Raw genomic sequence first — 103,896 nt, forward strand, 5'->3', positions numbered from 1 at the left:
TCCAATAAAGGCAAAAATCCAAAAAAATATACTTAAAAAAAAAGAAAAAAAGAATTAAAGTCAGAGGTTCGAAGACGATCACATACCGTCGTAGTTCTCACCATAAACGGCGATTCGGCGGCGTTATTCTCATGACTCTCCACGAAACCGAAAGTAAAGAAACGCTGGTCAGCTCAACCAGCATTTCCGCCACCACTAATAATAACAAAATAACGATAGAGACAAAACGATATATTTATCGAAAATGGGCCCATTAACAAGTGTGGGTAGCGTAGATTCATCCACATTAACGTGATACTTTTTTATATCCAAATAGAAACTCCTCGTTGTCCCTTTAAGGGTAACACTTTATAATACACAATACAGTACACAATATTAAGCACTAGTTAAGCATGAATAAATACTGAATTCTTCATTTATAACACATGAATACTCATTAGAATGTAGTTTATAAATACAGTTTGTGCTTATCAATGATGGGTAAAACATTTTTAACTGTAAACTACATACTAATGAGTACTTAATAGTGTGTACTTATTATAAAGTGTTACCAATTTAAGAAAAATGTTCTTTGATCAGTACAAGAGGCAAAAACTAAAAAGAGCCTCCTGAAAGCCTTTCAGTTTGCTTCAAGCCACACGGGTCAGTAGAAATATGGAGAGGAGAATTATGAGGGGTGATTAAACTGCCAATAAAAGCACCCTGCCATATTCTGTAAACCACACCACATTTTGTATGTGTCCCGTTATAACTTCTGCTGCGTGCACAATCTTGACCTTATAAAAGGATACTAAGAGCGCAGAGCAGTGTGTGGAGACCCCTGACAGAGCCTGCTACTGGTAAGATCATCCTCTGTCTGCTCTGGAGAATATCAATGTTTTCATTTTAATGTATTTAAAATAGCAATTGGTTGGATATATTTTGGAACAAATATTCTCTTAAATTTATCTCTGTGTCTGAAAATATGTACTATGTTTTTAGGATTGTGGAATATAACAACATTTTGACAGAGAGAGGGTCAGGTATGAATATATTTTGAATTTAATGCATTTTATATGAAACATTTGATTGAATTAAGTTATTTTTGGCTGTTCAGATTCATGAGCTGATGTAACCTCAAAAAGGTGTCCTAAAATTACTCTCATTTCATTTTACCTCACAGACATAAACTGCCATCATGAGTACAGACGCAGAGATGGCCATTTATGGCAAAGCTGCCATTTACCTCCGTAAACCAGAGAAGGAGAGAATTGAGGCTCAAAGCAAACCCTTTGATGCCAAGGCTGCCTGCTATGTGGTTGATGCCAAAGAGCTGTACCTGAAGGGAACAATCCTCAAGAAAGAGGGTGGCAAAGTCACCGTCAAAGTCCTGGACACTCAGGAGGTTTGTAGCATAAATTCAGAGTTATATATGAGTTAAATGTGATCAGCTCTCATTGTAACCAATTTCCTGTTGCAGGAGAAGGTAGTTAAAGAGGATGACGTCTCTCAAATGAACCCTCCCAAGTACGACAAAATTGAGGATATGGCCATGATGACCTATCTCAATGAAGCCTCTGTCCTGTATAACCTCAAAGAGCGTTATGCAGCATGGATGATCTACGTAAGACAATCTGCCAGATGATACACACAATATTGAAAATGATTATACTTGTAGGAAACCTAGGGTTAACTGTTTTAACTTTATGATCACTTTCAGACCTACTCTGGTTTGTTCTGTGCCACCGTGAACCCCTACAAGATGCTCCCAGTGTACGATCCTGCAGTTGTGAGTGCCTACAGAGGCAAGAAGCGTATGGAGGCTCCACCCCACATCTTCTCTGTCTCTGACAACGCTTACCAGTTCATGCTAACTGGTAAATCCTTTTCAATATAAAATGTGTTAGTATGAGGTTTATGTTGTAGAAATAAGTGCTTAATTACTTTATTTTATGCTTTAACAGACAGGGAGAACCAGTCTGTCTTGATCACGTAAGTTTCATTTTTTGTTAACGGTTTTTCCAAGATAATCAAATAGGTTGATCAAACTTTTATAAGTCTTTGTTTGTACCTAGTGGAGAATCTGGTGCTGGAAAGACTGTGAACACCAAGCGTGTCATCCAGTACTTTGCCACAATCTCAGTTGGTGGTGGTGAAAAGAAGAAGGAGAGCCAAATGAAGGTATGTCACAATGACTCTGAATGTGTATTCAGTGCATATAGTGTCTCCACAAGAAAAAACACATTTTGATATGATTTTGTCACTTGGATAATAGGGCTCACTGGAGGATCAGATTATTGCAGCTAATCCTCTGCTGGAGGCCTATGGTAATGCCAAAACTGTGAGGAATGACAACTCTTCTCGTTTCGTAAGTATGGAGGGATGTCAGCAAGAGAAAATTCCTCTTACACATTGCCAATACTGAGAGATTTTAACAACTGCTTTGTTCCAAACAGGGTAAATTCATCAGAATCCATTTCGGCACAACTGGCAAACTGGCTAGTGCTGATATTGAGACATGTAAGTAACAAATCTCATAGTAAACACAAATGATTGGTGTTGAGAATTGTCCAGTTTGTGATTCAAGACCCACATTTGCAGATCTGCTGGAGAAGTCTAGAGTGTCATTCCAGCTCCCTGATGAGAGAGGCTACCACATCTTCTACCAGATGATGACCAACCACAAGCCTGAGCTGATTGGTAAGCAGGTTAAGCTGCTGCACAATGGTAAATATTCTTAGAGATTTCATTGAAAAACACTCTATTGAAACTTACCCCATTTTTTCACCTGCAGAAATGTCACTCATCACAACAAACCCCTACGACTTCCCCATGTGCAGTCAGGGTCAGATCACTGTGGCCAGTATTGATGACAAAGTTGAGCTGGAAGCCACTGATGTTAGTGGTTTTCATTGTTAAAATCTTAACAATAATTTGCATGTTAATTATAAAAATGGCTTTCTGAATGGGTTTTGTGAAGTGATTACATATTCTGATGACACTTTCTGTGAGCACAGAATGCCATTGATATCCTGGGCTTCACTGGTGAGGAGAAGATGGGCATCTACAAATTGACTGGTGCTGTGCTCCACCATGGTAACATGAAGTTCAAGCAGAAGCAGCGTGAGGAGCAGGCTGAGCCCGATGGCAACGAGGGTGAGGATTTATGATCATTCATTAAAAATGTGGATGTAACAACAGAGATTCTTGTCTGTCATTTGTTATATTATTAGCAGTCAGTGTGGCATACGTGTTAACTGTAAATCACTGAACTGTTTTCAGAGGCTGACAAGATTGCTTACCTGTTGGGTCTGAACTCTGCTGACATGCTGAAGGCTCTGTGCTATCCCAGAGTGAAGGTCGGAAATGAGTTTGTCACCAAGGGACAGACTGTGCCTCAGGTAAATATGAAGTATAATTTTCCAATCAAAACAAACATACTGTTATACTGATTCAAGGGAATCAGTATAACATCAAGTCTATGAAAGATCAAGAAATGCAATGCAGTTTAGCCATATTTTTAATGAGTTTTATACATGAAATGCGAAATGCTTTGACTTGAGCAGTATTACCCCTTAAGTCATTTTTATGTTATTTAGGTGCATAACTCAGTGACTGCCCTGGCCAAGTCTATCTATGAGAGGATGTTCTTGTGGATGGTCATCCGTATCAACCAGATGCTGGACACCAAGCAGCAAAGGAATTACTTCATTGGTGTGCTGGATATCGCCGGCTTTGAAATCTTTGATGTAAGCTTCATTCACTATTTCAGCCTCAAATACTTATCCTTCTTTTGGCATGTAAAGGATTAGGCTGACTATTTCTCCTCTAACAGTACAACAGCATGGAACAGCTGTGCATCAACTTCACCAATGAGAAACTGCAACAGTTCTTCAACCATCACATGTTCGTCCTGGAGCAAGAGGAATACAAGAAGGAGGGTATTATCTGGGAGTTCATTGACTTTGGTATGGACTTGGCTGCCTGCATTGAGCTGATTGAGAAGGTACAGTTGAATTTCTGTGATATATTTAAAAAGTTTCCTCTGAATATTTAACAACAGTATCAGTTCATGGCAAACCTCCTTCTGCTTTCTTCAAGCCCATGGGCATCTTCTCCATCCTTGAAGAGGAGTGCATGTTCCCCAAGGCCTCTGACACATCCTTCAAGAACAAGCTGTATGACCAGCATCTTGGCAAAACCAAAGCCTTTGAGAAGCCAAAGCCAGCCAAGGGCAAGGTTGAGGCCCACTTCTCCCTGGTGCATTATGCTGGTACTGTGGACTACAATATCGCTGGCTGGCTGGACAAGAACAAGGACCCACTGAACGACTCTGTCGTGCAGCTGTACCAGAAGTCCCCTGTTAAACTGTTGGCATCCCTGTATCCACCTGTTGTTGAGGGTATGGTATTCATTCAGTGCATTATAATTCTTTATTATTTTAAGACTGGATATGTATTCATGTGCTGTTAACCAAAACACAGAAACCGGCGGTAGCAAGAAGGGAGGCAAGAAGAAGGGTGGCTCTATGCAGACTGTGTCTTCACAGTTCAGGGTAAGGTTGGCATTATACACTGAAAAATAACATCACATTTAACTTTAAAAATAAATGTAAGTGCTAGACTTCATGACAATTGCTATTTTCCATCTATAGGAGAACTTGGGCAAGCTGATGACTAACTTGAGGAGCACCCATCCTCACTTTGTGCGTTGTCTGATTCCCAATGAGTCCAAGACTCCAGGTACAAAAACACAATCTCCTTTTTGTCTGTGTGTGTTTGTTTTGTTTGGGGATGATGTTGCAAGACTTCCAAACAATAACAATGTATTCACCGTACTAATGGCCAAATCTCTGTTCCACAGGTCTGATGGAGAACTTCCTGGTCATCCACCAGCTCAGGTGTAACGGTGTGCTGGAGGGTATCAGAATCTGCAGGAAAGGTTTCCCCAGCAGAATCCAATATGGTGACTTCAAGCAGAGGTATCAATATATAGTTTATTAATATAGTTTAATAATTTTGTTTTGTTTAGGACAAGGTAAAGCAAATGCACACACTGACCATTAAACCTCTCATAACAGATACAAGGTATTGAATGCCAGTGTCATCCCTGAGGGCCAGTTCATTGACAACAAGAAAGCATCTGAGAAGCTGCTTGGATCAATTGATGTTAATCACGATGAGTACAGATTTGGACACACCAAGGTAGGCACCATGCATGATCTGTTATAATTCAGTATATTTACCAATGAGGATAGGTTTTTACATTAGAAATATATCTAAATGAACAATCTACTTAATTGAAATTAATTTAGTGCAACAGCGGACCGATGTGCCAAAGGACAAGTGTCATACTGTAGATGCAGAGAAGCCTTAATTACGCCATTCATAAAATGTAAATCGTCTGTTTATTCAGGTGTTCTTCAAGGCCGGTCTGCTGGGTACCCTTGAGGAGATGAGAGATGAAAAACTGGCAGCTCTGGTCACCATGACTCAGGCTCTCTGCCGTGGATACCTCATGAGAAGAGAGTTTGTGAAGATGATGGAAAGAAGGCATGTTGGAAAAAACTACTTATCACACACACATGTGACACATGTGTGACAAAGTCATAGTATGAATAATGATGATTTCCCTATAACACAAACGTCTTCTCTACAGGGAGAGCATTTTCACCATCCAGTACAACATCCGCTCCTTCATGAATGTCAAGCACTGGCCATGGATGAAGGTTTACTACAAGATCAAGCCTCTGCTGAAGAGTGCTGAAACTGAGAAGGAGCTGGCTAATATGAAGGAAAACTATGATAAGATGAAAACTGACCTGGCTACTGCCCTGGCCAAGAAGAAGGAACTGGAAGAGAAGATGGTGTCTCTTGTGCAAGAGAAGAATGATCTGCAGCTCCAAGTGGCATCTGTAAGTACATGTGAAAAGATAGCTGTGATTTCTGATGTTTCTGAAACAAGATTTTGATGTGCTAACAGAATACATTCATGCAACATGATCTAGGAAGGAGAGAATCTGTCAGATGCTGAGGAGAGATGTGAGGGACTCATCAAGAGCAAGATTCAGTTGGAGGCCAAACTCAAAGAGACAACTGAGAGACTGGAAGATGAAGAGGAAATGAATGCTGAGCTTACTGCTAAGAAGAGGAAGCTGGAGGATGAATGCTCTGAGCTGAAGAAGGATATTGATGACCTGGAGCTTACCTTGGCCAAGGTGGAAAAGGAGAAACATGCCACTGAGAACAAGGTTTGTCAACATGAATATCTCCATTAGATAAAGGAAAATCAGCACAATAAACTGTTGAATAACAAAATCTTTCTTGCAACCATAGGTGAAGAACCTGACAGAGGAGATGGCCTCTCAGGATGAGAGCATTGCTAAGCTGACCAAGGAGAAGAAAGCCCTCCAGGAGGCTCATCAGCAGACTCTTGACGACCTGCAGGCTGAGGAAGACAAAGTCAACACTCTGACCAAGGCCAAGACCAAGCTTGAACAGCAAGTTGATGATGTAAGTTTTAAAAGTCTATGACTTGGCAAAACAAGACCTTTCATGAACATATTAATTATTTATTGATATCAACTTGCAGCTTGAGGGTTCCCTGGAGCAAGAGAAGAAGCTGCGTATGGACCTTGAGAGATCCAAGAGGAAGCTCGAGGGTGACCTGAAACTGGCCCAGGAATCCATCATGGATCTTGAGAATGACAAACAGCAGTCTGATGAGAAGATCAAAAAGTAAGAGATTTAATTTTCTTCTCAATTTAAAAATAACTACCATGTTTGTTGACACACTCAGTAGGTTGCATATACTCATACACTGCATTTTCTTATTTACACAGGAAGGACTTTGAAATCAGCCAGCTCCTCAGCAAGATCGAGGATGAGCAGTCACTGGGTGCTCAGCTCCAGAAGAAGATCAAGGAGCTTCAGGTAATGACACTGATAGAATGCATTGGTTCATACCTTTGGTATGTTTTATTTTAATGTTCACTGTTCACTAAATGACAACATATTTACATTAAACAGGCCCGTATTGAGGAACTGGAGGAAGAGATTGAGGCTGAGCGCGCTGCTCGTGCCAAGGTTGAGAAGCAGAGGGCTGACCTCTCCAGGGAACTTGAGGAGATCAGTGAGAGGCTGGAGGAGGCCGGTGGTGCCACTGCTGCTCAGATTGAGATGAACAAGAAGCGTGAGGCTGAGTTCCAGAAGCTGCGTCGTGACCTGGAGGAGTCCACTCTGCAGCATGAAGCTACTGCTGCTGCTCTTCGTAAGAAGCAGGCTGACAGTGTCGCTGAGCTGGGAGAGCAGATCGACAACCTCCAGCGTGTCAAGCAGAAGCTTGAGAAGGAAAAGAGTGAATACAAGATGGAGATTGATGATCTCGCCAGCAACATGGAGGCTGTGGCCAAAGCAAAGGTAAATGATATATTAAATCGCAATTTGATAATTAGATAGTATAATAACTGAGGGATTCATGAATAAAACTGATTCTATTCTTTCTCGACTCAAGGGAAATCTGGAAAAGATGTGCCGTACTCTTGAGGACCAACTTAGTGAACTGAAGACCAAGAATGATGAAAATGTCCGCCAAAACAATGACCTGAGTGCACAGAGAGCACGTCTCCAGACAGAAAACGGTTTGTTTAACACACTGTTTACCTACAGTAATCTTCAGTGTACAATGAAGCCATACTAATGTTTGATGATAATTATTAAACTAGGTGAGTTTGGCCGTCAAATTGAGGAGAAGGAGGCTCTTGTCTCCCAGCTGACCAGAGGCAAACAGGCCTTCACTCAGCAGATTGAGGAGCTGAAGAGACAGACTGAAGAGGAGGTTAAGGTAAGGAAACTAAACATGTGCCCTGGTTTTACTTAATGGCATTTGGACATTTGGTGCATTCAAGCATACATTTCTTTCACTAGGCCAAGAATGCTCTTGCTCATGGAGTGCAATCAGCTCGCCATGACTGTGACCTGCTGAGGGAACAGTTTGAGGAGGAGCAGGAGGCCAAGGCTGAGCTGCAGCGTGGAATGTCCAAGGCCAACAGTGAGGTGGCTCAGTGGAGAACTAAGTACGAAACTGATGCTATCCAGCGCACTGAGGAGCTTGAGGAGGCCAAGTGAGTACCACTCAGACAATGAAATGACAGATATTGGTATCAATAAGTATTTTTAACAAAGTAATTTTGTTGCATTTTCTAAAATAATAAGTAACACTTGACACTGCAGTAATGGTCACTGGTCTTAACATAGTGGCTGTTCAATCTAAGAAAATTAACATCTAACAATATATGTAACTATCTAAATATTATGTAAATGGCTCTAGTAAATTTAAAGTTTTTAAGGACTGACAAGAAAATGTAACATTTTTTAAAATAGGAAAAAGCTGGCTCAGCGCCTTCAGGACGCTGAGGAGCAGATCGAGGCTGTGAATTCCAAGTGTGCCTCTCTGGAGAAAACCAAACAGAGGCTCCAGAGTGAGGTGGAGGACCTCATGATTGATGTTGAGAGGGCTAATGGACTGGCTGCTAACCTGGACAAGAAGCAGAGGAACTTTGACAAGGTACTAATGTTAATCTTGTGTGGCCAAGTCAAATGAATTTGTTAACAATAAAAACAATTGTTTTCTGTTTCTTTTCATATTAGCACATAACTAATGAAACCATATTAATTTTGTCACTCAGGTGCTGGCAGAGTGGAAGCAAAAGTATGAGGAGGGTCAGGCCGAGCTTGAAGGAGCTCAGAAGGAGGCTCGTTCTCTCAGCACTGAACTGTTCAAGATGAAGAACTCATATGAGGAAGCTCTGGATCATCTGGAGACCATGAAGCGTGAAAACAAGAACCTGCAGCGTAAATTCCTGCCTCATTGCATTGGAAACTAGGTTTAGATTTTGACGCTTACTGATTATTAACCACACATCTATCTCTGCAGAGGAGATCTCAGATCTGACTGAACAGATGGGTGAGACTGGCAAGAGCATCCATGAACTGGAGAAGGCCAAGAAGCAGGTGGAGACAGAGAAGTCTGAGATCCAGACAGCTCTTGAGGAGGCTGAGGTAAAAAAAAAAAAACAATTATCTGAGGAGATAAAAATCAGCATACTGTGAAAGATCTCAGGATAAGGATGAACATTTTATTCCTTGATGTCAATAGGGAACTCTGGAACACGAAGAGTCTAAGATCCTGCGTGTCCAGCTGGAGCTCAACCAGATTAAGGGTGAGGTGGACAGGAAGCTGGCAGAAAAAGATGAGGAGATGGAGCAGATCAAGAGGAACAGCCAGAGGGTGATTGACTCCATGCAGGGTACTCTGGATTCTGAGGTCAGGAGCAGGAACGATGCCCTGAGAATCAAGAAGAAGATGGAGGGAGATCTGAATGAGATGGAGATTCAGCTGAGCCATGCCAATCGCCAGGCTTCTGAGTCCCAGAAGCAGCTGAGGAATGTGCAGGCACAGCTCAAGGTATTGTTGTCATAGTGCTGCTGCACAAACAGTATAGTGAGTGGTCCCACAAAACCTCTCAGTGGTGTTAATCTGAATATTTGAATATACTTTTGAACTAGGATGCCCAACTGCACCTTGATGATGCTGTCAGAGCCCAGGAAGACCACAAGGAACAGGCTGCCATGGTGGACCGCAGAAATGGTCTTATGGTGGCTGAAATTGAGGAACTTAGAGCTGCTCTGGAACAGACAGAGAGAGGCCGCAAGGTCGCTGAACAGGAGCTGGTGGATGCCAGTGAGCGTGTTGGACTTCTGCACTCTCAGGTGATGATCATTTCAACAATTTAAAAACAAAAAAGGTTTAATGATGCAAAAATTAAGCATGTTATCATCTAAGTGACATTTCTCTTTAAACCTCTTAGAACACCAGCCTTATAAACACCAAGAAGAAGCTTGAGTCTGACCTGGTTCAGGTCCAGAGTGAAGTTGATGACACCGTTCAGGAAGCAAGGAATGCAGAGGAGAAGGCAAAGAAGGCCATCACCGATGTAGGTTTAAATTTAATTCGGTCATAGCACTACTCCAGTCAAAATGTGGTTTTTATGAGATTTCTAACCCCAATTTTATATGATCTAGGCTGCCATGATGGCTGAGGAGCTGAAGAAGGAGCAGGATACTAGCTCTCACCTGGAGAGGATGAAGAAGAACCTGGAGGTTGCTGTTAAGGACCTGCAGCACCGTCTGGATGAGGCTGAGAACCTGGCCATGAAGGGTGGCAAGAAGCAGCTCCAGAAACTCGAGTCTAGGGTACAACAGTCATGTTAATGTTTTGCCAGATTGGTAGAAGTAAAAAGATATGCAAAAGACATTTTAAATATTGCATACAAACCTTCTGTTTTCTGAAGGTGCGTGAGCTGGAGACAGAGGTTGAGGCTGAGCAGAGACGTGGGGCAGATGCTGTTAAGGGTGTCCGCAAGTATGAGAGGAGAGTGAAGGAGCTCACCTATCAGGTAATGCTCTGATCACATTTAACATATACAGTATAAATCCATCAAATATCAGTTTACTTCCCATTATAACATTTAAATATGAATATTTCATATTACAGACTGAGGAGGACAAGAAAAACGTTGCCAGGCTGCAGGATCTGGTCGACAAGCTGCAGGTCAAGGTGAAGGCCTACAAGAGGCAGTCTGAGGAAGCGGTAAGGGCAAATCATCAAAAAACAGGAATTTCATAGCATGCCGTATTTCAATGCACAGTATATATGCTGGCCCTTTTGAAAATGTAAACATTTTACAATATATTGTATTCCAGGAGGAGCAGGCCAATGTTCATCTGTCCAAGTGCAGGAAGGTCCAGCATGAGCTGGAGGAGGCTGAGGAGCGTGCTGACATTGCTGAGACCCAGGTCAACAAGCTCAGAGCCAAGAGCCGCGACTCTGGCAAGGTAAAGACATACGCTTAATGATTTTTGAAAACAAATGCCATAAATAACGCTGCAAACGAACCACAACATGTACTCAGAGTGTGAAATTAATTATGCAAATATGTACTGCAAATATTCATCCATTGTCTTTTTTTTTTTCAGGGAAAAGAGGCAGCTGAATAAGCACCCTGGAAAGCACCCTAGCTGATTGGCTGTTTCTATTCATATAATATGAAGTGAAATATTCCAAATAAAACAGTTTTTCATGTTAAATTGCTTTGTGTGTTGATTTGAATGAGAAAGATTTGAATATGAGAAAGAGTAACTATGAGATTTGGGTTAAATAATAAATAAATATGATATCTGGAGATCTGCATAGCTACTTCAAATGTGTGAAGTAGTAGTAGACATATTGAAGACCACTGGGACATTGTCTACAACAGCCTTATGGATTTGTATGACTTTCTTTTCTTTTATATGAACACTGGATCACACTCTTGCAAAAAAAAAAAAAAAAAACTTTACCACTTGAAAAATTAGTAAAGTTACATAAAAATCGGGCTATTTCGCCTGCCAAAAACGGATTCATGCCTCTGGTATTGAACATAGAGTGATATGTTGCCCCAAAATGACTTTATATCACTCAGCAGAGTAAAATTTATAAGATTTGACCTCAACTAGTACTTTTTACCACTTGAAAAATGAGTAAAGGGACACTCAGCCTCTTCTGTGTGTGCAGTGTCACTTATTTACAGCCCTAAATGCAGCTGAATCAATGTGTTACTTTCACTTAGCAGATGCAGGATAGGTCCAAGTTACTCATTTGTAAAACAATAAGTCAGTGACTCACAGTCCTATTTGCTGAATTCACGAGAATGAAAGGGAAGGACTCACGCTGTCACACTGACCCAGGTAATCTGTTCCTAGCCTCGTAAACCAGCCTCTCGCGGAAATGCATTTCATTTCATTTCTCGGGAGAGTCTGGCCTCATCCCCCCTCTAAGCGTTTGGGGTGGGCGGGAGCTGGGCGGGAGTAGTAGCAAAGACGGTTTAATATCTTTGGTAGTAGCGTTGACAGACAACCCCATTCAGCCAATCAGCAAGTTGGTGTAGTGACGGGGCTTTGCACCAGTCGGTCCCTGATTGGCCAACGTGCTGTGTCAATCACAGCGGGCGACGCTGATTGGCTTGGCCTTCTGAGGGTTTCAGTCCAAACGCTTAGAATGGGGATGAGGCCAGACTCTCCCTCGGAATGAAATGAAATGCAGTTCCGCGAGAGGCTGGTTTACGAGGCTAATCTGTTCCAGCTTCTTGTTGGTTTTTTGGCTGTATGTTTGTCCGTATGACTGTCTGTCTGTTCAAAATAGCCTACTTTTTTTTCCTAAAAACTTGTTCAATCAGTTCAATCATTATGTATCACGAGTGGACACGGGCAAGGCAAGGCAAGGCAAGGCAAGGCAAGGCAAGGCAAGGCGGTGGTCGGTGCAGACAGATGGAGCTCCGGTGGATCTGTGGAAACACAGAGTGCGAGACACCAAAGCCAAACTACAAAGTGCAACAGAAAATGACAGTTCAAAATGTGCTGAGATGTGTGGAGAGAAGAGGAGAGGAGAGGAGAGGGCATAACCAGATGTGTCCCCCAGCAGTCTAAGCCAAAAACAAAAAAAAAAGGTTCAGAGCTACCTGGACCAACCCGAACTAAACAGGTCAGATCATGTTCATAAGATGTCAAACGAGGTTTTGTCATTACATTCTGATGATTACGTTTCATTACAGGGTAAAATACTTTCTTCAACATGTGGGCTAGCTCTGCTGAGGGCAACGTATAGCTGACTGGATATAAACGTGGCATACCGGCTGGTTTGAGCCGGAAATCTTTTTTTTGGCAGCAATCAACTTCTGGCACGATACCGGTAGCCTACTTGGTCTCGAGGGACATCCTGTCGTGCTACAACCATAGATATATATAAGAAGACTAGATGACTCACCCATCGCTGCTGCCCAATGACAAAGCGTAGCCAGAACAGCGGCCATCTTGGGACGGGCAACTCTCTCCCTCAGAGCATTAAGCCTATGGTGCATGTTCTGCTAATGACCACAACTTGCTCAGTTTTTGTCCGATTTCAAAACGATTTGATTTTTTATGAACGTCTATGCAGTTATGATGCAGCATACTTAAAATCACGGATCATTTTAATCATGTACTTTTTTTTGTAAAAGTAACATTACAGTGACATTATGCAAATAGTTAAAGTGACATACTGATTTATTTTTCACAGAGTTATGAATCGTTTTTTTAATGAAGATGAGTGGATCACCTATCTACTGCACTGCAGCCAGAGTCAGAGCAATTAGCCCGTTCAAATATGGCCGACTGTGAGCTACGCCTGCGTGTAGTGCGATCTACCCCCTGGCTACAACCGGGTGACTGAGCGACCGATCCCGGCTGGCAGGGCCCGCTTCGGTGGTCCGGGAAGGTGGCTGGTCGTGTCGTAGCATCGAGGCGGCTCGCTGCCTGTCTTAAAAGATCAACTAAGCTAACTTCCTTTCATACTTTTGTCCCTTAGAACGTCTCTGCTTTGTTCCAAGTGTTTTCAGTTTCGCGGTTCCCCGCCCCCTCATTTGCATATTGCAGCTTGAAATATATGTGACGTTAGGAAATAAAAGTCCCCCGAAATAAATACTCCCACTTCATTTTAACAAAGGCTGGGGTCACCCTCCCCTCCAGTCCACGGGCAGCACGTCCTGTCTTTGTTGGGACACATTTGCTCTATTAAGACAGAAGGCACTTTTTCCTTTCTTCCTTCCTCCTTTTTCTAACCTGGGTGGAGGAAACAATGGAGGGATGATACCTCCATTGTTTCCTCCACCCAGTTTCCATCCCCTTCATGGAAGAGGACACAGAAGGGGTCCGATTTGGAGGCCACGTCTCGGTCCAGCAGGCTCGTCGCTGTGACGGACATTTCCACCGAAGTGACGCAATGCTGCGTCCCAACACTGAGAGTCTATCCATCAGTGGTCGAGCCAGGCCAATAAGGCCATGGTCTGAGGTCACAACTTCTCAGCCTGGAAGGAAAAACAAAAACATAAAAATAGATAATATTAGAAATAACATCATCATATATCATCCTCCGATGGTGTTTTCAAGGCTGCATAGGTGCACTTAAAGTGTACAGTCACCTGTAATAGCAAACCAAGACTGCGGGGCAGAGAGAGACAATAAAGTGCAGCCTTACAGGTGTTCCTTAAAGGGATAGTTCGACATTTCTGGCAAATTGGCCCATTGCCATAATCCCTATAGTTTTAGGAGTAAGTTTGAATGGAAATTTATTATTGGTAACACCTGTATTTATTATTTTTAACAACCAGGTCTTAAATCCACACCAATCCGGCTGATCACCATTACTGCCATTACCTCTGTTACAAATGATATTGTATCCTCTCTTGATAAAGGAAAATATTGTGTTGGTGTGCAAAACAGAGGGCCAAAACATCCAGGTTGTTTTTCCATCCTGCCAGTAAAAGTTGACTTTTGTACAGAAAATGTTGCAGCTGCTGCTGCTGCTGCTGCTGCTATCGTTATCATTGTTGATAAAACTGAAGGCAAGCTGTACATCCTAGAAGTAGCCTATTGGGGGTCTCAAAGGGTCAAACATAAAGGAAGACAATTAGAAGGGAGCAGTAGTTGTGTGTGGAATATACTCTGATATTCACAATGGCAAAAATAAATTAATAACTCTATAACAAGAGACACACAGCAGGAAATGAGCAACCTTTCTCCCAATTTAACATATCTATATGCATGGCATCAATACCATTGGTGCAGATTCTTAAACCCATCTGCAAAATGTCCACAAATACAGCTGTCAGCATCTGTACATCCCTTCACCTCAAGAAGAGTCGAGACTGTGAGTCACACACACACACACACACACACACACACACACACACACACACACACACACACAGAGAGAGAGAGAGAGAGAGAGAGAGAGAGAGAGAGAGAGAGAGAGAGAGCGTCAGGTGTCACTTTGTCACTCTCAGCGTCTGCATGATCCGGTAAAATAAAAATAAACTCATCGGTCCAGTTACTTTGCCACCTTTTTTTTTATGTGGGCCATGTTATTAATTATCTGACTTTGATATTTCACTCAGAGGACCGGCGGATCAACAGCTGTGTTTACGCACTCTTTACACAAGCGAAGGTCGACGTAGCCTACAGTGTGGGGGTGAGAATGATATCGAAATAACGTAGAGCAGTGTCAGTATCACCTTATCTATCATGTTGCTCACTTAGTTTCATAGGCTAGGCCTACTATAAATAGGTGCGTCAGTGCCAGTGGGTCGTCGCAGGCCAGATGTTTTGCTCTCGCACGCCGCCTATTGGGGACGGCTTATGTATGTTGCCACATCCATAAGTAGCGAACTGACACATTTTGGCACATTGTAGTTTCATCCGAAACAGCTGATAGCTACCTGAGAAACCTGTTCAGTCTCTATGAAGACAAACAACATTGTAACAACTCAAGTGCCGCTCACCTCAGTGAACACCGTCCAACTTCCCCACCGCCGCTTCTCACTTCACAGTTTCCTATTGCTGCGCACTGTGAGGAGCAACATCAAAAAGATAAAAAGTAAAAACAACAAAAAGAAGAAAAAAAAACTTCTCCTTTTTTGTTTTAAGAAAAAAGAAAGTCTCAAGTTGCCGTTGACATTTTGTTTAGGCCTATATAATTATATTTTAGCCTAAGTGTCCTGGAAGAAGCAACAGTGTGTGACCGTAAATCATCCTCGTAGCCTATTATATGGCCTCACGTGCTCTGAGCCCGGCAAAGATTTATAAATCGTCTTTGGCATCATTGACAGATGGAGCCACGTCAAGCTCCCGGGATTTAGCCTTAGACCGGAAGTCACCTACAAAATAAAAGCGGAAATGAAGCGTTTCCACCCACTCTCTTTAACAGAAAAACAAAAAAAACATGATTAGGCTACATCGTTTTTGTAACTATGCGTCATGTGCATCAGAATTATATAATTACGCTTAAACGGACATAGGCATATTAAACTGATATACCAACATATAATCATATTGTTCATTATTAGGGTGTATATTGCCTGTTTGTTCTTTTTTGTATATATTATTTAAAATATAATGCATTTTTGAATATTTATTATTATATTTTTTTATGTGTGCGCTCTTGAATAACAATTTCCCATAGGGTTTTAAATAAATGTATTCTGATTGTTGGGTAAAACATGTAGTGACATTGGCACCCTCTTGTGGCTAGCCTATACATCTTCATCACTTCTCAGCCACTTTACCAGCTCTATAAAGAAACTTTTACTCAAGGACTGAACTTCCATCATAAATACTGAGGTACTTCTACTGTAATAAAGCATTCAAGTGTTTTTGCCATTTTACATATCTATACTTTTACCCCACTCAGTTCCTGTAGAGGAATATTTAAAGCCTCTTTAATTCATTACAGTTATGTAACAGCTACAAGTGTTAGATTAAAGTGTTGTTAGGCCTATAGTAAATGACCTTGTACAATATGTTGGCTACGACATTAATACAGTATGTTGGTTCCTTATATGTTAATTGTTCAGTCCTATCAATATATTTTATTATCAAATCATACTTAGGATATTTTTATTGAGGGCCATCTGTTACTGACAACAGCACGATTTCTCTCCTCTATACATACCAGTGTGATTGTGAACCAGTGTGCACAACAAAAAAGTCATGATGAATGTTTCAGTTTACACCTGGACTTCTACTGTGACAGGTCAATATGTCTGCTGTGAAAGGGGCACTTGTGTTTATTAATTTATTTCATTCAGACTCCATTTAACTATAGAACAACTGACCTTAATATTATACACTAAAATATAAACAATTCAATTAAACTTTGAAACATCAGGATATTTGTTGGTTGTGAACTTAAGTCTGTGGTTGTGAAGTCACACCACAATTTTGCACTACCTGTCTTAATCACAAGAGGGTGCAAAATGAACATAAATGAATGTGGTCACGTGATTGTATTCGATCAGGATTTACAACCGCAGCTGTCATATCATATGCTGCTGACAGACAAATAGCTTGTTATAAGATATCATAAATATTCAGTGTGTTACAAGACATGAAACTCAATATAGACTTTTTTATTATCTTTAGACATCTCAGTGCAAGTCGGTATCGATGGATGTCAGCAACACAGGTAGTTTTACCTATGAGAACTCAAAACCCAAGTTCAAACCTTAAAACAAAAACAGGTTTTTAACACATATGTTTCTTAAGGGGTTAATGTCATGCGCTATTTCATATCTCTGCATAGACTGGAGAACAACAGAGGAATGGAAAAGAAAATAAGGTGCTCTAGTTTCAAAACTCAAGTTTTTCACATCATAACAATATCAGCTCAATAAGAAGAAAGAAATATCAGAGGTGAGACCACATCTGTATGTTACAGAATATTTGGCATCCTCATCTACAATTTACTTAAGTAAAAATGTAAACTCAGTTTGCATTAAAACTTAATAAATAACTCAAAGTGATAATTTCCATAGTGACAGCAGAAATAAATACACAAACTGGATGGAGGCCACAACCTTAAATGATATAAGAGCAGGGAGCAGAGAGCGCCTCCCACTTCACTGAGTTCATGTATTATTGTGTTTTCACCCATGTGGCCCCCTATTGTAAACACAACTGCAGTGCAAAGTGACTCAGTCTATGTGAGTCTGCTTACAAATATTAGAGGAGGATTCCTTTACATCACGGCCTCTAGTTTCACAGCAGCACGGATCAGCTCCTGGTCAAAAACACTCAATTCATCACCTTAAAAAACAAGACAATAAAGAAGAAATGTTGAACAAAAAATTTCTGTGTGTGTGTACTAATATGCCTTTGGCAAAAATGCAAATTAGTAATAACTTATCAATTACATTACATTAGTAGGGACATTGTGTAGCTTCTCTAGTGGTCTATTTACGAAAATCAATTATTTCATTCAAAAATATGTGTTTCATTCATCAGTAATTACCCCCATCAACAAACTGTGTGTGTGTTCTGGTAAGCTTTGAATTTGCCGTTCATATCCATATACATAGAGCGGGTAAGCTCAGTGCTGGCTGCCATCTTTTACGTTCAGTGGCAGCGTGACCGTAGGAAACCACGGAAACTCACTGGAGACACCGGAGTGGTCGGTTCGGGGAGAAACGATCGAGGTGGCGTCTGTGAAAACCATCACCGCGGTGTTGTGTGAGGAAGGATGGAGGGTCACACTGATGCTGTCAGGCAGATGGCAGTCGAAAACAAACCGGATGTCATTTTAGTCGACGAGAGAAAGCCGGTAAAACGTGGGTCAAGTAAACAATTTGACATCACCATGACAACATATTGCTATATGTGTATTGTTTTGCTTCGTACTGACGGACCACTTGTTTACATAGAGGCTTGTTTATGCCGTTACGTGCAGCGGCTGTCGTCCGTCTCCCTGATTCCACGTAAATGCAGCATAAAGAATGCGATTGAGTTGCCTAACCGCACCGCTAGATGGGAGTAATTTCTACACAATGTCCCTTTAAAGTTGATCAACTTTTGGTGATTCTGTGTAGCCTACGTGACAACTTCTGATTTAATTGTTCACTGTGGCTATAGATACATTTCTGTTCCTGGTGGTGATGCAGTAGTTAAAGCTCAACTCTCAGGCGGTTACGCCACTCCGACGTCACGGTCAAGATACTAAGGGTTGAGGGTTGGGTGTTGAACCAACAAAAGCTGTAGTCTGACCGAGGTTGCCGCTGTGAAATGAGGCCAATAAGTGCTTCGCATACATTTTCTCAACAAACCATTCAACTGTACATTTATGCATCAACACTATGCGCCCCCAGAGCTGCTTTTAAGATTAAACATTCATGACATTTCAGATTAACGCCAACTCGTATATCTACATTGTGCTGCAATATACTACACAGTGGTCTTTCTCACTGTTCATACTGTTAGAGGCACAAGCTGCTGCCATTGTCAGACACACAGCTGATCACTGCGCATGTTTCCTGATTAATATCCTGTAGAGGAAACAACATTTGTTTGTTTTTTTGTGGCAAGAGCACCACAGTACCACAGTAGTAGTTACTTGGAAGAGCGTTACTTGTGAGAACCATTGCCACATTAGGTGGACGAGAAATTCAGTCTCTTGTCCTGCAGACTCAGCCTGTGGGCTTCGCTAGGAGACACTTTGTTCCTCCACAGCCTGAAAAACACAGCAGTGGAAAATTAGAAAATAATTGATAACTACCTAGTATGATATCAGCAGGTGTCTGAGAGACATTTTACCTGATGATCTGAAGAGCAGGGCATGACTGTAAGGCTCTAACCAGGGCCTCCACTCCACAAACACTCACATTGTTGGACTCCAGACTGGGAGCGATAAACACAAGGATGTGAATTTTTTTTTTAAATAGAAGAAAATATTTTCAAACTTGTCAATTGTTTTACTAAACTCACTCCATTCTGGTCATCCTTTGACAGGAAGGCAAAACTCGGGCCAGCTCCAGGGCCACCTCATCACCACAGTTATTCCATCCCAGACTAGAGAAAGAAGGTGAGAGTAAAGTTCACAGACAAGAACAATTTATTCAGTTTATATTTAATTGAAACTGTCACAACAGTCTTCACGTGGCTTTCGGTCTTGGACTTTTGCATGATTAAAGTTTTGAAATAAACAAGATGGATGTTTTGAAAATTTGAACTTCACAATCCAACCACACCTTCTATTATTATTTATATCACTGTAGCACCACTTTAGTGAGTTCATTGTATGTCTCTTACCCCACATCCTGTATGAGAGGACAGTGGGCCAGACTGGCAGCTACAGCACTCAGGTTTGACGTGCCAACAGAGGTCAGCCTGAAGAGAGAGAAACAGTCAGTGAAGCCGGTCATCCGTTAGTGTTGACATTCCCACAGCAACAGGAGGAGGAACTGGAGAGTCTTACTGAATCTTTGTGAGGTTCTTCATGCACATTATTGCTTTGGACAGACTCACTGAGCCCTCGTGTCCAATACTGTTCTCTGAAATACTGCAAAAGACATAACGACACATAAAGGACACAAACCTCAGGATCACACTGTTTAATGTCATAAATGTCAATGACAAACTTGAATGTGTGTGTGAGACTTACTCTAACACTGTGATGTGTGTCACTGATGTGAAGACGAGGGCCGTCCTGGCAGCAGTGAGATCACCAAGACAGTTGCTGCCCAGACTGGAGGAAAGAAAAAAACATCTTTACATTCTTTACTGGGAGAACTATGTAAATATAAGTATTGTAATCATGTCTGTTCTTCTCTTTAATCCCAATACATCTGACAAAAAAAAAAGCCAAAACAACCAAAAACCTTTGAGTGTTACAGAAAAAAAAAATGATTAAAAAAAAGATGCTCATGGCCATGGCATGGCCAAGTAGTGCTCATTTGAATTCATAAAGCAAAACACTGCACCTTATCAAGTGTTTTGTTTTCCAGTATAATATTTACATGAATGAGCTACATACATAAAAATTAAAAAATGTGATATTTAATGTCCTCACTAGAGCTCCTCCAGATGACTACAGGTGACCAAAGCCTCCAGTAGTTTGTCTCCTGATTGGTCGCTGATGAGGTTCTTTGAGAGTCTGGAAGGAAAAAGACACACAAACATTTGATATATAAATAGAAAAAGAAGTAGTTTGAAGTCTTTCTCTAAAAGATTCAGTGGTTGTGTATTCTTTGAGACGACCACTGGGTGGTGCTAACATCAGAAATGTCCGATTCTGCATATAACTTTAACAGGAGCCATGAAGCAATTTTCGAAAAAAAAAAAAAAAGTATACAGCTACAACATCTTGTAATGAGTGAACAAATGATTGAATGACCACAGCTTTGTGGCACCTTTTTATAAGAGCTTTTAAACTGTCAGTGTCACTCCTGGAGAGGAAGGACATGCTGCCAAATAGGAGCAGCTGCTGCCCATAAAGACGGTGCAGACTGTCCAATAAAAGAGCTGGTGGTATGTTGTGACTGTCACTACATACTGAGCAGAGGCCAAACTCATGATTTATAGACTTTAGTTTATTAGTTTAAAATAAAAATGTCAAAGCGTTAGATTATTTGACCAGTTAAAATGTGTAGTAAAAAATCAGTAGTAAAATGTGTGGAAGAGGACAGGGCCCATCAGGTATGATATACATGTACAGTTTATGCCCCTGTAATGTCAAAGGGTGATGTTGCCATGTCACTAACAAGGGGATATGTTGTTATCACATTGCACTGCAAATATGAAGGTACATGTTAATGACATCTATTAAATATAAAGTATTTTATATGTATATTCAAATTCTGATTATTAAAAAATGTCTATATGATTTTTTATGTAGTATAAAATGCTATTTTTCTTATTCATATCTCGTTCATTTTAAGCATGTGTCCCTAAAGTTGTCTCTAAAATATGAAAATATAATGACAAGCTTTGGGCTGGTAATATATTTATAGGATATTATACTGTATCTCTATAATATATGCATACAGATACATAAACAAACATACTGTATTTGTGGGGGCTGGACATAGACAGTATATTACTACATACCTTTTTAATTTAATTTTAATTTTTTAAACTAGGTTTCCTAAATAATTTGCATTTTGGCATTCATTTTAATTTAAGATCTTAGAAACTCTTCTTGCAAGCTTAAGAACAATAAAATGATGACCTGGAGGCTTGAAATACCACGGCTGACGTGTGTACTGTAGGTGTAGAAAATGAAGTGGAAAGATTTATGACATATGAGCGGTGTACCTGATCTTCCTGAGTCCGGTCCAGATAGGAAGCAGTCTGGTTAGCAGCTCCACTCCTCCGTCAGCCATCCTCCCGCCCTCCAGCCTGAAATCACAAGACATCCAACATGGCTGATTACAACTTTACTTCAATGACAGATTTTAAAGGGGTTTATCACATCTGTTTATGTGCCAGGTTTTCTGCATGTGTGAAACACTAACTCAATCTCCTCCATCCGTGTCAGTCCATCCATAGCAGAGAGCAGATCCAACACGCTGTTTGCTCCTGATGGTCCAACTGCAGTGTCACTTTTGTTTAACCTGGCACACACACAAGCCACATAAAATGAGTCAACTGGGCAGTAAGCCATTCAGTGAAACTGTTACCCTATACCTAATAGTAAGAGCGCAAAGATTAGTAGTGTTATACAAACCATCATGTCATCTGAGTCAGATTTATATCTATGCAAATATGATATGTATTCATGTACCGTACAGCTGCTGACATTTCATGTCTGTGTCCTGATCTTGGGAGATCGTAAGAGAGCTATACTTAACAGCTTAACACTATGAGTGGGCGGGGAGTGATATCTTTCCCCTGAGTGGGGGAGCGTGAGAGAGGGTGCAATTGTAGGATTAGACTCAATTTATTTATGATGAGTATCATGTGGAGTTGATGACATGTTGGAATGATGAGCTGCAGCAACAGTGGCTGCAACATGAGCGGTGAAGCTGCTGCTTTGGCAGGGACGCGAGTGGCGCTAAATAACGTCCGAATAAAACGTGTCAGTGTCACCGCAGCATTATCATTAACGACTAACTACTTGGAATAGCTCTACAGGCTTAAGTTTCGATATTAAATAAATTACAAGTACATGGCAAGTGGCTACAGGAGGTCGTATCTTACTTGGGACGCACTCAAAAATGAGCTTTCAAAGGTCAGCTATGAATACATGTTTGTAACCATAATTATCGCCCTCCGGTTGTAGGCATCTGTCAAATAGCTAGGGTGCATGAAATATGGTCACAACTTCTTGCTCTGCCAATGTTTTTGCACAACATTATGATGTCACAGTGAAGTTGAATTTTGACCTAGTTTAGTTCTAGTATATCTATTTGTGAGCTGTGGTCAAAAAATGTGTTGTGTGGTCAGTATGACATTTGGCAAAATAGAAATCAATTCATCTTTGGGTCCAATTTTTTTTTTTTCTTTGGTCTTCAGAGTTTTCATGTGAAATTAGACAGTTTCTCACCTGAGACAGCGAATCGAGTTGATTCTCCTCAGTGCTTGTGCCAGACACGCCGTGCCTTTTTCATCCAGGTGCACAGAGTCCAGACTTGGGGTGTACACACAAATTAACACAACACAGAGACACACAGAAACACACTCATAACTTCATGATACTTAAAGGGATAGTTCAACATTTGGGCAAATTGGCCCATTGCCATAATCCCTATAGTTTTAGGACTGGGGTTCATTATCTTTAATTGTCGGTGCAAGAACGGCGGAGCAGAGCCGCAAGCTGCTCAGAGCTACGCTACAGAGGCTCATGGGATTTCTTGGTTTCCCTCATCAAACTCATCAAATACACAATCCAACAACTCCAAAACGCTCTGGTGGACAAGTTGTGACCTGCACATTCACCACGCTATGAGATAATAATGGAACGTTACGAGACTGAGTTGTTTTTTGAGGCAAACCAAGAAATCCCATTAGCCTCTGTAGTGTAGCTCTGAGCAGCTCGCGGCTCTGCTCCGCCATTCTAAAAATAGCTTGCAAATAAACAACAAACAACGACAAATAAAGGTAACAAACCTACTCCTAAAACAATAGGGATTATGGCAATGGGCCAATTTGACCAAATGTTGAACTATCCCTATAAGAAGCCACTCTTTCTGTCCTTGTTTTTATAAATATGAACATGTGTGTGTTTGTGTGTCTTACCAAAGATCTTCCAGGTGAACACACTGTCCCAGAGCCTCCATGAGCTGCAGCCCTCCAGCCTCCGTCCATTGACAATGAGACAGACTAGAGGAGACAAGTCAGACGTTCATGCACTGTACGAAACAGCACCAGTAGTTTTAGTTTTATACCAAAAAACATGTGAACTGCACATGATGTCTCTTTTACACAGTGACTGTGCCTCATAGGTGCATTGATTAATTACAAAAAAGACCATATACAACACTTACATCATCTGTACTTCATGATAAATGCTTACTTGAGTGATCGCAAACGTGGAAACATCTGGGTCATAGTCTGAACTGCTTTGTCACTTATCACATGACCTGATAAACTGTGAGGAAGAGAGAAGAATTATTCGATTATCAGGAATTATTTCTGAACATACTTTCACATTTATAATTTCTAACTTATGTTTACAGGTGTAATCAGTAATATTTTCATCGGTTACCTTAAAGGATGCTGAGATTATTGTTTGTTGGTTTGTGCTTTTGTGCACTTTGTACAAAGGGAAAGGGCAATAAATGATCATGCTCTGGACAGGTAATAAAATGTGTTTGTGTTGCTCACTTGAGGCACTGAACAGGTGTCGACTGCAGCAAGACCTCAGAGAGCTTCTCAACCACAGTCAGACTTCTTTCTTTAGAGACAAAACTGTATAAGACGAACAGAGAGCAGATACTTGTCATACATGAACTTCATACCAACTGTCAGCCAGAGCGTGAGATACAACAAAAGCTCTCTTACCTGAGAGATATGAGTTTTGGCAACAAGGTTAAAACAATACAGAGAGACTCAACTATCTCCAGGCTGTTGTGGGAGAAACTGTGGACAATGACAACAAACATGACCTTTATATTATTGTTTCTCTCATAAATTATTAATATGCCATTATTGCTCATGGCTATTTAAACAGAAAATGGAGAGGACTCACTCCAACTCTGTGAGTGAAGGACACTGGAATATACTCTTCATAGGTGTGAGCTGGTGGCCCTCTAGTGCACTGTCCACAAAGCTGTGAGAAAGAGGAGAGGTGCAGGAGGGATTAACACCTTACTCCTTCCTGAACACGAACAACTGCCAAAAGACACAGTGTGTGCCGTTGTCTTTTTCCTGCTGTCATTAGCTGTGCAAACAAATAAATAGCATGTGGCTTTTTTCCATTCCTGAAAATAGTTTCCAGGGTTTTGCAGCCTAGATACAGGAGCCAACTTAATGTACAGTATACTATAACAGGGAATTAATTATCATGTTTATTTCTTTATGTTTTTAATTTTGTATAAATGTTAGTTAAAGGTTTATAATATTTTTTAATTATTTAACTGAATTATTACCTGACTGAGGTGAGTTCGGTTGACGTCATCAGAAACAGGTGTAGCGTGGTGTGGTGCACCCTGTAAAATCAACAACATACATTCAGTTAACCTGGATTTGGGAAGTCTACAGTGACTCTTAATGCTTGTAAAGAGTACAGCCTTGGTAAATGTGTGTGTGCATGAGTCTGCTTGTGTGTATTTGCATTTGTCACCTGATAGTTTGAATGTTCCTCCTGAGCTCAAAACAACGACTCACTAAACCAAGAGCTTTTTCAGCTCTGATCCAACTCTCCTCAATACTGAAAGGAAGACACAGGATTTTAAGATATTATTATATAAGATATGTTTATTATTATATAAGATATGTATTTCCAGATATGTGTTATTGTGAAACTGGTTTATCATTTCAGTTCAGAGCAAACAGGATCTACTCTTTGTCTTCTCACCTGACACTGCATCCTCTCTGACCAACCTTCAACACCTGCACAAAGTCTTCAATCCACTCTGACTGCAGTGAGTTGTTCCTGAACCTGTGGGTCAAACACAGAGTATTAAAGGGCTGATATGGAAAATAAAATAAACACAAGACAGCTAAATACAGTTGAAATGCACTACATCCAGATAAAGCCTTGTCTAAATCGAAGTCTCAGTTATAATCCTTATGTATAAGACTAAACTTTTATAAAACAAGTTCAAGAGCAGCACCAACGTCTACAATAAAAGGCAAAATATTAAGTAAGCAATTTACACAATATATAAAAAGACAAAAAAAAAAACTTACTCCAGTTTAGTCAGACTGGGACAGTCAGACACGATCTCTGCCAATCTGACCAGATGTTCTCGTTCCAGGTTACTCTGACTGACACTGGTGGAAGGAGCAGACAATGAGTAACTACACATATGAGTTTTTTTTTTAAATGTTTATACTGTCTGATAATAAATACAGTAAAACCTGAACATTGAGACTACATCACACTATAAAACACAGATAATTAAGAATCAAGTAAAATCAACAGTTCACAGCTGATCGTGCTGGTTCTGGTTATTGTTGGACACTGCAAGGCAAAAGTGTTTTAGCACAGCCCGTGTGCAAAATCCTGATATGTCGGATGTTTGTAAACTTCTAAAGGTTTTGTGGCTCTAGTTCAGTGTTTGGACAGGGATTACCAAACTGTTGTGCGTCATGTGAGGCAGAACTCCTGTGTTTTAAAGGCAGTGAATGCATAAACTGGATTGACCACCACTGTCACAACATCAAACTGTCGTCGGTCACACATCAGAGCAATATCAGTGAAGTCTTACCTCAGAGTTTTTGCACAGCCTCCGTACTGTCTGAACCAGATAACACATCTCTGCTCTGCTCCCAGACTACCACCAAACGTCACAAAGTTGAGTCAATGGACAAAGAAACAGACAGGGGGGGTGAATACTGTGTTCTTTTTTTGCATTGCTTTTTTTTTATGCTCCTCATCACTCATTTATTCCTACAGGTCAGACTCACCTGACCTCAACACCAGAGACTTTATCACAGGTACACAGAGTCCTGGCCACTTCCAGCAGCCCCTGCTGGGTCAGGCAGTTGTTGCTCAGACTGCAGATGAAGGCATGTTTAAAAATATTAAATGTCATGGCACTAGTTCACAAGACTACAACTACATACTGTGATAAATGTTTGTTGTTGTTGGCAACTGTTTTCTAAGTGGTCAAAAATAAATATAGCCGTTTTCAGGTTAATCTCTCTCTGAGAGAGACCACATCCTGTGAGGCTGAATGAAGTGGCCCAGCTGGTAGTGATGAGTGCTTTTTTGTGATATCAGAAAAGTCCTGACAGCTTGTTTTAGGGATCTGTCTCAAAATATATACAGACTAGATTTACTTTATAATCAAAAAAGACACAGACATGTCACTTAAATTACTATATGGAACCAATTTGGCAACTTAATACGGGAAACATCAGTATGTAATCTTACTTGACAAAGCTGTTGATTTTAAGCCTTGGTAGAGAATCCATGAGACACTTCACTCCTTCATCTTCCAGTTGACTATCTGTTAAACTGCAGTCAGAAGAAAGAGTTGCTTAATTTCCAGTCTGTAAGAAATCACTGGTTTGCACATGGATACAGTGCTAATATATAAGAGTGTGTGTGGCACGTACTCCAGTTCAGACAGTTGGGGTCCCTGCTGTAGGACCTCAACCAGTGTCTCCATGCTGTCGCTGTCCAACCTAAAATTTGTTAACCTAGAAAACAGACAGAAATTACATGAGGGCGTAAAAGTCATAGGAAGTTACAGCGAGTTGTTGAGTATTCACAACCTTCTTCTTTCTTAGGCTGAAATTGTCTTCCTTATTTGTCAGACAGCACACAGAGAAAACAACTCTCAGGGAACCTAATGTACTTCAGTCTGACTCTTCCTAATCAGATAATCAATTACAAGTTTTTCCCTAAGCCATTTACTGAGTGCAAAAAGAGAATGAATGGGAAAAAGGAAGCTAAAATAAAAGTTAAATGACACACATGGAGTTAAGAGAAATATGTTAAAAATATTATAATTCATAGCCAAGATTGATCAAAAAGATTTTAAGTTGAAAATGCCTGCTGATCAGGCCATATCTGTCATCAATTGCTCTTGCCTTGATAAAGATACACAAAATGGATAAATACATTAGTTTTAGTCACCTTTTGTAACATGATAGAAAGTGCACTTAAAGTTACACTTTGAAGCCTTGACTTGTTTCCTTTTTTCCCCTGTACAGTAAGTTGACATACGAGTTTAGTGAAAATGCCGATCTGTTGTTGATTGCTTATGTCTTGTTCAGGCTGGGTAGAGGAACATGTTGCTCACATGAAAAAAATCGTACATTTTCCCCCTTTACTGGAGAGTAACACACACATAAACTGCTACTTGTGGGTCATAAAACCTACATTTTTGTTTGTAACGCTCAATGCTGGTGTATTGTCTTTGTGACTGTCTTGCTACATGTCTGTTCAGTTCTGTTTTGTGCCTCTGCTTGTGTATTGTCTTCATGGTCGTTCTGCTGCATGTCTGTTTAGCTGTTTTATGCCACTGTTTTTTTTTAAATTTTTAACTTGTACTTTTTTTTCACAGCCCTCTCCCCCTCTCCCCTCAAGAAGCTTGTGCTTTTTGTCAGGCCATCATTGCAAATAAGAACCTGTTCTTAATGATTTTTCGCCTGGTTAAATAAAGGTTAAATAAAAAAAATAAAATAAAAATTGTTGATATTATGTGGGTTATTCAAAAAGACACTGCATACTCTTTCAACTTAGCTTAGACAAAAAAATAAACAAAAGACCCAAACCAGTTGGTAGCACGTCATTTTCCACAATAAAAATACAAGCAGGCAGGATGCTGTCGTGTGTTTCCTGTGAATTATAAATCGCTGCCAAGTTCCGCCACCGCATGCCAAGATCATTATCACTGTCAGAACGAACCAGGCAGGCACAAAGACTGAAAGAGCAACTAGACGACACTACTTGTACAACTAATCCGATTCTTGCAGAAGTGACAAACTCTGCAGGTCTGAAAAATAAAGGCGTGTGGAATGTGTCTTTGAATTAAATCAGTAAACAAGAGAACAAAACAAACTCTCAGTTATTGATCACAGACCTGCATCTGGCTTGTTCTGCTTTGACTCTGTCGAAATGGATGAAGCATTCACTCTGAGGCCTGAAGAAGAGGTCAAAGGAACAGTTATCAGATATATTACTATCTATGGCAGATATCCATTATTGTAAGAACCTATTTGTGATAATTGCCCCTTTGATTTTCAAATGTGGTACAGATGTAACACAGATCAATAATGTACCTGAGTTCCACTGACGTGACTCGCTGACTGGCGGTCAAACACCTGACCAAGCTCAGTGCCCCAGTTGTGGAAGAGATGCTGTTGCTGAGACTGGAAGAACAGAGGACAGGGTTTATGAAAACTCAATGAGAAAAGTATTTAAATGACTCATATAAGTGTCATGGTTGTATCTCCTCTTAGGGAGAAGCTGCCAGTGGATGATTAGAAAGAAAAAACCTTGTCTACTCAAAAGGCACAGCACTGACATCAATGAGGGAGCAATAGAGTGGTGGATGAGTTCAAACCTGACCATCAGTATTAACAACATTATTCATTAAATTTGATCTAAGCAAAAAAAAACTAGATATAACTACAGAAATTCAACCACAACGCCGCGTGTGCATGTCTTACTTGAGCCTCTGCAGTGACGCCATCTTCGGCAGGGCTTTGACAAAATTCTTGACACCTTCGTCTTTCAGTGAACTGTGAGACAAACTAACACAACATACAAGTATGTCAATTCCCATCGCTTTAATAATATCACAAAATAATAACATGTGGATAGATAATTGATTATTGAACGTACTCAAACTCCAAATGGGAGCAACACTGAGCCAATTTTCGACACAGCGAGGCGATACCAGATGGCAGGATGTTGCTGTTGTTTATCCTACAAAATAAAAGACAATAACTTTCCTAATGACATGTCAATCAAATCAATTCATTATCTGGTTGATAAATCACAACCATCACAACGTCCTACAACTATGATGAGCAACAACTTCCCATACTTGAGAGCCTAAAAGTGTGGATTTTTTTTCTTGAAAAATTACTATTTGTATGAACCACTCCTCAAAATAGTTGGAGAGTATCTAATGAATCTTTGCAGCTCTAGAGTTTGTGTTTTTAAGAATAAAGTCAGACAAATGTGTCTTTTTTTGTACCTGAACATCTTCAGCCTGTCTTTGACATCACTGAAAAACAAGATAAAGACAGAATAAGCTTTAATAACACAATGTAGACAGTGGTTTAATTATGAATGCATGTTTCCCACCTTCTGTCAGAGCAGAACTTCAGGATCAACTGTTTCCTCCCTCCATCACTGTAAAAACAACTATACACTGTCAGATCAACCAGCCTCCATATTAATGCCAATTTATTGTTAACAAGACCATCATCTCCACAATAAGTTTAGCTCTTTGTATACATGCCTGCTCTTGTTTTAAATTTAAATATGCAGGTGCAGAAACAGTACCTGATGTGGATTTCTGTCAAGTTGGGACAGGAGCACAAAGCACCAGCCAACATGACCGCTCCCTCCATGTTGACACCATTGTTTGTTGCACTAGAAAGAAACCACACACCAACACAATGAGCGAGCAGGACGAACATAATTTGCCGTCTCTGATGAGCTGCTGTATTTGCACAGAAGGTGGCCTCAAGGTAAACGCAGTACATAGAGTTGACAGCACTATCCAAACAAGGATCTGTTTGCAGAGAAAATGATAGTCCTGCTTCTACCAACTTAAAACGATCAGATCATCTCTGTGTGACAGCAGTTCTCTTGCTCTTTTAATTCATGTTGTTCTAACTGAGCTGCCATAGCACAAAATGATGCCATAAGGGTCACTCCCATGGAATATATACACATCTTACTTTTTCTTTCTCTTCTACTTTCTTTTCTTGTAATAACAAGGAAATGAAACCTTGTTATAATTTTGTTTGTGAGCCTTACTTGATTTCCTGAATTTGGCTAAATTGAGGCAGGACATCCAACAGCTTCCTCAGACCTTTGGTGCCTAAACAGTTGTTGGACAAACTGAAAGTAAAGAATATGGAGAAATAAACAAAACAAAATTGGAGAGCTGCAAAAACAAAGGATAAAATTAGACCAATCAGATGATGTAGAAAAATAAACATACAGCATAAATAACACTGAATTATAACCTGTCTGAATTAACCAGTGGGACACATGATTACACATGAACTAGAGGCCATTTGGTACTTTGCCTAATAGCATCTGGCAAGGGGACTACCAATGTAAACCAGCCCTGGCTGCAATTGGGTACAACCACATCCCTTCCTCCTTGTTAGAAAGGAATGCTGAACATTGTACACTGTCCTCCTGAATAATAAATACATTGAAACTGAAATTACAGCTAATCTAAGCCTATCAGTGTTTCAATGATCACTATAGTGGACTGAAATGTACACTGATCATCAGTACTCAGGGAAAATGACAAGCAAGCTAATGGTAAATGTGAGAATATGAAGAATTAAAAAGAGTGGCGTTCTCCGAGTCAAGCTGTCACTTCAAATTTAGACCACAGCAACACTACACAGCTCAACATGCTTCTGTTACACCTTGAAATATAATCAAGCATTAGCAGATAGAAACGGTGTAAACAGCATGAGCAGCATCTGCCAATACCATTGGCTATGGAACTGCCGTGTATTAGACACACATGCTGAGTAAAGATGAAACCTATTTAAGGGTCGTGATGGAATTTCACTGCGATGGCGGAAAGTTTGAGGGAGCTGCTGCTGATATGTACGCAACATGAGAGGTAAGGTGATACCCAGTTTCAAACCTCCGGATCACAACACAAGGTAGCAAATCCAGGTTTAGGAGCGGGGGGCACACACATGTGTCAGTCTTTCCATGCGTATACATGTACAGTATGATGTTTGATTGTATGTCTCGATGTGTGTCTTACTCTAGCACAGTGAGATCACAGGCGGTCCCCAAACTCCTCCACACTCTCCCCAGATCATCATGCAGCAGACCACAGCAGCTGAGACTGACACAGAGGCAACAGCTTCATGATTATGGTCATAATCATCATCATTAGTGATATAATGAGTAATCTTAGCGACACCATCGGCATCATTGCACATTCCACACGCCTTTAAAGTGCATGGTTGACTCATTGACTGTTTCATATTATATGTTTCAGCATCACACAACATCCTGCTGTTGCTCATGAAATCCCGTTCATTACTAAGAATTAATATTCATAATTGTATTTCTGGCGCCTTTTGCACAGTTATGTAAGTGCAATTTAACAGCTTTATGAGTGACTAAACACTTAATAATAAGACAGCACAGATGCAAAGACAAACAATTTGACACTAATGCATCTGAGAAATAATAATAATATGAATGAAACTGATATAATATAACTAATTACATATATTTATAGTTTTTAGTAAATAAATAACTTCATACATACTTGAGTGTTTTCGACATTTCATTGGCAGGGTTTTCTTTCCCTCCAGAGAACACTATAGACACTTGAACAGGATCTGGACTAGACTGTAGTCTAAAACAACAAAAGAAATCATGCAAATACATCACAATGACAAACACACTGTTTAAACTTTTAAATGAGTTATCTTTGATGTAACATTATATCATTTTCATTGCTTTACAATAAAGAAAATGCTGTAAAATACTGAAAAGTAGTTTTTAATTTTAAGGAAGACATAGGAGTTGTTGCAGAAATAAGGCGCTGTGACTGACATGAGTCATTCTGCAACTGTTATTCATGTGATCTTCCCGTATGTGCAGTTATAGGGCACAATGCACGTTATAATTGCGGTTGTACCTGATACGAAGCTCCACCGCAGAAGGACATTTTGGCAGCAGAGCCGTCAGCACCACCAAGCCCTCCACTGAAGAGCAGCTGTCATTTATGCTGAGTGAAGACGAGAACATCAATAAACCGCTGCGGTTCATTTACTTACGTATGTTGAACACAATTCTTGTACTCGACCCTCTGTTTGAAACAAACTCTACATCCAGAAAACATCCAGCTTAATATCACAAACCAAGTCTTACATTATCTTGTTGCTGACACTGAACTTTGGCAGAAACTCGGTCAGTGTCTTAAGAATTTCCACATCCCACTGGCCTCCAGACAAACTACAATGGGCACACACACACACACACACACACACACACACACACACACACACACACACACACACACAAAGGGCCTCATTTACATTTTATTTGCGTAAATATTCAATATGCATGGTAACAAGCTGAAGTGATTGACATGTGAAGTGGCATACTTAGGATTACTTACTCCAGGACAGAAATGACAGGGCAACTTGCCAATGTCTTTGCCACCTTTTGCATCTCAGGCTTGTTCCACTTCTGGTTCAACAGGCTGGTCAAAAACAACAACAACACCAAAAGATGAAGACTATCATAAATACAATACAAATTGATGCTTAAAATTGTAATTTGAGTCACCTTTCAAACAATCTGCACAGAAACTAAATTGAGTTAATCAAATTAAGTGCAGGTCTCATAGTAATTATACAGTAGTGTCAAGGTTACTGGAAAGGAAGAAAAAAAGTTAAGGTACACGCACTTCACTCACAATCTACCTTCAAAGAAAGAGCAAAGTTCATGTAGGAAATTGGCTATGCACATTAGTTTTGGAAATAGTTAACCTGATAGTTTTATGTCTTACCTGATGGTTGGTACAGAGTTTGGTTTATGGCTGTGAAAGGGGAATACATAAAAAGAAGTACATGTCAGTATTGTTGGTGTTTGTGTTATGGTTTTATTACTTTAATCTAATCATAAAACCAACCTGTTCATATCTGAGATTTGGGAGAAAGTTACTCTCACTTCTTTGATTGCACTGCAAAGGGACAAAAAAGAATCAGTGAAGTGTATAACAAGTTGTATGCTTACAGGTCTATAATTACTCAAAATGAAAATTGGCTGCAAAGATGTCAGTACCAAACCAAAAGAGGGAAGTGCAATTGCAAGTGCAATATCAGTATACTGCAGTCAACTGTGAGATATCGAAACTGTGTTCAACTGTTGAGCCTGTGTGGATACCATACATGGCCTCTGTGATGTATCATGCAAAATATAATAACACCTGTAGCTGCAGCTGTGTGTGTGTGTTAACATACTCTGCATGAATATGTTGGATGTTCAAACACGAAGACATTTTCTTGATGAGGTAGTCCACTGCTTTCAGAGAGCTGTTGTTTCGACTCAACCTGTAATTTTGGGCAGACACACATATTCTTATTCTTAATCTTTAGATGCTCTGTTGAAGTAATTTAAATGTTTCAACTTACATTACAGAAACCAGTTTGGGTAGTTTGGCAAAAATATCAGCGATTAGTTTGATCCCCTCGTCTTTCAGATTGTTGTCACTTAGACTGCAACACAAAGACACAACAACAAGACCCGCATCAGAGGACATGTTTAAACCTGTTAATGGCCTTGATGATGTACATGAAAGACTTAAAATATACTTGATGTCAGTGATGTCAGGACATTTTTCTAGAGCAGAGGCCAAACTCGCTGTTCCTGTGGCAGTCAGACTGGCACCACAAAACCTTAAAAAACAAAACAAGACAAAAAACACAGACAATCAGCCAATCACAGCAATAATAGCCAGGTTTAAAAAATTTCAAGCCTGCAATGAACTACAAAAGTGAAATGGTGAAAAAAAAAAAAAAAACCTAATAAAAATATTAGATTAAAACAATAATAACAACTAAGTTTGCATAGGACACTTTGTGCATTGTTCCAGTCAATGCAAGATGCTTCAGTGAGGTAAAACAGGGAGATGAATGAATGTTGTGCGTCAGTTAATCTAAACAAATATCAATTAGAAACACTTAAAATGGCTATTTACTATTAAATAAATACTTTCTAAGTTTATGATATTCTACTGTAGGACAAAATGGAAAAAAAAAATCTTACTCCAGTTTTCTCAGGGTTGTGAATTTAGGCAAAATAGAGGACAGCTTCTCAGCAAACTTGTCCCCATACTTGCGGCTGCGAAAACTGAAGGCACAAATACAAAAAATTAGTTTTAAAACTGCCTTATAACTAATGCTTTTGTATGTATGTACATAGATTAACATATACGGTGACATAATATATGCATACAATATGGAATAAGCACTGTATATGAAGATGGGAACTCTGTGATACTGACACAGAGAACTATGGCGAAAGACCTTTGCCTATTAGATGATGCATCACAGCTTTGCATATTACTTCTAATTTGCCTGAGGTCTACTTTGCAGAGCTGCCTAGTGAGCACACGTGCAGAGTTATGGACCTAAACCTGACTCCTTTCTTACTTTCCCCATCAACAACCCAACTGATATTAAGAGAAATAAAAGACCCTTCTCAACTTTAACCAAGTCAGAGACACCAGGCAATTTGGAGTAAACAACTAAAACCATTCTCCTTGTTGATTTATTGTTACCTTAGGAAAACTGACACCAAAAGGACTGTGATTATCTTTTCAGTGTGAATCCTGAGCTCTCCATCTTCCTATTCTCTAACCTGCAGGAAGTTTCTATGTAATTAATCTCAATCTTATAAAATGTCCAAACTTTACCATAGAGATTTCAAACAAGATGAAATTCAGAAAGTCTTTATTAATACCACTATAATCAAAAGACTGCAGTTTGACTGACATATCTATCCCCAGTTTTAGGAAACATTGATTATAGTTTGATGTGTAATGTGATCCCTGTCATTAGTACCATTAGATTTATACATGGTGGAAGATGGATGTGTCAGTTTTATCGGTAACTCAAGATTGAACAGAGAAGGGCTGGCCCCCTGCAGCATGTACCGGTCCCCAGGGAATGACCTTGTCACTTCACATGCAGGAAACTCTGAAGCAGTTAAAACAGTCACCGACCGAGTCAGCTGCACAATATCAAAAGGCAAAGCAGCAGATTTATACGGTTCTCCAAAGGCCCAAAAGCTAAACCCAGATTCTGACAGCTCAACACAATCAACTTTACCGTTCCCATGTGTTACAACTGCAGGTTCCAATTGCCCATTTTAGTGAACCCCGCCTCTGGTCGTAAAAATAGCTTTCGGCCTCACATTCCTTGGGTACTTTGCATTTTAGCATCCAACTGTCTATTTTGACACTTATCACATAATTTATTTTTGGTATATTATCATTTGCTCCAATGGAGAGAAGACGCTGAAAACCATGCTAAATATAAAATCAAGCTTCTGAAGTCAGTTGGAAAATAACATGTTTTTCATTTTAAAAACAACTGTTTGTTTTACTGTTGTATTGACGCTACAGTGTATGTACCACTTTGCTTGTGTTATTGTTGTGTGTCTACCTACCTGAGGTAATGAATGTACTGACACCTCAGCAGGACATCTAAACACTCCAGCTCCATTGAACATGCTCCAAAGTCCAATCCGATGCCACTATCACCTACTGAATTAGCTACAAAAGCTAGAGCTTCGATATCATTAGGCAATAGCCAGATGTTGCGCAGCTCCAGGGTCGGTCTCGTACCCACAAACTCCTTAGCCAGTTGGTGGTCTTGGCTCTCCTGGACACAGTAACAAAGCTCCAGGATCTGGATATAATTAGGAAGGATCAGTAAAACAAAGCACAGCATGACATTTTGCCTGCTAATTCACAAATTAGTTCACATCATGTGTTACTTCTGTTTAATCTACCTTGGGTCCAGTCAGAGTGTTGCTGTGGCAAAGGGTGTTCAGCAGTTTGAGAACAAGGGCTTGTCGTTTCTGGACCCAAATTTGGACTCCTGGTCCGCCAGACGCCCTGGCTAATTGAACCAGGGCTGCAGTGCAGTGTTGGGAGGCCAGACCACACAGATACAGGTGCAGGGAGTCAGTGAAGACTGACCTCTGGTCTGACTTGGTTGTCCAACGTGTTTTCAGATTGAATCTGTGAGAAGAAGAAGAAGTGGAAGACAATTTTACACTAAAATCTGAATAATTTTGATTGTTGTTGTTTGGTTTGAAAGTTTGTTTGAGTGTTGTAAAATGATCGATGTTGGTCTGCTATTGAGATTTGTACTTTTCCACCTTATGAACGAGTCAACTACAGCAAGTGGCTTACTTCACAATTAGAATTGCACTACAACCTAACCTAGTGTGAATTCCAATTTTTCCAGGTCAAAGGCATCTCTAGCCAATTGAATCAAGTCAAGTTGACTTGATTCAATTGGCTAGAGATACAATTACTTTGATACAGTTTCATAATAGCCATAGGCATCAGTATAAATAACATTCTTTTAACAGTAGAAGACACAAGACCTTGAGTTAATATTGCCATACATAGGCAGGCTTTTCTTGAATGACAGAGTACACCTTGTGCTGTGTCACAATCACGTCTCAAATTCAGTGCACCCTCAACTCTGCTGACCCCTGACCCACCACTGCTGTGATTGGACCATCTGCCCAGTGCCTGTTTTGGTTTATTTTTGACCTCCTTTTAGGGAGGAGGGACAGAACAGTTGTGTAGGCTGCTCAACTTACACATCTCATTTTACTTCCACAGCCAAGTTATTCCTGGCGTACGGTCAGCCTACAGCTGGTCAAATCCTGTAGCATGCCTTTGCTTGTGTCAGTAACCAGTCAATTTGCAAATACAGCTGTACACCAATGACGGATGTGCAATTTTGAAATTTAATTTTGCTATCAACTCTGAACATGGCTCTTGCTTGAATAGTATTGTGATTATCCATTTGTTATTTATCAGATTGTTTATCAGATTTAAGTTACGAGGTTCTATTTTGGTGGCAGTGGAACAACAGGTGCAAGCAACACAACAACAGGTTGGTTTTAATTTTGCATTGCTGGGAAGGAACCTGTTTTTAGTGGAACATTTGCATGTCTGGAGGTGAACACTGTCTCCATTCGGTGAGTGAGGCTTGTGTGCATTACATTACATCTACGACTGGAACTGTGTCCAACAATGAGTACATAGTGCAAATGTATAAAAGTATAAACAGATCTCATTGAAGAGAGGCAGCAGTTTGGTGTTAATGAAATTTGAGTCACGTGTTGCACTGTCAATACAAAAGTACAAGTTTGATACAAAAGCAAATGCGCTGCACTGCAATTAAATAATAACATTTTATCATAACTGTAATAAACTTTAACTGATTAAACACGCAACAACATCACAGGACACTAAAATAGAGCCCACCCCTTGATGTGACAGCCTGGACGTCACCACAGCACGTACTGTACACACCCCCTGAAACAATAACAACCACCTGTTTGCTCATGCCACAAACGCTTCCTTTAATATCCTCAATCAGTTTTGGGGAGGGGGTTAGAAGAGGTCAGCAGCAGTGACAGGAAGCAAGGCGCTCATTACAATAGCCACGAGTGAGGCCGTTAAATCTCTTATAAATTGTCATCTTTCCACCACTGGCAGCTGGTCTCTATTAATTACCTCTAAATGCTTTACATTCCCCATTCCACTTTGTTCTTTATGGAAGCTGCTCATCAACAACTCAGCAACTTCCATGAATGAATGACTTGCCGACTCACCTGCTGACTGAGAAACTATTTGTTTATTTATTTATGGCTTTACGGTTTTCCTGTTTGTGGAAGTTTTTTTTCTGCCTTAACTAAAATTAAAGTCTAAAAAAACTTTGTCATTGCAGTATCTTTAAAAATCAAATGTTTTTGTTTTGTTCTTTGTGGGGCTTTAGTAGATGTTCAATGTGTAGCAGATCGTTAACTTGACTTATTACCCTAAAATGCCAGGAGAGAGACCTGGCTTATCAAGTCAAACTGTCACAATCTTCATTTACAGTGACCACCTCACTGATCAACAGTAGAAGACTTTTGTGGTCTAAAATAAAATATAGCAATGTTCCTTTCCAGACCTCTGTGACGTTATTTCCTCACCTCTTCTTGAGTTGCGTGTCACTCACATCACTACTCGTCATGATTCTGATTGCAGCCAAAAATTCCTGTATGGTCAGATGAATGAAACAGTAGGCGCTGACAAGCTTCCCGTCCTCAAGTCTCAGCTCCACCTTCCAAACACAAGGATAAACATATCATTAATAATGGCATGCTGTGCACTCTCTCTCTCACACACACACGCACGCACACACACACACACACTGACAATGGACCCCACTGCAACAGTTGGCCTGGCTAAAAACAACATGTGCGTTTATTACATTTGCAAGTGGGATCAAATCACTGGTATCACCTAAGGCATGTACAGATACATTTTACTGCTGGGTGTGAACTGATGTACTTAGAGCTGTCTACATGTGATTAGATCACAAGGACACATGTTAAAACAGGGCCAGATTAAAAGTCTTTAGCAAGAGTAACAATATATGTCAACAGGCTTTGATTGAGGTTGTTTATGTTACAACATACTGTAGGGCAATTACTCCAGATACAGTACAGCAGGATTTCTCCAAAGAAGTTAATACAGTTGTACTTTACTATTTGGTCCAAAATACAAAAGCATTTCTAATGCTCTTGCCTAAGTTTAGTCATTGAATTTTAATATGAGGGAAACAAAGATTAATTTTATTGTTTCAATGCCTTTAATCTCAGAACAGACCCCGCACACCAAAAAAAAAAACATGAAGATATGATTTCCATCCATGTCTGACCTGTGAGAAGAGCCTTGTCCTGAGGGCAAACTGCAGAACATCCTGATGTATGGCTTCTTCCAAGAAGATGATCCTGCTTTCATCTAAACCTCTCCAGGCCAGTTGACTTAGTTCACATATCTCAGATCGATAGTGACTCAGCCGACGAACCATGCTGCACAGTGAAACAGAAAACTGATTTAACTTAGAAATAAATCAGAATGTAACCAACTCATTTACTATTTGCATTATTAGACAATTAATACACAGTGTAATATTACATTATTAATGAAATCAGTTCTCTAATTGTCCTATACCTTTGTGCAGATTGTGTGTTTTTTGTCTTGTCTGATCTTCCTCCTTTACTAGGCTCATTGCTCAGAAATGCATCGAGAAAAGTGAGGTAGACCTGGGTAAGAGTGGGGGGTATCTGGATGGGTGCGGGATGTAGCTGGGCTCCGTCATTTATCCGGTCAGTCGTTATGTCTTCACCTCCATCTATTCTTCCTTTCGTGTCATTTTCTGTGGTTTTCCTTTGCGTTTCACTTCCCTCTTCTTCCCTGATTTGGACTTTTGTTTCTCTCTCTTCACTTTCGATTAGAAGATGCTTTAGACAGATGCAGCAGATGTTGCACAGGGCAGGAAGGCATGACATGGCATGGAGGTGTCGGCTGGAAAGAAGGAGATCCACCGCCTGTGCCCCGAGATCTTTGTTTGCCGAGTCACCTTTTGAGAAAAAAATACACAGTGAATTGGTTTAAGCCCAAAACAACACAAAGTAGACCCACACAAATGTTTAAATCTTTCTATGCCTTTTTGGATGTGTGTTTTTTTTCTTTATTAAATAGAAAAAGTGGAGGGAGACTGGAAATACTGGAGAGAGACATGCATTATGTAAAATACCAGCCACCTGGTAATCATACCAACTATACTGCCAATAAAGTACCAACTAGATTTGTAGAACATTATGATGTCATAGGAGTTTCCCTTTGACCTTTTGGATGTTTCATCATTTCATCATTTTAACCCATTTTGTATCAATAACTCAAACAGTGACTTGAATTATGGCCAAACCTTTGGTGGCCAAGATCTAATCAGTTTATCTTTGAGTCCAAGTGGTTTGCCTCAAATTTGAAGTGATTCCCTCAACATGTTCCTCAGATCAAGAATGGGCATGAAAACGTTACAGTAACGCCCAGCAGACACAGACAGAGAGAAAACATGTCTGTCCATTAGTTGGCAGTTGGCATGTGGCTGTTGGGCAAGAGTGAGGCAGCCTGTGTGTGTGAGATTGCTGCATTTGTGTTATCTCCACTGGACAGACTGTTTAGTAAATGATGCTCTTCAGTCACATAGACTGAAAAAATTCTGCTCTACACAAGCCAATCAAAACCTTTGATAGATAGATAGATAGATAGATAGATAGATAGATAGATAGATAGATAGATAGATAGATAGATAGATAGATAGATAGATAGATAGATAGATAGATAGATAGATAGATAGATAGATAGATAGATAGATAGATAGATAGATAGATAGAAGCTTTATTGTCACTGTAAAAGAATACAACGAAATTGCCAGTGGCCTCGGTGTCAACAAATGTAAACAAATATATAAAGATATTGCAAAAAAAAAATGAATTCAGAAAAATAAAAGTATGCAAGCTTTTACCTTTTAATCCAAAGAAGTTTAGCACATACTCCTTTATTTGGTGGTGGTCCCACCCCAGCAGTTGCCCTACTTTGTCTGATACGCCCTCCAAATTCATGACATCACGCAGACGACAAGTGACCAGCACAGTGCATCCTGGAAGCAGCTGACGATTCAGTAACCCTGAGATGAGGTCTGCAATGGGCAGAGGTTTTTCTGGGTCCAACAGTCCTTTCTGTGGTTCTTGTCTGGTGACTTCGCAGTAAAACTCATCATATCCATCCAGCACCCAACAGCTTTGCTCTGGATTAGAAAGGAGGTAATCCAAGATGGCCCTCTGTCCAAACAAAAAAAAAAAAGTGGAATGTTTGAACAGTGAAAGCATGTACGAGTTCACCTGTTTTATTACCCTGGCATACCTTTTCAATGTCACCCCCCTTTGGAGGGAGGTAGAGTTGGAATAGCAGCTCAGACAGGGAGAGAGGGCCAGACAGTAGATTGAGTTGACGAAACTCCAGCAAGACAAACAGATAGGATGATGGGATGGGGCCCTGGTTGATAAGAAGGGAATTGAAATCAGTGGCAAGACAGAAGGTACAGACAAAAACCCTGGAGTAAAACCCTGACCCTGATCCAACACAAAAAAAATTCTCATTCTGCATGCTGACCTAGTATTGATACTGATAGCTCTGCTTTTGGAAAATATGGCCTGTATTACAGTCTCCCTTTAATGGTCTCCTGGGGTGTTTTGTGTATTGTCCCACATGTGCTTTTAAGTTAAGACAGTAACTGGACACGATTTGGTCACATCCCTTTGTTTCATTTCAGTAAAAACATGGACTTGATGATCTCACATTCTTTGATGGAGACATCTAACCACTAAAAAGAAGAAGCAGGTGGGGCGTGGTGGTTTGCATAGATTCTTGCCGGGTTTTTTGCTTTCATAATGATGTGTGCACAATGGATGAGCCACATTGTTTACAACACCAACAATCGAAAGCAGCCATGTTTACTGCAATTTGCCATTGTGGTTGAATGAATTACTTTTATTAATTGACTCATTTCCTCCTGCTTGCAGCCTGCACTCACATCTCAAGTTGTGTCTGAATCTGGCCTCTGTCTTTGCTCTCCCTCTCCACCAGTCTCTTCCTTCTTTTCTTCTTCTTTCTTACAATAATCATCAATAAACTGCTTAATCTTTACAACATAGCAATAGCTAAATTGTTTGTTTTGAACATTTCATGATGATGAAAGTGTGTCTAATGACATACTGAAACCCGCCTTCATCCTAAACATGACCACAACATAGTGTGGAGTTACACCAACTCCAGTTTTTTTTTAGAGAGGCGGTGCACCTGAGTAATGCTAGAGGGGGTGTGCATCATTAACATTTGCTGATGTTTGTCATTTTCAGACTTTTAATCTTGCAGAGTCAGGTTTTTTTCACATGTGCATTGACACTGCCCATTACCTAAACCAACACATTTACCTTAAACATTTAATGAGTAATAAAAAAGTATGTCAACTTACAAGACCTTGTGCCCACTGCTGTCCTAAACAAGACATCAGCAGAGTTTTTCCTGACCCGGGCTGCCCAACAACAGCTGTCACCTTCCCTGCACATCCTTGGAGGAAGGTCTCCAGTGTCACTTTAGACTCCAAAGACCCAAAGTCCCCATCAGGCTCTAAATTTGAAAAAAAAAATCATGTTAGTGCACAACATACTTTAATAACACCTTTTTGTGTATATAATAAGATGAAGAAGTCAGTCTGACCTGGTGTCCTGCTCCCTCTGTCTGGGCCAGGGGTTTGATCAGGTCTGTCTCTTCCTCTGTTCGCCGTCCTTAGGCTGACCCACACATTGTCCAACTGGACCTCCTTCACCAGACCTTCACTCAGATGCTGCCACCTCTTTTTCAGCAGGCTCGTCACTGCAGCAATGTAGTGCTCCCAGTAGTCTGCAACAAGAACAAGTCATAGAACAAGAAACTGTATTATTTTGTTTGGACATGTCCCTCTGTGCATCTGAAAAGTAAATTGCTTCATGAAATTCAAAACATTTCCACGTATGTAAACCTAATCCAGCCACCGGTCAAAAACTCTAAATCATGTGCAGGGCATACAGAGGAAATGAGTAAGTTCTTCTCAAGTAACCTAGCTTTGGTTCTCACACTGGGTTAGCCCTGGTAATGTAATACCCAGTAAGAGAAACATAGTTAACATTCCCAGTTTACGCTCATGGTTAACACATTACTGTGGAATGAAAACATCTTATCTTTCCTACTTGGTTTTACTATCTGTGTTGACTAATTCGGTAGTTTTATGGTTATGCATTGATACACAATGCTTAACAATTTAGTTAATACTACCATCTATTTCTGCTATGTCAAAGCCTCAAATAGAAAGTCTAACTACGAGTAACACATGCAGTTGCGTGTCTACACTTCCTCATCACATAGACTTCACTTTGAGATGTCATCCATGTAATGTCTCTTCACAGCACTATAATATTTTAATCATGTTAAATTACAGATTATATGAAGTTAAAGATTCACAAAATACATTCACAAAGGCTACCTGGTACTCTCTTTACTGTGCTTAGTTGACTCTCACATACGGATATATTGAAAAAAAAAGTTTTGGGTTGTGGAGGATTAATTCATTTTAGCACTTCAATTGGCAAACAAGGCTGATCCTGCTACTCTGTATCTGCTTCTCTATGTAAATCCACAAACTGTGTATGTGAATGCAGCTGTAATGCAAAAGGGTTGGAGTGTCAAGTGCATGTTGTACCAATGCGTGGCCGTTTAATGAGCTGCTGTTCTGACGGTGGCGAAGACGGCTCCTCAATTGTTACACTGGGACTGGAAATTCCACAACTATCTATAATGCAGAAGAAGACACACACAGCATATGAAAAACAGAAAAATATTATAAAATTAAAAAATAGACTAATTCCATCAACTACACTGCAAGAGTTTTTTTGTTTCTATATCACCAGAGATAAAAAAAAAAAAGAAAAAAAGAAAAAGAAAAAAGAAACTATCGGAAATAATCACATCACATGATCACATGATCACATGATTTACTGAGCATCTTTGATGCGTCTCTCCACAGTTGCCTTTCGTTTTCACTTTTGCACTAAAGTCTGCCAGTAAGCCTCGAGGATATGGTTAAAAGGAGTGGATTAATCATAATTCTGTTTAATTTTGACATTGCAGAGGATGACACACAAATGTACTGATGAATATCAAATTACATCATCTACCAGATGAGCCGCACTTCATTTTGAAAGCTCCTCCTGGTGTGCTCAATATGCAAATACACAACAGCAGCACAGTCAACAACGTGTCTGTGAGTGTGAGTGTGTTGGCCTTTTGTCCATCGTGGAATTAGGACTGTTAATTAAGTTAACAGTATGTTTTGTTACTGCTAAAAAGTAACTTGTGGCACAAAACTGTGGCTGCATTGTTGGGCTGCACTTCTAGCCACAACACATAGGGTGCTGTAATCTGAGGTACTTTCCAGCGATCACATTAAACAGAAAGAAAGAAAAAACACTTTGATATCAACCAATTGAGAGGCGTGCAGCAACAGTTTCTATCAGTGATTCATTTATAATTACCCTTAACAACAAATAAGCCTACCATTTCTTTTACACACTCTCTTTAAACACACACAGCTATTTTTCTCATAATCCCCAAGATACATGTATGTGTATGACACTACTGGTTTTAATGACTAAAGAGCTTGCTTTAGCTTGTAGCTCGTACCACAGACTGATGCTCTCACACAGCAAATGGTGCAGACTCTGTATGCTCTTTCAGCCAGGGATGTGCCAACATTTTATTTTCATACTCACTGTTCGCATATCCAGCCACTGACATAAGCCTCGACTCCAGGCGCATGGGCATATTCTCACACAACATACACAGGCTTTGGAGGAAGCTCTGGCAATCTGCAGCACGGGCCACCTTGAAGTGCTCCAGCATGGGTCTGATGAGCTGCATTACTGCAGGTGAAGTGTTAATAGGGTCCTGATGTGCAGTGTTGTGCCTGACCCCACTGGGCATCATTTTCCACAGCTCCATTATAATTGCAGGTGACTGACTTCTAAGGACGTGGAACAGTTCTGAAGACTCCTGAGCCAAGACCGAGTTCACATTTTCGTCTCCAGGGTCAACCTCCTCATCCATGGTCAGACTCCATCAGCTGATAGGCTACACAAACAAGAGAAGTTGAGGACCAGCACAACATGTTGTTGTCATACATTCACACACAAGAGGCTTCAGCAAAGGAATAAAAAGTAAAACCTGGGCTTTTTATTGTTCCTACAAGTCAGAAAATGTAAATGTACGCACTTTACATGCTCAAACTTCAGAGGGCCATTACTAATGACCACCGACATCATCATCAACACACTGGAAGTCACTTTTTGCAACAACAAAAAATGTTTTAGATGTATCAGAGCAGTTCCCTTCATTTATAGTAGACACTAAGCTGAATCTTCATTTATAGCCAGGCAGCAAGTTGACGCATGCTGTCTTCGAGTCAGACTTTATTCAACTAACTAAAGCAGAGAGCTTTATATATAGAAGGATGCTGCCTAGTTTTGCCTCATTTATGCATTTTCAGTCAGTTTGACGCATGTATTCTCTGAGAGCCTGTGCTTGACCACAAACAAAGGGTGTGTGCGTGTATGTGCGCAGTATAGTGTTTGATGCGCACTTTGTTAACAAGTGCACGCGGGATTAATTTCATTTATGTTTTAGATGGTCAGTAAACTCCAAATGTGTGCATGATACATGTTTTGGAATCAGAAAGCACCACGAGGGCAGAAAGTGCGCCTTTTCTCCCCACACACCTCCGCTTGTCCCAAACTGTAGCCTACTGTACCAGAACCGAGGTCATTTAAGGTAACGACACCAGCCGCGCGTTGTCATCTCGCTTTTTAACCCCTCCACGTTAGGGTAAACTAAACAATGCGGTTCTGTTCGTGTAGAGGCAGGTAACAATGAGAGAAATAAAAATTAAATACACACTCACCAACAACTGATGTCGCAGACTGCATCTCTCTGCAGCCAGGTTAGATATTTATTTTAAAACGAAACTGAGGGAGGACTAGGAGGGAGACTTTTGGTTTCGTTTTTGACTTGGGCGCAGTTTAGGCTGGCACTGGCGGTCCTGACCGACCGCACTGAGACTGCCTGGTGAAATTGATTGATTATGACAACATTTTGTTGTATAAATTGTATTTTGGCTACACATTCAATCAACAAGACACGACTTTGTGGCATTCCCTTAAGTGATGAGCTCAGCGCGATTGTGTTGACATGACACAAGCGCACCCTCCTGTCGAGCTGCAATTACCAGGGTTCCTGTTGCAAACACAGCAAACAGAGGAGCCTGGCTCAGACTGGTTCCTGCTGCATGACAGTCGTCAGGGAGGCAGGTGGCCAGACAGTGAAAGTGAGTGTGAGGCACATTCCGAGTCTCATTTAGTTATAACTCAATTCTGTAATCTGTTTCAAATCATGTAGCCTAACTGGAGTTTCAAAAAGCCAGCTGTGATAAAAAGAAAAAAGAAACATCTCTTTTTTAGAGAGAGCAAGCAGGCAGCAGTGGCTGCTGGCCTGTCATGTGCAGGGGCCCCGGTCCACTCAAGATCTTCTGCAGGGTCTTTAGTGATAACTGACATTTTGTATACTACAGTAGCTTTTTGTGGTCTGAGATTTTGAGAAAGGATGACCAGCTCTTATTATGATCCGGATTCACAATAATCCAGAAAAAAAAACTCTTATAAGGAATGGTCAATACCAAATAATTAAATTTCACGAAGATGTATCCTTGATCCTTGTTCCCTCAGAAACATACTTTTGCTTCACCACACTGATGTTTACAGCTGATCTTGATAACTCAGGGACACAGAACAAACAACCTGTCTTGTCTGTCTAGCCTACTCATTCCCTCTCTACGCGTGGTGGACTGCAGTCCCTTTTATACAGTAGCCTACCCACCTAGACATCAATAGTTCATACCATAAGTGGACAAGGTGTTTCTATACTGTGCTGTTTCACTTTGGTTACTTGCTGACTGGCTTTTTACAAAAGCTCCTGCAAATGCCTTACACCTCAAAACTCACACCCCACCACCCGACTTCTGACCACTTCCCTCTTCATTCTTAGTATCCTGACACATATCTTATTACATAGGACACGTGTAATAAGATAAATGCCACACACCAAATGTTAGGTGAGCCTACAAGACAACACATAAAGGAACAAATTTGATTAAGTGATTAAAATGGGTTTGCACTCAAACCCAGACAGGTGGTTGACTGTGGATATACTCTTCTGTGCTGTGGCAGCTTTAGATATAGGCGACAAGGGCGACATCTTATCAGGGTGTGCTATGGATGCTTGCAAAAAAAGTTGTTACACTTGTGTGATCGATTTCTATCTCCCATTTGCACATCATGTCAAAGACGTCGTGTCACCGTGTCAGAGCGGCCCCCCTCTCTAGTCTATACGTATTTCTGCTGAGACGGTCTCTTCTCTCACTCTGTCACTCTCTGAGGTGATGATGGGGATGGGGGGCCCACTTCTATCTCTGTACAGTACTAATGTGATTAGTAAAATCAGTCACACCAGAAAACAATTTATTCACGTTATGGTGAATACACGGGTTGTGTGAAATTATGTCTTTCAGTAATAGAGATATAGCAAAATCATGCTTGTGGTACAAAACATGATGTTACTATTTAAGACAATTATTTGTTCTTCTCTCACTTAACATATTCTGTAGATTATTGTAATCTGAACTAGCTACATAGACACCAATCTACATCATATTTTCAATCATTTCAGTAAAACTGCGCATCAGTATACCACTCTTTGCTCCACCCAGGTGAGAAAATGCAGTATCATAACAACATGGCCCTATTGGCACTCACAGTACATATCCTATGAATAAAAGCAATCATCTGTAAAAATGTTGTAATCAATATACAGTAAACTGACCCAGGACTAGACTTGTGCCCTCCCACTATTAGATGACTTGCAGGCTTCTTTGACTTCCACACTCTCACTTTTAACACTACTCAAATGACATGATGGAGTATGACAGAGGTCCACCCCTAACAAATGTAGCCCAAAAAGGGTGAGCATGTGCTCCTCTCTGCACCCCAGGTTAGATGACAAGTGGCTCACTCTAAACACTAAATCAAACCCACTGTATACTGATACTTAGACTCAATTTCCGCAGAGATTTATATTCTAGGAAAGTGGCATTTCTGTAAATTGTACATTTCTTCAAACAGGAAAGAACGTTGGAATAAAAAGAATTGATGAAGATAAATGAATTAAAAATTGGTAATAAAAAATAATAATAATTGCAATCCATAAAACTAACCATGAATAATACATTGCATAGTAAGTCAACCAGGCAAACCATCATTTTCATGTGCACAGTAAGCAACACCATAATAATTAAATTCAATTAGGATTTTTCCACAAAGAAAAACTGAGCTTTGATGGAATGTAGAAAGCCTGGTTTACTCATTCCTTTAGCTTGAAAAATTAAATGTATCATCATGGCAAAAAATATAACAACCAACCCACTCTGGCTATAGTCTGTATTCAGAGAAAAATATCTGCTCCACATTACCGACCTCAACCCAAGTCAGTTTATTTGGGTGCAAGAATTGATTAAATAATTTCAAACAACAAATTTGCATTCCTAACATTAACTTAAATTATCACAACATCAAGTAAAGAACATTCTACTTTAAAAGCTTTCTGAGATTTCATTACAATTGGAAAGTGCGCAAATTTTTTTTTCCTCAGTTTTAATCTCAGTTTTCATTTAAAAAAAAATCCATATCAATAAAATAAGAAGATGCTACTGGAAATATAATGCAATTGTAGAATTTATATCGAAGGTGTTAATACCTGAAGATGTGTTTAATTTTTATCTGAAACCATTAATCCATTAACTGTCTATAAGTACAAATATATGTATTTGAGTGTTTCAACCACTTTTGAAAAGGATTATCCTGAAGTTAGTGCCAGCTAAATTCTATAAATGCTTAAAGACTCCTGTGTCGTGCTCACCATATTTGTCATGGTGCCTGCTTTGGTCATTGCTTTGTAAGCAAACCAGACTGAATATAAGGAGTCTGCGAGGGGCCTTAGAGTGTGTGGTGGAAGACCGGTGAAGCTTCAGTCTGTGGTGAGACCTCCTACTCTTTACTACTGGACCTTTTACATTTTATGAATCAGTTTGCAGAAGTTAAAAAGTAAAAGTAAGCACAGCATGTATGTTATTGTCCAGGGCATATTTTCCTTTCCTCTAAAAAAGATTTTTATTTTCAATTACTTTCTTTTTTTTTCTTGTATCTTTAAAATATTATATGTGAGTTTAAGAAGAAATGTAACTAAGGTATTAATGTTTGGGGGCTGCCTGTAATTGACTAACACATTATGTTTTTCAACAGGATTCTGCAATATAATATTCTTTTCACAAAGAGAAGCGTAAGGTATGTACATCTTTTACCATTGGTTACTATTCAAATATGCAAAGGGGCCCAAGATGTTTAAGTGAGTTTAGCAGTGGCCCCAGGTGTTGTTAATACTCAACTCAGCTTTATTTACTATGGATCAATCTCTGCATTGGATGTGCTATATATAGCACATCCAATGCAGAGATTGATCCATAGTGCTTTACAGCAAAACAAAGAATACAAAACAGCAACAAAAGAAATAAATGTAAAAGAAAGATAAATTATATAGAATTATAAGAAACCAGGCACTGTTAAAATCAGGGCAATTAAAAGCTAGGGAGTAAAAGTGAGTTTTGAGGTTAAATACAATACAATTTGCACATATATGCATAATGGCTAGGTGTGAAAACCTACTGAAATAATGTAAGGTCATTATTTGATGAGGCGGGTTAAGTAACATATCACACACTAGGCAACTGCTCAATCACATGGAAAGTAAAAAAAGATTGCTGTTGTTTTACTTGCTAAACAGACAGAAGCCGCCACCATGAGTACGGACGCAGAGATGGCCATTTATGGCAAAGCTGCCATTTACCTCCGTAAGCCAGAGAAGGAGAGAATCGAGGCTCAAACCAAACCTTTTGATGCCAAGGCTGCCTGCTACGTGGTTGATGCCAAAGAGCTGTACCTGAAGGGAACAATCCTCAAGAAAGATGGTGGCAAAGTCACCGTCAAAGTCCTGGACACTCAGGAGGTTTGTAGCATAAATTCAGAGTCATATATGAGTTAAATGTGATCAGCTCTCATTGTAACCAAATTCCTGTTCCTGTTGCAGGAGAAGGTATTTAAAGAGGAAGACGTCTCTCAAATGAACCCTCCCAAGTACGACAAAATTGAGGATATGGCCATGATGACCTATCTCAATGAAGCCTCTGTCCTGTATAACCTCAAAGAGCGTTATGCAGCATGGATGATCTACGTAAGACAATCTTCCAGATGATACACACAATACTGAAAATGATTATACTTGTAGGAAACATGGAGTTAACTGTATTACCTCTATGATCTCTTTCAGACCTACTCTGGTTTGTTCTGTGCCACCGTGAACCCCTACAAGATGCTCCCAGTGTACGATCCTGCAGTTGTGAGTGCCTACAGAGGCAAGAAGCGTATGGAGGCTCCACCCCACATCTTCTCTGTCTCTGACAATGCTTACCAGAACATGCTTACTGGTACGTCCTCAACAATATAACATTTGTTATGTATGAGGTTTATGTTGTAGAAATAAGTGCTTCATTTCTTTATTTTGTGACTTAACAGACAGGGAGAACCAGTCTGTCTTGATCACGTAAGTTTCATTTTTGTTGACGTTTTTCCAAGATAATCAAATAGCTTGATCAAACTCTTACAAGTCTTTGTTTATACCTAGTGGAGAATCTGGTGCTGGAAAGACTGTCAACACCAAGCGTGTCATCCAGTACTTTGCCACAATCTCAGTTGGTGGTGGTGAAAAGAAGAAGGAGAGCAAAATCCAGGTATGTCACAATGACTCTGAATGTGTATTCAGTACATATAGTATCTCCACAAGAAAAAACACATTTTGATATGATTTTGTCACTTGGATAATAGGGCTCACTGGAGGATCAGATTATTGCAGCCAATCCTCTGCTGGAGGCCTATGGTAATGCCAAAACTGTGAGGAATGACAACTCTTCCCGTTTCGTAAGTATGGAGAGATGTCAGCAAGAGAAAATTCCTCTTACACATTGCCAATACTGAGAGATTTTAACAACTGCTTTGTTCCAAACAGGGTAAATTCATCAGAATCCATTTCGGCACAACTGGCAAACTGGCTAGTGCTGATATTGAGACATGTAAGTAATAATAGACGTGAAAAAAGTGTGTGTGTGTGTGTGGGGGGGAGTAATAAACCTCATAGTAAATACAAATGATTGGAGTTGAGAATTGTCCAGTGATTTAAGACCCACCCATTTGCAGATCTGCTGGAGAAGTCTAGAGTGTCATTCCAGCTCCCTGATGAGAGAGGCTACCACATCTTCTACCAGATGATGACCAACCACTTGCCTGGGCTGATTGGTAAGCAGATTAAGCTGCTGTACAGTGTTAAATGTACTTAGAAATTTCACTGAAAAACACTCTATTGAAACTTAACCCATTTTTTCACCTGCAGAGGCGTCACTCATCTCAACAAACCCCTACGACTTCCCCATGTGCAGTCAGGGTCAGATCACTGTGGCCAGTATTGATGACAAAGTTGAGCTGGAAGCTACTGATGTTAGTGATATTCATTGTTAAAATCTTTACAATAATTTTCATGTTAATGATCAATATGGCTTTCTGAATGTGTTTTGTGAAGTGATTATATATTCTGATGACACTTTTTGTGAGCACAGAATGCCATTGATATTCTGGGCTTCAGTGGTGAGGAGAAGATGAGCATCTACAAAATGACCGGTGCTGTGCTCCACCATGGTAACATGAAGTTCAAGCAGAAGCAGCGTGAGGAGCAGGCTGAGCCCGATGGCACAGAGGGTGAGTATTTATGATCATTCATGAATATTTGGGTCCAACAACAACAGAGATTCTGGTCTGTCATTCATGTCTATTATTAGAGGTCAATGTGATGTAAGTGTTAACTGTAAATCACTGAACTGTTTTCAGATGCTGACAAGGTTGCTTACCTGTTGGGTCTGAACTCTGCTGACATGCTGAAGGCTCTGTGCTATCCCAGAGTGAAGGTCGGAAATGAGTTTGTCACCAAGGGACAGACTGTGCCTCAGGTAAATATGAAGTATACTTTTCCTATCAAAACAAACATACTGTTATACTGATTCAAGGGAATCAGTATAACATCAAGTCCATGAAAGATCAAGAAATGCAATGCAGTTTAGCCATATTTTTAATGAGTTTTATACATGAAATGCGAAATGCTTTGACTTGAGCAGTATTACCCCTAAAGTCATTTTTATGTTGTATTTAGGTGAATAACTCAGTGCCTGCCCTGGCCAAGTCTATCTATGAGAGGATGTTCTTGTGGATGGTCATCCGTATCAACCAGATGCTGGACACCAAGCAGCAAAGGAATTACTTCATTGGTGTGCTGGATATTGCTGGCTTTGAAATCTTTGATGTGAGTTTCAATGATTACATTTTAGCCAACGATACTTTTCATGACAGAATCCTTCTTTTTGCCTGTAAAGGATTAGGCTGACTATTTCTCCTCTAACAGTACAACAGCATGGAGCAGCTGTGCATCAACTTCACCAATGAGAAACTGCAACAGTTCTTCAACCATCACATGTTCGTCCTGGAGCAAGAGGAATACAAGAAGGAGGGTATTATCTGGGAGTTCATTGACTTCGGTATGGACTTGGCTGCCTGCATTGAGCTGATTGAGAAGGTACAGTTGAATTTTGTGATTCTATTCAAAGAGATTATCCTGAATATTTAACGACAGTATCAGTTCATGGTGTATCTCTTTCTGCTTTCTTCAAGCCAATGGGCATCTTCTCCATCCTTGAAGAGGAGTGCATGTTCCCCAAGGCCACTGACTCATCCTTCAAGAATAAGCTGTATGACCAGCATCTTGGCAAAAACAGAGCCTTTGAGAAGCCAAAACCATCCAAGGGCAAGGCTGAGGCCCACTTCTCCCTGGTGCATTATGCTGGTACTGTGGACTACAATATCGCTGGCTGGCTGGACAAGAACAAGGACCCACTGAACGAGTCTGTCATCCAGCTGTACCAGAAGTCCCCTGTTAAACTGTTGGCATCCCTGTATCCCCCTGTTGTTGAGGGTATGTATTCATTCAGTGCATTATAATTCTTTATTATTTTAAGACTGGATATGTATTCATGTGCTGTTAACCAAAACACAGAAACCGGCGGTAGCAAGAAGGGAGGCAAGAAGAAGGGTGGCTCTATGCAGACTGTGTCTTCACAGTTCAGGGTAAAGTTTGACATCTACATTAAATCTTATTTGGTACTTAAATTCAAAATGTGTTCATTTTTGTAATAACGGTTTGCCATTTTCCATCTATAGGAGAACTTGGGCAAGCTGATGACTAACTTGAGGAGCACCCATCCCCACTTTGTGCGTTGTCTGATTCCCAATGAGTCCAAGACTCCAGGTACAAAAACACAATATCATTTGTGTCTGGGTGTGTTTGTTTTGTTTGGGGATGATGTTCCAAGACTTCCAAACAATAACTTTAATTTAAATTCATTCACCGTACTAATGGCCAAATCTCTTTTACACAGGTCTGATGGAGAACTTCCTGGTCATCCACCAGCTCAGGTGTAACGGTGTGCTGGAGGGTATCAGAATCTGCAGGAAAGGTTTCCCCAGCAGAATCCAATATGGTGACTTCAAGCAGAGGTATCAATATATAGTTAATTAATATAGTTTAATAATTTAGTTTTGTTTAAGACAAGGTAAAGCAAATGCACACACTGACCATTAAATCTCTCACAATAGATACAAGGTACTGAATGCCAGTGTCATCCCTGAGGGCCAGTTCATTGACAACAAGAAGGCATCAGAGAAGCTGCTTGGATCAATTGATGTTAATCACGATGAGTACAGATTTGGACACACCAAGGTAAGCAACAACAGCAACAAAAAAAAGGTAGAGGCAGTTAACATTTACTAATTTATACTCTTTACTTAATCAGGAGGCCTGACACTCAAAGGCTTTCTATCCTGTAATGTGTTTTTTTCTGATGCTTCTGAAAAACCTAAGAAAGATTTTACTCCAACACCTACTTCAAATTTAACACAATTTTCACCAACCAATTTACAAAAAGGAAAGTCCAGTAATTTTGTGATTATATTTCATGTTTGACAGAATCATGGCACTTTGTAGAAACATTACATTGGAATCTAATTTGAAAATTCTAGGACACACCATCAACTTTCAAACTTTCAATTCAACTTGACTCACTATGTGACTGGATATGATTCAAAGTTTCCCCCAATAGCACAGTGACAGTCATGTACTTAGCAGCTTACAACTAGATCTAATTGTTTTGGATGGTTAACATTGTTACAGATTCTCACCCCAAGGCTGCATAATGATTAACAGTACATTAACAATTCTTTTCAGTTACATTGAAAGTATAAATAATACAGTGAGGCACACTCTCTGAGTTCTTTACAGTGTGTAGACAGATAGTCATTTTTTGTGTTCTGCTCACTCAGGTGTTCTTCAAGGCCGGTCTGCTGGGTACCCTTGAGGAGATGAGAGATGACAAACTGGCATCTCTGGTCGGCATGATTCAGGCTATGTGCCGTGGATACCTCATGAGAAAGGAGTTTGTGAAGATGACAGCACAAAGGCATGTTGGAAAGAGCTACTTCTGACACACAAATCATGGTAGGAATATTAAGATGAATTGCCTATAATAAAAAATCTCTTCTCTACAGGGATGCCATTTACACCGTCCAGTACAACATCCGCTCCTTCATGAATGTCAAGCACTGGCCATGGATGAAGGTTTACTACAAGATCAAGCCTCTGCTGAAGAGTGCTGAAACTGAGAAGGAGCTGGCTAATATGAAGGAAAACTATGATAAGATGACAACTGACCTGGCTGCTGCCCTGGCCAAGAAGAAGGAACTGGAAGAGAAGATGGTGTCTCTTGTGCAGGAGAAGAATGATCTGCAGCTCCAAGTGGCATCTGTAAGTACATGTGAAAAGATAGCTGTGATTTCTGATGTTTCTGAAACAAGATTTTGATGTGCTAACAGAATACATTCATGCAACATGATCTAGGAAGGAGAGAATCTGTCAGATGCTGAGGAGAGATGTGAGGGACTCATCAAGAGCAAGATTCAGTTGGAGGCCAAACTCAAAGAGACAACTGAGAGACTGGAAGATGAAGAGGAAATGAATGCTGAGCTTACTGCTAAGAAGAGGAAGCTGGAGGATGAATGCTCTGAGCTCAAGAAGGATATTGATGACCTGGAGCTTACCTTGGCCAAGGTGGAAAAGGAGAAACATGCCACTGAGAACAAGGTTTGTCAACATGAATATCTCCATTAGATAAAGGAAAATCAGCACAATAAACTGTTGAATAACGAAATATTTCTTGCAACCATAGGTGAAGAACCTGACAGAGGAGATGGCCTCTCAGGATGAGAGCATTGGTAAGCTGACCAAGGAGAAGAAAGCCCTCCAGGAGGCTCATCAGCAGACTCTTGACGACCTGCAGGCTGAGGAAGACAAAGTCAACACTCTGACCAAGGCCAAGACCAAGCTTGAACAGCAAGTTGATGATGTAAGTTTTTAAAGTCTATGACTTGGCAAAACAAGACCTTTCATGAACATATTAATTATTTATTGATATCAACTTGCAGCTTGAGGGTTCCCTGGAGCAAGAGAAGAAGCTGCGTATGGACCTTGAGAGAGCCAAGAGAAAGCTTGAGGGTGACCTGAAACTGGCCCAGGAATCCATCATGGATCTTGAGAATGACAAACAGCAGTCTGATGAGAAGATCAAAAAGTAAGAGATTTAATTTTCTTCTCAATCTAAAAAATAACTTCCATGTTTGTTGACACACTCAGTAGGTTGCATATACTCATACACTGCATTTTCTTATTTACACAGGAAGGACTTTGAAATCAGCCAGCTCCTCAGCAAGATCGAGGATGAGCAGTCAATGGGTGCTCAGCTCCAGAAGAAGATCAAGGAGCTTCAGGTAATGACACTGATAGAATGCATTGCATGGTTCATACCTTTGGTATGTTTTATTTTAATGTTCACTGTTCACTAAATGACAACATATTTACATTAAACAGGCTCGTATTGAGGAACTGGAGGAAGAGATTGAGGCTGAGCGCGCTGCTCGTGCCAAGGTTGAGAAGCAGAGGGCTGACCTCTCCAGGGAACTTGAGGAGATCAGTGAGAGGCTGGAGGAGGCCGGTGGTGCCACTGCTGCTCAGATTGAGATGAACAAGAAGCGTGAGGCTGAGTTCCAGAAGCTGCGTCGTGACCTGGAGGAGTCCACTCTGCAGCATGAAGCTACTGCTGCTGCTCTTCGTAAGAAGCAGGCTGACAGTGTTGCTGAGCTGGGAGAGCAGATCGACAACCTCCAGCGTGTCAAGCAGAAGCTTGAGAAGGAAAAGAGTGAATACAAGATGGAGATTGATGATCTCTCCAGCAACATGGAGGCTGTGGCCAAAGCAAAGGTAAATGATATATTAAATCGCAATTTGATAATTAGATGGTGTAATAACTGAGAGATTCATGAATTAAACTGTTTCTATTATTTCTCAACTCAAGGGAAATCTTGAAAAGATGTGCCGTACTCTTGAGGACCAACTTAGCGAACTGAAGACCAAGAATGATGAAAATGTCCGCCAAAACAATGACCTGAATGCACAGAAAGCACGTCTCCTGACAGAAAATGGTTTGTTTAACACACTGTTTACCTACAGTAATCTTCAGTGTAGAATGAAGCCATACTAATGTTTGATGATAATTTTCACACTAGGTGAGTTCGGCCGTCAAATTGAGGAGAAGGAGGCTCTTGTCTCCCAGCTGACCAGAGGCAAACAGGCCTTCACTCAGCAGATTGAGGAGCTGAAGAGACAGACTGAAGAGGAGGTTAAGGTAAGGACATCGAACATATGCCCTGGTTTTACTTAATGGCATTTAGACATTTGATGCATTCAAGCATACATCTCTTCCACTAGGCCAAGAATGCTCTTGCTCATGGACTGCAATCAGCTCGCCATGACTGTGACCTGCTGAGGGAACAGTTTGAGGAGGAGCAGGAGGCCAAGGCTGAGCTGCAGCGTGGAATGTCCAAGGCCAACAGTGAGGTGGCTCAGTGGAGAACTAAGTATGAAACTGATGCTATCCAGCGCACTGAGGAGCTTGAGGAGGCCAAGTGAGTACCACTCAGACAATGAAATGACAGATATTGGTATCAATAAGTATTTTTATCAAAGTAATTTCTTTGCATTTTCAAAAATAATAAGTAACACTTGACACTGCAGTAATGGTCACTGGTCTTAAGCAAAAATATCTGTAAATGATTCTATTAGATTAAAGGTTTTTAAGGACTGACAAGAAAATGTAAACATTTTTTTAAAAAGGAAAAAGCTGGCTCAGCGCCTTCAGGAGGCTGAGGAGCAGATCGAGGCTGTGAATTCCAAGTGTGCCTCTCTGGAGAAAACCAAACAGAGGCTCCAGAGTGAGGTGGAGGACCTCATGATTGATGTTGAGAGGGCTAATGGACTGGCTGCTAACCTGGACAAGAAGCAGAGGAACTTTGACAAGGTACTAATGTTAATCTTGTGTGGCCAGGTCAAATGAAAATCTAAACAATAAAAATGATTTGTTTCATGTTCGTTTTCATATTGGTACATAACTAATGAAACTATATTAATTGTGTCACTCAGGTGTTGGCTGAGTGGAAGCAAAAGTTTGAGGAGGGTCAGGCCGAGCTTGAAGGAGCTCAGAAGGAGGCTCGTTCTCTCAGCACTGAACTGTTCAAGATGAAGAACTCATATGAGGAAGCTCTGGATCAGCTGGAGACCATGAAGCGTGAAAACAAGAATCTGCAGCGTAAGTTCCTGCCTCATTGCACTGGAAACTAGGTTTACATTTTGAGGATTACTGATTATTAACCACACTTCTTTCTCTGCAGAGGAGATCTCAGATCTGACTGAACAGATTGGTGAGACTGGCAAGAGCATCCATGAGCTGGAGAAGGCCAAGAAGCAGGTGGAGTCAGAGAAGTCTGAGATCCAGACAGCTCTTGAGGAGGCTGAGGTAAATTTTTATCTGAGGAGATAAAAATCAGCATACTGTGAAAGATCTCAAGGCAAAGATGAACATTTTATTCTTTGATTTCAATAGGGAACTCTGGAACACGAAGAGTCTAAGATCCTGCGTGTCCAGCTGGAGCTCAACCAGATTAAGGGTGAGGTGGACAGGAAGCTGGCAGAAAAAGATGAGGAGATGGAGCAGATCAAGAGGAACAGCCAGAGGGTGATTGACTCCATGCAGGGTACACTGGATTCTGAGGTCAGGAGCAGGAACGATGCCCTGAGAATCAAGAAGAAGATGGAGGGAGATCTGAATGAGATGGAGATTCAGCTGAGCCATGCCAATCGCCAGGCTTCTGAGTCCCAGAAGCAGCTGAGGAATGTGCAGACACAGTTCAAGGTATTGTTGTCATAGTGCTGCTGCACAAACTACAGTATAGTGAGTGGTCCCACAAAACCTCTCAGTGGTGTTAATCTGAATATTTGAATATACTTTTGAACTAGGATGCCCAACTGCACCTTGATGATGCTGTCAGAGCCCAGGAAGACATCAAGGAACAGGCTGCCATGGTGGACCGCAGAAATGGTCTTATGGTGGCTGAAATTGAGGAACTTAGAGCTGCTCTGGAACAGACAGAGAGAGGCCGCAAGGTCGCTGAACAGGAGCTGGTGGACGCCAGTGAGCGTGTTGGACTTCTGCACTCTCAGGTGATGATCATTTCTTCAACAATTTATAAAAACAGATGAAGTTTGATAGTAAAAATATGAGGCATGTTATCACCTAAGTGACATTTCTCTTCAAATTTCTTAGAACACCAGCCTTCTGAACACCAAGAAGAAGCTTGAAACTGACCTGGTCCAGATCCAGAGTGAAGTTGACGACACCGTTCAGGAAGCAAGAAATGCAGAGGAGAAGGCAAAGAAGGCCATCACTGATGTAGGTTTAACTTTAATTTGGTCATAGTACTACTCCAGTTAAAATGTGGTTTGTATGAGACTTCTAATCCCAATTTTATATTCTCTAGGCTGCCATGATGGCTGAGGAGCTGAAGAAGGAGCAGGATACTAGCGCTCACCTGGAGAGGATGAAGAAGAACCTGGAGGTTGCTGTTAAGGACCTGCAGCACCGTCTGGATGAGGCTGAGAACCTGGCCATGAAGGGTGGCAAGAAGCAGCTCCAGAAACTCGAGTCTAGGGTACAACAGTCATGTTAATGTTTTGCCAGTTGAACAGAAGTAAAAATATATACAAAATACATTATTTTAAACATTGCATACATTTTCCTTTTTTCTGAAGGTGCGTGAGCTGGAGACAGAGGTTGAGGCTGAGCAGAGACGTGGAGCAGATGCTGTTAAGGGTGTCCGCAAGTATGAGAGGAGAGTGAAGGAACTCACCTATCAGGTAATGCTCTGATCACATTTAACACATACAGTATACATCCATCAAATATCAGTTTACTTCCCATTAAAACATTTAAACATGTAAATGAATTTTTCATATTACAGACTGAGGAGGACAAGAAAAACGTTGCCAGGCTGCAGGATCTGGTCGACAAGCTGCAGCTCAAGGTGAAGGCCTACAAGAGGCAGTCTGAGGAAGCGGTAAGGACAAAACATGTGTTAAAAAAATAAGAATTCTACAATGTCATAGTCTAATGTACAGTATATATGCTGGCCTTTTTGAATATTTAAACATTTTACATAATATTGTATTCCAGGAGGAGCAGGCCAATGTTCATCTGTCCAAGTGCAGGAAGGTCCAGCATGAGCTGGAGGAGGCTGAGGAGCGTGCTGACATTGCTGAGTCCCAGGTCAACAAGCTCAGAGTCAAGAGCCGTGACTCTGGCAAGGTAAATATAAAGTATTTTAGTAAAAGTAACCAATATCAAAAGAAAAAAAAAAATCAAACCAAAAAGTTTGATTGTCAACTAAAACGTCTCACACAAAACATGTATCTGTTTTACAGGGAAAAGAAGCAGCTGAGTAAAGCACAGTGTGTTTTACGATGTTGAATCATCTAATGTCATATCACTTATGCTGACACAATAAAGATCAAGCTATTGCTCTAATACTTCTGTCTGTCACTCGTATCTTTTTGCCTTGCATGAAAGGTTGCTACTTTGAGAGTTCTGTGCACTTTTGTATCTCTCTGAGGTTGGGGAGATAAGGGCAAATTTAAATGAGTGTCACATTAGTCACTTTATTTCTAACCTCAAAACTGAACATGTGATAGATTAATTACTTAATCTAAAACAAAATTCCACTCAGAAGTCAAACATGGACAAGACTGATTTGATTAAGTAAAGGGGTAAATTGAATATGACATTACCTCAACTGTTTCATAACAGCTGCTGGCAGACAATTACAATTTCAATAATAGTATGTTGTTTTATCAGGTGACAGTTTGAGTGTTTTTGGAAATGCAGTGCAAGTTTAACACTACTGAATGTGACATTGAAAAATAATATTGCTCAACTACCAGAGTGAGGCTGACCTTCACAGTCCAGTGATATGCATGAGCCAGAAATGGACTTGAGGCTGTGCCTGCAGAGTCAGTTAAAGTGTTCATAGCTTGACATATGAGTGTGAATACCACAGACATATCCCTTACACTTAATAAGGAGCAATATATTTCATAGTTAATTTCTTGCTCAACTATTACATCTCAATTACTTGGTTGACTAATATGTCTAGAATATTATAAGAAATAATTCATCAGTTGTCTGGGTATATATCACATTTAATAATTTGAATTAATTCATTCATTAAATATCATATTAAATAATAAAACATCAATTAAATAATAAACTTTAATTGAATTTGCAAAAATACATAAATAAATAATCACCTGGAATCATGACAGTTTATAAAACTGCATAACATTAAAATGACCTATTCTGGGTAGGGATTATCACAAATTCAGGATCTGCCTCTGCTGGTGAAACACAGGATGGATGTACAGCAACAAATGTAAAACTCATGTAACCATCAGCTGTCGACCTTACCATATTTGGTATGTGTTCTGTTTTTAACTTCTGCTTTGTCAGCAAAATGTAAGGATTCCAATTTAAGCCAGTGTGTGGTAGAGGACCTATTAACTTATGTTTGTGGTGTAAAACTCTAATGAAATACTTTAATGAATTTGACCACATTAGATATAAGAGTTCAGTTACAAAGTATGTGAATGAGATCAATGTGTTTTGATTAATCAAACATTCTTGTATCAACATTCCTACAATAACACATGTTGACATAGATGGTTTTAACTTCTGCTTTGTAAGCAAAACACATTCAATGCAAGGATTCCAATTTAAGCCTGGGAGTGTGGAAGAGGACCTATACGAACTTATGTTTGTGGTGTAAAACTCTAATGAAATACTTTAATGATTCAGACCACATGTGTATTACATATTTAAATTAATTAAACATTCTTGTATGAACATTTTTAAGACACATGGTGACATAGGTGTTTTTAACTTCTGCTATGTCAGCAAAACACATTCAAAGCAAGGATTCCAATTTAAGCCTGGGAGTGTGGTGGAGGACCTACTCACTCATGTTCATGGTGAAAAATTCTCTCTTTAATTAATTAAACATTCTTATATTAACATTCATTTCCTACAATAACACTTGGTGACACAGGTTAATGCTGAGAAAATATATAATGAATAATGACACTTATTTTTAGTCATTATGAGCTCAGTCTCATTTGAGACCCTTTGAATTCCAACTATTGCTTTGCATGTAACTTCTGTTTTTTTTTTTTTTTTTCCTGTTTCCTGTTCCTATTTCCTGTTTGGAAAAATTTAACTACACAAAGGGTAAGAGTGTCATAACACACACACATGAGTATTTACAATAATATCATTGAGAATCTGAGGGAGACTGACAGAAAATGCATGTTTAAGTAACTCGGGTGATGCTCCTGAATTCACTTAAACATTTTTTTCACTTTACAAAGACTCTATATCTTCATCAGACCTAATATGATTTCATTAACTAATTTCTCTACTAGGAACCAAAGAACCCTTTTGAAAAATAAGGAGTTTTAGTTAAGTAGACGATCAGAGTGCATCAGACTGCAGAAAACTTAGTCCATAGAAAACAACAACCGGTGCAGTCATTTGGATTCGTAACAGCATCAAATAATTCCACTGTCAATCTGAATCGCTAAAAACATATCTAAAAAGATCAAAATGTTCACAAAATTCCTCAGTGCCATACGATTAACTCTGTTGCAAAGGCAGAAAATAGACCTGAAGGTTGTGGCAAGACCTAAAGTGGGACTGAATCTTTGGACACTGGGGAGCCATTATAGACAGCTGTATAACTTTAAGTATAAATTAATGTTAAGGGAAATGTTCTTTCATCCGTAAAAGAGACAAAAAACTAAAAAGAAAAAAAAAGGCTCTTGAAAGCCTCTCAGATGACTTGTAGCTACACTTGTCAACAGAAATAAGAAGAGGAGAATTATGAGGGGTGATTAAGGACCATGCCATATTCTGTAAACCACACCACATTTTATATGTGTCCCGTTATAACTTTTGCTGCATGCACAATTCTGCCCTTATAAAAGGGTACTTAGAGCACTGAGCAGTGTGTGGAGACCCTTGACAGCCCCTGCTACTGGTAAGATCATCCTCTATCTGCTCTGGAGAATATCGATGTTTTCATTTTAATATGTCTTTAAAATATAAATGTGTTGGATATATTTTGGAACAAATCTTCTCTTTAAACGTATCTCTGTGTCTGAAAATATGTACTATGTTTTTAGGATTGTGGAACATAACATTTTGACAGAGAGAGGGTCAGGTATGAATATAGTTTGAATTTAATGCATTTTATATGAAACATTTGGTTGAATTAAGTTATTTTTGGCTGTTCAGATTCATGAGCTGATGTAACCTCAAAAAGGTGTCCTAAAATTACTCTCATTTCATTTTACCTCACAGACATAAACTGCCACCATGAGTACAGACGCCGAGATGGCCATTTATGGCAAAGCTGCCATTTACCTCCGTAAACCAGAGAAGGAGAGAATTGAGGCTCAAAGCAAACCCTTTGATGCCAAGGCTGCCTGCTATGTGGTTGATGCCAAAGAGCTGTATCTGAAGGGAACAATCCTCAAGAAAGATGGTGGCAAAGTCACCGTCAAAGTCCTGGATACTCAGGAGGTTTGTAGCATAAATTCAGAGTCATATATGAGTTAAATGTGATCAGTTCTCATTGTAACCAATTTCCTGTTGCAGGAGAAGGTATTTAAAGAGGACGACGTCTCTCAAATGAACCCTCCCAAGTACGACAAAATTGAGGATATGGCCATGATGACCTATCTCAATGAAGCCTCTGTCCTGTATAACCTCAAAGAGCGTTATGCAGCATGGATGATCTACGTAAGACAATCTTCCAGATGATACACACAATACTGAAAATGATTATACTTGTAGGAAACATGGAGTTAACTGTATTACCTCTATGATCTCTTTCAGACCTACTCTGGTTTGTTCTGTGCCACCGTGAACCCCTACAAGATGCTCCCAGTGTACGATCCTGCAGTTGTGAGTGCCTACAGAGGCAAGAAGCGTATGGAGGCTCCACCCCACATCTTCTCTGTCTCTGACAATGCTTACCAGAACATGCTTACTGGTACGTCCTCAACAATATAACATTTGTTATGTATGAGGTTTATGTTGTAGAAATAAGTGCTTCATTTCTTTATTTTGTGACTTAACAGACAGGGAGAACCAGTCTGTCTTGATCACGTAAGTTTCATTTTTGTTGACGTTTTTCCAAGATAATCAAATAGCTTGATCAAACTCTTACAAGTCTTTGTTTATACCTAGTGGAGAATCTGGTGCTGGAAAGACTGTCAACACCAAGCGTGTCATCCAGTACTTTGCCACAATCTCAGTTGGTGGTGGTGAAAAGAAGAAGGAGAGCAAAATCCAGGTATGTCACAATGACTCTGAATGTGTATTCAGTACATATAGTATCTCCACAAGAAAAAACACATTTTGATATGATTTTGTCACTTGGATAATAGGGCTCACTGGAGGATCAGATTATTGCAGCCAATCCTCTGCTGGAGGCCTATGGTAATGCCAAAACTGTGAGGAATGACAACTCTTCCCGTTTCGTAAGTATGGAGAGATGTCAGCAAGAGAAAATTCCTCTTACACATTGCCAATACTGAGAGATTTTAACAACTGCTTTGTTCCAAACAGGGTAAATTCATCAGAATCCATTTCGGCACAACTGGCAAACTGGCTAGTGCTGATATTGAGACATGTAAGTAATAATAGACGTGAAAAAAGTGTGTGTGTGTGTGTGGGGGGGGGGGGGGTAATAAACCTCATAGTAAATACAAATGATTGGAGTTGAGAATTGTCCAGTGATTTAAGACCCACATTTGCAGATCTGCTGGAGAAGTCTAGAGTGTCATTCCAGCTCCCTGATGAGAGAGGCTACCACATCTTCTACCAGATGATGACCAACCACTTGCCTGGGCTGATTGGTAAGCAGATTAAGCTGCTGTACAGTGTTAAATGTACTTAGAAATTTCACTGAAAAACACTCTATTGAAACTTAACCCATTTTTTCACCTGCAGAGGCGTCACTCATCTCAACAAACCCCTACGACTTCCCCATGTGCAGTCAGGGTCAGATCACTGTGGCCAGTATTGATGACAAAGTTGAGCTGGAAGCTACTGATGTTAGTGATATTCATTGTTAAAATCTTTACAATAATTTTCATGTTAATGATCAATATGGCTTTCTGAATGTGTTTTGTGAAGTGATTATATATTCTGATGACACTTTTTGTGAGCACAGAATGCCATTGATATTCTGGGCTTCAGTGGTGAGGAGAAGATGAGCATCTACAAAATGACCGGTGCTGTGCTCCACCATGGTAACATGAAGTTCAAGCAGAAGCAGCGTGAGGAGCAGGCTGAGCCCGATGGCACAGAGGGTGAGTATTTAACAACAACAGAGATTCTTGTCTGTCATTCGTTTCTATTATTAGAAGTCAATGTGATGTACAGTAAATGTTAACTGTAAATCACTGACATGTTTACAGAGGCTGACAAGGTTGCTTACCTGTTGGGTCTGAACTCTGCTGACATGCTGAAGGCTCTGTGCTATCCCAGAGTGAAGGTCGGAAATGAGTTTGTCACCAAGGGACAGACTGTGCCTCAGGTAAATATGAAGTATAATTTTCCTATCAAAACAAACATACTGTTATACTGATTCAAGAGAATCAGTATAACATCAAGTCCATGAAAGATCAAGAAATGCAATGCAGTTTAGCCATATTTTTGATGAGTTTTATACATGAAATGCGAAATGCTTTGACTTGAGCAGTATTACCCCTAAAGTCATTTTTATGTTGTTATTTAGGTGAATAACTCAGTGCCTGCCCTGGCCAAGTCTATCTATGAGAGGATGTTCTTGTGGATGGTCATCCGTATCAACCAGATGCTGGACACCAAGCAGCAAAGGAATTACTTCATTGGTGTGCTGGATATCGCCGGCTTTGAAATCTTTGATGTAAGCTTCATTCACTGTATTTCAGTCAACAATTCTTTCAATTACAGAATCATTCTTCTTGCCTGTAAAGGATTAGGCTGACTATTTCTCCTCTAACAGTACAACAGCATGGAACAGCTGTGCATCAACTTCACCAATGAGAAACTGCAACAGTTCTTCAACCATCACATGTTCGTCCTGGAGCAAGAGGAATACAAGAAGGAGGGTATTATCTGGGAGTTCATTGACTTCGGTATGGACTTGGCTGCCTGCATTGAGCTTATTGAGAAGGTACAGTTTAATTTTGTGATTCAATTCAAAGAGATTATTCTGAATATTTAACGACAGTATCAGTTCATGGTGTATCTCTTTCTGCTTTCTTCAAGCCCATGGGCATCTTCTCCATCCTTGAAGAGGAGTGCATGTTCCCCAAGGCCACTGACACATCCTTCAAGAATAAGCTGTATGACCAGCATCTTGGCAAGAACAGAGCCTTTGAGAAGCCAAAGCCAGCCAAGGGCAAGGCTGAGGCCCACTTCTCCCTGGTGCATTATGCTGGTACTGTGGACTACAATATCGCTGGCTGGCTGGACAAGAACAAGGACCCACTGAATGACTCTGTCGTGCAGCTGTACCAGAAGTCCCCTGTTAAACTGTTGGCATCCCTGTATCCACCTGTTGTTGAAGGTATGGTATTCATTCAGTGCATTATAATTCTTTATCATTTTTTTAAAGACTAGATATGCATTAATGTGCTGTTAATCAAAACACAGAGACCGGCGGTGGCAAGAAGGGAGGCAAGAAGAAGGGTGGCTCTATGCAGACTGTGTCTTCACAGTTCAGGGTAAGGTTGGCATTATACACTGAAAAATAACATCACATTTAACTTTAAAAATAAATGTAAGTGCTAGACTTCATGACAATTGCCATTTTCCATCTATAGGAGAACTTGGGCAAGCTGATGACTAACTTGAGGAGCACCCATCCTCACTTTGTGCGTTGTCTGATTCCCAATGAGTCCAAGACTCCAGGTACAAAAACACAATCTCATTTGTGTCTGGGTGTGTTTGTTTTGTTTGGGGATGATGTTGCAAGACTCCCAAACAATAACAATGTATTCACCGTACTAATGGCCAAATCTCTTTTACACAGGTCTGATGGAGAACTTCCTGGTCATCCACCAGCTCAGGTGTAACGGTGTGCTGGAGGGTATCAGAATCTGCAGGAAAGGTTTCCCCAGCAGAATCCTCTATGGTGACTTCAAGCAGAGGTATCAATATATAGTTAATTAATATAGTTTAATAATTTAGTTTTGTTTAAGACAAGGTAAAGAAAATGCACACACTGACCATTAAATCTCTTATAACAGATACAAGGTATTGAATGCCAGTGTCATCCCTGAGGGCCAGTTCATTGACAACAAGAAGGCATCAGAGAAGCTGCTTGGATCAATTGATGTTAATCACGATGAGTACAGATTTGGACACACCAAGGTAGGCACCATGCAAGATCTGTTAATTCAGTATTTTTACCAATGAGGATAGGTCTTTTACATTAGATTTGACATTTTTCATTAGATTACATCTACATGAACTACCTACTTAACTGAAATTAATTTAGAGAAGTGTCATAGATGCAGAGCAGTCTTAATATGGACATTCATAAAATGTAAATCGTCTGTTTATTCAGGTGTTCTTCAAGGCCGGTCTGCTGGGTACCCTTGAGGAGATGAGAGATGAAAAACTGGCAGCTCTGGTCACCATGACTCAGGCTCTCTGCCGTGGATACCTCATGAGAAGGGAGTTTGTGAAGATGATGGAAAGAAGGCATGTTGGAAAAAACTACGTATCACACACACATGACAAACAGAAATAATGATGATTTCCCTATAACACAAATCTCTTCTCTACAGGGATGCCATTTTCACCATCCAGTACAACATCCGCTCCTTCATGAATGTCAAGCACTGGCCATGGATGAAGGTTTACTACAAGATCAAGCCTCTGCTGAAGAGTGCTGAAACTGAGAAGGAGCTGGCTAATATGAAGGAAAACTATGATAAGATGAAAACTGACCTGGCTGCTGCCCTGGCCAAGAAGAAGGAACTGGAAGAGAAGATGGTGTCTCTTGTGCAAGAGAAGAATGATCTGCAGCTCCAAGTGGCATCTGTAAGTACATGTGAAAAGATAGCTGTGATTTCTGATGTTTCTGAAACAAGATTTTGATGTGCTAACAGAATACATTCATGCAACATGATCTAGGAAGGAGAGAATCTGTCAGATGCTGAGGAAAGATGTGAGGGACTCATCAAGAGCAAGATTCAGTTGGAGGCCAAACTCAAAGAGACAACTGAGAGACTGGAAGATGAAGAGGAAATGAATGCTGAGCTTACTGCTAAGAAGAGGAAGCTGGAGGATGAATGCTCTGAGCTGAAGAAGGATATTGATGACCTGGAGCTTACCTTGGCCAAGGTGGAAAAGGAGAAACATGCCACTGAGAACAAGGTTTGTCAACATGAATATCTCCATTAGATAAAGGAAAATCAGCACAATAAACTGTTAAATAACAAAATCTTTCTTGCAACCATAGGTGAAGAACCTGACAGAGGAGATGGCCTCTCAGGATGAGAGCATTGCTAAGCTGACCAAGGAGAAGAAAGCCCTCCAGGAGGCTCATCAGCAGACTCTTGACGACCTGCAGGCTGAGGAAGACAAAGTCAACACTCTGACCAAGGCCAAGACCAAGCTTGAACAGCAAGTTGATGATGTAAGTTTTAAAAGTCTATGACTTGGCAAAACAAGACCTTTCATGAACATATTAATTATTTATTGATATCAACTTGCAGCTTGAGGGTTCCCTGGAGCAAGAGAAGAAGTTGCGTATGGACCTTGAGAGAGCCAAGAGAAAGCTCGAGGGTGACCTGAAACTGGCCCAGGAATCCATCATGGATCTTGAGAATGACAAACAGCAGTCTGATGAGAAGATCAAAAAGTAAGAGATTTAATTTTCTTCTCAATTTAAAAAATAACTACCATGTTTGTTGACACACTCAGTAGGTTGCATATACTCATACACTGCATTTTCTTATTTACACAGGAAGGACTTTGAAATCAGCCAGCTCCTCAGCAAGATCGAGGATGAGCAGTCAATGGGTGCTCAGCTCCAGAAGAAGATCAAGGAGCTTCAGGTAATGACACTGATAGAATGCATTGGTTCATACCTTTGATACGTTTTATTTTAATGTTCACTGTTCACTGAAAGACAACATATTTACATTAAACAGGCCCGTATTGAGGAACTGGAGGAAGAGATTGAGGCTGAGCGCGCTGCTCGTGCCAAGGTTGAGAAGCAGAGGGCTGACCTCTCCAGGGAACTTGAGGAGATCAGTGAGAGGCTGGAGGAGGCCGGTGGTGCCACTGCTGCTCAGATTGAGATGAACAAGAAGCGTGAGGCTGAGTTCCAGAAGCTGCGTCGTGACCTGGAGGAGTCCACTCTGCAGCATGAAGCTACTGCTGCTGCTCTTCGTAAGAAGCAGGCTGACAGTGTTGCTGAGCTGGGAGAGCAGATCGACAACCTCCAGCGTGTCAAGCAGAAGCTTGAGAAGGAAAAGAGTGAATACAAGATGGAGATTGATGATCTCTCCAGCAACATGGAGGCTGTGGCCAAAGCAAAGGTAAATGATATATTAAATCGCAATTTGATCATTAGATAGTATAATAACTAAGAGTTTCATGAATTAAACTGTTTCTATTCTTTCTCAACTCAAGGGAAATCTTGAAAAGATGTGCCGTACTCTTGAGGACCAACTTAGTGAACTGAAGACCAAGAATGATGAAAATGTCCGCCAAAACAATGACCTGAATGCACAGAAAGCACGTCTCCTGACAGAAAATGGTTTGTTTAACACACTGTTTACCTACAGTAATCTTCAGTGTAGAATGAAGCCATACTAATGTTTGATGATAATTTTCACAATAGGTGAGTTCGGCCGTCAAATTGAGGAGAAGGAGGCTCTTGTCTCCCAGCTGACCAGAGGCAAACAGGCCTTCACTCAGCAGATTGAGGAGCTGAAGAGACAGACTGAAGAGGAGGTTAAGGTAAGGAAACTGAACGTGTGTCCTGGTTTTACTTAATGGCATTTAGACATTTGGTGCATTCAAGCATACATGTCTTCCACTAGGCCAAGAATGCTCTTGCTCATGGACTGCAATCAGCTCGCCATGACTGTGACCTGCTGAGGGAACAGTTTGAGGAGGAGCAGGAGGCCAAGGCTGAGCTGCAGCGTGGAATGTCCAAGGCCAACAGTGAGGTGGCTCAGTGGAGAACTAAGTATGAAACTGATGCTATCCAGCGCACTGAGGAGCTTGAGGAGGCCAAGTGAGTACCACTCAGACAATGAATTGACAGATATTGGTATCAGTAAGTATTTTTATCAAAGTAATTTCTTTGCATTTTCAAAAATAACAAGTAACACTTGACACCGCAGTAATGGTCACTGGTCTCAACATACTGGCTGTTCAATTTAAGCAAAAATATCTGTAAATGATTCTATTAGATTAAAAGTTTTTAAGGACTGACAAGAAAATTTAACATTTTTTTTAAAAGGAAAAAGCTTGCTCAGCGCCTTCAGGATGCTGAGGAGCAGATCGAGGCTGTGAATTCCAAGTGTGCCTCTCTGGAGAAAACCAAACAGAGGCTCCAGAGTGAGGTGGAGGACCTCATGATTGATGTTGAGAGGGCTAATGGACTGGCTGCTAACCTGGACAAGAAGCAGAGGAACTTTGACAAGGTACTAATGTTAATCTTGTGTGGCCAGGTCAAATGAAATTGTGAACACTAAAAATATCATTATATACGTATATATATATATGTGTTTGTTTTCATATAGGTACATAACCAATTAAACCATATTAATTGTGTCACTTAGGTGCTGGCTGAGTGGAAGCAAAAGTATGAGGAGGGTCAGGCCGAGCTTGAAGGAGCTCAGAAGGAGGCTCGTTCTCTCAGCACTGAACTGTTCAAGATGAAGAACTCATATGAGGAAGCTCTGGATCACCTGGAGACCATGAAGCGTGAAAACAAGAACCTGCAGCGTAAGTTCCTGCCTCATTGCACTGGAAACTACATTAAATTGTGAGGCTTACTGATTACTAACCACACATCTATCTCTGCAGAGGAGATCTCAGATCTGACTGAACAGATGGGTGAGACTGGCAAGAGCATCCATGAGCTGGAGAAGGCCAAGAAGCAGGTGGAGACAGAGAAGTCTGAGATCCAGACAGCTCTTGAGGAGGCTGAGGTAAAAAAAAAAATTATCTGAGGAGATAAAAATCAACATACTGTGAAAGATCTCAAGGCAAGGGTGAACATTTTATTATTTGATGTCAATAGGGAACTCTGGAACACGAAGAGTCTAAGATCCTGCGTGTCCAGCTGGAGCTCAACCAGATTAAGGGTGAGGTGGACAGGAAGCTGGGAGAAAAAGATGAGGAGATGGAGCAGATCAAGAGGAACAGCCAGAGGGTGATTGACTCCATGCAGGGTACACTGGATTCTGAGGTCAGGAGCAGGAACGATGCCCTGAGAATCAAGAAGAAGATGGAGGGAGATCTGAATGAGATGGAGATTCAGCTGAGCCATGCCAATCGCCAGGCTTCTGAGTCCCAGAAGCAGCTGAGGAATGTGCAGGCACAGCTCAAGGTATTGTTGTCATAGTGCTGCTGCACAAACAGTAGTGAGTGGTCCCACAAAACCTCTCAGTGGTGTTAATCTGAATATTTGAATATACTTTTGAACTAGGATGCCCAACTGCACCTTGATGATGCTGTCAGAGCCCAGGAAGACCTCAAGGAACAGGCTGCCATGGTGGACCGCAGAAATGGTCTTATGGTGGCTGAAATTGAGGAACTTAGAGCTGCTCTGGAACAGACAGAGAGAGGCCGCAAGGTCGCTGAACAGGAGCTGGTGGACGCCAGTGAGCGTGTTGGACTTCTGCACTCTCAGGTGATGATCATTTCAACAATTTAAAAAACAAAAAAGGTTTAATGATGCAAAATTGAGGCATGTTATCATCTAAGTGACATTTCTCTTTAAACCTCTTAGAACACCAGCCTTATAAACACCAAGAAGAAGCTTGAAACTGACCTGGTCCAGGTCCAGAGTGAAGTTGATGACTGCGTTCAGGAAGCAAGGAATGCAGAGGAGAAGGCAAAGAAGGCCATCACCGATGTAGGTTTAAATTTAATTTGGTCATAGTGCTACTCCAGTTAAAATGTGTTTTTTATGAGACTTCTAATCCTAATTTTATATTCTCTAGGCTGCCATGATGGCTGAGGAGCTGAAGAAGGAGCAGGATACTAGCGCTCACCTGGAGAGGATGAAGAAGAACCTGGAGGTGGCTGTTAAGGACCTGCAGCACCGTCTGGATGAGGCTGAGAACCTGGCCATGAAGGGTGGCAAGAAGCAGCTCCAGAAACTCGAGTCTAGGGTACAACAGTCATGTTAATGTTTTGCCAGATTGGTAGAAGTAAAAAGATAAACAAAAGATATTTTAAATATTGCATACAAACCTCCTGTTTTCTGAAGGTGCGTGAGCTGGAGACAGAGGTTGAGGCTGAGCAGAGACGTGGAGCAGATGCTGTTAAGGGTGTCCGCAAGTATGAGAGGAGAGTGAAGGAGCTCACCTATCAGGTAATGCTCTGATCACATTTAACATAATACAATATAAATCCATCAAATATCAGTTTACTTCCCATTATAACATTTAAATATGAATATTTCATATTACAGACTGAGGAGGACAAGAAAAACGTTACCAGGCTGCAGGATCTGGTCGACAAGCTGCAGCTCAAGGTGAAGGCCTACAAGAGGCAGTCTGAGGAAGCGGTAAGGACAAAACGTGTTAAAAAAATAAGAATTCTGCAATATGTCATATTTTTATGTACAGTAGGCCTATATATGCTATCCTTTTTTCAAAATGTAAACATTTTACAATATATTATATTCCAGGAGGAGCAGGCCAATGTTCATCTGTCCAAGTGCAGGAAGGTCCAGCATGAGCTGGAGGAGGCTGAGGAGCGTGCTGACATTGCTGAGTCCCAGGTCAACAAGCTCAGAGCCAAGAGCCGCGACTCTGGCAAGGTAAAGACATAAGCTTAATGGAAATACATACAGGAAGGATATCTATCAAAGCCTATACTCCAGTCTATCATGATAACAAATGTATGACACCCTCTTTGAAAACAAATTCCATAAATAACATTGCAAACAAACCACAACATATACTCAGAGTGTGATATTAATGTATGCAAATATGTACTGCAAACATTCATCCTCCTTTTCTTCTTTTTTTTTTTTTTTACAGGGAAAAGACGCAGCTGAGTAAAGCACTCTAGCTGATTGGCTGTTTTCTATTCATATAATATGAAATGAAATATTCCAAATAAAACTGATTTTCATGTTAAATTGCTGTCTGTGTTGATTTGAACTCATTATTTTATGAGAAAGAGTAACTATGAGATGTGGGTCACTGTTGACACAGGTAGATATTCCACAGTTGACACTGGAATATTTGGCTTGTATCTCAGTATGTCTTTAAGTAAATAATAAACAAAAATACTTTAATGAAAAAATATATGGAATATCATATGGAATATGGAACACATTCACCCGCTTTGGACGATACAGGCTGATGGTCTGTCTGTTGGGCATTTCTGCCTGGCGCACCTCCACCAGTGCCCATGCAGGTGTGCTCCTCTCAACACCTCTCTGGGCATAAATGGGTCATCAGCTGGGGACCACCGCTTATTGATGTTTCGCTACTTTAACCCCAGTACATCTCCCAATAGACATACATGAGCACAAACAATTGGCAGGACAGCCTGGACGGATTTCATTATTAATAACACTGTAAAATTAGAGAGAGAAAGTTGTACTAATGGTACATGTGACAACCTTGCCATGAACATGTATGAATAATTGGTTTTAATGACCACTTTTGGAGATTACAAAATCTATACAGTTAGAGAGCCCAGTTACCTCTTGCATCCCCAAGTCAAGCACTGAGTATTTACTTTTGTCCCTGATCCTAACACACACAGTGGGAGATGTCTTATGTCTTAATGAATAAAGACCACATGCCAACCTTTTGGAGAAATATATATTTCTTCAATCAGACAAGAATAAAAAGTGGCCTAGAAAAAATACTGTTTTCATGTTTTAATTTTTTCTCCTTATTTATCATGTCTTCATCAGCATCAGCATCAATAGCTTGTCATAAACTTGTTTGATACTGTTTTACCTGGCACACCTGGACCTTGATTACTGGAAGGGATCTTTTTCATTTAGTCTTTATTAATCCAGGAAGTTATCTTTCGAGATCAACAATCTCTTTTTCAAGGATATCCTGGCCAAGGTGAACAGCAGCATTGTGTACATAAAGACAAACAATTAAACATTAAACAACAAATGTTAACAACAAAATTACAATTGCCAAAATAATTCTAGCAGTACAGTAAAACATCAGTACTTCAAAACAAAAAATGAAATGTCAAAATGATAATGGTCCTGCACAGCTAAGAGTCACACGTGAAGCTGGTGACTAAAAACTCAACAAAAGGATGAGAGACCCCATCCTCAACCTGAACTGCAGGTCATTCCAGGACCTTGCTCCGAAATAGGATAGGCTCATCTTCCTCCTGACTCAGTCCGAAGAAGGGATGGCTTAAACTGCAGTCAACTGCTGGTTGCAGTCAACTGCTGGTTCTGAGACTGATGCGTGTTCTCGATGGCAGTGAACTTGGAGCTGATATAAGAAGGCAACTCGCCCAGGACAGCCTTAAAATATTCCACTGCTGTAACCTGCGAATATTAAATGAAGTAAAACCAGTTAGTTTATATCTTGCAGCATGGTAAAGAGATTCAAATTTAGCTGGGATTGTAGGGCAGGGAAATCTGTAGTGTCATTGTATAGCGACACTACAGTACAGATATGATAAAAGGATGTGGAAACATTAGGAAAGGTCTAAGGACCAAGTCTGTGGTTAATATTACTGTAATTACAATCAAATCCATAATTCCATTTTCCACAATATTATCTGTGCTGTCCCAATACATGGGCCGTTTAAAAGATAGGTGGAAGGTGGTGTTTCACAGGACTGGTTCAAATACATCAAAGATGAAAAAAATTAGTTTTAAGTGGTCTGAGTCATAATCTTGCTGCACATAGTCTTATGATATGATCAGAAAACAAAGAAACTGAAGGGACTGGGCTTTGGGCTGTTGAAATATTCAATGGTATTAGATCACTGTCTCCATAATTAGTTGAGAATGTGAACAATTGAATCACAGCAATAGGAAACTCAACAAACTAAATTTGACGTACAAAATCATTCTTCAAAAGGAGAATTAGCTGCAATATCTCATATGAACACTGATTATAAAGCATGAAAATATTAGGTGTATTGAAGTTCCCACCAAACAGCGAGAGTCCTATTTATTTCCTGAACATGGATCACCAACACCTACTTTACTTAACCATTTAAGGTGCTGAAGGAAAAAAGTGTGAAGGCTCTCATTATGCAAACATTTGTAGCATCACTACCCTGACCTGGTGGAACACCAGCTGTTGTTAACTTGGATTCATGCCAGCATGAATTCCTATATTAACCTCCGGTCAAGTCTAAATATATCACAATGTTAGATTATTCTTTAAACATATATTTAAAATAATGGATGGGGTGTAGACCAAGTGGTCAATATTCAATTATTGGTGTTTATTTTCAAATGATGTTTTACTATTACCATTTTTAGAGTTACTTTGCTGGAAATTTGGCAATTAGCTAAATGTTTTTATACAGCTCCTTGGCACTATAGTGTTCCAAAAAATATTTTCTCAAGTATAACAATCATATCTTGATGGGATTAGTTTACCAAAGAAAATATGAGTGATGAAGAAGGCAAGAGAAACTTTGCTCAAAATCACATACACAGGATCAAATGGGAGAAGCAATGAGCCACTATTTAACTTGGCTGCCTTCTAACTTAACAGGTCTGATTTACTAAAAGCTTGCACGTATAAAAACGTGCGCAAACTTCAAATAACCCACAAAGAAATGAACAAGCTGATTTACAAAGGACGCGCACTCAGGATAGCGTTTTTCAAAGGAATCAACAGGTGTTGTCCGTTTAGTACCTTAGCCCTATAATCGGACCTTTCTGTCCAGGTGTGCATACTGGGAGGAGAGAAGGCAGACAGCTTGATTTAGCACAGGCATGTGATTTACTAAGTCTGGAAGTGAGCGTTGGCATGACTGTGTCTGGATTTAGTACGTTTGAATAGGAGTTGGTAATCAGCCTTGCATAACGCACATGGCTGCTGTTATTGCAGTAAGAAGCACAATTCAAGACGTACAGAACATAAGTTTTTCTCACTCAGAAACACAAAAAAACCAACCTCAGACATAGGCTATCGTCTATCACCCATGACATTTTGGAGCTGTTGACTAAAGGCTGATTTGGAGTCAGTCAAAATAATTAGTTAGGCAATACCTGCCATAGCAAAACTTCGTTCACCATTGTATTTCCTCGCGTCTGGATCATTCCAGTGAACTGTAGCAATTTCTCATGTATGTTATCAAACGTCTTTTAAATGATGTTATAGGCTACAGGCTGCGCATCTCTCCTTCGGTGCGCTCCAGCAGGCTACCTGTCTGCTCAGCTCTGGGACCGGGATTAACAGACTTTTACCACTGCCGTCACCCTATCTTTGATTTAGATTTAGATTTAGATCCAAGTTTGTCTCGAGTGTCCCGCCTGGGCGCTGCGCCACATTGCTCGCACCTCGCAGACAGTGAGCGGCACCTGCTGCTTTACACTGGTCAGACGCGTCTGTTCTCCCGTTTGCCGGAGTTTTATATTAAATCAGTTTTTCTCCTGTATTTCGCCTCTTGTCGTTCTTTCTCAACTTCATCTGTTCTCTTACTGTTTTATCAACCGCGTTTCCTTTCTCACAGACGATCCCCCACATTTTTCTCTGGTGTAGCGCAACAATGTTTATTTGCCCCTTTCTATTAATCCATCCAGTCAAATCTAAAATTTCATTTAGCCTTTGCTCTCAGTCCAAACTCTCCATTGCGAAAATGATTACAACGCGCAGTACCTGCATTTAAATACTGCGTTTGCCCTTGTTGTCATTGACACGATTACTCTTAGTAGATCACCCGCAAACCAAAACACACACAATATTTTATCACGAGCACGCAGTTTAAAAGGTCGTTAATTTGATTTTAGTAGATCAGGTCGTAAGACTCTTAAGTGCAGGAATTTACACTCGTAAAACGGGAGAAAATAGACTTCAGGGCTATAAAGATGCTTTGGACTGTGGTTACACTCGTAAAACTGCGGTGGAATGTGAGCCTTTGTTAGTTCTTTTGATTAAGGAAGTATATCTACTCTTCCATCTGTGTGCAAAAAAAAATAAAAAATAAAAAAAATCCTGAAAAGCATTCACTGTTGACATAACTTTATGACCCAAGAATGTGCGGGTCAATCTATCTCACAAATAAATAAGAAAAAAAAGAAAAGGAAAAATTAACCATCTCTGTTGTACCTGGACCCTTATATATTTCTCACAGAGAGTCATGACATAAAAAAACGTGACTCAATGACAAAAAAAGAGAACAATTTAATAACTTATAAAGATGAATTTCAGAGAAAAGAAAAGAAAATGTCATCTGTGTCCAAGCAGCATATGTTTCAATGTATATGTATGTTATCTTCATCATCCACACCATGAATGGCATGTTTGCCATATTTAACTCTGCTGTGTAGGCAGGTCAGATCCAATATAAGGAGTCCAGGAGGACGCACCAGTGTGTGGTAGACCCTTGGAGACACCAACTGGAGGTAGGTTGCTCCTCTCCTATTCACAGCAAATCAGCGTGTTGTGGATATAATTGTTAAATATTTTTTAATTGTATTTATGTGTGAGCAATATATCTAAGACCTAGTTGGCAGTATATTTAACTAATCTTTGCATTTAATTTTTCCGAGTATTGAAAATATGTAATGTTTTTTAAACAGGATTGTGGACTATAACAGACTATTTAACAGAGAGAGGGGTCAGGTAATGCACATTTTCTTTGAATATGTATGAATTCTGTGTGAAACATTTCATTCAATTGCAAAGCTTTTGTCCCTCCAATGTAGTCAACACTGTTATTTCTGCAATGTTGATACGATGTTAATCTTATCTCTTTTCACTCAGTCATTTATTATGATGTAGGCTCAATGGAATAGAGACAATGTATGCTCAGTAGTTGAATGCAGTCAGTCCATGATTTTCAATTGTATGAACTGCTTTGCTTTGAAATGGTTTACTAACATAAATCATATTACTTTCAAACTTATTCCTAATTGGTTACTGCCTCACAGAAATAACCTGCCATCATGAGTACGGACGCAGAGATGGCCGTTTATGGCAAAGCTGCCATTTACCTTCGTAAGCCAGAGAAGGAGAGAATTGAGGCTCAAAGCAAACCCTTTGATGCCAAGGCTGCCTGCTACGTGGTTGATGCCAAAGAGCTGTACCTGAAGGGAACAATCCTCAAGAAAGATGGTGGCAAAGTCACCGTCAAAGTCCTGGACACTCAGGAGGTTTGTATCATAAATTCAGAGTCATATATGAGTTAAATGTAATCAGCTCTCATTGTAACCAATTTCCTGTTGCAGGAGAAGACAGTTAAAGAGGATGACGTCTCTCAAATGAACCCTCCCAAGTACGACAAAATTGAGGATATGGCCATGATGACCTATCTCAATGAAGCCTCTGTCCTGTATAACCTCAAAGAGCGTTATGCAGCATGGATGATCTACGTAAGACAATCTTCCAGATGATACACACAATACTGAAAATGATTATACTTGAAGGAAACATGGAGTTAACTGTATTACCTCTATGATCTCTTTCAGACCTACTCTGGTTTGTTCTGTGCCACCGTGAACCCCTACAAGATGCTCCCAGTGTACGATGCTGAAGTTGTGAGTGCCTACAGAGGCAAGAAGCGTATGGAGGCTCCACCCCACATCTTCTCTGTCTCTGACAATGCTTACCAGAACATGCTTACTGGTACGTCCTCAACAATATAACATTTGTTATGTATGAGGTTTATGTTGTAGAAATAAGTGCTTCATTTCTTTATTTTGTGACTTAACAGACAGGGAGAACCAGTCTGTCTTGATCACGTAAGTTTCATTTTTGTTGACGTTTTTCCAAGATAATCAAATAGCTTGATCAAACTCTTACAAGTCTTTGTTTATACCTAGTGGAGAATCTGGTGCTGGAAAGACTGTCAACACCAAGCGTGTCATCCAGTACTTTGCCACAATCTCAGTTGGTGGTGGTGAAAAGAAGAAGGAGAGCAAAATCCAGGTATGTCACAATGACTCTGAATGTATATTCAGTGTATATAGTGTCTCCAGAAGCAAAAACACATTTTGATATGATTTTGTCACTTGGATAATAGGGCTCACTGGAGGATCAGATTATTGCAGCTAATCCTCTGCTGGAGGCCTATGGTAATGCCAAAACTGTGAGGAATGACAACTCTTCTCGTTTCGTAAGTATGGAGAGATGTCTACAAGAGAAGATTCCTCTTACACCTTGCCAGTACTGAGAGATTTTAACAACTGCTTTGTTCCAAACAGGGTAAATTCATCAGAATCCATTTCGGCACAACTGGCAAACTGGCTAGTGCTGATATTGAGACATGTAAGTAACAATCCTAAAGTGAATACAAATGATTGGAGTTGAGAATTGTCCAGTGTGTGATTTAAGACCCACATTTGCAGATCTGCTGGAGAAGTCTAGAGTGTCATTCCAGCTCCCTGATGAGAGAGGCTACCACATCTTCTACCAGATGATGACCAACCACTTGCCTGGGCTGATTGGTAAGCAGATTAAGCTGCTGTACAGTGTTAAATGTACTTAGAAATTTCACTGAAAAACACTCTGTTGAAACTTACCCTATTTTTTCACCTGCAGAGGCGTCACTCATCACAACAAACCCCTACGACTTCCCCATGTGCAGTCAGGGTCAGATCACTGTGGCCAGTATTGATGACAAAGTTGAGCTGGAAGCCACTGACGTTAGTGATCTTCATTGTTAAAATCTTAACAATAATTTGCATGTTAATGATCAAAATGGCTTTCTGAATGTGTTTTGTGAAGTGATTATTCTGATGACACTTTTTGTGAACACAGAATGCCATTGATATCCTGGGCTTCAGTGGTGAGGAGAAGATGAGCATCTACAAAATGACTGGTGCTGTGCTCCACCATGGTAACATGAAGTTCAAGCAGAAGCAGCGTGAGGAGCAGGCTGAGCCCGATGGCACAGAGGGTGAGTATTTAACAACAACAGAGATTCTTGTCTGTCATTCGTTTCTATTATTAGAATTCAATGTGATGTACAGTAAGTGTTAACTGTAAATCACTGACATGTTTACAGAGGCTGACAAGATTGCTTACCTGTTGGGTCTGAACTCTGCTGACATGCTGAAGGCTCTGTGCTATCCCAGAGTGAAGGTCGGAAATGAGTTTGTCACCAAGGGACAGACTGTGCCTCAGGTAAATATGAAGTATAATTTTCCTATCAAAACAAACATACTGTTATACTGATTCAAGAGAATCAGTATAACATCAAGTCCATGAAAGATCAAGAAATGCAATGCAGTTTAGCCATATTTTTGATGAGTTTTATACATGAAATGCGAAATGCTTTGACTTGAGCAGTATTACCCCTAAAGTCATTTTTATGTTGTTATTTAGGTGAATAACTCAGTGCCTGCCCTGGCCAAGTCTATCTATGAGAGGATGTTCTTGTGGATGGTCATCCGTATCAACCAGATGCTGGACACCAAGCAGCAAAGGAATTTCTTCATTGGTGTGCTGGATATCGCCGGCTTTGAAATCTTTGATGTAAGCTTCATTCACTGTATTTCAGTCAACAATTCTTTCAATTACAGAATCATTCTTCTTGCCTGTAAAGGATTAGGCTGACTATTTCTCCTCTAACAGTACAACAGCATGGAACAGCTGTGCATCAACTTCACCAATGAGAAACTGCAACAGTTCTTCAACCATCACATGTTCGTCCTGGAGCAAGAGGAATACAAGAAGGAGGGTATTATCTGGGAGTTCATTGACTTCGGTATGGACTTGGCTGCCTGCATTGAGCTTATTGAGAAGGTACAGTTTAATTTTGTGATTCAATTCAAAGAGATTATTCTGAATATTTAACGACAGTATCAGTTCATGGTGTATCTCTTTCTGCTTTCTTCAAGCCCATGGGCATCTTCTCCATCCTTGAAGAGGAGTGCATGTTCCCCAAGGCCACTGACACATCCTTCAAGAATAAGCTGTATGACCAGCATCTTGGCAAGAACAGAGCCTTTGAGAAGCCAAAGCCAGCCAAGGGCAAGGCTGAGGCCCACTTCTCCCTGGTGCATTATGCTGGTACTGTGGACTACAATATTGCTGGCTGGCTGGACAAGAACAAGGACCCACTGAATGACTCTGTCGTGCAGCTGTACCAGAAGTCCCCTGTTAAACTGTTGGCATCCCTGTATCCACCTGTTGTTGAAGGTATGGTATTCATTCAGTGCATTATAATTCTTTATCATTTTTTTAAAGACTAGATATGCATTCATGTGCTGTTAATCAAAACACAGAGACCGGCGGTGGCAAGAAGGGAGGCAAGAAGAAGGGTGGCTCTATGCAGACTGTGTCTTCACAGTTCAGGGTAAGGTTGGCATTATACACTGAAAAATAACATCACATTTAACTTTAAAAATAAATGTAAGTGCTAGACTTCATGACAATTGCCATTTTCCATCTATAGGAGAACTTGGGCAAGCTGATGACTAACTTGAGGAGCACCCATCCTCACTTTGTGCGTTGTCTGATTCCCAATGAGTCCAAGACTCCAGGTACAAAAACACAATCTCATTTGTGTCTGGGTGTGTTTGTTTTGTTTGGGGATGATGTTGCAAGACTCCCAAACAATAACAATGTATTCACCGTACTAATGGCCAAATCTCTTTTACACAGGTCTGATGGAGAACTTCCTGGTCATCCACCAGCTCAGGTGTAACGGTGTGCTGGAGGGTATCAGAATCTGCAGGAAAGGTTTCCCCAGCAGAATCCTCTATGGTGACTTCAAGCAGAGGTATCAATATATAGTTAATTAATATAGTTTAATAATTTAGTTTTGTTTAAGACAAGGTAAAGAAAATGCACACACTGACCATTAAATCTCTTATAACAGATACAAGGTATTGAATGCCAGTGTCATCCCTGAGGGCCAGTTCATTGACAACAAGAAGGCATCAGAGAAGCTGCTTGGATCAATTGATGTTAATCACGATGAGTACAGATTTGGACACACCAAGGTAGGCACCATGCAAGATCTGTTAATTCAGTATTTTTACCAATGAGGATAGGTCTTTTACATTAGATTTGACATTTTTCATTAGATTACATCTACATGAACTACCTACTTAACTGAAATTAATTTAGAGAAGTGTCATAGATGCAGAGCAGTCTTAATATGGACATTCATAAAATGTAAATCGTCTGTTTATTCAGGTGTTCTTCAAGGCCGGTCTGCTGGGTACCCTTGAGGAGATGAGAGATGAAAAACTGGCAGCTCTGGTCACCATGACTCAGGCTCTCTGCCGTGGATACCTCATGAGAAGGGAGTTTGTGAAGATGATGGAAAGAAGGCATGTTGGAAAAAACTACGTATCACACACACATGACAAACAGAAATAATGATGATTTCCCTATAACACAAATCTCTTCTCTACAGGGATGCCATTTTCACCATCCAGTACAACATCCGCTCCTTCATGAATGTCAAGCACTGGCCATGGATGAAGGTTTACTACAAGATCAAGCCTCTGCTGAAGAGTGCTGAAACTGAGAAGGAGCTGGCTAATATGAAGGAAAACTATGATAAGATGAAAACTGACCTGGCTGCTGCCCTGGCCAAGAAGAAGGAACTGGAAGAGAAGATGGTGTCTCTTGTGCAAGAGAAGAATGATCTGCAGCTCCAAGTGGCATCTGTAAGTACATGTGAAAAGATAGCTGTGATTTCTGATGTTTCTGAAACAAGATTTTGATGTGCTAACAGAATACATTCATGCAACATGATCTAGGAAGGAGAGAATCTGTCAGATGCTGAGGAGAGATGTGAGGGACTCATCAAGAGCAAGATTCAGTTGGAGGCCAAACTCAAAGAGACAACTGAGAGACTGGAAGATGAAGAGGAAATGAATGCTGAGCTTACTGCTAAGAAGAGGAAGCTGGAGGATGAATGCTCTGAGCTGAAGAAGGATATTGATGACCTGGAGCTTACCTTGGCCAAGGTGGAAAAGGAGAAACATGCCACTGAGAACAAGGTTTGTCAACATGAATATCTTATAGATAAAGTAAAATCAGCACAATTAACTGTTGAATAACAAAATCTTTCTTGCAACTATAGGTGAAGAACCTGACAGAGGAGATGGCCTCTCAGGATGAGAGCATTGCTAAGCTGACCAAGGAGAAGAAAGCCCTCCAGGAGGCTCATCAGCAGACTCTTGATGACCTGCAGGCTGAGGAAGACAAAGTCAACACTCTGACCAAGGCCAAGACCAAGCTTGAACAGCAAGTTGATGATGTAAGTTTTAAAAGTCTATGACTTGGCAAAACAAGACCTTTCATGAACATATTAATTATTTATTGATATCAACTTGCAGCTTGAGGGTTCCCTGGAGCAAGAGAAGAAGCTGCGTATGGACCTTGAGAGAGCCAAGAGAAAGCTCGAGGGTGACCTGAAACTGGCCCAGGAATCCATCATGGATCTTGAGAATGACAAACAGCAGTCTGATGAGAAGATCAAAAAGTAAGAGATTTAATTTTCTTCTCAATTTAAAAAATAACTACCATGTTTGTTGACACACTCAGTAGGTTGCATATACTCATACACTGCATTTTCTTATTTACACAGGAAGGACTTTGAAATCAGCCAGCTCCTCAGCAAGATCGAGGATGAGCAGTCAATGGGTGCTCAGCTCCAGAAGAAGATCAAGGAGCTTCAGGTAATGACACTGATAGAATGCATTGCATGGTTCATACCTTTGGTATGTTTTATTTTAATGTTCACTGTTCACTAAATGACAACATATTTACATAAAACAGGCTCGTATTGAGGAACTGGAGGAAGAGATTGAGGCTGAGCGCGCTGCTCGTGCCAAGGTTGAGAAGCAGAGGGCTGACCTCTCCAGGGAACTTGAGGAGATCAGTGAGAGGTTGGAGGAGGCCGGTGGTGCCACTGCTGCTCAGATTGAGATGAACAAGAAGCGTGAGGCTGAGTTCCAGAAGCTGCGTCGTGACCTGGAGGAGTCCACTCTGCAGCATGAAGCTACTGCTGCTGCTCTTCGTAAGAAGCAGGCTGACAGTGTTGCTGAGCTGGGAGAGCAGATCGACAACCTCCAGCGTGTCAAGCAGAAGCTTGAGAAGGAAAAGAGTGAATACAAGATGGAGATTGATGATCTCTCCAGCAACATGGAGTCTGTGGCCAAAGCAAAGGTAAATTATATATTAAATCGCAATTTGATAATTAGATAGTATAATAACTGAGAGATTCATGAATTAAACTGTTTCTATTCTTTCTCAACTCAAGGGAAATCTTGAAAAGATGTGCCGTACTCTTGAGGACCAACTTAGCGAACTGAAGACCAAGAATGATGAAAATGTCCGCCAAAACAATGACCTGAATGCACAGAAAGCACGTCTCCTGACAGAAAATGGTTTGTTTAACACACTGTTTACCTACAGTAATCTTCAGTGTAGAATGAAGCCATACTAATGTTTGATGATAATTTTCACACTAGGTGAGTTCGGCCGTCAAATTGAGGAGAAGGAGGCTCTTGTCTCCCAGCTGACCAGAGGCAAACAGGCCTTCACTCAGCAGATTGAGGAGCTGAAGAGACAGACTGAAGAGGAGGTTAAGGTAAGGACATCGAACATATGCCCTGGTTTTACTTAATGGCATTTAGACATTTGATGCATTCAAGCATACATCTCTTCCACTAGGCCAAGAATGCTCTTGCTCATGGACTGCAATCAGCTCGCCATGACTGTGACCTGCTGAGGGAACAGTTTGAGGAGGAGCAGGAGGCCAAGGCTGAGCTGCAGCGTGGAATGTCCAAGGCCAACAGTGAGGTGGCTCAGTGGAGAACTAAGTATGAAACTGATGCTATCCAGCGCACTGAGGAGCTTGAGGAGGCCAAGTGAGTACCACTCAGACAATGAAATGACAGATATTGGTATCAATAAGTATTTTTATCAAAGTAATTTCTTAGCATTTTCAAAAATAATAAGTAACACTTGACACTGCAGTAATGGTCACTGGTCTTAAGCAAAAATATCTGTAAATGATTCTATTAGATTAAAGGTTTTTAAGGACTGACAAGAAAATGTAACATTTTTTAAAAAAAGGAAAAAGCTGGCTCAGCGCCTTCAGGAGGCTGAGGAGCAGATCGAGGCTGTGAATTCCAAGTGTGCCTCTCTGGAGAAAACCAAACAGAGGCTCCAGAGTGAGGTGGAGGACCTCATGATTGATGTTGAGAGGGCTAATGGACTGGCTGCTAACCTGGACAAGAAGCAGAGGAACTTTGACAAGGTACTAATGATAATCTTGTGTGGCCAGGTCAAATGAAAATCTAAACAATAAAAATGATTTGTTTCATGTTCATTTTCATATTGGTACATAACTAATGAAACTATATTAATTGTGTCACTCAGGTGTTGGCTGAGTGGAAGCAAAAGTTTGAGGAGGGTCAGGCCGAGCTTGAAGGAGCTCAGAAGGAGGCTCGTTCTCTCAGCACTGAACTGTTCAAGATGAAGAACTCATATGAGGAAGCTCTGGATCAGCTGGAGACCATGAAGCGTGAAAACAAGAATCTGCAGCGTAAGTTCCTGCCTCATTGCATTGGAAATTAGGTTTAAATTTTGAGGATTACTGATTATTAACCACACTTCTTTCTCTGCAGAGGAGATCTCAGATCTGACTGAACAGATTGGTGAGACTGGCAAGAGCATCCATGAGCTGGAGAAGGCCAAGAAGCAGGTGGAGTCAGAGAAGTCTGAGATCCAGACAGCTCTTGAGGAGGCTGAGGTAAATTTTTATCTGAGGAGATAAAAATCAACATACTGTGAAAGATCTCAAGGCAAGGGTGAACATTTTATTATTTGATGTCAATAGGGAACTCTGGAACACGAAGAGTCTAAGATCCTGCGTGTCCAGCTGGAGCTCAACCAGATTAAGGGTGAGGTGGACAGGAAGCTGGCAGAAAAAGATGAGGAGATGGAGCAGATCAAGAGGAACAGCCAGAGGGTGATTGACTCCATGCAGGGTACACTGGATTCTGAGGTCAGGAGCAGGAACGATGCCCTGAGAATCAAGAAGAAGATGGAGGGAGATCTGAATGAGATGGAGATTCAGCTGAGCCATGCCAATCGCCAGGCTTCTGAGTCCCAGAAGCAGCTGAGGAATGTGCAGACACAGCTCAAGGTATTGTTGTCATAGTGCTGCTGCACAAACTACAGTATAGTGAGTGGTCCCACAAAACCTCTCAGTGGTTTTAATCTGAATATTTGAATATACTTTTGAACTAGGATGCCCAACTGCACCTTGATGATGCTGTCAGAGCCCAGGAAGACCTCAGGGAACAGGCTGCTATGGTGGACCGCAGAAATGGTCTTATGGTGGCTGAAATTGAGGAACTTAGAGCTGCTCTGGAACAGACAGAGAGAGGCCGCAAGGTCGCTGAACAGGAGCTGGTGGACGCCAGTGAGCGTGTTGGACTTCTGCACTCTCAGGTGATGATCATTTCTTCAACAATTTATCAAAACAGATAAGGTTTGATAATTATAAATTATAAATACATTTCTCTTTAAATCTCTTAGAACACCAGCCTTCTGAACACCAAGAAGAAGCTTGAAACTGACCTGGTTCAGATCCAGAGTGAAGTTGATGACACCGTTCAGGAAGCAAGAAATGCAGAGGAGAAGGCAAAGAAGGCCATCACCGATGTAGGTTTAACTTTCATTTGGTTACAGTACTAACCCATCTTAAGTGTGTTTTTTATGAGACTTCTAATCCCAATTTTATATTCTCTAGGCTGCCATGATGGCTGAGGAGCTGAAGAAGGAGCAGGATACTAGCGCTCACCTGGAGAGGATGAAGAAGAACCTGGAGGTTGCTGTTAAGGACCTGCAGCACCGTCTGGATGAGGCTGAGAACCTGGCCATGAAGGGTGGCAAGAAGCAGCTCCAGAAACTCGAGTCTAGGGTACAGCAGTCATGTTAATGTTTTGCCAGTTGAGTAGCAGTAAAAAAACAAAAAACAAAATACATTATTTTGAAATACTGCATACATTTTCCTTTTTTCTAAAAGGTGCGTGAGCTGGAGACAGAGGTTGAGGGTGAGCAGAGACGTGGAGCAGATGCTGTTAAGGGTGTCCGCAAGTATGAGAGGAGAGTGAAGGAGCTCACCTATCAGGTAATGCTCTGATCACATTTAACATAATGGTATAAATCCATCAAATATCAGTTTACTTCCCATTAAAACATTTAAACATGTAAATGATTTTTTCATATTACAGACTGAGGAGGACAAGAAAAACGTTGCCAGGCTGCAGGATCTGGTCGACAAGCTGCAGCTCAAGGTGAAGGCATACAAGAGGCAGGCTGAGGAAGCGGTAAGGACAAAACATGTGTTAAAAAAATAAGAATTATGCAATATATCATATTTTAATGTACAGTATATTTGCTGGCCTTTTTGAATATTTAAACATTTTACATAATATTGTATTCCAGGAGGAGCAGGCCAATGTTCATCTGTCCAAGTGCAGGAAGGTCCAGCATGAGCTGGAGGAGGCTGAGGAGCGTGCTGACATTGCTGAGTCCCAGGTCAACAAGCTCAGAGCCAAGAGCCGCGACTCTGGCAAGGTAAATATACAAGTTTGACTTGAAAACAAATAGCAATTCAAACCACCAAACGATATTGTCAGTTAAAGGTACCTGAAGAAGATGATCACTTTTTCTTTCTTTCTTTCCAGGGAAAAGAAGCTGAATAAACCACGTTAATCCTTGCGCTGTTTCACTTCATATAATATGCTGTGAAATATGCGACTACAATAAATGTTTTCTACCTAATGCACTGCTATTACTGTCTGTTTTTTCTCCCTCAAGAACATCACTCACACACATGTTTGCAAAGTTAAGTTAGCCACACATATACACACATGCAAAGTTAACCTACCGACCCCACCTGGCTAGCTAGCTAAAATGAATGGATGAATGAAAATGAATGAGCTGCCTGCAATTAAAACATAGACATACTCAACTGTTTCAATTGTTCAACAATTTTAATTGCATAGACATATTATGTCTTAATGTACTTTACTTTACCTTTAGGGGTACCAAAACTTGTTTCCCTTTCTTGGTCCTGATTTCTGACAACTAACCAATATACAGTGGCATGCAAAAGTTTGGGCACCCCTGGGGAACATTTTAACAGTTAAGCAAGAGGAAGATTAAATCTCCAAAAGGCATGAAGTTAGATGACACATTCCCCTACATTTTAAACAATATAATCGTTTACCCCCTTCTTTTACATTTTCAAAATGACAGAAAAGGAAAAGGGCCTGCAGCAATTGGTCTAGCCACCCTGCATAGAATAGTAGGAGCATCCCCTTTGGAAACCATCACAGCACATATAGTAAAAAGCTTGTCTGATACCTTGGTCAAAGTTATGTGAGAGCTCAAGTCTCCTGGGTTTCCCTTTTTTTTGCAGGATGCTGCTTTATTTCTCCTTTTCACTCTAAAATTGTAGAAAGCATAAATAATACACTGACATTGCTTAAAATATTGCAAAGTAGTGTTTCATGTTTAACATAATCTTCCACTTGCTTAACTGTTCACATTAACAGACATTTTGATCAGGGGTGCCCAAACTTTTGCATGCCACTGTATAATTTAATTCAAACGTGTTCCTTTTAATTGATTTAATTTTTAGGAGCGCTATTATAAGTAGAAATAAGCTTGTAAAGTTACTTGTTATGAATGAATGTTTGATAAAAGCATATATTCCGAGCAAATTCATAATTTCTCATTCAAAAAATACATTATCATCATTGGTTCATTGGGTACTGGACAGTAAAGGATTGACACATAGGCTACTGTGTGCTCTGGGTGACTCCAAAAATTTGCCAACAGGTGGCAGCAAAGGCTTTATCTTAAGATAAATAAAGGCAGTCATCATGAAAACAGACATAGCTAGGTCCAGTCTGCACATATTTTTCTGATTTTTTTCTATGGTTGCACTCAGGGACCTAGAGCTGTAGAACGTTGACCGGAATTCTCCTTTAAACCTAAAATGAATTAAAACCTATAAACATTATTTTCTGTGTATTTGTCTGTTTGAGTGTGTGATAGATATTTCAGAAAAAGGACATTGTTTCCAACTGTGCGTACATGAAGAACAATATAGGTGACAATTAGCTTGAAGTTTGTGTTATGTTGTGTGTGTGTTTTTACATTAAGGGTAATGGTATCCTGTTGAGATTGATTTTCTGTTCAACATACATGTATATGGGTTAAACCCTGAACACTCTACCTCTACACCCAGTTAACATGAACTGTTTTCTTTTTTTGTCACATAGACAGTATAAGTTAATCACAGTGAACTGACTGAACATTCAAAGTTTTAATATAACAATTTAATCATGAGTGGATGGTTTTTAAATCAGGCACAGCTTGAAGGCCAATAACACAGTAACAAACAATGCAGTTATTCACAGTGCAAAACTCAAGTGATCTTCATCTGAAGGAAGGTCAGATCTTTACAGTTGTGAATATTATGAGATTTGAATCTAAAAAGATACAGAAGACCTTTTTCGTACCACTGTGGAATCAAGAGGGGAATGATCCATGTTTGGCTTACAGTTACATGGGTCCCTCAAGAGCCTGATGCAGAAACACCACATGCAACAAGTAAAACACGAACAGGTAGGACATCCGAGAAGTGCAGGAGATGAGATTAAAGTCTTGTAACTCAGATCAGGAGGCCATGCCACTTTGCTATTGGTTGACGGACTGAGCGCATCATCAAGCTCCAGTGCTCATCTTCTGAACTCTTGTCCTTTCCCAGAGTTAACTGCCCCATCAGATGCTTGGTTGATTTCCTATTCATGCGAGTCTCATAGACAGAGACTGTAATTTTACATTGTTCAAGAGGAAACTCTGGCAGGGAGAACATGAGCACCTCATTGAAGACAGTCACCAGGCAGCGGGCCACTACAGAGGTCTTTTGGTACCTCAGTCTGCACTGATTGCACTGGATGCTGATCCTGGCATACAAGGCTGTACAAGACAAGGAAGGCAGATTAGTTACTATGTGAGACTGTATGTGTCTGTGTCTGTGTATGTGACGGCTGGTGGCTTTATTATTGTGAAGACATATGGTTCCTACCTGCTTCTGAGCATATCTCACTGAGAGCTGTTTGGATCTTTAGCAGACCGACCTCCAGCCTCTGAGAAGTGGGAAGAAACTTCAGCGAAAGTAGGACCTCTCCTACAAAATCCTGAAAAGAAAGAAACTCGAGTTCTTAGTCACTGAAATCAAGTCTAAAATGATTGTGAGCAAAAAATCTGATATTTATTGTTTAAGCTGTTCACCAGTCAAAAACTCTATCTAGCTATTCTCTGATTCCTGCTCAAGGCTTGCTTCATTTCTTTTCAAGTATTTTTTTTTCTCAATTGAAGCACAGTAGTGGGATACAGAGTGGAAACCCTATTAATACCAATAATCATATTAGGGGATATATGACAGAGTTAAATATAATAGCAAAAAGAAAGCTGAAAATAATAACATATCCATATTATAACATAACAGCAAATTTTCTATTGTGTGTCAAAGTATATCACAGATTTGATTTTTCATTATGATAAATGTGTGTTTGCAAACATAATATCTTCTACCTTCTGGGGTATCTGCAGATCCTCTTGTAGCTCCAGAGGGTAGGAGATGTTGAGCTGCCCTAGAGGAACCCTCACCTCTCCCAACACTGAGTGTCTAGAGAATTTATCAAAGTCTCTCACCTGAGATGTGCACACGCACACACAAACACACGCGCACACACACACACACACAGAAAACCATACAACTTAAAAAACAAAATAAAAAAACAACAGCATTTTTTAGAATTAATGTTAGTGCATGTGTACTGCACAACCTCCATCCTGAGGTTGATGTGATGAAGCTCATCTTTATCCTGTTGCAGAATACAGCTGAACTGATCTCCAAATAAAGGGTTACAGCTGCCTTTCACAACACGAGTCCGCCACTCCTGCAACACTGTCCACAGAACAGCTGACGTCCTTTCACCCTATAAGGATCACAGCAGTAATCCATAACATCCTCATCTGTCAAAGCTGCTTTAAAGCAGAAGTGAGTGGTCCGGTCGTTTTCGCTAATGCTGCGTTCCAGGCAGGCTTTTGAAATCGTAAATTACAGCTTCAAGTCACAACTTACGACTTTGTAGCGTTTCAGGCAACCCACTCGTGTTTTTCCGACCTGTTTTACCGGTGAAAGTCACTATAACGGCCACTCGTAACTTCCGACCGGTGAACTCGTACCAGATCGAACTGGTACCACTTCACGGTCGGAAAAATACGAGTTTCCTTGAACGCACCATAACAGTCCTCGACGCTACGTCACCACATTCACGGCGTTCCTTGGCTGTACACACAGCCCTGCATGCCGTTCTCTCTCCTCATTGGATAAAAACTGTAGGATACGATAAATGTTTTCTCTTCGGCTCAGAGCAGAGCAGAGGGACTGAGAGACCCGTGTTTCAGTCCAAACACTCTATGTAAGTGATTGCTGTCGGAAGATATAACTATTTAAGACTTATATTAACACAAATATATCACTCACTTCTGCTTTAAGCAAAATCGATACAAAATGCAATCATTTTAATGCCCTAAAGTCAAAAGCATAAAAAGAAAAGAAATTTACATGTCAAGTACATAGGCTATGTGGTAAACAATGAACACAGCATTACCTCCTCATCCTTAGAGCTGTCCACGTCTACTCCTAGTGATCCTGCCCACATGAGTCTTATCTTGACAAATGGCTGGAGGCTGCAGCTCTGGCTCTGTTCCAGAAGACCCTCCACCTGTAAAACCGTGACCACCAGGCGGGACTGCAGTTGGTCATAGTAGACAGAGAACCGTATCGATCCATCCACCTGGTAAAAGATTTTGTGTTAGGGAATATGCCAAGCACCCACTGCACAAATTGATATTGCCAGTTGAACCTTTTGGAGCAGAGCCTACAGCAGCTCCCACGCTGTGCAGCTCGCTGCCACTGACAATTTGCCAAGCACCCACTTTGGACTATGCCCGCTAATTGTGTTTGGTCTTTCTTTATTTGTTATCTGTTGTTGTTGTTGTTTGTTAAGCGACCTTGGGTTTCCTCAAAGGTGCTATATGAGTTAAAGTTTAAGTTATTACTATAATTTATTATTTTCTTTCAGTGATCCATGTCTGACAATCTGGTTTGTTTTCCAGTGGTATGTAAATACAGTAGTACAATAGTATAGTAGTAGTGTATAGTTCTGCAGGGACTGTGTAGAAAACAAATCTTTATAGACTATCTATCCCCTGCCTCTTCATCTGTAGCCACCATAAGGTTTAGAATAAAGTATATGAATCAAAATGTCATCTTTTAATTACCATTTAGCATGCATGCAAACTATTGTACATTAGACCAGTTTCCAAGTGGGACCTAGCCTGACAAGCCAGACTATATCATGAAAATGTATAGTCTATAGTTGAAAAAATATCATTAAAATGTATAGTCTGGCAACGACCGGTAGACCTCGGCTCAATCCAGGGGGTAGCGCTACGACTAATCAGAGCAAAGAGCAGGATGACGTCGGTAGATTAAACTTTTCCCATATCCCGTCGGCAAAACACCAAATACATCCTTCTTCGAAATGAATGACTTGAGTGCAGTTTCTTGCTCAACTTTGGAAGAAAATGACAACGCCGATTCAAACGATTCCTTTGCCAAAGCCATCTTGTCATGTTTTTCACCGTCGCACTCGCAAGTATGTCGTCATCGCGTTAAACCCGCCCAACGACTCTCTAAACAGATAGAGCGCTGTGATTGGTGAACACAAACGGTGTTCGAGACTCAAAAAGTTCCTATGGCTCATTTCTAGACCCACCTACGGAGCAAATATATTTGCTGCAGCTAGGGTGCGTCTAGATTTCTAGGCTAAGTGGGACCAATTTGGAAAGACAAAGTTGTAAGGAAGGAAGTTTTTTAAAGATAAGAAGTGCAGGATACATCAATATCTGTTACCCTCTTAGTGTCGTCCTGCTCTCCCAAGTCTCCATCTGCCTGGCTGGATCCTGAGGCGGGGAACGAGGTCTGAGACAGACACCGACTCAGCCTGTGAACCTCAGTGCTGACATCCGACACCTGAGTAACACATACGCACCACATCTATCAGTGGTAGTTTTAAGTAGAATTATGCATAAAGTGTTGGACCAATTGATGAAAGAACCACTTCTATTTTGGTACTGATTTGGTTCAATTATTTTCCCTTAATGATGCAAGAAAATGTATAATTTTCTGGAAGGAAATTGAGGTAAAAGACATGTAAGGCTGTTTGACTCTGGTGAAGGGACGCGCTCAACTGGGAACCATTTTAATAAACAACTACAGCACCTCCAGCTTTTATTTGACTAGAGAAAAGTCCCAACTCTTTTTTTGTTTGAACAAGTGTGCTCATTAATCTTTATGTACATAGACTGTGCTGAGTTTTGGTTGCATCTCTCCAGACTACAAGGTTTGAACAAAATAACAACACCTACCAATATAAACCGATATTTTACAAACAACATGAAATTAAAAGCACATGTTTTGCTATTGTACCCTTGTGTTGCAATAAATTGATGTCTAAATGCTGCTCTTTTTTCAACCATACTGTAACAGTAGTGCATTCATCCATTAGTCTCGGTTTTTCATCCACATCTTTTTTTTTACCTGTGTATGTCAAGTCTCTTAATTCCTTGTTTTGTTTGCTGCTATCCATGAGAACACCTTTCTCTTTGTTACTCTGCTATTATTATATAGTGTTTATCATTCTGAATAGGCCTCTAAATTAAGACATTTAAACTGCATTTCAGGGTGTCATTTCGCTCGGTAGGTAGAGCAGGAGCCTCATATGTGAGGCTTTAGTCCTCGCCGCACGACCCCAGTAAGATTCCCCTTGGCCCTTTGTTGATCGTCCTTTCCTATCTCTCCGTCTCCCCATTTCCTGTCTCTCTACAGTTGTCCTGTCGATTAAAGGCCTAAAAGCCCCCCAAAATAATTGAAAAACAACAACTGCATTTAATTTTCTCATGCTCATGTTGATCTGCTGAATTATTTAATTGCCAAGTGTAATGCGCAAGTCTTATCTCAATGCACTCATAATCACAGCGCATAATTCAGATTCACCTCACTAACTGTGCGTTCACACCAAAAGCGTTGGGGGTGTTTCGGCGGCCAGAAGTCATTCATTTTCAATGGAGACTGGCGTCAAGGGGCGTCGACACGCGAAGAAGTGTCGAGAGCGTCAAATTAGAAGTTGAGAGAAGTTCAACTTTATGCAAATGAGGAGCGTCGCGGCGGCGGCGGCAGCCAGTTGCAAACCGGGAGTCTCACAGCGGGAGAAATTGAGAGCGCCTGAGTGGACACATCTTCCACGCTGCTTGAAAGTCCCACCCCTTTCGCCGCCGGCCGCTGGAGCTGAACAGAGCGTTGAAAGCACCTGCTGCCCATGCTGCTGACGCTCCCGACGGTTTTGGTGTGAACGCACCATAAGACAAACATCCAGGCACAAGGGACTGTCCCCTGAGCATTAAAGGTGCCATATGTAAGAATGTGGCCAAAAACGGTTACTGCAGTCAAATTCAAAACAAAGCGATCTCGTTTTTTCTCCCAGCTGTAGCGGCAGCTCAGTGGAAGCAGACCGGAGGCTGAAATGCCACTGACGCCGCCGTGACTGGGAGAGAGGGCTAGGTGGCGCAACATGCCAACACGTAAATTCAAAACATAAACATGATTTGCAGTCTGCAAAAAAAGATTTTTAATGCGAATACTCTGGCTGTACTATTGTTGTTGGTGAGTTCATCATGTTATATGAACATTATTCCTGAGTCTCTGTGACATATTAGGAGGATTTTACGGCCAGTTGCTTTAGATTTCTTACATACTGTACCTTTAACTAAAAGGCAGATGCTTTGTATAAGTTTTTCCATCAGTGGCTTTGCTCCAATAGGTTTATGGTTGTGACTTTGTGCTCCATGGCAGAATATACAGTAAGTCTCCACCATATCACCATCTCCTCTTACCTTAGTACTTGGAGCTCCTGAGTAGTTTCCCGCTGCCGTTGACTTTTCATCTGAATACAGCTGATCACTGTTCACTTAAGTAAAATGAGTCACAAATTTGCCTTTGGTTATTTCTGTATCAGTCAGACAACAAACTTCATCAATCTGTGCTGTACCGTTTTGGGACTGTAAACTCACCCATATCTTGTCGTGTGTATGTGGTCTGTCTCTGGGTGCAGCATCTGAAGGTCTGCCAGGCCAAGATAGCCAAGGCCAGAAGGAGGAGGGTGACAGAAATGCCCAGGATGCAGTACTTGACTGTGTCTGACAGCGGCATTTTCAGCTCTCCAGCAGCAGAAAGCAACCTCAGAGGAGGTGGATAGTCCATAGTGATCATGACTCTCTGCCTCCATGTGGTCTGCAAAACATCAATATATAGTATGTAAAGACCACTGGATTACTAGGTGGCTTTATGGACCACCTTGCAGTTGTGTTATAGTCTCAACCATCAAACAACAACAGAATTAGCAATAAGCAATTTCTGCTCGCTCATATAATCAAAATACTTGTTCACAATATGTAGAATTACGACATCATCAGTTAGCATTACATGTTGCTACCAGTTTAACTTTGGTATTAAGGCAGAGCCAGGGCAATCAAACAGTATGTTGAGAGACTGTCGCAGAGCAAATATCACAATAGAGAGACAGTTAAGCCATGCAAAACAGTAAAATAAATGGTGACTGATTGTGCTCCAACTTCCACACACACTAAGGTTCATGAAGGTTAAAACATGACAGCTAGAGCTCTAGGAAGCTGACTGCAGTTACAAGTATTCACAGATGAAGCATGAAGAGAAACATACAGTTAAAACTACTGTTTGATCAAAATCAGCAAACAGGCAAAGTGCTGCAAGATCAATGCCAAAATACTAATAGGGCTTTTTACAGCGGTTTAGTTCACTGAAGACTTTTTAGACTTTACATGTCAACATCTGGTCAATGTGAACATACTGTTGAGACTGGATTACTGTTGGTGTAGTTTATTATAAAGAAACTCTTAGGTAAAATAGCACTTGGTCACGCATCTACCAAAATATGAGAAAAGTCTGCAAAAAATCTACAAATCAGTAACAAAAATAGGTCAGTTACTGCAATCAGCCCCAAACCTACTTTAAAAGATAGGAGAACACCAAAGACTTTTACATGAATGTGCTTACAATCTGAATCATGAACTCTATACTGTATATGATGACATCAAAGACAGATATTTAGCCTACCTGTAGCAAGAAGAATTCAGCTCACAGGGCACACATTTTCCTGTGCTATAAATCCATGCAGTGAGCTCTGAAAATTTCACTCACACAAAAGAGCTTGTCGGCAAGAGAAATTCAAAACAGTGCCTTATCACCTACCTGTTCACCTGTTTTGGGCACTACTCTCTCTCTCTCCTCCCCTCCTCTCTCTCTACACACACACACCAGGCAGATGACTTTCTGGACAAACGGGTTTGATTAGATTTGAGTGACATTTGAGGGAGCTTCACATGACCCGAGATCTCCTGCTCTCTTCCTCTGAAAGACTCCTCTGCATACTTACATAGAAGTCAAGGTTCAGGTCAGACAACATCCACAGAAGGGCAAGAAAACAGGATTAAAATTATTATGCCGGACTGTGCTAGTGATTAGCCAAATCTTTGCCACCAGGTAGTATTGGGAACTGCTGACTAGCAATGAATCCTGTCTAAAATGTTGCTTTTTCTCTGCTGTACACCACAGTTGACATGTATATACTTTTCACTCATAAACACATCCAATACTTTAGTTCATTAGCTGTTAAATGTACTTTGCATGGACGTTAGATACATTTATCATTGAACTGTAGGCAAAGCAGCTGTGGGTGCTGGTGATAAAACAATGAGAGGAGGACACTCTCACTTATACAGGTTACAACCACAGTGACACGTAGACGGCACGGCATCATAACTTTAAATAGCTTTTGCTCTAAAAGTTTTCCATTGTTGCCTAACTGAGTAGTCACCTTTTGTTTTGCAGGCCTGCTCACACATAGAGAGGTAAGCTACATAATGGAAAGAGGAAGTATTCCTAAGAATGTAGCTGCTTGCAACATTCACACCATGCCAAGTCATCTTAGTCATATCACCTAACCCATATAGCTTCTTGACACTTCAAGAATTTGAAAAAAATGAAAACAAACTTCCCGGTTCCTTCCCAGTCAAAGTTCACCTCAAAACTTATTAGGAGGAAGCATACTTTTCAAATGTACAGTGAGACAAAGTCAACAAAGTGCTTTGCTGAATCAAAGATAATCACACAGGGTAGACTGTGGTGGCTCACCTGGTAGAAACAAGGCCGGGTCCACTTCAGCTGCAGAGGTTAGGCTAAATCCAGTTCAGGCCCTTCTGCTGGCCTCTATCCCTTGCATTTCCTTCTTGACTTTGTGTAGTTAAGGTTTTTTTTTTTTTACTCTGCAACAAGTGTCTGTTTTCTTAACAATAACAACATGTTTAAGGTTCTGTAAAAACAAACAAACAAGGTAGCAGAAAATAATTACATTTGATGTAAATATGTAGGCCTAGGTGGAGTATGGGCAGTAAACAAAGTCCCACAGACTACATTTCTTTCCCAGTCCAACCAGGCAATGTCTTTTCCTATATGAAGCCATATTAACTGGGTTCTTCCACTTGATTTGAGTTTAGATTCTCTTCTCCTTCATCCGTATTATAACACAGTATTGGAGGTCCGTTTGATAGCACTCATATTATGAACATTTGATACCAGTTCCATGTCATTGGAGTGACGCCATGGAAAGTCGGATATAGTTTCTCTCCCAGTCCTAGTATGGTATAGTTGAAAGCCTTTCTGCCACTACAAGTAGCAGGACGGTTGAAACTAGACTGCCATCTTGGCTCGGATGCAGCGTCTTCTCCATGTGCAGGTAGGTTGGCTGGACAATTTCACTTTGTTTTCAAAAACGCGCCAACATGCTAACTAATTTGCTGTCTCCTGACAGACGTTTTTTGACAAGTGTTAGCCTACCGAAAAACGTGATAGGAAGGAAGTGAAGAGGTTTTACAGGCCTAAAGGGATATTCCGGCGTAAATTTAACCCATGGTCCAACGCACCGTGACACCGAGTTTGACACCGAGTTAGACCCACATATATGTATTTGTTATTTATTATCTATATTTACAGCAGTGATTTTTATGACGTGTTTAGAAGAGACTTTAGAGAAGAATTGTTTGAATTACCTAAATGAAAAGATTTTAGAGTTTGCTGGAATTTAAATATGAACTTTAAGTTATGAATGTATATATGACTATTGGTTAATTGTTACAACTAGAAAAGTTGTGCTTATTGGATAGTTTCCTCATGTCTAGTCAGACGCTTTAAAATAAGGTCTCTCTTGGAAACTAACTGGAAAAGGGAGATGTAGAGATAAGTCCTGCTAGGTGACTTTGGAATGTTATAGTTGTCATGGTGACAATAAATCAGACCGGCGTTTCATGGACCTAACAGCTGGTGTGTCCGGTGCTGGTTCGGAGCTAGTTCCTGCTTAGCACCGGTTCTTTGCTTTTCCACTGCCTAAGCACCGGTTCTTGGTTCTTAGAACTGGTTCCAGACCAGCACCAACTCCTTTCTGGGCCAGAGCTAAGAACCGGTTCTTCCAGGGGCTGGCAGCAGGGTTACCTTAGCAACAAGACCAGCGCTAAGATATCCACAAGTTTCCGACGTCATCTATGGGCAAAACCGGAAGTCAGTTTTGCCGGTTTGGTGGAATTGTACGTTTACGTTTCCATGGTTTTCAGGCGTTGTCATAGTTGCGGTAAACGCATGGATCTATTAACGCTGGCTTTTAACACAGATGTCAATTTGTGTGATATCCACTGTTAAAAGCTGGTGTGATGATCCATGCGTTTTACAGATTTTCATTGGGGGGAAAAAAAAAAAAATCCATGCATTTACCGCGACTACCGAAACCATGGAAACGTAAACATAACATTCCACCGGAAGAGCAAAACCGGCAAAACAGGCTACGTTTTTGACGTTCGGAAAAAGGTGGATACAGACACGTTATCGCTACGTATTAAGTTTGTTTATAGATGTAAACACAATTGAAGCTAACTAGCTGAGCTACAGGCGGTGGCTAACAGCAGCTAACGCTCATATATTTTTCCTTCTTTTTTTCAGCCTGGTTTAGAGTTATCGTTAATTAAAAGCCTAGTCTGTACTTCCACGTCGAGTCCGGTGTTCAACACCCGCAGGTTGGACCAGGTTTTAATTTTCAGGTCCGTTTATAACTGTAGCAGGCAAAATAAATAAATAAAAATAACTGTAGCAGGCAGCAAAGACAGAGCACCTCCTGAATGGGGAGTGTGGCTCTGACTTGGCTCCTGATCAGTGGAAAAGCAAACTGGTTCTTTGGAGGCACCAGAGTGGAACCAGTTAAGCACCGAACTAGCACCAGCACTGGAACCAGTTTGGTGGAAAAGAGGATGTGCTCCTGCCTGTCTTGACTTAGCTATAACCTTACAGTCTATGGCTATAACGCTACAACATTGGTAGCCACTGTAGTCTATGGTTAGACCCCCCCTCGAGAGATGAAGTCTGCTAACCGTTAGCTTCTCTAGCTGTAGCAACTTTAGCACTGACCGCACCATAACAAACAGCGCTAAAAAAGCCACTCATAGCCACAAATAATGCTCAGAACAGCACCAAACGTCATCAACAGTATTTGTACAGTAGTTTTACCTGGTTTCTATTGAAAAGAGACGAAAATAACTCACCCATCCACTTGTTACTGCCATGGTTACAGGTAACGTTAATCCGCTGTGGTGGAGGCGATTACATTACCGAGTGAAGTAGAGTCCTGCAGCTCAAGAATGAAAATGTGTGTGTATTACTCCATATAATGCAGCCAAAGTTCCCGTGTATCTTCTTGCCTATAAGTTTATAATTAAGCAATATCACACGAGAGGGAGTGCTGTTGTACTGTATATCAGCACGGCTGTGATTCGGTCGTAGGCACGAGGCCGCAGGCCGAGTGCCGCAGATAATCACACCGTGCTGATATACAGTACAACAGCACGACCTCGAGTGTGATATTGCTTTTATACAACAGTGCTACGAGCGCATTTTAGAACAGTAATAAACTACAAGAGATTATGATTTGTTTGTTTATTTAATCATTTATTTGGCTCCGCCAACAGAAATAGTTCCGCAACTGGGAAGGGAGACAAGGCTGTTGCCAGGCAACACATAAACATTTCATACTAGCTTGCTACTAGCTACAAGCTTCTCCACCGAGCTGCTTCCAGTGCTGGTTCTGGTTCTGAGCCCGTGTCTGATTAGCACCGGAGCAACAGGACCAGCGTGAAGACACAGAGACGTTATCGACACCGTATTACATTTGTTTATCTGCTATGTAATCAATATAAACACAGTTGAAGCTAAGTAGCTGAGCTACGTGGCTAACAACAGCTAATGCTAATATCAAAACACATCACCGTCAAAACGTAGTTGCCCCCGCGGCGATTTTTTTCCCAGCCGGGTTTAGTAGAGATTTATCGCCAATTGATAGCTTTCACTGACGTCACGTCCCAGGGACCTGGCGGTCAAAAAGCAACATTCCAAAGTGGCCCCGCAATGGACTTTCTATGGACAAGCAACCGAGTAATGACTTAAATCATCTGTCAGCGGCCGAGAAAGAAAGATATAAAAACAACTTTGAAGTTTTGGGCACTTGTGACCCATATTCAACACCAGCTGCTGTATACGAGCTGTTTAAAATGACCAGTTCCCTGCCGAAGCTCCAGTTGGGCGATGTATTACCTGGTGGAGAGTCATCATCCTCCACCGCTTGCAACCAATACCTCCGGTGTTATGGCTCAGCTGGTTTCTGATTAAAAGCCCCATTTTGTAGTTTTTTTTTATCTTAAAATAATGTTTCTGAACTCATTGAAGTGGTAGAAATGTACCTGTAACTTTCCTGTACGGGAACACCGTCCTGGTACCGCAGCTCCGCTGAGCTCCACAGCTGAGCTCCAGCCCACTGAGCCCAGGCTCCCTGCTCCTCTCACCCACAAACCAGAGCCCTTAGCTGGGCTGCACGGTGACCAGCTGCCCCCCTCCTTCCCCCCGGAGCTTTGCTACGCACCGCTACCGACGGCAACGATGACGGCGGTCCGATAGCAGCAGGACCGGCGGCGGCGATGGTAACCCGGCGGGACCGCCGCCACCGGACACGGCAACAGTACCGCCCGCGGCGGCAGCGACACGGTAACGAGGGTCGGGACCGACCGCGGCGAGGACGATGACCGGTGTTGTTTAGCGTATTTTCAGAGTGTTTTCCATTAGTTCGTAACTTTAACATGACAGGCTTTGTCATACTGTGCAGTGTTGTGCAGACTAGTGAGAGTAGTGTGGCGCTGATGTCTGTAGGTTGGCGGAACAGGTTCACTCACAGAAGCATATTGGCTGCAGTAACATGTGAACTGCGGCTTGATTTGTGAATTTGTGACAAATCTGCGGACGGAAGTGCAGCACAGCTGTTGTTCGGTACGGTAACCAGTTAAATCAGACACCAGTTGGGCCATAACACCGGTATTTTTGAAGCAGCAGGGAGCAGTGTGTGTTTTTCTGCCTTGTCCTAATCCGCGGACAGCGGGGAAGTGGATTGTTTTGACCGCCAGGGGGGCGTTCCATACGGGCCGTGACGTCACATGAAAGCTATCAATTAGACGGACCAGGTCAGGTCCAGGTTTTAATGTTCACGTCCGTTTATAACTGTAGCAGCAGCAGCAGCAGCAGCAGCAGCAGCAGCAGCAGCAGCAGCAGCAGCAGCAGCAGCAGAGAGATGGGGCAGCTCCTGTATGGGGAGCCTGGCTCTGACTTAGCTTCTGTCCAGCTGAACAGCGGAGTGATACTGTCTGTGAAAAGTCCCAGTGCTGAACGTCTCGTTGTCCAATCAAATTGCTCGGTTGGGACCGGTCGGAACTAACTGTTGTATAAAAGTTATTATCGAGTGTTCCCAGGGAAATGAACGGAAATGGCCATTTCTAACTTCATATATTTGCGGGAGAGAGAATCACGTAAACAAACGCGAGATTAGACGCGACGTGCGTCACACGCGAGATCAGGAGGACGTTCGTTGCCGGAAGAGTGAAGCAGACACATGAGCAGACATCACAGAAGGGACAATACCCTGAGTTTATGCAGTTTGACAACAAGGAGGACTGGTTTGTTTCATTTCGATGGGCGCCCCTATCAGTTTGAGACTGAATTTACCGAACACGAGCAGAAGGACATGGAGGAGAAAAGTGAAAGAGGGAGTGCTGTGGTGGCGTCTAAATGCTGGACCTGGGGGAATCAAGTGGTCAGTGTGGTGGTCACTGCCTGTCGGTGGCCACTGAAACCAGATGTTTATGCTGCCAGTCGGCCTCGGACGTGTGTTGTCAGTGCCCTGGACTCTATGCTGGACGCGGAAAGTTGCTGCATAGCGTATAACTGGAGGAGAGTGGGTGAGTTGTTTTCGTCTCTTTTCAATAGAAACCACCAGGCTAAGCTAACAGTCTAGATTTTTTTTTTTTTTTTTTTTTTTTTTCAAAGGAGGTTAAATCGAAAGCAACTGGACTTAGTTTTTGTCTAGGAAGACGTTTCACCTCTCATCCAAGAGGCTTCATCAGTTCATGTACGCAGCTGACCAGGCTGGGACTGGTCCAACTATCTGGTGTGGAGACTCACTATTTAACCTCTTGTGTGGGCGTTTCACAAGGGTGATGATGTCACTGGTTCCCTTTTGTGCTCCAAGTGCCAACGACAGTCGTTGGAGTGACAGTCGTTGGTGGGAAGTTGGTTTCGACTTCGTTAGTGCCCTATTGTGTTCTAACGACAGTCATTGGAGTCACTTGCCACTTGTGAACAGTGGTTGTTCTTTGAGGCTAGATGGTTGAGTCTCCTGGGAAGGGATGAAAGGGCAGCATTGTAAATTGGAGATAGGTGGTGTCTGAGGCCACCTCCCCTGTTGAGGGACGGTTTTTCTACTTTTACAAAAATGGCTTCTTTAACTCCTCTTTCAAACCATCTGTCCTCTCTGTCTAGGATTTGGACATTGCTGTCCTCAAAGGAGTGGGCTTTCTCCTTGAGATGTAAATGAACAGCAGAGTCCAGTCCTGAGGAGTTTGCTCTCCTGTGTTGGGCCATGCGTTTATGCAGTGGTTGTTTTGTTTCTCCAATGTAGAGGTCTTTGCATTCCTCGTTGCATTGGACTGCATACACCAGATTGCTTTTGTGGGTGTGTGGTGTTCTGTCCTTGGGATGTACCAGTCTCTGTCTGAGTGTGTTGCTGGGTTTGAAATACACAGGGATACGGTGTTTGTTAAAGATCCTCCTGAGTTTTTCTGATACTCCAGACACATATGGAATGACTATGTTTTTTCTCTTGTTTTGTCTTTCTTTCTCAACCACTTTGCTGGTTTTCTTTCTGGAAGCAGCTGCAGTTTTCACAAAGGTCCAGTTAGGGTAACCACAAGTTGTGAGGGCGCCTCTCAGGTGCTTGTGTTCTGCCCCTTGGGCCTGTGAGCTGGTGGGCACGTTATCAGCTCTGTGTTGCAAAGTTCTGATAACACCAAGCTTATGTTCCAGAGGGTGGTGAGAGTCGAAAAGTAGATATTGGTCTGTATGTGTGGGTTTTCTGTATACCCCAATGTGGAGGCTCCTGTCCTTTTTCATATGG

The 103,896-nt window shown here is 40.9% G+C and overlaps 3 protein-coding genes and 3 pseudogenes across 6 annotated transcripts; 4 read left to right on the forward strand and 2 right to left on the reverse strand.

Annotated features, from left to right (window-relative positions):
• The first annotated feature begins 1,162 nt into the window (after positions 1-1,162).
• Positions 1,163-10,892, forward strand: LOC310986826 (myosin heavy chain, fast skeletal muscle-like; annotated as a pseudogene). The gene is made up of 37 exons (XR_014596482.1): positions 1,163-1,384; positions 1,460-1,603; positions 1,700-1,856; positions 1,944-1,971; positions 2,055-2,160; positions 2,255-2,347; positions 2,436-2,499; positions 2,581-2,877; positions 2,997-3,135; positions 3,262-3,380; positions 3,579-3,728; positions 3,815-3,985; positions 4,081-4,381; positions 4,464-4,534; positions 4,634-4,721; positions 4,843-4,960; positions 5,060-5,183; positions 5,395-5,535; positions 5,642-5,893; positions 5,987-6,229; positions 6,315-6,491; positions 6,571-6,716; positions 6,821-6,911; positions 7,008-7,397; positions 7,492-7,618; positions 7,703-7,821; positions 7,905-8,101; positions 8,361-8,544; positions 8,666-8,831; positions 8,914-9,038; positions 9,136-9,444; positions 9,546-9,749; positions 9,848-9,973; positions 10,062-10,232; positions 10,331-10,435; positions 10,534-10,629; positions 10,743-10,892. The product of XR_014596482.1 is annotated as a myosin heavy chain, fast skeletal muscle-like (transcript).
• A 5,853-nt stretch (positions 10,893-16,745) lies between these two features.
• Positions 16,746-45,924, reverse strand: LOC310987739 (protein NLRC5-like). Its single transcript, XM_083974151.1, has 54 exons — positions 45,867-45,924; positions 44,683-45,040; positions 43,614-43,703; positions 42,596-42,778; positions 42,351-42,505; positions 41,240-41,371; positions 40,842-41,157; positions 39,485-39,893; positions 39,189-39,342; positions 38,458-38,588; positions 36,247-36,478; positions 35,902-36,143; positions 34,498-34,581; positions 34,044-34,127; positions 33,864-33,947; positions 33,693-33,782; positions 33,362-33,412; positions 33,239-33,268; positions 32,846-32,929; positions 32,596-32,679; positions 32,363-32,452; positions 31,988-32,077; positions 31,472-31,555; positions 30,490-30,573; positions 30,010-30,099; positions 29,809-29,856; positions 29,699-29,728; positions 29,341-29,424; positions 29,166-29,249; positions 28,776-28,865; positions 28,577-28,636; positions 27,105-27,188; positions 26,920-27,003; positions 26,451-26,540; positions 26,252-26,317; positions 25,731-25,814; positions 25,396-25,479; positions 25,162-25,248; positions 24,968-25,027; positions 24,568-24,648; positions 24,381-24,458; positions 24,204-24,287; positions 23,893-23,967; positions 23,616-23,699; positions 22,924-23,007; positions 21,893-21,991; positions 21,693-21,776; positions 20,449-20,532; positions 20,041-20,124; positions 19,855-19,938; positions 19,689-19,766; positions 19,365-19,448; positions 19,194-19,277; positions 16,746-19,110 (listed from the first exon to the last, which is right to left on the reverse strand). The coding sequence occupies exons 2-54, from the start codon at positions 45,014-45,016 to the stop codon at positions 19,029-19,031; spliced, it is 5,691 nt and encodes a 1,896-aa protein (XP_083830277.1). The 5' UTR covers positions 45,017-45,040; positions 45,867-45,924; the 3' UTR covers positions 16,746-19,028.
• Positions 45,925-49,852: 3,928 nt separating this feature from the next.
• LOC310986829 (myosin heavy chain, fast skeletal muscle-like) lies at positions 49,853-60,138 on the forward strand. Its single transcript, XM_083972915.1, has 39 exons — positions 49,853-50,074; positions 50,156-50,299; positions 50,396-50,552; positions 50,641-50,668; positions 50,750-50,855; positions 50,950-51,042; positions 51,131-51,194; positions 51,319-51,417; positions 51,512-51,615; positions 51,735-51,873; positions 52,003-52,121; positions 52,322-52,471; positions 52,571-52,741; positions 52,837-53,137; positions 53,219-53,289; positions 53,383-53,470; positions 53,601-53,718; positions 53,818-53,941; positions 54,541-54,677; positions 54,766-55,021; positions 55,115-55,357; positions 55,443-55,619; positions 55,699-55,844; positions 55,950-56,040; positions 56,141-56,530; positions 56,625-56,751; positions 56,836-56,954; positions 57,038-57,234; positions 57,443-57,626; positions 57,749-57,914; positions 57,997-58,121; positions 58,209-58,517; positions 58,622-58,825; positions 58,929-59,054; positions 59,143-59,313; positions 59,414-59,518; positions 59,623-59,718; positions 59,835-59,966; positions 60,083-60,138. Exons 1-39 carry the CDS (start codon positions 49,868-49,870, stop codon positions 60,101-60,103), a joined length of 5,805 nt encoding a protein of 1,934 aa, XP_083829041.1. The 5' UTR covers positions 49,853-49,867; the 3' UTR covers positions 60,104-60,138.
• A 2,764-nt stretch (positions 60,139-62,902) lies between these two features.
• LOC310986827 (myosin heavy chain, fast skeletal muscle-like) lies at positions 62,903-87,828 on the forward strand (annotated as a pseudogene). Its single transcript, XR_014596483.1, has 38 exons — positions 62,903-62,928; positions 78,076-78,297; positions 78,373-78,516; positions 78,613-78,769; positions 78,858-78,885; positions 78,967-79,072; positions 79,167-79,259; positions 79,348-79,411; positions 79,492-79,788; positions 79,904-80,042; positions 80,151-80,269; positions 80,471-80,620; positions 80,720-80,890; positions 80,986-81,443; positions 81,543-81,630; positions 81,752-81,869; positions 81,969-82,092; positions 82,289-82,425; positions 82,512-82,767; positions 82,861-83,103; positions 83,187-83,363; positions 83,443-83,588; positions 83,694-83,784; positions 83,885-84,274; positions 84,369-84,495; positions 84,580-84,698; positions 84,782-84,978; positions 85,187-85,370; positions 85,493-85,658; positions 85,741-85,865; positions 85,953-86,261; positions 86,366-86,569; positions 86,657-86,782; positions 86,871-87,041; positions 87,147-87,251; positions 87,355-87,450; positions 87,569-87,700; positions 87,811-87,828. The product of XR_014596483.1 is annotated as a myosin heavy chain, fast skeletal muscle-like (transcript).
• LOC310986830 (myosin heavy chain, fast skeletal muscle-like) lies at positions 63,069-73,033 on the forward strand (annotated as a pseudogene). The gene is made up of 37 exons (XR_014596484.1): positions 63,069-63,290; positions 63,366-63,509; positions 63,606-63,762; positions 63,851-63,878; positions 63,960-64,065; positions 64,160-64,252; positions 64,341-64,404; positions 64,532-64,630; positions 64,725-64,828; positions 64,948-65,086; positions 65,195-65,313; positions 65,515-65,664; positions 65,764-65,934; positions 66,030-66,487; positions 66,587-66,674; positions 66,796-66,913; positions 67,013-67,136; positions 67,333-67,469; positions 67,556-67,811; positions 67,905-68,147; positions 68,233-68,409; positions 68,489-68,634; positions 68,740-68,830; positions 68,927-69,316; positions 69,411-69,537; positions 69,622-69,740; positions 69,824-70,020; positions 70,249-70,432; positions 70,571-70,736; positions 70,818-70,942; positions 71,035-71,343; positions 71,443-71,646; positions 71,746-71,871; positions 71,960-72,130; positions 72,229-72,528; positions 72,652-72,783; positions 73,007-73,033. The product of XR_014596484.1 is annotated as a myosin heavy chain, fast skeletal muscle-like (transcript).
• Positions 87,829-89,807: 1,979 nt separating the features above from the next.
• syt19 (synaptotagmin XIX) lies at positions 89,808-95,531 on the reverse strand (the record flags this gene model as incomplete). The annotated part of the gene is made up of 8 exons (XM_083974347.1): positions 89,808-90,115; positions 90,225-90,336; positions 90,734-90,853; positions 90,988-91,140; positions 91,819-92,004; positions 93,126-93,245; positions 95,165-95,238; positions 95,342-95,531. The coding sequence occupies 8 exons, from the start codon at positions 95,529-95,531 to the stop codon at positions 89,808-89,810; spliced, it is 1,263 nt and encodes a 420-aa protein (XP_083830473.1).
• Between the last annotated feature and the right edge of the window lie 8,365 nt (positions 95,532-103,896).

The sequence above is a fragment of the Trachurus trachurus genome (assembly GCF_905171665.1).
Source record: "Trachurus trachurus genome assembly, chromosome: 6".
Classification (NCBI taxonomy): Eukaryota; Metazoa; Chordata; class Actinopteri; order Carangiformes; family Carangidae; genus Trachurus; species Trachurus trachurus.

Excerpts from the sequence above, each read along its gene's own strand:
- LOC310986829 (XM_083972915.1), top strand. The coding sequence starts at position 49,868 with ATGAGTACGGACGCAGAGATGGCCATTTATGGCAAAGCTGCCATTTAC. Across the intron at positions 52,122-52,321 it reads AGGGACAGACTGTGCCTCAG|GTGAATAACTCAGTGCCTGC; the intron begins GTAAATATGAAG and ends TGTTGTATTTAG. Across the intron at positions 56,041-56,140 it reads AGAAGATCAAGGAGCTTCAG|GCTCGTATTGAGGAACTGGA; the intron begins GTAATGACACTG and ends TACATTAAACAG.
- LOC310987739 (XM_083974151.1), bottom strand. The coding sequence starts at position 45,016 with ATGGATGAGGAGGTTGACCCTGGAGACGAAAATGTGAACTCGGTCTTG. Across the intron at positions 33,269-33,361 it reads CAAATCTCAGATATGAACAG|CCATAAACCAAACTCTGTAC; the intron begins GTTGGTTTTATG and ends CCCCTTTCACAG. Across the intron at positions 24,459-24,567 it reads CCTTCACTCACAGAGTTGGA|TTTCTCCCACAACAGCCTGG; the intron begins GTGAGTCCTCTC and ends CATTGTCCACAG.